At 36.1% G+C, this 144,179-nt stretch overlaps 2 protein-coding genes across 16 annotated transcripts in view; both read left to right on the forward strand.

The window, feature by feature from the left end:
* Nucleotides 1–14,740: 14,740 nt before the first annotated feature.
* On the forward strand, nucleotides 14,741–100,839 carry GLRB (glycine receptor beta). Of its 8 annotated transcripts, none has more exons than XM_070504957.1 (11): nucleotides 14,866–14,985; nucleotides 16,666–16,816; nucleotides 52,474–52,580; nucleotides 54,074–54,141; nucleotides 55,604–55,713; nucleotides 70,644–70,873; nucleotides 70,981–71,063; nucleotides 72,617–72,757; nucleotides 77,668–77,820; nucleotides 87,517–87,809; nucleotides 98,387–100,839. In XM_070504957.1, the coding sequence occupies exons 5-11, from the start codon at nucleotides 55,699–55,701 to the stop codon at nucleotides 98,681–98,683; spliced, it is 1,212 nt and encodes a 403-aa protein (XP_070361058.1). In that variant the 5' UTR covers nucleotides 14,866–14,985; nucleotides 16,666–16,816; nucleotides 52,474–52,580; nucleotides 54,074–54,141; nucleotides 55,604–55,698; the 3' UTR covers nucleotides 98,684–100,839. The 8 variants fall into 8 exon arrangements, with proteins under 8 accessions (XP_014699578.1, XP_070361058.1, XP_070361056.1 ...); XM_070504958.1 differs by lacking the exon at nucleotides 14,866–14,985 and adding an exon at nucleotides 15,272–15,386; XM_014844092.3 differs by lacking the exon at nucleotides 55,604–55,713 and having other exon boundaries at nucleotides 14,741–14,985.
* A 38,292-nt stretch (nucleotides 100,840–139,131) lies between these two features.
* The window catches only part of GRIA2 (glutamate ionotropic receptor AMPA type subunit 2), a 143,031-nt gene continuing 137,983 nt past the window's right edge, over nucleotides 139,132–144,179 (forward strand). For 6 of the 8 annotated variants that reach the window (XR_011501975.1, XM_014844113.3, XM_070504965.1 and 3 more), the window contains exons 1-2: nucleotides 139,261–139,803; nucleotides 140,339–140,479. Coding sequence is in view for 7 of the 8 variants with exons in the window: in XM_014844113.3 (XP_014699599.3) it covers nucleotides 139,716–139,803; nucleotides 140,339–140,479 (229 nt within the window). In the remaining variant the exon portion in view is untranslated. Of the gene's footprint in view, nucleotides 139,804–140,338; nucleotides 140,480–144,179 lie in introns of all 8 variants that reach the window. The other 2 variants (XM_070504963.1, XM_070504962.1) reach the window with 2 other exon arrangements.

Raw genomic sequence — 144,179 nt, forward strand, 5'->3', positions numbered from 1 at the left:
CTTTTTTTTGTGTGTGTGAGGAAGATTTGCCCTGAGCTAACATTTGATGCCAATCCTCCTCTCTTTTTGCTTGAGCAAGACTAGCCCTGAGCTAACATCTCTGCCAGTCTTCCTCTACTTTGTATGTGGGTCATCCCCACAGCATGGCAGATGAGTGGAGCAGGACTTCATCAGGGATCCGATCCCACAAATCCGGGCTGCTGAAGCAAAGTCTGTGGAACTTTAACCACTTGGCCGTGGGGCTGGCACTGAGACCTGTTTCTTAAAATGTATTTTTGTCTACTTGTCCATGTGGAGATAATAAAATACGTTGCTTCAAACACAATGGAAATAAATTAAATTTACTGAGCTTTATTCACGTGTTAATGTTCCAGTTTCTTTTGACCTTCTTAAAGTTTGGCATACTTCCTCCTTCTTGGCTTTTCTCATCTTCTTCCAGATCAGCTTCTTCCAGAGCTACAAATTTGTTAAAAGCAGCAGTTAAGTGTTCCTAATGAAACCAGTGAAACTGCACTAAACGCCAACTAATGTAAATTTTAAGTATGTTCTTTCACTAGCCTGATAAAACCTCTATTGCTTTTAGCTGTTCCATCAGTAACACTGCACCTGATTTGGCATCTGAATGAGACATCTTTTGTCTTGGTTTGCAAATGGAAACACTTAACTTAATCAATTGCAAATAGTTTCCTTAGAAATTATACTAACCAAAATGGAATGGAAATAAATGAAGAATTATTTCTGGAAATTTCTATATTTCTTTTGACAAACTAAAACACAAGCCCAAACAAAAAACTAATTTTCTAAGAGGCAAAGACTCAAATATCAAGTATCATATTTACTTTGTATATTTGTTTTCCTAAATATATACCATTATATTAGAAAAATTGTTAATAAATATTTTATTCTTATGAAATTCAAATACTGTATTTGATTCATCTGGAAGTTTTCCAAAATCTGTGCACAGAGATTTATATTAAATAGCTAGGAATTCTGATCTTATTTTGTTATTGATTCCTTCAAAAATTGGGTAGAAATCTTGAATTCATAAATCTTGTGGGAAAGATTCCCTAGGAATGCTCCAAACCCCAAGCCTGAGATATAAATGACTCTTCTTCCTCTTCAAATATTCCTAGTACAAGCCCGTCTACCACATGCAAATATGTGAACTCCCTCCTTTCATTCGCCTGCCTTCTCTTCTGCCATCAAGCTTGTAGTGGCTCAGTGATGCCAGATTACCGTCACAGCTGTAGAGGTGGAAGCTCCTTGAATAACACTGCTTTGCGTTAGAGCAGCCATTCTTGCCATAACCACTTTTATTTTTATTTTTTAGGTACAAAATTATTTAACAAAAACCATTGGGATACAGCCAGTTATTGACTGAGGATATAGATTGATCAACACTCAAGTTTTGTACAGATTTCATTAATGGAGAGATTTAAATTTTTAAAAAATTGTGTAAATAACCCTTTAAATCAGTTTTAAAGCTATTTCATAAAAAAAATACCAAAAAGGAATTTATGTAGCACCAAATTGAAATAATCATGTGTTATTTTGCAATCATAATATGTTACTTTGAAAGAGAGTTACTTTCAGTGCAAATTCATTACATTGTTTACTTAATCTATTTTAACGAAATTTTTTAATATTTGGAAACAATTCAAAATTAACATGTTCTTTTGCAAATCTTACTTCTTAAATGTAAATCTGGTCATGCTTTATTTCTTACTTAAAATTCTTCAATGACTCTCATAGTCTTCAGAATAAGGTAAAAATAAACTGTTTAGCATGGCATTCAATGTTCTTCATTACCTGATTTTACTTACCTCTCTGGCTTTATCTTCTTCCATTTTCCTGTGATGTTCCAGCCATACTGTAGTTCTGAACACCTATTTGGCTCACACTCAATTCAAATGCCCATAAACATCATGGTCTGTCTGTTTCGAGAAAATTTATACACCAGAAGTACTTTCATCAAGCTAACTCCTAATTATTTTAATTCCTAATTATTTTACAAGATTCAGCCCAGTCATCTTCTTTGGGAAACCTTCCTGATTCCCCCATTCTGGGTTATGTGCTCCCAGAGTGCTCTGTACTGTGACAACTCTTAACCACACTTTTCTGTAAACTTCTGTCTGTTTCTCCTACTTTGGATCACTTTAGTGTAGGTACCATTTCTTACTAGTTTTTATATTTCAGTTGCGTCCACAATGTTTGACCCATAGGAGATATCCAAAATACGCTTGTATTCAAAGAAAAATAAAATAAAAATGAGCTGTGTGGTGTTACTTCAGTCTTAATGAGTAATTTTCTTACTTAAAAAAGAAAATACTGTCTAATGTTATTGCTCTAGACCTCTAGACTTTCCACCTTCCTGCGCTTTCAATAACCAGATCCTAGGTTTCATTCATTTACACAGAAAGTATTGGAAACTGAGTTGAATTTTTGAAATTAATAAATAAAAGAAATTGGACAAAAGAATAAGAGATAAATCTTTATCAAAAGTGCGATTAACTATTTTGTCTTGAGATAAAAAGTTTTCACCTGGGACTACCAGTTTTGACTAATGCTAAATCCATAAATGCATATGAAAGTCTCCTCCTATTGGCACTGGACCTACATATGATGTTGAAAAATGTCAGACTTTGCTTTATATTAATGTTTTTAGAGGCTATCTATCTATCTATCTACCTGTCTATCATCTATCTATCTTCACCAATTCTATTTTTCTTTTAGTATTGCATTTTGAGTTTCCATATATTTCCTTTAAAGTTCTATATAGGTAATTTACTAAAAATCATTTACATAAAGCAGGATACGAAAATGAAAAGCCCTATGTTTCACTCCTGGCTCTAATACATAGAAAAAAAATAAGATATGATACCTACCTCCAATGTTAGAGATACTGTACATAAAGCTTCTGGTATCAGGTAACTCATTTATGCTTGCTTTTAGCCTTTATCTCATTCTCACTCCATTTCCTGTGACCCCCATCTTATTTAATGAAGATGACAGACTGAAGCTTTAATTATTCTTTTTCTCCTTTCTTCTCTTCCATGAACTTTATTTCCGTATCCGTTTTAACAATTCTTCCATCTTTCTTCCTCTAAGTGTAAGCATCCCCAAAGATACAGCTGGACTTCTTTTTATGTATTTTCCTTGGTGTAGCAGTTGGTATTGTGCCTTATATTACATTTCCATCCCTGACTTTCTCCTAAGTATAGGTTTTTCATTTCATTTTTGCTAGATATCACTATTTGGTACCTCAATGTCAATGCACCCAAAATAGAATACTTCATCTTTCTTCCCACAATTGCACTTCTTCTGTTCCATATTTCTATAAATATCCCACTAGCAACCTACTTATCCAGGTTCAAAAACTGTGAATTGTTTCTGAGTGTTTTTCACTACCCACCACGTTCAACCAGCTTATAAGTGGCATGAATCCTTCTGCTGAAATCTCTCTCACGTACATTCTCTTCTTTATTTCAGCTGCTTTTTCAAAGTCGTCTTTCACATCCCTCTCTCCTATCCATTTCAGATGCTATGTCCAAAGTCCAGGTACTACAATAGGTCTGAAATGTTCCCTCTACCTTCAAAAGAAGAGAAAAAATTAGTAAACTAATGTCTAGTGAATAAAGTTGTTAAGAGTCCTCACCATGATTCTCTTTTATATCTGCTTATAGTACTTGTCACGGGCTGAATTATGTCCTACTAAAAGGCATATGTTGAAATCTCAACCCCCAGTACCTCATGATGTAATCATATTTGGAGATAGGATTTTAAAGAAGATAAGGTTGTTAGGGAGGAGCCCTAATCCAATATGACTTCGGTGTTCTTATAAGAAGAAGAAGGGACGCCAGGGATGTGCACACACAGGGATGACCGAGTGAAGGGGCAGCAAGAGAGCAGTCATCTGCAAGCCAAGAAGAGAAGCCTCAGAGGAAACCAACCCTGCTGGCATCCTCCTCTTGGACTTCCAGTCTCAAGAACTGTGAGAAAATAAATTTCTATTGTTTAAGCACCCAGTCCACGGTATTTTGTTATGGCAGCCCTAGCAAACCAATATGGCGTTGAACTCGGGTCAAGTACTTTCCAGTCCATAGGCATCCTAATGTTCCTCTGATAAACAATAAAGTTGATCATGCGAGGACAGAGAAAGAAAGTACTGGCAAAAGGAGGAAGCAGAAATGCAGAAGAGCTGCAGAGTCAAAATGTTTTTTACCCACTACTTTTTCTTTGATATTAAAGTTTATTGCAGATTACTTAGCTTTTCAGAAGAAGGTTTTTATTTTTAAGTGTTGGAAAGCCTTGGGATATTTAATGATGGAGTTAGAAAACATGAAGATGAAAGTAAAGGAAAAGGAGAGGAGAATTGATGTATTATAGTTCCCAAATACATGAGAGATGATAAGGCTCAGGAGAAGAAACATAAAAGGAAAAAATGTTTTATTTTAACTGAATGGAGGGAGAAAAGAAAAGTTCTCATAAGTACATTTGTGGAATGAACCTTGAGGAAATTTCCATTCTGATGCTTTCCATTTTCTCATCTGTCGAGGGTAAGCAGGAAGAGGGATGTTCAGAGGTTTCAGGAGAGCAGAGAATGTATGAAATAATCATGGAAAACAAGAGCAGACGTAGTAAGATTGCTGAGCATAGAGAGGGCTTATCTACTATAAATGTCACTTAAGCTATTCTGTTAAGTAATTAATCTGTTGATGCAGTTTTGAAGAAAGTAGATAACTGCCTTCACCCAGGATTGGAATTTTGTTAAGGGAATGCAGCAGAAGGACAATGAGGCAGTGTAGTTCAGCCAATCAGTAAGAAAGCTATTCCTTGAAACTGCCACAATTTATATCTCCTTCAGTCACTGAACTGAAACAAAACAAAATGAAACAAGCCAAAAATAACTACCCCATTGTTCCTATGTTTTTGGCCATCCACATCCTTGGTTCTGTCATCCTCATCCTATCACATTCCATTATGCATTCCTCACCAATCCTGGGAGATTTTCTTCACTGACAGCTCTTATATCCTCTGGCCTATCTCTATTTCCCAACACTCAACCCATGTTCAGGCCCATAGTATTTTGCGTAGACATTTACAACTTCCTCAATGTTCTTCTCGTTCCTTATTTTGTCTCTCCCATCATTGTCTCCAAAAGGCAGTTCAAGTGACCATTCTGCAAAACAAATCTGATCATATAATTCCCTTTCCTTAAGACCCTTCACTGCTTTATTATAGTTTATAAAATAAACCTCATTGTAAATGAGACCCTTCATGATTTGGTCCAAGTCAACTCCTCCAGCTTCACTTTCTGTCACTTTCTTCCTCGTATCACTAACACTTTATGTTGCAGCAAGATAAAACTACAGAAATGTGAGCATGCCATGTATTCTATATTTACGTCTTCACACATGTTTTTCCACTTGTTAGAAATTCCTTTTCCCCTTTGGTCAATCTGGCATATTGATTTTACAAAACCCGACTCAGGCATCATCTCAATGAGAAAAGGCAATCCTTCCCTCACTGCCTCAAGCCAGATAACAACTCACTCCTAAGGAAGCCATGAATACCTTGTTCGTGAGTCTTTTGTTGTAATGATAATACTCTAGTTACTCTAGTGTTACCCTGCTAGGGAGTGATGTACTTAAAAGAGGGGATAGTACTCTGTTTGACTCATCTTGGGATTAATAGTTGGTTATGACATTCATAGTTGTGGCCCATACAGATCATCATCCCTTCTTGCTCATTGTTAGTGAAAACACTAATTTTGTTTTCTTTTTTTTGTCCCTCCCCAAAGCCCCAGAACATAGTTGTATATCCTAGTTGTAAGTCCTTCTAGTTCTTCTATGTGGGGAGCTGCCACAACATTGCCTGATGAGCGGTGCTCAGTCTGCACCCAGGATCCAAACCAGCGAACCCCAGGCTACCAAAGCAGAGCATGTATACACAACCACTACGCCACTGGGCCAGCTCCTAATTTTCCTTGTTTAAGACTCAAGTCTTACCATCGTTGTGGAATTTTTCTTCCCCTCTATCTCTCACCAAGTCCTCATTCTTCTCTTTGCTAGATATGCTGCCCTCTATCCTTCTTCTTCTTTTTTTTTTGAGGAAGATTAGCCATGAGCTAATTACTGCCAGTCCTCTTTTTGCTGAGGAAGCCTGGCCCTGAGCTAACATCCGTGCCCATCTTCCTCTACTTTCTATGTGGGACGCCTACTACAGCATGGCTTGACAAGTGGTGCCATGTCTGTACCCGGGATCCAAAGTGGCAGAACCAGCGAACCCCGGGCCACCGAGAAGCAGAATGTGCGAATTTAACCGCTGTGCCAGGGGCCGGTCCCTCTATCCTTTTTCTTGGTGAATTATTTAAGGCACAAGACATACCACCTGACCAAAGCTTTTCTTCTAATTCTTGTTGATTAACCACTCAGTTTACCACTAATACTCTCAAGATTTAATGCTAAACATTGCCCCCTCTCATGTTGCTTGCAGTTTTTCATACCTATTGTTTGCTATCTGTCCATTAGAACTTCAAGCTTACGAAAGAAAGTCATCATGTTTTATTCTTTCTAGTACTATCTGTGTGAACTATTTCTGATGGAAAGTTGTTAACCACCTCTCCAGAATATCTACACAATTTTATCATTTCTGTTTACTTCCATGACCTCCATTTAATCTAGTCCTTCACCTTATGCCGTGATTGCTGTAAGATCCTTCTAGTCAGACTCTGTGCCATTTGTCTCTTATTTTAGCTAATATTCTGTTCTTATATAAAACAAAAAGAGCATGGTTCTCTCTATCTTTTTAATCTATCAGGAGCCTTTTCTTATACTGTTTTTACATAGAGAAGATTTTGTGAATTAGATCTCTTGGAATCCTAGGTCTGTGGAATATTTATAGATGCAGCATAAAAAATATACTGGTCAAATATATTTTGGAAATACTGTGTTAAATAATGTTGAAATATTCAATTATGACATAAAAAATATGCTAAAATACTTTATAAATGTTAGAAGATACTATAGGCAAAAATTTCCAAATTTGTTTAATCATTGACTTTTTCTTTTTTTCTATAAAGCATACCAAAGGATAATATTGCATAAAATATGCTTTAGGAAATGCTAACCTAGAGAATTTTCTCCAAATATTTTATTCTGGTCCCATTTTTTCTACCCCAACCCAATGCTTTATTGACTTTCCTCTTGGCTTCTCTTCCTCAGTCAAGCCGGTTTCAGAATTGGATCTTTATCTGTCAGTCTCCTGCCCAAGTACTATATATGGCTTCTATTGGTAAAGTAAGTTTTTAATGTTAGGTTAGAGAGACATAATCTTTAAAATCCACAGTAAACTTAAGTAGCGACTTAATGATGACACAATGGGCTTAATTTGCTTGGTGAGCCTGATTTTAAAGTTTTATTTTAAAACCATAATAATTTGATAGGTACCATGATTTTCTTCATACAATTTACTTTTAATGTGTGTAGGACTGTTATCCATTCACTTGTGTATTCTAAAAAAACCTTGCTAAAACAGAATGCCTATTCTTATTCATCATCTCTCATGCCACATATATAAATTATAAATGGAGTTTATAGATGTGGTAAATATGAAACATTTCCCACAAAGACATAGATTTAGCTTCCCTAATCTGCATGTTTGGAGCTTACAGTTGATCTAGCTTGATATTAGAAAACCTAGAGGAATAATTTCTTAATATCATCCATAGATAATACTTTTCCAATATTAGTTGTTTACCTAGGTCTTAAAAGAAAGAGATAGGAAAAAGAAATCAACATTGACACTGTTTGTAAGTTTCTAAAAGACAGACTTTTGGAGTGCTTTTTAAATTGACATGACGTATCTGCTTTGGATACCAGAGGAAGAGAACATGTTGTCATGATCATTTATGACTTGAAATCCTGGCTTTTGGAGGATAGCATGACCTCCTTCCAGATCTGCAGCAATGCCAATGGGCAGATTCAAAGTTTGTCAAAAGAGGCAACTATAACTTTGTTCAGACTTGGTAAAAACTGCAAACGCTTTTGGAAGAGATTTCATTTGACTGGAAGATTTGTGGGCCTAAGTTACCAGTCATCCGCTTCTGCCACAATAACTGTTATTATGGCTTCAGAGGAATATTTGGCTTTGAGCAATCCTGAGTGAGCTGACCTATCACATGCTAACTACAAAATAAAAGAATAAACAACTCATACAACTTGATCTGTGGATGACAGTTGCATTGCAATATCTACCTGGACACGAGGACTTTGGGCTAAAATCAGTGATTTTGATATAATTGTTATTGGACTAGCCTTGATAAAACCAAATAATCAATAGGTTTACTTGTTTTTTTTCCTAAGGAACATTCTTGAAGTACAATAATAGTATCATGTTATTTGCACAGAGGTGAGAAATTTTTTCTGTTTTTGCTAAGGACTAGGACACATATCTAATATACCAAAAAGCTGTATCATATCATGTAGATGCTTTTGCAGTAAATACTTTGAGAAAACATTACGATCTTGATATCTATTTTAAGTTCATATGCCTCCAAACGCAAATAGTTCCTCTCCGTGGAGTTAGGAGTGATGGTGGGTTGGTAGATGTCACGGTGGGCCTTTGATTGTTCTGTTCCTCAATGAGATGAAACAGAGTACAATGCTCAGATTCATAAATAGGAAGATCTTACTCATATTTCTTCTTTTATCTTCTCAAAATTACACCATAATTGCTGCGGCGTTCTGGTTGTATGCCAATGTTATTTTGGGTGCCATGAGATATTGTTGAATATACAATTTACAGTCACACAAAAAATATTTTAAGGGCTCAGTTTCCAGAATCAGACATACTTAGGTACATAGCTTTCTGAATCATTTATTAGCAAACTTTGGAAAAGTTATATGATGTCTCTGGCTCTTCATTTATAAATTATATAATGGCAAATGGACTGAAGTTTTGATGAAAAATTTCATGAGTGACTATTACAATTCAGGCTATCATTAAAGGATAAATAGAATTCATATAAAGAGAAAATAGGAAAAAATAAATGTATATGTTCAAGACTAATGTTTTAAGACGATTTAGGCAGCGGCAAGAGTGGTAAGTTCTTATGCCATATGAACAAATGATTTGGTGAGAATAATCTCTCCTCTTTTAATGTTTGGTTTCTTAATCTAACACCAGATATTTAGAGCAGCATTTAAGTTTCACGATCAAGTAAAATAAAATTAATATAGGCCACTTGAAGCTAGGTGCATAAAACACAGCATTGCTATTAAGTATGTAGAGATAGACCTCACCAAATGTTTTCAGGTAGATGTAAACAAAGGAAGAAAAAAGCAGAAAGAAGCGTACAACAGGATCCCATTAATTAAAGAAAAAATATTTGATAAATCTCCTTGAGAGGGTGACATCTGAGAAATAACTTGAAGACATTAGGGAGGTGGACAAGTGGCTATCTGGGGGAAGAGCGTTTTAAGCAGAAGGAACAGCTGGAAACAATAACCTAGGGTGGGCCTCTGCCTGGCACTGGTATGTTTGAGAAGCAGCAAGGTCAGTGTGGTTGGAGCAGAGGGGTCAAGGTGTAGAGTGGGAGAAGAAGGCAGGGTTATTTGGAGGGGCTGCATAACAACTGGGGCCTTGTAGTCTATTATGAACACCTTGGTTTAGAGTCTGAATGAAGTGAAAGTCATTGCTGGGTTCTGGGCTGAGGAGTGACATAATCTGCCGTATGACATGTTTTGAAGCTATCTGGCTGCTGTGTCAAGAATATTAGGGGGTGGGGGAAGGTGATGGTAGAGGCAGGGAAAGCAGCCAGGAAGCTGTTGCAGTAATCCAACTTAGAGATGATGGTGGCTCAGCCTGGGTTGGTCACAGTAAAAATAGTGAGAAGTAGCTGGATTCTGGATATAACTTGAGAGTAAACAGGGTTTCCTGACAGGTTGGATGTGAAGAGTGAGGAAAAGATAGGAATCAAGAACAACCTCAAGAAGTTTTGCCTGAGCAATCAGAAGGAAGAGGTTGCCATCAGCTGAGAAGAAGGCTCAGTATGGAGCCGGTTTGGGGGAGAACGTTAGCTCCATTTTGGACATGCTGAGTTATGAAATGTTTACCAATATGCAAGTTGACATGTTGAGAAGATAGCTGGCTATATGACTCTAGAGGTTTGGAGAGAGGTCAAGTTTGGAGAAATAACTTTGGGAGTTATCAACATGGTATTTAAAGCCATGTGACTGGATGAAATTATGAAGGCAGTGAATGGAGACAGAGAAAACATAGAGAAAGTGGACCAACATTTGATAGGATTGGGGAAAATGGATTATTTCATGACGTTATTTGGCAGCTTCCCCTTTGACAATATAATATGAAACAGTGATATAAATACAGGTGAGCCAATCATCTTCAGAGAAAATATTCAAAATTCTGAATTTCACAACTTCATAGGCCTGGAAGAGGTCATTTTAGGTCATCAACTGTATTTCCTAACCTTCGGGAAAAAGTCAAAAACAAAAATCCAAAACCATCCAAACAGTTCGATATGCTTTTCTTCTGAATAACCTAATTCTCCAACACAACATCCATAGGTGGCATAGAGACAATACTAGGGAAGGTGACCAAGTCAATTTTAGGTATTTTTAGCATAGAAGTTCTAAATGCTTCCCTAAGATTTTGCAAAGAAAGGTAAGTCTATTTCATTACATGAAAGTGAACCTCCTATTATTCCAAACTCAGTAATTCTTCGATTATGGGAAAACGAAATTTAAGGTTTTCTTCAACTTCTAAACTCCCTTGGTTGCATGAAACTTATTCTCCTATCCCTCTGTAGGGCAGGAAAAATAATTTTCCCTCTAACCTTCTAGGTTCTTGGCTGAGACCCCCCCGGAACAAAAAGGTAGATTAACAGGAGAAAAAGAAACAGAAGTTTAATAACATGTATACCTCTCGTATACCTGAGAGATACCCAGGAAAACTGGGCAACTCCCTGAAAGGGCCCAAACCATCACCCTAAATACCATCTCCAGTTGAAAGCAAAAGAACAGGTTGAGGGGGATGGAAGGCGAGTTATGGGATGTTACCAGGAACAGCACAGTGAACAATGGTGTTATGCATATTTAAGTAGGTGCCTTCTCCATTGATAGGAGTTTCTAGATATTTAGTCATCCTCATCTTCCTGGTACAGAGAGGGAGACATCATTACAAATGCAGATTTCCCTTATAAATATCTTTCACAAAAGAATAACTTCTACTTGGTTTTCAGATCTTCTCCTGTGTCTGCTGTTTCTTTATTTTATTTTTAAGTTATTTTATTGAGGTCATATTGGCTTACAAGATTGTGTAAATTTCAGGTGTACATTATTATATTTCAGTTTCTGTGTAGACTGCATCATGTTCACCACCAACAGTCCAGTTTTTATCCATCACCATACATAAGTGCTCCTTTACCCCTTTCACTCTCCCCCCATCTCCTTCTCCTCTGGTAACCACTAATCTGTTCTCTTTATCCATGTGTTTCTTTGTTTATCTTCCACATATGAGCGACTTCATATAGTATTTGTCTTTCTCTGTCTGACTTATTTCGCTTAGTATAATACTCCCAAGGTCTATCCACGTTGTTGCAAATGGCACAATTTTGTCGTTTTTATCGCAGAGTAGTATTCCATTATATACATATACGCCACATCTTCTTTATCCATTCATCCATTGATGGGCACTTCGGTTGCTTCCTCATCTTGGCTATTGTGAATAATGCTGCAATGAACATAGAAGTGCATATATCTTTTTAAATTATTGATTTTATGTTCTTTGGATAAATACCCAATAGTGGAATAGCTGGGTCATATGGTAGTTCTATTTTTAATTTTTTCAGAAATCTCCATACTGTTTTCCATAGTGGCTGCAGCAGTTTGCATTCCCACCAGCAGTGTATGAGGGTTCCCTTTTCTTCACATCCTCTCCAACACTTGTGATTTCTTGTCTTGTTAATTATAGCCATTCTGATGGGTGTGAGGTGATATTTCATTATAGTTTTGATTTGCATTTCCCTAATAATTAGTAAGATTGAACATCTTTTCATGTGCCTATTGGCCATCTGTATATCTTCTTTGGAAAAATGTCTGTTCATATCCTCTGCCCATTTTTTGATCGGGTTGTTCACTTTTTTGTTGTTGAGTTGTATGAGTTCTTTACATATTTTGGAGATTAACCCTTTGTCAGATATATGATTTTGGAATGTTTTCTCCCAGTTGGTTGGTTGTCTTTTCATTTCGTTGATGATTTCCTTTGCTGTGCAGAACGTTTTTAATGTGATGTAGTCCCATTTGTTTATTTTTCCTTTTGTTTCCCTTGCCTGAGTAGACATGGTATTCAAAAAGATACTGCTAAGACCGATGTCAAAGAGTGTAGTGCCTATATTTTCTTCTAGGAGTTTTATGGTTTCAGGTCTTACATTTAAGTCTTTAATCCATTTTGAGTTAATTTTTGTGTATGGTGTAAGATAATGGTCTACTTTCGTTCTTTTGCATGTGGCTGTCCAGTTCTCCCAACATCATTTATTGAAGAGATTTCCTTTTTCCCTTCTATGTTCTTGGCTCCTTTTTAAAAGATTAGCTGTCCATAGATGTGTGATTTTACTTCTCGGCTTTCAATTCTGTTCCATTGATCTGTGTGTCTGTTTTTGTGCCAGTACCATACTGTTTTGATTACTATAGCTTTGTAGTATATTTTGAAATCAGGGAGTATGATGCCTCCACCTTTATTCTTTTTTCTCAGGATTGCTTTGGCTACTTGTGGTCTTTTGTTCTTCCAAATAAATTTTATATGGGAAAGCATTTGACATGATCCAACATCCATTTATGATAAAAAACTCTCAATAAATTGGGTATAAAAGGAAAGCACCTCAACATAATAAAGGCCATATATGACAAACCCACAGCCAACATCATACTCAATGGTGAAAAACTTAAAACTATTCCTCTGAGAACAGGAACAAGACAAGGATGCCTACTCTTGCTTCTCTTATTCAACACAATACTGGAAGTTTTAGCCAGAGCAATTAGGCAAGAAAAAGAAATAAAAGGGAAGATAGGAAAGGAAGAAGTAAAACTGTCACTATTTGTGGATTACATGATTCTATATATAGAAAACCCTAAAAGAATCCACAAAAAAACTATTACAAATAATCAACAGATACAGTAAAGTTGCAGGGTACAAAATCAACATACAAAAATTAGCTGCATTTCTATATATTAACAATGAACTAGCAGAAAGAGAAATCAAGAATACAATCCCATTTACAATTGTAACAAAAAGAATAAAATACCTAGAAGCAAATTTAACCAAGGAAGTGAAAGACTCATACATTAAAAACTATAAGACATTATTGAAAGAAATTGAAGAAGATATAAAGAAATGGAAAGATATCCCATGCTCATAGATTAGAAGAATAAACATAGTTAAAATGTCCATATTACCTGGAACAATCTACGGATTCAGTGCAATCCCAATCAGAATCCTAATGTCTGCTGTTTCTTAAAAAATAATCAGCTTAGAATAATCTGTACGCCAAAGAGACATATTTTGGGGTGGCAAATCCTGCTCCCCTTCACTTCCATATATGACTTATTCTCTAAAACTTATAAAACTCACACGATCAATACAGTTCTCCTTTACATACCTGTAATATCCAAAGTCATCCTGATCCAATTTGGGGGCTCCAAAGAGGACAGACCTTTAAATAAAGTAAAGATCAAATGCTAATCTCAGGCAGCAGAGTATCTGGTGAAGCTCAGAGAACATAGTTATATGTAGGGAATTCTCCCTTACCCCCATTTGACATGAGCAGAAAAATTTATTAGTGGATACATCTGTAGGTCTACAATACAACGCTAAGTGACGCTCACCTGAGACAATGTTTTCTTAATAAAAAATCAACTAGGCACACAGTCAGGCGGTAACAGGAAAGCTACGTCTATTATCCAAGAGCCACACAGCCGAACGAAGGGCTACTGGTTAAACAACAGAGAAGATGAACACTTTGCTACAAGAAAGCCAAGAGATCATATCTGACTTAGAAGTGTAAAAGTCAAGACTTTGAGTCTCTGGCAAATTCCATTCAAGATATGTAATACTAAGTAAATCCCTTAATGCAGCTGAGCTTCACTTTCTTCATCTGCAAAATGGGAACGAAGCCACAAAACTTGCCCAGGAATGAATGTTGTGAGGGCCAAATGAAATAATGCAGGCAAGGGTTTTGAAACTGTCAAGCTCTGTACACATGTAATTAGGTAACAAATGTTAAAATGGCATTACCTGCATGGTTATACGGTTTTAGTAATTTTGACCAATTTATTTGCTTAGAAACGTTAGGCTTTTAGAAATGGAAAATGAGACTCAGAGATTAAGTTACATGCCAGAGTCTAGGCAAATGATGAAATCTCAGAAACTGTATATTTTCTGCTTTGGTCCCAGAAGGTTATTCGTTGTTTTGTTTTTGTTGCTAGTGGTCAAAAGTTGACCCTAAAGGATTCCAGCTCCTTTAAAGGTTTTTACTTCTGAATCAACACTGTCCTAAACACCCTTGTCCCCGCCTCCACCGTCTTTACCGTCTTTAGTTCCCTACGAGGGACTACATTTCTGATGCTCAGCAACCCCGCCAATGCCTGGAGGGGAAGATGTTGTGACGTCTTTCCACCCTGGGTCGGAACACCGCTTGCCTCCCCGGTCTCGCCGTGCCCCGGCCCCGGCTCCCGGCAGCGGTCCCGGTCCCCGCAGCGGCCCCGACCCGGGCTGCGGACGCCGGGCAGCGGCGCCTCACGGCGCAGGCTCCGCGGCCGGAGCAGGCGCGTGAGCCGAGCTCGGGGTGGCGCGGGCGGCGGGGACGCAGCTGCCCCCGCTCTGCGCCCGCTGCACCCCCAGCTGCCACCGCCGTCTGGGCCCCGAGCCGCTGCCTTCTCGCCCGGCGGCTGCGGGCGGGGGCGCCACGGGGTAAGTGTTGGGGGCTCCGCTTAGGAGGGAGGAGCAGGAGAGGACAGAGGGGTAGGCGACGGTGGGGGGGGGGTCTGGGGACCGGAATAAAAGCCTTTGCGGAAAGACCGGGTCACACCTGGGGTGGTGGAGGCGCGAGGAGCACTGCGGCGTGCCGGGGGAGGAGGCGAGCGCTGCCCTGCGCGGGCCGCCGTGTCACCGATGCGGTGGCATCCGCGGATACGCTCGGGATGGAGGGACGCAGAGAGCCGGGGGGGATGAGGGAACGCAAGGTTGGCGAGGAGGTCTCCTTGCGTTGTTTTGTTTGTGAAGATCCTTGGGTCTTGCCGCTGTCCCTTTTGAAAGGTTGGAGATGAAGACAGAGAGCATAGGGTTGAATTTCTCTCTCGACCCTTCACACGGTTAGGCCGGCCCTCCTGTTTTCTTGGGGAAGAATGAGAAGGTGGGAGAAGTACCTGATGCTGTGGGCAAAGGTGTCTGGAAGCAGATGCCGCTGTAGGATGGGGGAAGGGAGCATCCAGTGCTGTAAGTTGACACAGGAGAGCCTTCTGTTTCTGTTGGCCTGATAAGCCCCCACTGTTGTCTTCACTATAGAGGACGGAGGAAGAAGCTCTTCTGGCTTATCTTAGGGGCTGTAAGGGAGAAATGTGAGAAAATAAGAATTCCTGGGAGAAAGAGAGATGAAAAATATGACATAGGAGAAGCAAAATTATAAGGGTGAGATGCGAATTAAGTTAATGATGAGGAATATGACAGGTCTGTTACTCTGCGGAAAACAATGAAGGAGAAACAATTTATGGTTTGGAAATGTAGGATGCAGAAGAGATTTAAATATTCCAGTGTTAGTAGAGCTTAAAGTTTTTGTGGTTTTTCTTTTAATTCATCAGACTGGTAAGAATATAATTCTCATTTGAGCATGGAGAATGTTATTAAAATACGGCTAAGAAGATTATTTGGAGGAGTCTGACCATACTTACTATTTTATTTCATATAATGTTGCCTAGACTTCCTGGAGTCAGATGTCTTTTTGATGATAAATGTTAGCATCATGTAAATAGAAAAGCCAAAAAGCTAACGTACATCAACATACACCTTTTTTGGATAAAAGATGACTTCCAATTTAGCGTGTATAAATAAAAACAATGAATTTAGAGTGTGAAACTCTTTGATACTAAATTTTTCTTTTATATCTGTCAGTTGTCTAATATTTAGAATAGTGTTTTCCTTCAGAATACGTTTATGGTTTTTGAAGAAATATGCACGCAAAATTCAAACAATATAGAAATTAAAAGAGAAAACAAAAACATTAATGCCAGTATATTAGCACAGGATAAGCGTTTTGACACTATGATAAACATTCTTCCAGGTATCTTTATAAATATATATTGATATACTGTGCAATTCTATGTCAATTTATAATTTTATGTAACTATGGAATCAGAAATTTTGCATGCTTACCTTTTATACATCGTTGGGGTCTTATTTTCTATGAACCACTATTTAAACTAACTTTTACTAAACCATCACAAAACAGTGAAATATTGCCATATAGGTTTGAGCAGTGAGAATTTGATGTACAAAAGCACTTGTCCTTTGGGTGGTGATGGTGATACTGTTTAAAGAGTCATAGAGTTATCTGTTGCTTCATAAATGTGAACATTTTCTTGTTCTTTCTTGCAGATCAATCTTCTGAAATTTAACTTTTCAAGATGAAGTTTTTATTGGCGATTGCTTTTTTTATTTTAATTTCCTTGTGGGTTGAAGAAGCCTGTTCTAAAGAGAAGTCTTCAAAGAAAGGGAAGGGGAAAAAGAAGCAGTATCTATGTCCATCGTATGTTCTTCCTGTCTTATATTTTTATATGGAGAAATGTCATTGCATTTTTTATGAAAGTAACGTGGTGTATTGAAACATATCAGCAAAAATTTTCCTATGGAATATGTGTCCATTTGTTTCATAGATAGACAATGACAGGGTGAAGAGACATTTAGAAAATGATAGCCAATTCCCAGTGCTAAAGGTAAAGTTTTATAAAGTTTTATTTGTGCCCTGGGCTTATATAAGTTTTTATACATTTTTTATAAAAGTAGGAAAAAAGTTACTATTTCTTTGTCACCTTAAGTGTGCAACTTTAATTGGATACTGAGATTCCATGTTTTGAGCAAATACCAGTTCAAAAAGTTGATTTTTAAAAAATACTCCTAAAAATGAATATTCATTTAAAAAAACAGCTAAACTATGACTTAAAGATGTATTTAGTTTACATTGATGCACAAAAGAAGAAAATTCACATGGTAGCTCAATTTTCTGTTTCAATATTTTTTATCATAAAGGACTTACATTAGGAAATTAGGATAGTTCTCAAAAATTTCATTAAATTTGAAGTTATGAAAACAAAATCTAAATCCAAATCACCCTGCCCTCCAAAAAAGAAAAAAATGAAACCAAAGTTTTGTGGTCTGGACTCTGCTTTTTTTAATTGGAAATGTTAATATTACTGGTGAAAAGCAGCAAATAATGTCCAATAGTTAGAACAACTGAACAGTATATAAATAACTTTCACAAAATATAATGTACTTTTAGGTAATAATGTAACATATGAAGTCATCTGGAATAAAATTTAATTTGCTTTTGTAGGTCATTTTTTAATTAAGATTTCTTAAATTCCATGTTGATCATAGGTAACATTATTCCAGCATCATCATTATTTAAAGGTAGATTATTATAGTTTTATAGATGTTCTGTAAGAGATATTAAGGTACGTTTGGGGAATATAGTTTTAAAGAAAGCATGTTAGAATTGGTATTTTGGAGTGGGTATTTGCATGAATATGTGAGACTGAAAGTCTGGAGACAATATCATGATCTACATAAAGTCTAGCATGAAATAAATCTCCCTATTAAGAAATATCTCCTGGTTTTCAGCTTTAATAACCCTGCTTAATCCAGTGCTACACAGTCTGATGTCAGGGCGAGATTTCTGGGTATGTGATAGGAGGGCCCTGAGTTATATTCATGTGTCCCCCCTTGGCCATTTGCCCAGCTGGGTATGAAGTATCTGATGGGGGAGGTTCAGGAATAACCACCATCTGCAACTATCACTACTCTTCATTGTTAGAGTTTTTGTGCCACAACCAGGAGATTAGCATTTTAGGGAACTGGACATTGTCAGGCCTTGCCATTCGCAGGGGAAAGGACACATTCACATGTTCAGATGTTCTTTACCTTAACCTTTTATTTGATGAATGTTGACATATTTGCACAATCCATTGTATATGTTTTGTAGTCATGGTGATTCTATGTGTGGAGTCAAGCCAGCTTCTATCAGTTAGGTTTCTCTATATGCGGGAGCTGCTGGGGCTCTTGTCCTCTTTCCTTGCCCCCCATCAAATGCCACGAATCAAAGAGTTCTGAAGAGGGCACCAGCAAGCCCTATAACTACATGTATCTTAGGAGAGCCTTTTAGAGGACATTCTATCTCTTTTCAGAATTACACCATTAAATTGCCTTATATATAAATTGACTGTATATACTTATGGTATCTATGGTTATTTAAGACAGTTTTTTAAAGTTAAATCTAATAGATTAAGAATGAAACAATAAGGTTCTCTTTTGGTGAATGTGGAAATCTTCAAGTGGAAGGCCCAACATATAACTGGTAAGCCCATATCACAGTATTTTAAATATGTTGAGTAATTAATTGAAATTTTACCTTTGAAATTTCCTACTACAGTTTTAAATTTTTTTATTTTACTTTTTATTTTATTATTCTGTTATTTTAATTCTATTATTTTATTATCTTTTTATAATTATGAGATTAAAGCTTTATTAACAGTTGCCATGGTGATGCTGCCATAAATCTTACTTATTAAAAAGTAGATGTACCCCGGAGAATTAGATTTGTCTATTATTTTGTTTGAGCATTTTGTTAAGAATTTTGATTTTATTATCACTGCATTATGAAGTTCAGAAGACTAGAGTTTTCTCTGGCTATGACTGTATCCATTGTATTAAATTTCTTTGAACATGCAGATTAAGAATCTCAGCTATAATAATGTACTGCAAGAGAATAAGCAAATTCTTTGTCTCTTAGAGGATGATCCAGTTAGTCCATCTTGTGTAAATTGATTAAATATTGAACATCTTGACTAAGAGGAATATTTGAGATTACAAAACTCAGAAGTTAGATACAGACTAGCATAGTACTCCTCAGTATGGTTAATATCTTGCCCACTGATATTTTGATTTATTTAAACTTTTTTCTTTTGAGTAGAGTTGATGAAGCAACGAGGTTGTGTAGACATATACCGTTAATGTGTTGTAGAAGTGTAGCAAACATGAGTGAAAACTTCTCGTTTTAATGTTTTAACATTCCCCCCCCCAAAGATGGTCAATAAGAGGAAAAATGTTTTAAAATGTAGAATAAATAAATGACTTGGGGTCCTTAACATTCCAGGGTATAATTTTGATGTTGAGCTTGAATCATATCATAAACTTTTCCTGGCTCTTTACTATTTTTCTTAACTCACATTATTTTAAGATTCTGTAACATCCTAACTTTAGGCTGTTGTTGTTTTTGAGTGTGTAAGTGAAAACACTAGTACCACTTTGACAGGCTACCTGATAAATTTCCTTTTAAAAATTTAATATATATTAAAATAAAAGAAATATACTTTAAATGAGAAAATACTATTTTAAATTAAGTCCTTGGACACAGTTAGTTTTTTATTTTGCAGCTTGAATTTGACATTAACCTTAATCTATTGGTCCTTCCTCTGATTTTCTATACATTCTGTCTGAGTGATTTTGTCCAAATCTATGGCTGTAACTACCATCTGTTCACATTAACTCCTAAGTGTCTGTGTCTATCCCAGAACTCTCTGAAGAACGCTCTACTCACACATCCAGCATTTCTACCTGGCTATCCCATTTTGACCTCAAACCCAACTTAGAATGATAAAACCTGAGTTCAGAAATCCTCTCCCACCACTCCTAATAAAGCGTTCTCTTTTTCAGCAAATGATACCACTACCTCCTTTGCCATCCGAACTAAAATCTGGGGATCACCTTAAACCTTCTCTTTCAACCTTAGCTCCCCAAATTTAGCAGTCTCCAAGACGTCTCATTTCAGAGTCTTTACCACCTCTGGAATATGAGCTTCATTATTCATTCCTCTGTAGACACTGCTTTAATTTCTCCTCCCCACCCTTTTTGGTGAACTGTTTATTAGTCTCCCTGCTTCTCATCTTCCTCCATCAATTCCTATTCCACACTGACCCTAGAGTGTGTTTTCTAAATCTTCAATCTAGTCAAGTCGTTCCAATGCTTAGAACCCATTAAAGGACTCCATAGCTTTCTGAATAAGGTTCTGATTTCTTGGCTCTGCACACAAAGCTCTTGCTGAACTGACCTCTGACACCTCCAGCAGTATCTTTCCATCCCAGCCCCCACCACTACACAACCCACACATGGATTGAGTTTCATTCACACTTGCTCTTTCACACCTCTGAAAGTGTTCTTCCCTTTACCTAAGATGTCAATGCTTTCCTTCTTTCTTTAGTTAACTCTTGCCTCAGTGATTTTGTCCAAATGCATGCCTATAAATACCATTTATTCATTATTGACTCCTAAGTCTGTATGTCTGGCCCAGACCTCTCTGAAGAGCACCATGCCCCTATATCTAACGTTTTAATCTGGCTGTTCCATAATGACCTCAAACTCAACTCAAACCCTGCTATTTCCTTTGGGAAACTTTTCCTAATCCTGACTGATTTAGATAGTCACACTTGGAGCCTCCATAGTTCCCTAAATGGTTATGAAGTTTATAATACTGTATAGCATCATCAATTGTAATTGTCTGATATCCCCACTAGATTGTAAGCTCCTTGAGAGCAGTGTCTTATTGACTCCATCACCAGGATTAATACAGTGCCTGACACCAAATACACATGCAATAAAAATTCGTTTAAAGAGTGAATAAAAACCTAAAGATCTTTGGCTCCTATAAGTCATTATATCTGGATTTTGTTAATGTACTTCAAAATAACTTATATGATCCCTATGGACAATATTTAGAAATATGGTCTTGATATAGGGAAAACTAGATAAGAACTGGGCACTCAGTGGAACACCTTCAACCAGGATGATGTTTCCTGGTGAAATTTTGGGCTTATCATGTTCAACATTCTTACCAATGACTAAAATAAGACTATACAGAGGAAACACTTGTCCAAACAGGATAATGTGATATTGGGACATGTAGTGAATATGTGAGACAGAATTAGGATCCAAAATGATGTTGAAGGGTTAAAGTGAAGGACTGAAACTAAAAAGATCAAAGTATGAGTTGCATTTGGGCCAAAAATCATTTTTGCAAGTATAGGTTGGGGAAAACATAGTTTGATAGAGCACATTTTGAAAAAATATTAGATAATACAATAATCATGATACAAATAAATATGTATAGTTACTTAAGAAAGAAAATTAATGTTTCCATTTTACTCATGTTTCCATGTTAAGTATATTACTTCACTTAATAGAATGATATTATTTAAAGCAAGATTTACAGAGACTTCTCCATTGTGCTAGTCAGTATTTTCAGGGGAGAGAAATAAGAATAGTTGAGGAATTAAAATCACATCATATTAGGAATTGCTGAAGGAACGGAGATTTTTGGAAGTTGTTTTCAAATGATTGAAAAACTGTAATGTAGTTGAGAGAGTAGACTGCTACTTGGTGCCAATATTAAAACCAGGACTAATGAGTAGAAGCGATGAGGAGGCATATTTTGGCTCCAAATTAGGAAGAACTTCCCAGTAGAGTTCTGCCTCCATATAATTGACTGGGAAGTGGGGTGGTAGAGTTCAGTGTAACTGGAGGCACTCAGGCATAAGGGATAATTATTTGGCAGGCATATTTTACAGAAAGTTTGAACACTAGTTAGGTAGTTAGACCAGACAGTGATATTTCAGGTCACTTCAATATATGAGATTTTTAAGATTCTTTGATTCTAATATATTGTATTTGATTACAGCCTTCTGATTATCCAATAGGAGAATGATATAGAGTGTATCATCTTTTAAAAATTCTATCTCAATACAGATTTAAATAGATGTATCTTTATTTTTGGTGCATTGTCTTGGAGAGCTCTATCACTTAAATAAATATGTCTTGGTCTTGTGTTAATAATAGGGATTTAAAAACCTTCAATGGTAGAATTTCTTCTCGAAATGTCATGAATAATCAAGTTTTTAAAATATCTCTTTCAAACCCAGAAAATCTTTCCTCTTTTCTGACCTGAACCAGTAGGAAGAAAGCTACAGTTCTTCTCAAGAAATAATGATTGAGCGATGACAAATATAAATGATGTAATCAATGCCTGTCGTAATTTATAAGAAGGCATAGGTTTATGGATTTGTCTTTATATGTGTATTACATATGAAACCAGGACATACTAAAATATACTTTCAGAATTTTTGATTAGATAAACAAAAACTAAACAAAACAGAACTGTCTTATCAAAAAAACAAAACATTACTTGTCATTTCTATTTGTGCTCATAACAGACATAATAACATTTTTAATACTGCATTTGGCCAGGCAGTATTAAATGCCATTTTTGCCATCACTGAGCTAGGGAGCCTTCTACCATTTCTTGAGGACTATTTGAATTTCAAGCATCTGGTAGTTTAAAATAAGGGCTACTAATATGTTTACAATCTATATTTAAAATCTCCTTTCTTCCATTTTTTGGTCCAGACTTGTATCCTAGGTATGGGGAAGCTTAATAACAAGCCTTTAATTGATACTTGATGAGGGCTGCCGTTATTTATATTAGTGTATTTATCCTATCTTCTTAATTGTCTTTCCTCCAAACTGTTGGCACTCTAGCTTCAAAATCATGACAAAGAGCTTTTTACTCTGGTTCTGTGTGCATAATGGGAAAGAATGTGACTTCTTTATATTTTATATATATTTCTTATATATTCTTTATATTTTGTTCACAAACTAAAAAAAAATTGTGTGTGTAAAGATATTTGATATCTATCATGAGAAATATTTTTGTTTCCTTCAAAGAGATACTGTACTATTTAATGATAATATTTGTACACATCAGTTCTATGTGGTAAGAAGGGTAGGGATACTGTGAATAATCAATGCCGTCATTTGTTGCCTAAGTTTAATATTAGCCATCTTCTTCCTATTCTGGTTTTCTTACCTACTATTCACTAGTAGAGTGCACTGAGTTGAGTTTAGTTCTAGTTTCTTATTTCTTACTGGAAATGTTCAAGATAAACTCATTGGCCAAAAGGTGAAAGGCTGATTGGAAAAGGATATGGATGATCTATACAACGGATACAGTTGAAAATTGCCTGTATTATTACTACTATAACATGTTTAGATTGAATATTTCACTGATGTTTAGTTATGTATTTTCTTACCACCTATTGAACAATTCCAGCTTACTGGCATGCTGTTATTTTGCAATCAACTGCATTAATGATTTCCTCTTTCCAAATACTTTCTCAAGTTTTGAAATTGTCATCCTTGTTACTCGAGTTATTCAGGCATGAAACTTAAATGTATCATGTCTTTCTTTCTCTTAAAATGATTTCCTATATGTGTTACTTTCATTGCATCTCCACTTACCATCATTTTGAACAGTTCATCAATATTTTTGTGATTATTTGCCCTATTTTTTCTCTGCTTGTTATTATCCATCTTACATATTGTTTCCATTTTCATTTTGTTGCTCTTACATTCAAGACCCACAATGTATTCTCATTGCTTGATGGATCCAGTGCAAACTCTTTACTTTTTCAGTGGCCTAATTTACATCCCAAACTTTCTATGGAACTCCTCTGTCATTTTAGAAAGGCTGATCTGTCCTTGTTCCCAACCTTCTCTTGCTATTCTTTATGCTGAGACATGTTTGTATGTAGAATGACAGCTTCCCGCTTCACCTATCCAGGTCTTACTGGTCCTTCAGGGCTCATCTCAGGGATTACCTCGCCTTATGAAGCTTTTTAGATAATCAGAAGTTTCAGTTGAGAATAAGATTGATATAAATTAACAGCATACTATGGCTGATTAATACTTTGAGGTCCTGGACATTGATAGAAATACAGTGTTTCGAAAGAAAAAAGTATTAATTTCATGGTGGGTATGTCATACCTGGAGCATCGTGTTAAATTCTGTTTGCCATTGTTTGTGAGGATTAGAATGACATGGGGTTCAATCAGAGAATTATGATCACGATTTTCAGGAACATGAAAGTCTGTTTGATTGATTGTACTGTGGGTTGTTTTCTTGGACAGACAGAAGAGTAATCACTAGCTATTTGAGGAGTTGCCGTATAAGATGAACTAGATTTCTTTTGGGTGACCCCGAGTTATAGAACCAAGACCAAAGAGAGAAACATAGAGGAAGACAAGTTCAATTTTAAAGGATACCATAGAACTTTCCAAAGAGAAAATAGATTTCTTTGGGAGGTTCTTTGTTGCCAAAGTGATTAAGCATAGCTTGGGTAGGGACACTACCCGAATCAAGATTCACCAGGAAGTTAGAGGTTAAAAGTTCCTTTTGTCCCCAAGATTTTATGAGCCTATGATTAGAACTCATGTTTAACTCCCTCTTCTTGATCTCTTAGAAACTTTTTTGTCCATACTGTATCTTTTGACACTTGATTAGATTTAATACTAAAACTCTGTATAGTGTCTTTTATTTCCTAGTTGAACCACATGTAATGTTAACTCTCTAACTAATAAATATACACATCTTATCTAATATATGTGTGTATATATCTATCTATCACATCTCAAGTATTTACAATTTAGAGAGTTAACTCTGTATGTGGTTAACTTTCTAACTATAGATATATATATAAAATCATGTGTATATATATATATATATACATACATGCATGCACACTTGCATTTGGTAAGCATAAATGAGGCTCTTATGTAAAGATTTTTGAAGTAGGCAGAATACGAAAGTATATATATGTACATGTACTTATATATATATATATATACACATTATATATATATATATATATACACACTTTCGTATTCTGCCTACTTCAAAATTCTTCACATAAGATCTTCATTGTGTTTGCTAAATCAAATGGAATCAAATGGGTGACTTATTATATTAAAAAAAAACCCACGAATCAATCTTTTGATGGGTCAGTGACTCACTGGGACCCTGGTTAGTGGTAACACCTCTAAACATGTGTTGTTTAAAGATTGTTTAAAGTTCCTTTGTTTGTCTGCTAAGTCATGATGGACAAGGCATTGTAATAGAGAAGAAAGAACTGTGTTGTATCTCAATTAGAACGTTGCTGATTGGCCTTATGACTTTCAAGAAGTCACTAATCTATGTGGGTCTCAGTTTTTTCATTTGTACAGTGAAAAGTTGCTCTCAGTAGTCTGCGAATTTCATTCCTGCATTCATTTATGACAACTGTATCTTTTATGATGCTGTGGAGTTTTATTTATGATTGTTTTGGTACCTTTCTCTTCAGGGTTAACTATTTTTGTTTTTTGTCTCTTCTTTTGTTTTCCGATTTAGAGCCAGTCAAGCCTAACCAACAGAAAACGAATACACAAAATTCTGTTTCTTGACCAAGTTAATGGCAGAGGGGTCTAATTTCAGAGTTGACTTATCAAAATGTGGGTATTTAACTACTCCAAAGTAGAAGAATGTGGAAGGTGAATTGTCTGTATTCTTAGCCCATCAATATTTCACAAATTAAGGAATTTGATTTACGAAAGTGTGTCTTGTTTTTGTTCTTTTGGAGGTGAGTAATTTCTGTAATACAGTAAAGAAGCGAGTATATTTGCAGAAGTCTCCTATGTTCTCCTTGGGCTGCTACCTAAAAGAGGCACAGCACTGCTGCACTCCAGAGAACGAGAACCTCTTACAAATGAGTTGCTTTACCGTAGACATTTTATGGAAATTTACTCTTAGAATCTATGAAGCAAATTATTCAAATTTATGTACATACAAATAGTTCCTCTGAGAAATGATGTAAATATGAAATAATATGTCTAGAGCTCTGATCAGAATAACAGCAAAACACTGATTAAATCTCTAATAGAATGTATTGGATAACTTGAAACATCTGACCTTTATTAGTCCTCATGTAACAGAACCATAGTAGGAATTCATGCATATGTAGGGAAGTTTATTACTCTGATTCTGAGAATAACCTGATAGAAAAGGCCACCCTATAAATGAGTGGATGCGTAGTGTTCTTTGCATCAGTGTTTAGCTCTCGAATGGAAATGGCTGACAAGATAATCCAGCGGTCTTATTTGCAACACTGTTTAATATCACCTCAAAGTTTTATATTCATTTGACTAGAACATCTATAATATTTTTGGTTTAATTCTACAAACATAGATGTTTTCCATTATTCAGAATCTTTATTGATTTATGTTCTGTGTTGATCTAGTCTTGGCTGGGTCTTCATGGTGGTTCCACAATCCTTTTACTTGCCCTTTAGCAGCTCTGTTTTCCTCTCTCCCCGATAACTATTTTGGTCCTTTATACTGCCCCTTTCAGTCTTGGCATACAATCTTAACTTTTACTTTAAGGAAAAGAAAAATACAGGGCTGGCCCCCTGGCCAAGTGCTTAAGTTCGTGCATTCTGCTTCAGTGGCCCAGGGTTTCGCTGGCTGATTTGGATCCTGGGTGTGGACATGGCACTGCTCATCAGGCTATGCTGAGGTGGTGTCCCACATAGCACAACCAGAGGCACTCACAACTAGAATATACAACTATATGCCAGGGGGCTTTGGGGAGAAGAAGAAAAAAAAAGGAAGATTGGCAACAGATGTTAGCTCAGGTGCCAATCTTAAAAAACAAAAAGAAAAGAAAAATAGAAGTCATTGGGCAGGAACTCCCCCATTGTCTTTCTGTCTTCGCTCTAAAGCTACCTACAACATCTTCCTTTCTTTTCTCCTTTGCTCCTGACTTACAGGAAAAGGGACTTCCTTTTGTTCAGTCCCTAGATCCCATCCCCTCCACCCTCTTCTGAGACGTATCTTTATCACCTCACCTCTGCTTGCCCATGGTTTCAATTCTCTTCTTTGTCTCTTTTTTCTAAGGGCTTACAAATATACTGGCAGATCTCCTACCTGAAAAAATATATATAATTTTTATATTCCTATTTCATTAACTTGGTTTTTTCCCTGTGTTCATTTTCATACTTCTTAAACTAATAGCCTACAATGGTCTATTCTTTGTTAGCTCTAATTCACTTTTTCTTCCTTTCCTTTCCTTGAATTTCTTTAAATTAGAAAAACCGTACATTATTATTATAACAAATGAAACAATATGTACCACTTAATTCTTCTCCTATCAGTACAATAGTCCCCCCTTATCTGCAGGGGCTATGTTCCAAGACCTCCTGTGGATGCCTAAAACTGCGCATAGTACTGAACCCTATATATTCCAGGTGTTTTCTTAAACATACATACCTATGGTAAAGTTTAATGTATAAATTAGATACAGTGAGAGATTAACAGCAACAACTTCTCTTTGGCATATCTGAATTGCCAGCATCACCACTCTTGTGTTTTGGGGCCATTACGAAGTAAACTAAGGGTTAGTTGAACACAGTCACTGCAATATCCAGGCAGTCTGATAACCAAAATGGCTACTAAGTGACTAAGGGGTGAGTAGCGTATCTAGTGTGGAAATGCTGGACAAAGGGATGAGTCATGTCCTGCTCGGGATGGAACAGGGCGGCTCCGGATTTCATCTTGCTACTCAGAACAGCCTAGTTTACAGAGCTTCTCTGATAGTATAATTTGAAGTTGTATGTGAAAGTATTTCCTAAACTATAAACGATCTACAAAGTGGATTACCTATGTTTGTGATATTAGAGTTTCTTTAAAGGGCTCAGAGGGTTTTCCATATTTTATATTATTCTAGTTCTCATTCTTCTATCATTACTTAAGCTAATTTTTAAAAATAGAAAACCTAATTATGGGAAAGACATCGGGGTCACCTTATTACACATAGCTTCTTCATAGACTCAGAATGGTAGGGCAGGGATGGACACGACATTAGTGGCTCACCCTCTCTGTGCAAGAGTAGGTGCTGTATGCTTGACAGATGACCTCATTTCATTCTCCCAGTGAATCTGTACAGCAGGCAGCATCATTCACCCTTTATATATGAAGAATTTGTCTTGTGGAGAGTGTTTATGTAGCTTTCTTAAGGTCATAGAGTCAGTGGTATTCTAGTTATCTAATCCAGGTGGGCATTTTAGGGTCACTTTTTGGTCATACAGCACAGTTCATCTTCCATACTGTTTATCTGGAAGATAAAAAAATGAGGTTACACGAAGCAAAATGGCTTTCCTATGGGCACCCTGCTGAGTAGGAGCTGGGAGTGAAATTTGGTCTTCTGATTCCTAGTCTAAATCTTTTTATCAGCTTTCTTGCTGCTATATTTATGTTTCTTTAGTTGTTATGCTCACCAATAAGAATACATTTTTCTTTATCTTGATTTTGCTTATCCTTTGTATATTTTTTAAATTTTAAAGCAACATATTAGGTTTACTTGTAGGCTTTTACTGAGATTTAAAACTCATTGAAGTTCTTTCTAAATAACAGAATGTCACTTTCTGAGCACACGGTCTTACAGTCTTCCTGTTCATAGACATACATTTACCACATAAAAACTCATCATTAGTTGGATTAATGATATTCAATTTGGATCTTAGTTACCAACAGAGCTTTGCAAATAAGAACTCATTCTGAACTAGTACTGTCTGGAGACAGTATATGATTTATTCTCTCTGCATACTGCATATACTTATACAATAAGATCTGCAAAGGCATACTTACAAAGGAAATGAAGCGTAAAACACTTGATTCTCTTTGGCAGTGCTTTCAAAAGATAAAAAGCAATAGACTAATTCTTTACAGATAGAAAAGTGCATTATCTTTTAAAGATCATAATACATTTGGAGTGAATTTACTCACATGCATTTACTCTGTCATATAGAATATTAAATAGAGACTTTTAGTTTTAACTAATGAATAATTCCAATATCATCTTTGAGTTGCTTTGTGCAACCTCTCTCCCCCTCTCTTCATGTATGTATGTATGTATGTATGCAAGTGTTTGTATCTGTCTATATGGATGTACAAATACCATACATATATAATTAAACACAAAAGTTGTTTTAAACATTTTTGAAATGAAATATGCATCCAGAAAAGTGCACTAATCCTAAGTCTACCATTGAATGAGTGTTCACCTGTAACCATGTAACCAGCACCCAGATCTAGAAATAGAACATTATCGAAACCTTAGAAGCCATTTCATGTCCTCTTCCAATGACTAACTAGCTTCTCAAAGATTATGATACAGTAGATTAAATTTGCCTATTTTTGAACTGAATATAAATGGAATAATCCAGTAAATTCCTTTTATTTGGCTTATTTTGCTCATATGTGTGTAAGACTCATCCACAGTGTTCAGTAAGCAATAGTTTATTCATTGTCATTGCTGCATAGTATTCCATTATATAAATTGCTACACTTTAGCTTTCTATTCTACACTGTCTCTGTTTGTAGACATTTTCGTTGTTTCCAAATATGCACACATACTAATAAAGACTTATCAAGAATATAAAAAGAACTTTTAGAAATAATTGTGAAAAAAAGTCATACAACCTGATTGAAAATGACCAAAAGACAATAGCCAAAAGGCCAATAAGCATACATGAAGGCAGTTCCAACTTCACTAGTTATCAAGAAAATGCAAATTAAAATCACAAGGGGATACTATTACACATCCACCAGAATGGCTAAAATGAAGAAAGAAGGAAAATACCAAGTGTTAATGAGAATAGGAACAGCTGCAACTCCCATAGACTGCTGGTGGAAGTCCAAATTGGCATAAGTGCTTGGTAAACCATTTGGCAGTACCCACTAAGACTGAAAATTCATCTACTCTGTGACCCAGCCACTCTATTCCGAGGGATGGACTCAATAGGAATGCGTACATATGTTTACCAAAAGACACGTACAGGAGTGTTCCTAGAAGCACTGTTTGTAATTACCAAAAAACAGTTCATTTTTGTAAGCTTGGATGTGCTTTTTTGATTCAGAAGATTCCAATTTTGGGGGGCTAAAATAATATTTAGCATCATGTGGGTTGGAGAACTAGAAGTTTATTAATAGAGATTGACTTGGCTAGAATAATCATCATGTGAAAAACATAAAATTGAGGTTTGAAGCTGTAATTAAAATAACCGTGATAACTATTAACTCATGTAAGTTATTTCTGGAAATATTGTGTAACTTCTTGCTTATCAAAGTTAGGTAGGTATAGTCAGTTCTGAATTATCAATGAAGTGGAAGAGAGTATCCTTTAGGGAACTCTAAATGAAAGGTACTATCATTAGTATTTTGAGTGCATCTATAATATTGTATTCTGGGATTTCACAACCCTTAGGCAAATTTCCAACTTAGACCAAAGAGAAAATGATCTCTTCGTGACCTTTAACTGACTTACTGACTACTTCTCATTTCATGTTTTAAAATGACTCATTTAGTTAATTTAATTGCTATTTCTTGAGCATCTACTACGTACCCCACCCTATCCTAGGTGCAGGGGATGTAGCAGTGAACAAAATAAAGTCCCTGCCCTCAAGAAGTTTAATACCAGTAGGAGATAGAACATAAACATGTAAACATGAATTTTTAATATGTTGGGTAGTGGTCTGTGCTATGGGGGAAAATAAAGCAGGTTAAGGGGAATTGAGGATGGAGGAAGTTGCTATTTTATGCATATTGATCAAGAAATATCTTTCTGATAAGGCAAGTTTTGAATAGGGAGCTGAAAGAAGTGAAGACGAAAGCCATGGAGATTTCTAGAGGGGCAGTGTTTCAGGGAAAGGGGCACCAAATACCAAAGTCCTGAGGCAGGTTTTATGTGATCAAACAGCAGTATGGAGATGAGGAGGAGAGTGGATGACGGGAAGAGTAAAAGGAGATAAGGTCCGAAAGCTTGTAATACTAAATCATGCCTGGCTTTCTAGGCCATTGTAAGAATGATTCCCATGTTTTGGGCCTGAGCAACAGAAAGAATGAAGTTTTGGTTTACTGAGTTGTCTGTCAAAGACTGCATTAAGAGTAAATAGGAGATGAAGGGAAACCAGGAGTTTGGTTGTGGTCATGCTCAGTTTGGGATATCCATTAGATGTTAAAGAAGAAATGTACAATAAGCTATTGAATACAGAATCATTCTGGGGAATGGTCTGGGCAGGAGGTACAAATTTGAGAGTTATAAATTAATGAACTAGATGAGGTCCCGTAGAAAGTGACTTACATAGAAAAGTAAAGATATCTGAGAAATGATTATTCAGGGATGAAACTGAAGAAATGAAGAAGAACAGGCAAAGGAGAATGAGAAGGAGCAGCTAGTGAAGCAAGATTGGAATTAAGGGTCATGTCTTTTACTTGGAATTCAAAGAAAGCTAAGAAAATCTTTTAAGAGGGTGGTCGGGATCACCAATGTCAAGTATTGCTGTTAGATCAACAGAGATGAGGGTTGAGAATTGGCTGCTGAATTTGACAACGTTGTTGACCTTGACAAGACTTGTTTCTATAGATGGTGGTTACAAAAGTCTTGCTAGATTGGATTTAAAAGACATTATAAAGAGAAGGAATGGAAACTGAAAGTATTAAAATTCTTCTGAGGAATTTTGATGTAACGGGAACTTGAGAAATGGCTATAGTTGGAGCTGATGTAGGGTTAACAGAAAGGTTATTGCAGATGGGAGATAATAAAGTGTATTGGTAAGCTGATGAAAAGATTCTAGCAGAGAGAGAAAGTTTATGATGCAAAACAGAGGGAACAATTGCTGGAGTGATTCGACAATGGCAGAAACTCACAGACAAGTGGAAAATGTAACCTTGAGTAGCATTTGCATCTCTTTTTCTAGCTTCTCTATGAGGTTCACAATGATAGAGGAAAATTAGATAAGCAGTTGTTTTGCTTAAAAGTCATATCAAGGTGGGAAATACAAAGAGGGATGTCATCTGGTCAGCGTATCGCACCTGCTAATCTTGCCATTTGTTATGCACTAGGACACAGATTCAAAGCAAAATACCTTACTTCAAGGCGTGTAAGAGTCAAAATCTCTTGAGAGATAATGGAACATCAAGTATATTCCTCTGAAGTCTTCATTATATTAGCATAGAGGATCTGTAAAACCTGTGCAGGTTTTAATTGACACTGATACCCCTATGACACGAGGTAACTGGTTATGGTTCATCCTTCTGTCTCTGCGGGTTCCAGAGGGTTAGTTTACAGAGCTTCAGATTGGTTTCTTTCCATGTGCTTGTCTGTTTGGCTTTGGAGGACTATTTTTAAGCAGTATTGCACAACTTACCTTTGAATAGTGTGTGAAATTTTAGGGAAAACCCCACCTGAACAGGAATATTAAGTAAGATTTCCTTATGGATAGCAGGTATGATTCTTACAGTGATCTTGCAGGGGGAGGAATAGAATTTAGAAGACATGAACTGCTGCTATCTTTTACATTTTATTCTAAACTCTTCATATCAGAAGTGAAAATAGTTTTTAAAATAGAGGTTCTTTTGAGCTCTTTGTGTAGAAATGACCAGTTGCTGATTCAACTATTAATTAGGACAAAGAACTTTGATTTAATTTAAAAATCAAGTTATTAAAACTCTAATTGATAGTGTTCATAATCAAGTCTTTGCTCATGTGAAAATTTTTAGATTTCTACTTTAAAATTTTCTACATTAAAAAGTCTGCCTAGCTATATTAATTCAAAATCACCTTCTGTATTTGAGTCTTTTGTCCTTACATTATGTCCTGTCAGAATCCAAAATAGAAATTATGATTGATTATGTGATATCAAGGAACATTTTAATTACTTATATTTAATTTTTAAGTAAATATTAACATTTACTTATATTACTTATATAAGTAACCTATAGTTACTTATATTTTCTGTTAGAAATGACCACTAAGGGCAGTTGAAAGTTAGCTTTGTACGTCAGGAGGTTGAAGTAGAATTCTTTCTGTCTCCGTTATGGCTGAGGACCCAGAGGCCAAGAACAAAATAGATGTGAAGAACCCCCATATGTCAAAGTTAGGAAACAGACCTCTTAATGCAAGTCACGCAAAAAAGATGGCTGAAACTGGCTTTGTGACCTTTCGCTCAACATTAACCTCAGTGGCCTAAAAGGGTTGACTGAAGAGAACAAGTGGGAGCACTTCCCTGGAGGAAGATGTGGGAGTGCTGTGGCATTTTCCATACTCCCCGCCACAGACACAGGAGGAAAATGCTTCTCCTTGTTCTCAAACCTAGCAAGAGGCAGAATCACATCTGTCCCCCATGTGTTGGGGGGCCCATGGTGGACTGGCCTCTGACGCACATTGGAGAGTCTGTAACTGAGACTGTTGGCGAGAAGTGGGACAGAGAGAAGAGGGCTGCCGTGAGATGGAAATACGTTTTCTATTTGTCAGGAAAAAGGATGCTCAAGTATTTACTGTGACTCAGATGTAGGTCCCATGAGAGACATCTAGAGAGCAACAGTGAGCAAGAAAGCGCAGGCTGGAAGTTCAGAACAACTTTGCCCAAAAGGGCCTGGGAGGGTGATGGAACCCTGATAGTGTGAGCCTGTGAGGTGGGGACTGCAGAATGCCCGGGCTGGAGGCTGGAGTCAGGAGTTGCCACTGGAGAAAAGCCACGGCCGTTTCACAGTGATTGAAATAAGAGGTTCTCAAAGAGGGGATTTTGAGAAACCCACAGAGATGTCTTTACAACAAGGAAGGAGATTGGATTAAATTAACAAGGCAGGAAAACAGAGCAAAAGCGAGTCATACCCCGAGCCCCACCGCTGGCCTGCCTGTGTAAGGAAGGTCTGCCTGGAGAGAGAAGGGCTTTCATTTCTGAATGAAGCTCAGAGTTTTGATTATTACCTAGGACTGGGGATCTTAACTACAGAAGTGACAATTTTAGTGGGACTCAAAGGGCTAGGGGGTGGGGGGCTTTTTATTATCTGAGAGTGACTGAAAATAAGAGATCCACTGGAGATTTCATCCAAGCACAGTGGAAGTACTGGCTCACAGAGCGGGTCTGGCTGGGTGTTGGGGGAAAACCAGAATTTCTTTATAATTCAGTCCTCTAGACTGTAACTCAGTCAATAAAAAGTGACTGGTTTCCAAACAATGGTTGACAGGAACAAAAAAGGCTTATCTTGCATTATCCCGATGCCACCACATTCATCTTGCAAGGAAGCAGCTCACCTCTGAGAGTCACCTTCAGACTTGTTGCCTCTCTATCTTGTCGTGGGATTTCTGTCCAGGACATGTATCATTGTTCAGACATGTGTGCCTGTGGATATTTTAATGAATATATCATTCAAAAGAGATACTTTTCTTGTCTCTATTTTACAAAAAATTTTACACATAAATGCTGTGAAGAGAAGCTGCAAAGAGTAGTTAAAGCAGACAGAGATTCAGTCATGCTGGTGGCCTCGTAGCTGTTTCCACTCAGTTCCTTGGGTTCCCCGGCAGTAGCAAAGGCGCCTCTATCCAAAGGCTCTGTAGGGTCCCTTGGAGAGATTTACTCTAAGTGACTATGAAGCTTAAGTTAGTCATTTCAGTTCTCAATTTCTCCTCTGGCCTCTCTTTACTTAGTATCTCATTTTAAAGTTTTGGTTTGTAGTAGCAAGGAAAACGCTCCCTTTTATTGGTTTGGTACCATATATTTCTAGAGCAACGCAGAATTAGAGTACTGATTTACAAACTAAGATACATGAGTTACAGTATGTATATAGTAAGAAATCAGGGTGTTCTGCATATTTGCTTAACCAAACCACAAATTGCTAACTTTCAACTGGTTTGACTCAGTTTCTTTCTAACTAGTTGTCTTACTTTTGTAACATAGATTTCCCTCCCTCTGCCTATGATACAAGATAGGTTACTGTGAAGTGATGTACCCCACACGTATTAGGGAGTATGCGAAGTTCTTAAGTTATCTGAGGTAATTCGGAAAACAGCCCTTTTATGAAGGACTGGTTTTCCAGGATTGTTAGCCCCGTTTACAAATGAGCTAACTGAGGCACAGAGATGAAGTGTGCAAAGCCACACTGCTAGTCAGGGGTAAGCCGGGATTCAAACTCAGGTGGCCCTGCTCCAGAATCAGTGTGCTTAATCACCAATGGTGCCTCTCAAGCCAGGACAGGCTATATACTTTTTTCTGCTCAATAAGAAGGAGATCTTGCCTTTGGTATATGTGTTTAGGAAGGCTCAAAATGATATGCTGACAATTTAAAAATTATTTAAAAACCATATAGAAAAAGTATATACAGCAATGATGTACAGTTGAAAGAATGATAATAAAATAAAGATCAATGTACCCATTACCAGCCTAAGAATTGGAACATTGCTTGTCTTGTCATTTTAACTGCACGAGGCACAAATGCGTGTATCTTTAACAAATGTTTGCTTGTAAATTACACAATTAGTACCTACCTCTTTTTTCTATACAAGATTTTGATGAGCTACTATGCACTATGGCACATAAATTTATGCACTTGATTTTTCTGCATTTTTTTAAACGTTGAAGTATAACTTAGATTCAGGGAGGTACACAGATCTTAAAGGTAAAGTTCAATGACTTTTTACATGTGTGTATACCCATGAATCCACCTCTCAGACCAAGATACAGAAGATTTCTAGTACTTTAGAGATTTTCCACATGTCATATCCCAGTCAACACCTCCTCTCAAATAGTAATCACTATTCAGATTTTTAGTACCTTAGATTGGTTTTACCTGCTCTTGGCCTTCGTATAAATGGAATCCTAGCAATATGTACTCTTTTGTATCTGGCTTCTTTTGTTCAACACAGTACCTGTGAGATTTCCTCCATGTTGTTGGTGTAGCAGTAGTTCCTTCCTTTTCGTTGCTGCGTGGCATTTAATTGTTTTGAATATGCAAAGTATTTGTCCACTTTACTGTTAAATGTGAAAACAAATCCAAACCTAGGTAAGGAGGCTTTATTTGAAAAGATTGTTGCAATAGGGAGAATGCTCCGACTTTAAGACCTATAAGCATCTCAAAGATCAGGCAGGAAGGAATTCTTTTATAGGAATAAATGAGGCTAGAAGCAACCAAATGTCGGGAAGTGCAATGAGCAGGTGGCATAATTGGACAGTTTTTCTTTGCTGTAAGCCAGTTCTTGGAGGAGTCTGTTAAGGAAGTTATGCTTTCCAATGATGGCTTAACCTCAGGAGCAAGAGAAAATTGAGGGGCCTGTGAGGAAGAGAGAAGCCTAACTCACGTTTGTTCAAGTTAATTTAGCAGACGTCTAGTTCAGATGGTCAGTGGGGACAAACAGTTCAGCTACTCATTTATAAGACTGAAAAGGGCTGTTGAGAGGGTCTATGTCTGATCTCGTCATGGGTGAACAAGAGGTTATCTGTGAGTCTTACCCGGGTCACTTGGGGAAAGGTTCTTTGAAGTAAGTTGCTTCCCGGAACACAAAAGGGTCAGGGTATTTCTTAACCATCCCAGTGTTCTAGGAACTCAGATAAAGTTCAACTAAGGTTGTGCGTCTTTTTTTTTTTTAAATTTTTATTGAGTTAATAATATTACAATATTACAATCTTGTGAAATTTCAGTTGTACATTATTGTTTGTTAGTTGTATTGTAGGTGCACCCCTTCACCCTTTGTGCCCACCCCCCACCCCACCTTTCCCCTGGTAGCCACAAATCTGTTCTCTTTGTCTACATTTTTAATGAGTGGAGTCATACAGAGATTTCCTTCTCTATCTGGCTTATTTCACTTAACATAATTCCCTCAAGGTGCATCCATGTTGTTGCAAATGGGACGATTTTGTCCTTTTTTATGGCTGAGTAGTATTCCATTGTGTGTATATACCACATCTTCTTCATCCAGTCATCTGTTGATGGGCACTTAGGTTGCTTCCACGTCTTGGCTATTGTAAATAATGCTGCAATGAACATTGGGGTGCATGGGACTTTTGGAATTGCTGACTTCAGGTTCTTTGGATAGATACCCAGTAGTGGGATAGCTGGGTCATATGGTAGTTCTATTTTTAATTTTTTGAGAAATCTCCATACTGTTTTCCATAGTGGCTGCACCAGTTTGCATTCCCACCAGCGGTGTATGAGGGTTCTTTTATTGCCACAAACTCTCCAACATTTGTTACTATTAGTTTTAGATATTTTTGTCATTCTAATGGGTGTAAGGTGATATCTTAGTGTAGTTTTGATTTGCATTTCCCTGATGATCAGCGATGATGAACATCTTTTCATGTGCCTATTGGCCATCCGTATATCTTCTTTGGAGAAATGTCTTTTCATGTCTCCTGCCCATTTTTTGATTGGATTGTTTGATTTTTTTGTTGTTGAGTTGTGTGAGTTCTTTATATATTATGGATATTAAGCCTTTGTCAGGTGTATGACTTGCAAATATTTTTTCCCAGTTAGTGGGTTGTTTTTTTGTTTCAATCCTGTTTTCATTTGCCTTGAAGAGGCTCTTTAGTCTGATGAAATCCCATTTGTTTATTCTTTCTATTGTTTCCCTTCTCTGGGAAGACATGGTGTCCGAAAAGATCCTTTTAATACTGATGTCAAAGAGTGTACTGCCTATGTTTTCTTCTAGAAGCCTTATGGTTTCAGGTCTCACCTTTAGGTCTTTGATCCATTTTGAGTTTATTTTGGTGAATGGTGAGAAAGAATGGTCAATTTTGATTCTTTTACATGTGGCTTTGCAGTTTTCTCAGCACCATTTGTTGAAAAGACTTTCTTTTCTCCATTGTATGCCATCAGCTCCTTTGTCAAAGATAGGCTGTCCGTAGATGTGTGTTTTTATTTCTGGGCTTTCAATTCTGTTCCATTGATCTGTGCACCTGTTTTTCTACCAGTACCATGCTGTTTTGATTACTGTAGCTTTGTAGTATGTTTTGAAGTCAGGGATTGTGATGCCTCCAGTTTTGTTCTTTTTTCTCAGGATTGCTTTAGCAATTCGGGGTCTTTTGTTGCCCCATATGAATTTTAGGATTCTTTGTTCTAATTCTGTAAAGAATGTCCTTGGGATTCTGATTGGGATAGCATTGAATCTGTAGATTGCTTTAGGTAGAATGGACATCTTAACTATGTTTATTCTTCCAATCCATGTACATGGGATGTCTTTCCATCTCTTTATGTCATCATCCATTTCTTTCAGAAAAGCCTTGTAATTTTCATTGTATAGGTCTTTCACTTCCTTAGTTAAATTCACCCCGAGGTATTTTATTCTTTTTGTAGCGATTGTGAATGTTATTGTGTTCTTGAGTTCTTTTTCTGTTAGTTTGTTATTAGAGTATAGAAATGCTACTGATTTATGCAAATTGATTTTATACCCTGCAACTTTGCTGTAGTTGTTGATTACTTCTAAAAGTTTTCCAATGGATTCTTTGGGGTTTTCTATATATAAGATCATGTCATCTGCAAACAGTGAGAGTTTCACTTCTTCCCTCCCTATTTGGATTCCTTTTATTATTTTTTCTTGCCTAATTGCTCTGGCCAGGACCTCCAGTACTATGTTAAATAAGAGTGGTGATAGAGGGCTACAGTTATGCATCTTTTAATGACAGGGATATGTTCTGAGAAATATGTCAAGTGATTTCATCATTGTGTGAACATCATAGAGTGTACTTACACAGACCTAGATGGTATAGCCTACTGCACGCCTAGTCTATATGGTACTAGTCTTATGGGACCACTGTGGTATATACAGCCCATTGCTGACGGAAACGTCGTTATATGCCATGTGACTGTAATACTATTATTACTGTTAATGAACATTCATAATGTTTCCAGTTTGATATCACTACTTGGGTTTATTAAAAGTGTTGTGAACATTTTTATACATGTATTTTGGTCGACGTAAGGATTTATATCTTTTGGGCATATATTCAAGAATGAAATTTCTGTATTTTAGGGTGTATGAATATTGACTTTAGAAGATACGGACAGTTTTCCAATTACGTTCCCATCATCAATGTATGAGAGTTCCAGTTGCTCCACATCCTCATCAAAACTTGATATTGAGGCTGGCCAGGTGGCATAGGGGTTAAGTTTTCACACTCCACTTCATCAGCCCAGTGTTTACCAGTTCGGATCCTGGGCGTGGACCTACACACCACTCATCAAGCCATGCTGTGGCGGTGTCCCACATAGAAGAACTAGAAGGACTTACAACTAGGATATACAACCATGTACTGGGGCTTTGGAGAGAAAAGAAATAAAGGAAGATTGGCAACAGATATTAGCTCAGGGCCAACCTTCCTAAAACAAACAAACAAACTTGATATTATCAGCAGTCATTTTAACTTTAGCGCTCTGTTGTGGGTATACTGATATTGCATTGTGATTTTCATTTGCATTTCCCTGATGATTAATGTTGTTGAGCACCTTTTTATACATACATAGAACTTTTAGCTATCCTTTTTTGCAAAGTACCTTTCCAAGTGTTTGCTCACTTTGGTAAAAAATTGTTTTCTTTTTCTTATTGATATGTAGAAGCTCTTTACACATTCTAGATAGGATTCTTTGTCAGATATATGTACTACAAATTTCTTCTCCAATCTTTGTTATGCATTTTCACTTTCTCAATGATGTCTTTTGATGAACTGAAGTAATTTTTAGTGAAATCTGATTTATTAATCTTTTATTGTTAATGCTGTGGTGTTTTAAGAAATCTTTCTGTACTCCAAGGTCATGAAGTCTATTTTGGTTTTTTTCTAGAAGCTTTATTGTTTTATGTTTCACATTTCATTCCATGATCTACTTCAGTTTATTCTTTGTGTATGATGTGGGGTATGGTCAAGACTCATTTTTAAAATAGGCATATCCAATTAATGCAGCACATTTATTGAAAAGAACTTCCATACTCTACTAAATTGCAGTTGTACCTTTATTGTAAATCAGTTGCTTGCTTCTCTTTTCTGTCCCACTGGTCTGTTACTTCTTACCTTGTGCCAGTAACACAATTTATTATTACTGTAGTGGAATGCCTGCAGGTCCTCTAGCTTTGTCCTTCAGTGTTACCTTGGCCATCCTAGGTCCTTTGCACTTCCATACAAATTTTAGAATCAGCTTATCCATTTTCACACTTATAGATACAAAATTCTGGGATTTCACTGACATAGTATGGACTCAACTTCGTTTCTAATTTGTATTCAAATGTTAAGTGAAAAAGTAAACAAGAAAAATAATCACACATAGGAAAAAAGGCAAAGCAAACAAACTAATTAGGAGTGAAGCTATTTACCACGATGTTGGAATAACAACCTTTTCATCAGTGTGGCTAGACCTGGGATAATGGTTATTTGAAACCATGTCTAATACAAACCATAGCACTGAATAGTACTCTTGAAAGAATGGGACCTGGGGACTTTTTAATTCCTATCCTGTGGCCAGTTGTTCCGTGAATTATGGGTTGAGCTTCATGAGAGCAGGTGTTTTTGTATGTTTTGTTTGCTGATATTTTTACCGGGTTTAGGAAAATGTCCGGTTGTAGTAGACACTTACTAAGTATTTTGGGAATGACTCACTAAATATTTGTTGAATACTACATGTGTAGTATATTCTGAATGTGTACTTCTATTAAGTATGAGTTTTGTAAGGGAGAAATAATTTCTACTTTTGAAAATTTACATTCAAGGAATATTCCCCTCCCCCCAAAAAACAGTGTTAACAAAATACAGAAAATTACATGTGATAGATGATATTAATCATGTCATAAATCATTTGCTAACAGTACTGGATACTGTATCATAATACCTTTAAAACATATATTTCAAAATCAGTCACACTGATGAATTTTGGGTTATCTTCAAAGTTCTGAATTATTTTAAATTCAGCGCAGTATATTTCATTTTTTATCTTCTAGGTGCTCATGTAAGAACTCTTACTTTTTGTCAAGTACACAAGAAGGTTGTTCCGAAATATTAGCTTGAAACTTTTAAGGAGGAAACTAAATCTATCTGACTTGACTTTTCCCTACCAGCCATACAATCCTGCCTATACTGCCATCTCACTCTACTCCTTTCCCTCATTACAAGGAAGGAGCTCTCCTTCTCCTGTCTACAGCTCATTCTTTAACCCCTGATTTAGATCTCATTGACTCCTATTTTGGGGGGAAATCTGAAGTTGGGATTAACTTTTTCAAGTTTTTGCACTCAACTGCATCTTTTATAATATATTCAGGTTTTCCAGTACAGCCTAATATAAAGAAAAATGCCAACATGTCTCTAAAACCCACATCTATCTCTAGTTGTCACTATCCTTTTCTAGAGTGCATATGGTCAACTTTTGTTTTTAGAGGAGCAAAAAAAATTGATTCATTTGATGAATTTTCGAGGTTGAAGTTTTTAGGAGTTATATCCAATGACGTTTGCTCTTGTTGATGTCTATCTTTTCATGTGCCAGATTCTCCTTAGAAGAAAATCAAGAAATCGAATTTTATTTCCAAGTGATAGCTATGCAAATAGTTTAAATCATCAGCCATTTGGTTCAGTAAAAAAAAAAAGAAGGAAACTAATTTGACTGATGTTTTTCTATATTAAATTGACCAATCACTTAGTTAAAACTTCATATACATACAGTATGGAATTTCTTGTTGAGGTGGTTGTTGTTGAAATTGTATTTAAATTTTTTGTTTTTATTTACCATGATAAGAACACTTAACATGAGATCTACCCTCTTAACAGATTTTTAAATGTACAATACAGTAATGTTATCTGTAGGCACAATGTTTTACAGCAGATCTCTAGAACATATTCATCTTGCATAACTAAAATTTTTTACCTGTTGATTAGTAACTTTCCATTGCCCCCTCACTCCAGCCAACCACTATTTTTTCCTTTGCTTCCATGAGTGTGACTATTTTAGATACCTCATATAAGTGGAATCAGGGCATATTTGTGCTTCTGTCACTGGATTATTTCACTTAGCATAATGTCCTCCAGGTTCATTCATGTCGTTGCATATTGCAGAATTCCTTTCTTTTTCATGGCTGAATAGTATTCCCTTGTATGTATATACTACGTTTTTTGTCTCCATGCATCTGTCAATGGATATTTAGGTTTTTTCCACACCGTGGCTATTGTGAATAGTCCTGCAGTGACGTGGGAGTGCAGATATAGGAAGGAGCTGGGGTTTATAGCCCAATCACCCTGTCCTGAGTTGATGGCCAGGGGAGGTGGTTGTGGTGAATGCTGGTTGTTCCAGCTGCTGCTTTGTTTTCTGTAGTCCCCAGGGGACTAATGTATGCCCCATTGTTTCTCCGAGACAGGCGAGGTAGAAGCCAGTCCTTAGGGTAGCAGTGAGCTGTTAGATGTGCAGTCTGACTCTTTCCCTCCTCAGAGAGAGGCTGGGAGCTGAGGGTTCCTTCTGGATGGTCTGTGCTGTGCTGCCCCTATGGCTGGCGATTATGGCGAGAGGGTTCTCTACTTTTCCTGCTGTTTCATCGTGGCTGGTCGAGTGTAGAAGCCTCTCGTTAGTTTCTGGATTTTTGACAAAGGGAATTGATCCATGCATTGCCATTGAGTCTGTGTGTCCATGAGGGGAAGGAGAGGCCAGAGCTCCCTATTCCATCTTGCTGAAGTCACTCCTAGTCACACTTTTCAGTAGAGGTGCTCCTCATTCCATTTCCTCGCCCACCACTCACTAGCCTCTCCACTCCAGTCTGGTTTCTGTCTTTTTCTCAGCTGAAAAATAGCCTTCCCTTTTGCTAAATCCCATGGAGAGTTTTCAGTCCTCACCTTAACCTCTCAGTGGCTTTCGATCCTGTTAACCAACCCTTCCATAAAATACTCTATCCCTGAGTTCTGTTGACACCACACACTTCTGGATTTCCTCCTTCCCCTTGAGCTGTGTATTCTTTGTCTTAATCGTTGGCTTGTCTTCCTCCATCTGCTCACTAAATATTGGAGTTCCTCATGTTTCTATTCCATGTCCTTTTCTCACTGTAAACTCTCTTTTCTAACAAGTGATTGGTCTGACCATTCAAGACATCTGAGGAGCTTTTAAAATCCTGATGCCCGGGCCTCATCCCAAACTAATTAAACCTGGAGGAGGGTAGTAGAGCTGGGCATCAGTAGTTTGCAGAGCTCCTCAGGTGATTCCAATGCACAGCCAAGGCTGAGAATCACTAGACAAATTCATCTGAACCCACGGCCTTAAATACTACTTTTATATCAGAATAACCAACGTTTGTGTTTGCTTCTTAAATGCGCAACCTGCACATTGCACTGTGCATGGCACGTAGTAAATGCTCAAGAACTTTCTTAAAGGAATTCAGGAATGAGTAAAGTAAAAGAGAAATTTAGCACATTGGTAGTTGCATGATTGGTTAAGCTTTTGCTCTTCTTTAAGGAATCTTGTTATTTAGTTGATGTTGCAAGTTGAGTTCTCTTAGAGACAGCCTCCAAGATGAAGATTTACTTGCAGAAAGGGATTGCTTTTGAAACAAGACCTCGTAGGGGTGAGAAAAGCAGATTCAAACACAGGAACAATGCACTTGCAACTGAGGCCTTAATTGATGCCACAGGGAGCTCTGAAGCTGGGATGGCCTTTCAGAGTTGTCTCAATTAGTAGAAAGGGATTTGGAGACCTCTGTATCCCCATATCAAAGTCTCTGGATGTGGGTTGCCTCCAGGGCAAGACATCCTCCTTCAGCTGAAGATTATTCCAGAAGAGATCCTGCTTAGAACCTTAGGCAGCCAACATCCCTGGTAGCAGCCTCAGTTCTGAAGGGGCCTCTGAGGGATGCAGCACCACAGCATCCACTACAGGTAGAACCGGATTATCCCTGCAATGGGATCTTAGAGACCATCTCATGTAAACCTTTGATTGACAGGTGAGTATACAGAGGCTCAGAGAGGGTGAGTGATTTGCCCAGTATCGTGTGGGAATCTTACAGTCTCTCTGGGGCTAGAACACCAGTCTCTTGACTCATAGACAAGTGTGTCTTAATTATACCCACACTTAACTCAACTTTATGATGTGTGTGTGAGTGTGGGGTTTATCGTATTACCATTTCTATTAGGCTAGAAAGGAAACATTTTATATTTATGCTATGTGTAGAAAATTGAGGAAAGATAAGCACTGTTCCAGTTATAGTCAGTAGCAGAGTTAGAGGTGTAACTATGGATTCTTATTTGTTGGGCCAGGATGTAATGCTGTTTCTGTATAGTGTGGAAAGTAATTGCACAGTAAATGTTTGGTTTGGATTGAGGTTTAATTCCTTATGTCATGAGGTTTGTAACAAATTAGTAAACCAATGAGAAGTAGTGAGAATGTAGAGTGTCTTACACTGTTTGAGAAACATACCATATAAATAGGAGATACTTGAGTATTCCTAGGATGGGTAATCTCACATGTGATATGAAGTTTAAAAGGACCATAGCCTTTGATGAGATTTGGAAATTGCTAATTTCCAAAATCCAGCATCTCTCCAAATAGATGTTTCTACTTTGTGAAAAATATTTTTCTTTGGGCTATGGATGATGTAATTGCATAGTAAAGATAGACAACATTTGAAGATGTTTCCATGGGATCCAGTTCCTTAAGCCCAATTGGGGGGATTAATAGAATGAATTTTGTGGAACACTATTCTTAATTACGATTCTTGGCCTATTATAATCTGACAGACTTTGCCACACACATACACATATACCCATAAACACACTCTTTTCGAATAAATATAAACTAATTAAACTCACCTAATCTTGTATGTATTTATAAGCCTTCTGTTCACACTTTGATCTGGAAAAACAGACTGGAAAAAAAAATACAGAAGCTGTCAAGAGAGGTTATAAATTATACTATAGTTAGGCAAATACAAAACAAATGAAAATATTCTGTAATAATTCCATAATCATCTGGATTCCTAAATTAACTACTGACTTAATTTATTACCTGAATATACGAAGTGTTTGTCTTTGTGTGTGTATCTGGCTGATTATCTAACTAAAGATTCTTCTATGTAGATGAAAATGGGATACTGCCCTTTTAGTAAGTTGACATGTACAAACTTGTAGCCGTGTTTTTTCATAATCCCCAGCCTTACTGTCTGATCAAAATGTCAGTTCTATATGATTGTATACACAGTTTGCCTCCAGTTAAGGCTGTGGATTTTGGAATAAGAGAGTGAGATTGCCTCTCATGAATCTTTTAGCTTCTCTCCTGCTCTTGTTTTTACTTTATTTTTTCGGAGAAGTTTTAGATTCACAGCAAAATTGAGAGGAAAGTGCAGAGATTTCCCATGTACCCCCTGCCCCTACAATGGCATAGCCTCTCCCATTATCAACATGCCCCCCAGAATGGTACATTTGTTACAATTGATGAACCTACATTGACACATTGTAATCACCCAAAATCTATAATTTACTTAGGATTCATTCTTTTTTTTTTTTCTGTTTTATCTCCCCAAATCCCCCCGGTACATAGTTGTATATCTTAGTTGCACATCCTTCTAGTTGTGTCATGTGGGACACCACCTCAACGTGGCCTGACGAGCAATGCCATGTCTTCGCCCAGGATCCGAACCAGCGAAACCCTGGGCCACCGCAGCGGAGCGCGTGGACTTAACCACTTGGCCACGGGGCCAGCCCCTAGGATTCACTCTTGATGTTGAACATTCTATGGATTTGGACAAATGTATAAAGACATGTATCCATCATTATTGTATCATACAGAGTATTTTCACTGCCCTGAAATCCTCTATACTCCACCTTCAAACCCTGGCAACCACTGGTTTTTTAACTGTCTCCATAGTTTTGCATTTTCCACAATGTCATATAGTTGGAACTATACAGTATGTAGCATTTTCAGATTGGCTTCTTTCACTTACAAATATGCATATCAGTTTTCTCCATAGCTTTTCATTGCTTGACAGATCATTTCTTTTTAATGCTGAAGAATATTCCACTGTCTGGATATACCACAGTTTATCCATTCACCTTCTGAAGGACATCTGGATTGCTTCCAAGTTTTGGCAATTATGGGTAAAACTGCTATAAACATCCTGTGCAGGTTTTGTGTGGACATAAGTTTTCATCTCCTTTGGGTAAAGACCATGGAGCACTATTAGTGGATCATATAGTAAGAGTATATTTCATTTTGTAAGAAACCACCACTATCTTCCAAAGTGGCTGTACCATTTCGAGTTCTCACCAGCAGTGAATGAGAGTTCCTATTGTTCCACATTCTCGCCAGCATTTGATGTTGCCGGTGTCCTGGATTTTGACCATTCTAATGGACGTGCGGTAGTATCTTATTTTTGTTTTAATTTGCTTTTCCCTGATGACTTATGATGTGGAGCTCTTTTCAGATGCTTATTTGCCATCCATATATTTTCTTTGATGATGTATCGGTCCAGTCTTTGGCCCTGTCCTCTTTTTTTCCTCAAACTTTTAATTTTAGAACAGTTTTAAATTCATAGAAAAATTGCCAAAACACTACAGAGTTCCCAATACCCTGTACCTACTTTCCTTATTATTAACATCTTATATTAGTATGGTACATATTTTATAATGAAACAGCCAAGATTGACACATTGTTACTAACTAAAGTCTAGACCTTGTTCAGATGTCCTTCATTTTTACCTAATGTCCTTTTTCTGCTTCAGGATCCCATTCAGGATAGTACATTACATCTAGTGTCGTGTCTCCTTAGGCTCCTCTTGGCTGTGACAGTTCTCAGACTTACTTTGTTTTTCATGATCATAAGAGTTTTGAGGAGTATTAGGTATTTTGTGGAATATCACTCCATAGGGATTTGTCTGATTTTTTTCATGATTAGTCTTGAGATTATGTGTTTTGGGGAGGAATAATACGGGTTTAAAAACGCCATTCTCATCACCTTATATTGAAGGTACATGGAATCAATATGACTTATCACTATAGAGATTAACCTTAATCACCTGGCTGAGGTAGTACTTGGCAGGTAGAAACTACTCCTTTTTCTCCTTTTCCATACTATACTTTTTGGAAGGAAGTCACTAAGCACAGCTCTACACTAAGGATTGGGGAGTTAAGCTCCATCATTTGAGGGCAGAAGATCTACACCAGTTATTTAGAATTCCACATGGGAGATTTGTCTGTTCTGTGCCACTTATTTATTCAATCAGTCATTTATTTATATTTGTACGGAATCATGGATTTTTATTTTGTACTCTGAATTATAACCCAATGCTACTTTATTTTATTCCTCAAATCATTCTAGATTTGGCTATGGGGAGCTCTTTCAGTTGGCTCCTGTGTCCCTTTGACATAGTCCCATTATTTATTTATTTTTGAGGAAGATTAGCCCTGAGCTAACATCTGCCACCGATCGTCCTCTTTTTGCTGAGGAAGACTGACTCTGAGCTAACATCCGTGCCCATCTTCCTCTACTTTATATTTGGGACACCTGCCACAGTATGGCTTGATAAGCGGTACATAGGTCCACACCTGGGATCTGAACCATGGAATCCTGGGCTGCCGAAGTGGAACGTGTGAACTTAACTGCTGCGCCACTGGGCTGGTCCCCCATTATTTATTTTTTTTTTGAGCTTACTTTCTGTCACTCACAAGATACGCATTTTTTTTTTAATCTTTTCTTATGTCACTCTAGATGAGAATGACAGCATTTGTTTCCGTGAAGGAAGGTTTCTTATCCTGTGGACCACAAGCCTAGGAACCCTCAGCACTGCAAACTTTATGTGCATTTTTTCAGGGAAGAACAGAGCCTTTATCAGATGCTCAGCAGTGTCTGTGACCTAAAAAAGAGGTAAAGAATCACTGCCCTAGAGTAAAGAGGAGAAATAATACATCCTACGCATTTTACATCCCTTGTTCTTTCCTTGCTGCTTTGTTCTTACTTCAGTTCATGTCCAGCTGAAGACTTTGCAGCTCCCACGCTGAGATTACTCAGGCGAGCATATGCCATTCAAGTCTGAGAAGACCTTTGACCATTGTCATTGTGTTTATAACTCTATAGAAATATGAAACAATCCTTTTGGAGTCAGATTCCTGGTTTGGAGGAGAGGATTAAGACAATATGCTCGTATACACCAGTTTTGAAATGGAACTGTGCAGTGTGGTCACTAAAGGGTCATGTAAGAATAAGAACGTTCTACAGTTAATGGAAAACTGAGCATCCCTCTTTGGAAAGAAATTACTGAATTTTTTCTCTAGTGTTGGAAAACATTACATCATATCGCTATACAGCCTGATACATTCCTTGCATAACTTTACATATTGGTTATGACATCAGTTCAAGTTTAGGCAAAGGAACAAAAGAGGACTAGTTGTAAAAAGGCTTTTGATATAAAACATTATTTTCTCTAGTCATTTGATCACTTTGCCTGAGTAGAATAAGTTATTTTCTTAAATTAATATCATATTTCCATGAAATAAATCTTGTTTTGCAATAATATCAGAATTGTTGATAGATTTCTTGAAATAAAACAAAATGGCATAGTCAAATGGATAAAGCATTGGACTGAGATTCAGACTATGAAAACTAATAATGAAATAGGCGTTAAGTGTGTAACTTAATTAAAATCATTTAACTCATCTTATTTCTGCTTATTTTCTGTAAATAATACTGGTCACTTTCCAAATTATAAGGTTATATGTAGTAAAGTGCAGACATAGGAAAATAAGCACATGCAAATTGTTTCAGCTCTTTCAAAGAAAGTGGCATAGCTATCAGGCTCTCAAAATATATTTTAATGTGTAGAGATGACTTCAATGTTATTTTTGTATTGACTAAGCTAAAAAAAGGATTTCTATATTTTTTTGAGGTTGAAAAAAATCCTGGAATTCGTGTATGTGGATATAAACCACAAGAGATTTCAGTTAAATTTTAAAATGTCTTTGGATTTCTAATATAAAGGAAGTGAACTGTTGATTAAATATTCTCTCAGGTTGCTTGCAGCAGAGACATGAAAATATATATTGACACAAATGAGAATAAAAGAAAAGGGGCTATAACATACTTGATATACTCTTCTTTTTATTTCAAGAGATTTTTGTCAACTAACATTGAACTTTTGTTGTTCACACATAAGAATTTTCTTTCTAAACTATGGAGAGAAATACTAACATTTGGAGATGGCTAGAGGAAAGAGTGACTCTGATAAGTTGAAGAAAGGGCAAATTCAGATTTTTCCAGGACTAATGATTTTCAAAGACTAATACAACCTAAGGTGTAATGTTTTATATATAAAAATAGGAGAGAAAGATATATATCCTAAAGCAATATATGAATGGATAAGAAGATAGATACTACTCCATTTTCATTATGGCAGGCTTATTGTGAAATGATAACCAGGACCAGGATTACTACGTTTCATTCTTTCCTGCCTTAGAAAGATCTTTTAACCCTGCTCTGTCTTGGTTTCTGCATATACCATGTACGCTATTGTTCCATTTACTCACCCACTGCTCACTCTTCTACCAGTTTGGTTTTTCTCCATCTCTCCACTGAAAAACAGTTCTCTGTGTGGTTAATATCTCTCCTGTTTAACCAACTGAGACTGATAATCAAATGAAAGAATGTAATGGACATGATGGTTGATTCCCCAATATCTATTCCGTACCAGATGTGGGCCAATCATGATTGTTTCTTCCTCCTTGCTAGTGATTGGTTCACCAAAGACCAACGCTGGGAAAATTCTGGTGGAAAACAGGTCCTTTCTTATAAGAGGACATGTCAGGAATAAATGCTCTTCTTCATCTGGAAATGACATGTGGAACTGCTACCTTGATAGCACACACAGTCACCCTGAGCTGAAGTCAACTTAGACAAGCCAGCACATGGCCAAGTGCTTGAAGCAATGTGTATTTAATACTATACAAGCAGGATAGGGAATTACAAAAATAGAGAAGCCAGGATTTCGTCAAGACTCATACTGTCTGCATTCAGTCTAGTTGGTAATATGCACATGGATATGAAAAAAAGCTACAGAATAATTGCCAAACAGCATATTTATCAGTTTCTGTTCATTAGGATAAACTGGGGTGATTGAGGCCATATTTTAGAAAGGTAATCTGAAAGGACAGGTTGGGTTTAGATTAGCACAATGAGGAGTGGAAGTTACAGCATTCCAGGCAGGGGGACTGATTCGGAACCAGTGAATGGAGGAAGGACAAAATTTGGTGGTGAGTTAGAAAGGCTAGAATATGAGTTTTGATTGACTGAATTTATAGCTGTAAGTAAATACCCAAAAGAGTGGTGAGATTTAAGAGTTTATGTACCATCTTAACAGGTGAAAAGTAGGAGGGATGTATGTCTTTAAAGGGAGAGTAAATGATTTTTAGGAAAGACAATTGGGCCCTTAGAGGAATAGATGGGAGGTATAATAGTTTGTGACTAAATGTCTGGGTGTGGTGTTCACTTCCAGTGTCCTGTCCTGTGATATAAGTCAATCTTCCCTAGTCAATGAAACTCCCAGGGAGCAGATTTATGACAATCGAGCTTGTTTTGGAGGATCTGTCTGTAGGCAGATAAGAATAGTTCAGAGAAAGCCACTCTCTGCATTTGCTGTTTTTCAAGTGCCTTTAGCTTGAAATAATCTTTATGCCAAAGAGGCGTATTATAGGATGACATAGTCCACCACCCTTCATAGCTGGAAGAAAAAAATTAGTCTGGAAAGTTCTCTACTACAGAAATTAATGTTAATTGTCTTTATGTTGTCTAGTCATTTCATTGCTTAGAGGGAATGTACTTGTGAGGGATTTTATGTCAAGAGACACAGTAATAACAGTCCTTAATTGATTCAGTACAAGTGTATTTTATAACCAATCAATTCTGTTTTCCTCCCTTGAATGCAAAAACTTGTAGATGTGCTTGAATACTAATTTGCATCCTAATATCCAATTTTCCCACATACCCTCATTCTCTTTAGAGATTTCTGTCTTTTGATAAGGGATGACAGTTGGCTCTAAGGAGGTTATGATTTTACCTGCAGTGAAATGGAAAATCTTGTTACCAGTCCCCAAGCCCCTGCAGCTGTAACATCAGAGCTGATAAAGCCATGAGAAGCAATTCAAAAAATCTTTATAATCTTCGGCACCTTTGGGAGGTTTTACTAATTGATTTTCATTTTTTTCTTTAATGTTTTGGACTCTGCATGATATCTACTTGAAAAGCTTGTCTGTATCAATTCGTATTTTTATTGTTTTCATAAACTTCTTAATATCTGTCAGATTTCACCTGTAATGGTTGTATCCTATGTGCAGATTGTATGATAATTAACTCAGAATAGAATTGCCTGGCAGGTAAAAGCTGGGATTTCAAAGCAAAGCCATGCCCATTACATCTACGTTTGCTTCATATAAATTAATATCATTTAATTTAATGCTTATCATTTAATTAATATCATTAATTTAATATGTTTTAATAAATCAATGTCATATAAATTAATATTATTTATGAAATTAATACTTTTACCACATCAATACAGAATAAACAGTGCTAGATGCTCCAAGGATAGTTTTAATCTTCCTTGTGATTATCATGGATTTTTTTTGTATTGGAAATTGATTATATAATAACACTTTATGAGTGGCAAAACAAATCCAAACAAACAGTAAACAACAAAACATTTTCCATTGGCTTCCAAGGAAGTGTTTTTTTTTTTTATGTGCACTCAAGCAACTACCAATTTAGTCAAGATTCATTGTTCAAACTTAATTAAAATAGAAAAATCTGGCAGTTTTTCCCTTTTGATAGTTGACATGAATTTATATATACACTGTTGAAGAAAGAGGTAGCTGTGTCTTATAGCTTTGTAGAGTATTTTCCTTGTTTGATTGATCTGATAGTAGAGAAACTTCTTTTACCAATTCCCCTCCTGGACTAACATTTCACTCAATAAGGAGAACATTTATTGTGTATTTCTTGGGCAATATCATTTTATAGACGTTGGCATGATTGTTTTATGAATTCTGGCCATATCATCTTATAATATTCACATACTCCTTTGCTTGGGCAGAAGTCTAATATTATACATTATTTGCAACTTATTTTTTGCTGCTTTTCCTTTTGCTGCTATCACATTGTCTGTGCTTCCTTTGTGCTTGTCTAGATTTTGACTGCAACTTGCTTCAGGACAAGTAAGATGTCTGCTTAATTTTATTTAAAAGAAAGTAACGTGGAGTATTTAGGACAATGTTTCATGCATTTGGTAAAATTAAGTGCTAAAAGACTTTTTTGTTTGTTTTTATTTTTTATGACAAATATCTTTTGGCTTCTGACAATGTCTACTATTTTTCATTTACTTCTATTTGGAAAAACCATGTATACTGGTGGATTTGTATCAAAAAGCAAAGTCTTTTCTCTGATGAAAATCACCCATTCCTGTGGCTTGCTATTTTTAAATGCTTATCAAGGTTTTGTATTGCTTTTTCTCTTACAGCCAGCAGTCTGCAGAGGACCTTGCACGAGTACCCGCCAACTCCACTAGCAATATCTTGAATAGGCTACTGGTCAGTTATGATCCCAGGATCAGACCAAATTTCAAAGGTTTGTTTCTCCCTCCTCCAAATATCTTCATTCTTTGCAATTTAAAAATTAACTTTATCTGTATAAAATTATTTATTTGTGATGTTTAAAATAGTAATATTTCAAATTGACATATACTGTCCTGTAATGTGCTTAGATCAGAGCAATGTAATGCCAAAAAATGTTCAAAGATAAGCAAAATATTAGTTCTAATAGTTTTATATGGTTTCCAGTTTTTTTTTTTTTAAAAGGCATGTTGTGAATTAATAGGCTAAACTCTGTAATGAGTGTTCTAAGTACTTAGTATTCTTAACCTTAGTAATTTAAAATTCAGGCTCTGGATACAGATCTGGCTTTCATTCACAGACACCACAGTCATAGTTTGTAGGAGAATGTCGATATACTCGTTTAAGGATAGATACCGTTTAACACATCTTTTGAGAACCAAGACCACACTTGACAATAAAAGTCATGAGAAGATTATATAGCTGTACAAACTTTTTGTTTTTCTTTCTTTTTTTTCATCCTCTTGATGAGTTAGGAAAAGCTTTGTGAAAAAAATCTCCTCTAAAAAACTGTAATCCTTGTTGCTGGTTAAGGACAAGTATTAAGGTAGATCAGCTTAACATTGTAAGGCTGGATTTTTTTTTTTATCCTTTAAAGAAGAAAAAAAGTCTGCAGCTGCTTCTAGTCAACTGAAGTTATACAACTATGTTGTAAAAACAGGGATTTTGTTCATTACCAGAACCGATTCAGTTACTTTCAACAACAGCCCTGGTCTGAGTTGTCCCATGTCTACCGTATATTGATTCACCACCTGGTTTTCATCAGTCAGTGGTTATGTGGCTAAAAGGCTAAATTCACATTTTTCCTTTGTTAGCCCAACCAGCAGCCCACAATGAGTAAAGAAAAAAAAAGAAAAGCAAGAAAGAAATTTGCAACATTATACCTTAGTTCTCACTCCATGAACTTTCAAATTATTTTCCAACAGGTCAGGCAAAAATCTTTATAATGACTCTGTTATATGTCTGATTAACTTCGCATTTTTGTGAATTAAAAATCTAAGTAAAGTAATTGGAAGTAAAATTTATTGAATACTGCTTTACCGATTAAAGTAAGAATTTGAAATGATTATAAAAATGCAAAAAATTAGACCATATTTTTAAATGATGTTTTTAAGAGTAGTGTATGTTTTCTTAAAGTAAATGCATCAACCCAATTTAAAATCTTTTAAAAGGTAAATGTATTTTCCCAGAATCTCTACAATTTAAGAGATAAATATTTCTGAATAAATAACATGAAATACAACTCATTTTTGATTTGTGTTGTGATCCCTACTTAGAAAATTAAGTTACTAGCAGTTGTGAACGTGGTATACTGAGAGCATAGATTTATAATTTTATATCTTGTGGATTGGAAAATAATATAAAAATCAAATGCATAAACCATAAAAATATGAAGATTCTGACCAAATTTTTAGAGCTACTAAATAAATCCTTAATTTTTATTCATAGGCATTCCTGTTGATGTGGTAGTCAACATTTTTATCAACAGCTTTGGATCCATTCAAGAGACAACAATGGTAAGATTACAATTAATTTAATATTTTTAATTATCAAAATTTTAACTAGAGGGTAGTGAAAGTAACATTAAAACTGAAAAATACGGAATAACTCTAAGGAAAAATGCATGCTCTCTCCTAGTATAAAATATCCACATTCCAAGGTTTTGTTAAATCAGTGATTTCAGTGCCTATGTAATTTTGCAATTCAAATTTAACTTTAATACTGCGTTAATACTTACGGACTTGGAAGAATTAATATACTCACCCTGAACAACAACTTGGATACCACCTGGAAAAAGGTTTTATATGATGACTACTCTAGAGCAACATTTTTTTCCCTAATATGCTTATATGTATGAGCATTCAAAAATATTTAAATGTTCACAGGTTTTTTTCTTCCAGTTTCCTGAGGAGAATTTTTGTTTTCTTGGTTGTGCTAATTTTGTGATGTGTGGAGAAGAGAAATGTAAAAAGCAAAATTGATTTTCATAAAATAGGGCAGCAGAGCTCCCTGAAAAGATATGTAACAAGGAGAAAGGGGAAGGAAGAGTGAGAAGGGGTACAGGCAGCCTCCTGTCTTGAAAAAAGTGGAAAAGAAAGATTTGGAGAGTGGCTGCTCTCCGGGATGAGCTGGAGTTTAAGATGGCTGTGAAGTGTGATCGGTAGATTTCCTGAGTGATGTGTGACATAATTGTGCCTCAGCTTCTCGAAAGACTTTCGATAAAGTCTAGTTGCTTTTTGATGTTTCACAATATTAGATTTGTGCCCTTTTTGAAAAACCACATACTGAAATGGTACTTCAGGTAGGAGAAGGAAGGTCCAAGTTTTTTTCTTTTTCTTTTTTTTGAGATACTTATGTTTTTCTTAAGTAATTGTACAACGTTTGAATTGAAAGCCTACTAATGAATGCTTGAAGCACAGTATAATTTTTCAGGGAATACCTCAGACTAGAGAAAAAATGATTTAAAATATTTATTCTTTTATTCCTAGTAACAGCAGTGTGTTATAAAAGCAATTTTATATTGCATTTAAATTGTGACACCTATTTTTGTATCTAATTGTGGTGAGAATGTTTATTTTTTTATAAAACCATGTATTTAGCCCCTGATTAATTGATTTTCTTAGACAATGCGTAGATATTTTTAGAGAATTATTTAAAAGATGATTTTGGAATAAAGTCCAAAATTCACTTCCAGTGACTTTCAGTTCACCTAAGGAACAGAGACATACAGGATAGATCATTAGAAGACAGCTCAGAAGTAGAATATAGACTACCATATATCACTCAAGAGACAAGTGTAGCACTCATTAATTAAAAATATAATTAGTCTTTCTCAGCACTTCACTTTGCAAGAGTAAGGGATGCCATTTTTCTCAAGGTGAAACTTTAAGGGACTCTGTTTGCTCTCTACGCTCTTCTCTGTACCCTGTTTTATCTTTCATGGCCCCGCTACACTAATCCTCAAACACCGCTATCAAGATGTGACAGCCCGTTGGAAACAGCCCCAACTCTATCTTGCATTTTAGGACAACGAATGCAAGGATGTTATTTTCTCATTTGCATAAAGGCTACACATGTGTCTTAGCTCAGTAAGTATCCTTAATGTATCTATTTAATAAACACTGAATGCCTTCCAAATATCAGACCCTAAACTTCTCTAGGTCCCATCAGTAGTTACGTGATTGTATCAAGTTGAAAACACCTGAGGGGAAGGATGTTAGAAAAGGAAGAACTTTCTTACAGATTATTTGAGGATTATAATCAAATATTTAATAAATTCTAACATAATCTGCTGCTGCTGTCCTGCACAGACTCATTGCAGAAGCTAGCACAGAGTACTTATTGCAGGGGCCAGATTCAACTAATTCTCATCATGGAGTCTTTGCCTCTACTATTGATCCCTGAGCTTGATCTCTTATCTTCTAATCAGCGCCTTTTATGGCTAGTCTGACTCACTTGGTGCCCTCTTTTCAATCTAGATCTTTCATCTCTATCATTTGTTTGTTACTTAAATCTGGTAGCTTCTTTCCTGTAATTAAACAATTATTGTTTGTATTCTTCTTATTCTTGAATGGACTCTAAACCTCTTAAAATCAGGAATAATGTGTCCTATGTCTTCATTTTTCGTAAAATACAGAAGACAAAAGACACTCGATAAATAGTGAATACATAAATAAATAATTTCTTTTTTGGGGGGGAGCGTGAGGAAGATTTGCCCTGATCTAACATCTGTTACCAATCTTCCTCTTGTTTTGCTTGAGGAAGATTAGCCCTGAGCTAACACCTATGCTAGTCTTCATCTATTTTGTATGTGGGATGCCTCCATAGCATGGCTGATGAGTGGAGTAGGTCAGCACCTGGGATCCGAACCTGCAAACCTGAGTGGCTGAAGCAGAGCATGCTGAACTTTAACCACTCAGCCATGGGGCTGGCCCCCAATAATTTCTTATATTAGCTAATATTGATTGAATAAATGAACAAATAAATTCTGCTATTTGCCTGGCACAAAGTGAGTCAAAGTAGCCTAAAACAATTGGCAGAACAAATTTAAACAAGAGATCCATGTGTTGAACATTTATTTGGTTAAATAACAGATTGAATAATGTTATTATTGTAGAGTGTTAATTTTGGAAATTTTGGAGACCTTTATCCAGAGGAGCCCATTATTTATATTTTCTGTTTCTTTTGCTGAAATAACATGGATGGAAACCAATCTGCCTTCCACTTTGTGTTGTGCAGACACAGCCAAAAAGTTCAGAATTAGAACTATACTCATCAAATAGACTTAAATATTCTACTTTATCATAATTATTAATTTTTGCTTCAGCAATATTTATTTTGTACATCCCTATAAAGAGTTTTATAGACATGTCTTCTGAGGCTGTCATATTTTATAGATTTGCTCAGTCTTTTCCTTAGCAAATGCACTAATACCTCATTGCTTAATAGTTAGGAAAGGCACAAACTGCTGTAGATATAAAGATAGCATTAAGATGTCTTCTAAGGAAAAAAATGGATCTAAGACAAAACTTGTTCTTCATTATCTGTTACAAATACTGGTCAGAAATAATAGTGATGACTCAGGAGGGTGATTAAAAGGGTGTGCATGTATGGATAGGAGTTATATTATGAGAGGATATTGGTTTTTTTCCTTCCAATCACCTGGAATGGGCCTACTTTATTTTTTCAGCTTTATTTAGGTATAATTGACAAATGAATTTGTAAGATATTTAGAATGTACGTAATGATCTGATATATATCTACATTGTGAAAGGATTTTCCCCATCAAGTTAATTAACACATCCAACACTTCACATGTTTATCTTTTTTTTGGTGAGAACATTTAAGTTGTTCTCTCTTTGCAAATTTCACTCATACAATACAGTGTTATTAACTATAGTCGCCATGTTATCCATTAGATCCTCAGACCTTATTCGTCTTATAACTGAACGTGTGTTCCTTTAACTAAGCTCTCCCCATGTCCCTAACAATCACTTTCCCACTCTCTGTTTCTGTGAATTCAACTTTTGTTTTTTTAAGATTCCACATATAAGTGATACCATGAAGTATTTGTCTTTCTCTGTTTGGCTCATTTTACTTAGCATAATGCCCTCCAGTTTCATCCATGTTGTTGCAAATAGAATTTCCTTCTTTTTTAAGGCTGAATACTCTTCCATTAGATATACCACATTTTCTTGACCCATTCATTCACTGATAGACACTTAGATTGTTTCCATACTTTGGCTATTGTGAATAATGCTGCAGGCAACATGGAATACCTCTTCTGGATAATGATTTTGTTTCCTTTGGGTATATACCCAGAGCAGGATTGCTGGATCATATGGTAGTGCTATTTTTAATTCCTTAAGGAACCTCCATACTGTTTTCCATAGTGGCTCTACCAGTTTGCATTTCCACTAATGGTGTACAATGCTTTCCTTTTCTCCATATTCTCACTGGCATTTGTTATCTCTTGTCTTTTTGATAATAGTCAGAGAGAATATTTCTTAAAAACAAACAAAAAAGCCCTCCAAACAAGAGGTTGGGAAAGCAGAAAGCATTATATTTGTCTAAATACAGGATATGTGTTCATGGAAACAATATGGTGGACAGTGTGTGAGTTGTGATATCAGACAGGCTGGTGCTTGAATCTCTTGTGTACTTGATGTGTTTATACCCTAAGAAGAGAGAAAAAATTACAGAAGCAAAGCAACAGTATTTTGTCTGGCATAGTAACTCACTGTGATGGTGACTCTTAGGTTGTCATGCAATTGCAAATTAATGTAGTATTTCCACAATAGAATCTCATCCTAAAGAAAAATGCTAAAGAAAACAAACCATTTATAAGTTTATTAGCAGCCCAACTGTACAGTTGTGGTTTTGTTTATTAATAACGCCCTAGAAATGTCACTTCCAAAGATCTGCTGAAATAAAGGAAGTTCTAAAATTTGGGAAGCTTGAATATTGCCCAACACTTTCCTCTCCAGTTCACACCTTTCTGCCTCAACTGACGGTTGCTTATTCCAGAAAGCAAAATGTAGAATGCAGGGCTTGGGGGTGGATGTAACATGAATAGCTGCAAGTCAGGTGGCAGACAGATGTAGGGCAACTTCTGAAGGGAGAGGGCAACCCATTCCTCCAGTGTGTAAAGTTGATTAACAAACAAAGAAGCAATCAAGGTTATGGGCAGTAACATTCCTGTCAGGAAATTTTAACTAATCGATTTGGAAAACATTCCTTCCTGCTTATTTGTTTTTTAATTCAGATGCTAACTATTGCTAGCTAAACTAAAATAAAAGTAATCTCACATTTATTCACAAACTGTAATTGTGTAGTGGAGGAAAAATGACAGTCATATTAATATTCCTTAAGCTCTTCTACACCCCCATGGTTATACGCTCCCTCAGCTTGTTTTATGATCTCATTTTATAGCTTTCTAGTTCCTATTTCTCATATCTGTGTGTTCATTTGCATTCCATGACCTTACATTTTTCTAAGGTATTGTTCCTAATACTGTAAGTGATATATACTGACATTAACGGTAGCATCACCAAAATTGTCAAATAAGTGTTATCCTCCTAATTCAAAGTTGCTAAAACAGTCATTTCTAATTTTATCAGTTTATATGCTACTGCTTATAGCAACTGAAATATGAACATTCAAAACAGTGAGAAGAATGGTTTGTTAGAGGCTAGGTGGCATCTGCTCTATGGGTATGCTTATAATATTGGTTGATTTTTCCATTCAGTTCTTACCTTTGGCTTAAATCAGTGGGATTTTCATAATTGAAAATGTGAACTACTGCACTCGTGGGGGAAAAATTGAGTATTATGGTTTATTGTAATAATCTATACACAAGCACTTTACCTCATCAGAACTACATAAGAGCTCTTTCATGGAAATGAAAGCTTGTTTATACAATCCATTTTCCTCCTTTGGTTTGGGCATGCTTTGTAATTATATTGACTTATTATTGCACTACAATTCATGATCCTGTCAGACTCTCTATGCCTTTCTGCTGCAGACTTTTTGTTTGTTTTAATAGTAGACTTCAGCTCTTTTTGAGCCACATGGCTGTGCCTGTCAAGGAGAAAAAGCCATATTTGGGATCAACTAAAAGAGCTTAATTCTAGTTCTTGACAATTACTCATCTTTGTTATTTTAAAAACAATTTTATTTTATATATTTCCTTCTATATAGAGGCTTAAATTTCTTTCCTTAAAATTTGTCTTAGTTTACTATTCTTTATATTTTGTTGCTTTTGTTATTAGCTTTCCAGCATTGTTTCACTTATTATGGAATATTGGACATATTTGTCCCAATTATTTTTTCTATTTTGCATCTTAGATACACAGACCTTAAAATGGTTTTGCGTTTATATTTTCTCACATTATCCATCGTCAGGGTTTGTACTTTATGGTAGGCTAAATAGTCGTTCCTAAAACATGTCTATGTCCTAATCTTCGGAGCCTGTGATTGTTATTTTACGTGATAAAAGAGACTTAGGATATGTGAGTAAATTAAAGATCTTGAGAGGGGGGAGATTATTCTGGTTATCCAGGTGGGCCCAGTATCATCACAAGGGTCCTGATAAGAGGAAGACAAGATAGAGTCAGTAGCAGTAGATGTGGTGAAAGGAGTACGAACTTGGACTGATGGCAGGAAGAGGCAGGGGTCCAGGACTGCAGGTGGCCTCTAGAAGCTGAAAAAAAGGGAGGGAATGGGATTCTCTCCTCAGAGCCTCTGGACAGAACCAGCCCTGGGGACACCTTGACTTCAGCCCAGTGAAACTGATTTCAATATTCTGAACTCTAGAACTATAAGATGACAATTTGTGGTGTTTTAAGCTCCTCAGTTTTTGATAATTTTGTTACAGCAGCAGTAGGAAACTGATACACTTGATGACAAACCCTTGTTAATAAGCTTTTTTCTCCCAAATGCTGCTGGAGGGCTATCTGATTGTGTATATAACTTTTTCCATGTATGGAAATGCCAAAATAACCAGTGGAATTTTATTCAGTGACTACTAAAAATTCTCACTCATTAAATTTAATCATAAGGACATTTGAAAGAGAAGTATAGTTTTAGTAGTTAAAAATATACTGTATTTCTGTCTCTTTTCTTTGTCAAAGGTACTTTTTTAGTGTGTCTGCCTTAAAATGAAGAATAATATAATTTATCATGGATACTTTCCTCTTTACCTTTTTTCTCCTAGCTGATTATTCAGAAGCATTGGTGATTAAACATTAAGAGTAAAGAAGCATTGGTGATTAAACATCATAAGTAAGAATATTGTGTTAGGCAATAAGGAAGGATGAGAAATATCCAGGTTTTATTTTCGCCTTCCAGTAATTTTTCATTGTTATCCATTGATATAGGAAAGTTAAATTATTGATGTGAATAATGGTAGACAAATATCCTAACGTGTCAAAATGCTATAGAAAATATTTCTTCATTCCTGCATTTAACAGAAATATGTCAGGCACTTTCTGTATATCCAGTCAGCCACTGCTGCTCTTATGGGGTTTATAGTTTAGCGTGGCACCAGGGCACCACCTAGCAGGCACTCCTAATAAAACTGGAATATTGGTGTAGGTCTAGAAAAATATAAATATTCATAAGGTGTCATTAAACAATATTTAACTAAAAACTTAAGAAAAACAACATATTAAGAAATATAGTTAAAATATAACGTAAGAATTTTTACTGGCATTTTGTTAACTTGCAATTCTTACATGAAACTTCTAACCTCAGTAAATGACTGAATTAAAATCCTTTTCAAACCAGACTTGTAACAGCTCTGTTGACAAAACTTTGGTTATCATGCTGCCAGATGCCAGGAGAGCTGATCTTTATTTGCTTGAATGCTAATTTTTTTTTTGTCATAATGTAAAGAAAAGAAATGATTAAAGATTGCATATGTGAGAGTTAGGTAAAAACTACAATTCGGAAGAGCCATCCTAACAACAATACAAAACATAGATAAACAATTTTTAATATTAAAATATCACTAATGAAACCTAACCAGTTTTTGTTTTGTTTTGTTTTTTTTGTGAGGAAGATTGGCCCTGAGCTAACATCTGTTGCCAATCTTCCTTTTTTTTTTTCCTCCCCAAAGGCCCAGTACATAGTTGTATATCCTTGTTGCAGGTTATTCTAGTTCTTCTATGTGGGATGCCGCCACAGCATGGCTTGATCCAAACTGACGAACCTTGGGCTGCCAAAGCGGAGCTCACAAACTTAACCACTCTGCCATGGGGCCAGCACAGAAACCTAACCAGTTTTAATGTCTTGTTGTGAAATGTTTTATTGCATTGAAGAAATTGTTTAATTTGGGTATTAATTGGTACTGAAAATTTTGGAGAACATCCATTTTCCAGAGAATGACTAATAGTGTGCTATTTGGAATGAACAATGAATAGTATTTGTCACCAAATTCTTTAAAAACAATTAAGTCATTTCCCACTGATAAAAGAAGTCTGTTTCTGATGGGAATTTGTTCATTGCAAAATAAATGATAGAGCTATAATTATTGTGATTGAGTAATTGAAAATGGAAATAAATAGGTTTCAAAGATACTTAGCTTAATATAGAGCATTTGAACGCCAATAACTAGCAATTATATAGAAATGCTGATAAAACATTAACCAAAGCATACTAATGAATGAGCTTTTATCTTTTAATGAATGTTGAACTCAAACTATTAATTTAACTTGTAAAATTTTAAAACATTCTTCAAAGATATATGAGCTTGCTGCAACTTGAACTATACTAGTACGTAGTTACCTAACTAATAGGCAAACCTCTTTGAAGCCCTTTCATAATGAAATGGTAAGACATAATGACTAAGAGGGATACAACTAAATAAGCAATTTCCAGTGTTTTGGTGATGTTCATTGTAATATAACTCTGGAGTTCTAAAAATAAAATTTAAAAAGGATTACAGTAGAGAGTTGAAGCTCGTGTGGGGTGTTGAGCTTACACTAGTGCAGCTGAAAGCAAGAAGAGCTCAGGAGCTGCTCAAAAACCATTTTGGCTCTGTTTCAAAATTTGTGACCTAGAAGTGCACTACTGTTGAGAAGAATTATTGGCCAATCAGCACAGTACAGAGCAAACAATGAGTTACACTATATGTAGAATTTTATTTTGAAGCAAAACATACTAATCACTATTACCAACATTATAAAATAGTAATAATAACGTAAAGGATATATCCTAATAAGATAAAATATTTGTTAGTCCTTAATATGGCCAAGTGCCATTCATAGACTTTATATATATATATATATATATATTATCACATTTAATCCTTACGAAAACCCTATGTTGTTTGGTGTATTATTATTATTTCCATCTTATAGATAGGCAACTTTGTCCTCTGTTCGAGTCTTAGTCCTCTGTAATCTTGCTTTGGATATCCCACTCTACCAAAAATGTTTTTGCTAAAATCTTCACTGGCTTTCTCATTTGCTGAAAGTATTCAGTTTGATTGTACCTGACCCTCTATGGCACTTGCTGCTCTTGACCATCTTAAAGCTTTTGCCTCTTTAGTTTGGTGAAATCACATTTCTTCCTCCCAGTCTTCTACCCTACCCTTGAAATGCTTGCTTGTTGCCCTGAATTCCTACTCTAATTAGTTCTTTTGGACAAACTCTCCATTAGTCTTGATTTTTGGGGTTGTGTTTTCAGGGTTCATTCATGTCATAACATGTAACAGAATTTCATTCCTTTTTATGGCTGAATAATATTCCATAGTGTGCATATGTATATATCACATTTTGGTTATCCAGTTATCTGTTGATGGACATTCGGGTTGTTTATACCTTTTGGCTATTGTGAATAATGCTGCAATGAATATGGGTGTAAAATTATCTGTTGGAGTCTCTGCTTTCAATTCTTTCAGGTATATACTTGGAAGTGGAATTTCTGGATCATATGGTATTTTTATGTTTAACTTTTTGAGAACAAAAAATAATTTTTAAAAAGTTAAAAACATACATATAATGAGGACATGTCACTGATTTATTTGACTCATTAATGTGGGATCCAGCAGGATACAAAAGCTGATTCAATGGAGAATTTAAGAGACTGAAGCGAAAGAAAGAATGCTGAAATTATGGGGCTGCCACATGGGCGAGTGGTTAAGTTCGTGTGCTTTGCTTTGGTGGCCCAGGGTTCACTGGTTCGGATCCTGAGTGTGGACCTAGCATGGCTCACTAAGCCACGCTGAGGCAGCATCCCACATAGCAGAACCAGAAGGACCTACAACTAGAATATACAACTATGTACTGGGGGGCTTTGGAGAGGAGAAGAAGAAGAAAAAAAAAAGAAGATTGGCAACAGATGTTAGCTCAGGTGCCAGCATATTTTTTTTAAAAAAAGAATGCTGAAATAATTAGATACAGACTTGTTAATGTTCCACAGGGCAATAAAGGCATAATCTTTGGGAATATTTTTTCTACCTGACAGAAATCATTTGCATCTCTACCAGACAAAAATCATTTGTAATTCATCAATTTTCTATAAGTTATCTAATTTTACAGAGTCTGGGCCCTAATCAATAGAAAATGACAAGTCAGTTGTACAAAGTTATATCTTCCTAGAAAATCCTGCAACCCTTAGGTAGGCTTGTTAGACACTGTTTTGGTATAATATTGAAAGGGCAGACACTAATCTTTTTGTCTTATCTCCAAATTTTAGAAAGATTTTTCCTAGCTTCGTACTTATTTCCTTTCGTTTTTACTATGTTTTGTATACACTTTTTAAAAGTATACTTTATTTTTTAGATTTCACAGTACAACTGAGCAGGAAGTACAGAGTTCTCATGTACTCCCTGCCCACACCCTCCAGCCTCCCCCACTATCAACATCTACACCAAAGAGGTGCAGTTTTTACAATCCATGGACCTACATTGACACATCATCGCCTAAAGTCTGTAGTTTACGTTAGGGTTTGCTCTTGGTGTTGTACATTTTATGGGTTTTGCAAAATGTATGATGACGTGTATCCACCATTATACTTTCATACAGAAGAATTTTACTGCCCTAAAAATCCTGTGTCCTGCCTGTTCATCCATCACTCCTCCTAACCCCTGGCACCCACTGGTCTTTTTACTGTCTCAGTAGTTTGCCTTTTCCAGAAGGTCATATTGGTGGAATCATGCAGTATGTAGCCTTTTCAGATTGACTTCTTTCTCTTCGAAATATGCATTTCCATTTCCTCCGTGTCTTTTCATGGCTTGATAGCTCATTTCTTTTTAGTGCTGAATAATGCTCTGTGGTCAGAATATACCACAGTTTATCCATTCGCCTACTGAAGGACATCTTGGTTACTTCTACATTTTGGTAATTATGAATAAAGCTGCTATAAACATCCATGTGCAGGATTTTCTGTGGGCATAAATTTTCAAATCCTTTGGGGGAAATGCCACGGAGTACAATATGGCAAAAGTATGTTTAGTTTGGTAGGAAACTGCCAAACTGTCTTTCAAAGTGGCTGTGCCATTTTGCATTCCCACCAGCAATGATGAGAGTTCCTGTTGCTCCATATCCTCATTTGCATCGTTTGCATTTGGTGGTGTCAGTGTTCTGGATTGTGACCATTCTAACAGGTGTGAAGTGGTATCTCATTATTGTTTTAATTTGCAATTCCCTGATGACACATGAGGTGGAGCATTTTTCCATATGCTTATTTGCCATCTGTGTATCTTCTTTGGTGAGGTGTCTGTTAAGATATTTGGTCCATTTTTTAGTGGGGTTGTTTGTTTTCTTGTTGTGTTTTAAGAGTTCTTTTGTATATTTCTTGGTCTTGCTTTTAACTTTGACCTTTTCACCCATTGCTCCAAAATCTCCATCTCTTGCTCTGGCTTCTTTTCAGTGATGAACCTGATTATTTCTGCCATTTTCTGTATTTTGATATTTAGTGATTCTTTTATGTTGTTGATGAAACACGTAAGAAGTAGTGATTTTTTGCCTCTGTAGTTAATCCTGCCCTTCCCTGACATCACCACCTGGCAAAATTCTGCCCACTCTCTGAGAACCTCCTCAGACTTGCGTTCTACAGCCTTTCTGGATTCCCGGTGTCTGAAGTGATCATTTCTTCTCTCAACAAGAATCAGCACCTTTAGAGTCCTTACCAATTATTTCCTTACTTGTTTAATCAGCACTTCCTGAAGGTGTGGACCTCAAGTTTTTATCCCTCTCAGGCAGTAGCTTAGGCCTTTGAGCATAGGAAGCCCTTAATGCTTAACTATTGAATGAATGAACAAATGAATGAAGAAATGTTTAACAGAGCACAGCAAAACTGATTGTTAACTGAGTCTCTTTTGTAAATGTTAAATTTAGTCTGGAACATAATTACTGGTAGATGTTTTATTTTGGTTAGTCCATAAAACAAGTTTGTCATTATTAATCAGTGTGTCTTAAGTTGGTGAAATCTGAATAAATAGTCCAAAAATCTCACCTTTATTTTCTAGGACTGTATTTTATTGATCTCTAGATGGCTAGCAACTGATACAGTGCTTGACCTCTAGCACACACAAAATGCTTTGTAAAAGCTTTTGAAAAATTAGTAAAATTAATGTCAGTTTTAATGTTTAGTAACCAGTTAAAACTTCGAGGTAGTACCTTTACAACAATAGAAAAGGAATACTGTCAATGGTAACTGTTGGCCTTTTCCAAGTGGTAAGAATAGAGATAATGATAATAATGTTAGTAATACAGATAATGAAATTAGTTGACTTTTTTGTGTCCTCCCTTTGTGCCAGATTTCATGCTTTAGGTACAGCATCTCATTTAATTCTTGGGCATAACTGGGGGCTCTTTTTATTGACAAGGAATTTGAGGCTCAGAGAGGTTAAATAACTTGCCTTAGGCCACACAGCAGGACATAATTGGACTTGGACTTGTTTAACTTCTATGAGACACTTCAGGTCTCAGTATAGATGTCAATTCACTCCGTTACTTTTAACTAATCCTCAGAGTCTAGATTAGATGCCCTGTTGCAAACTGTTCCACTTTCCACAGCCTTTGTCAAATGTTTTTATAGTTTATTGATTGTCAATATCCCCTACAGTTATTTCCATGAAGTCTGGGAGTATTCACAGCTGCATCCTTAGTACCCAGACAATGCAAAGGAATATATGGGCAATAAATAATGTCGGAAGTGAATGAATGAGCCAATCTGTCAATTACCTATGGATTTAGGAGGAATTTAAATAAATGTTTTCTGAAAGTATATGATGTATCTGTGGCTGGATTTCCAAGGATAGAAAATGGAATTATATTTATATAGGAGGTACTAAGTTAATTTTTTATACTGAGTATTTTATTTAATTATCACATTAGGATATTAATAGTCCTATTTTTTTATATGTATCTTAAGAAACTGAGCTCAGTGAGGTTAAGAAACTTGCTCAGGATCAAAGCTTCTGAGATTCAGAGCTGAGATTTGAATCAGAACTTTATATTTCCAAGTCCATTTTACCAGGCTTTTTAATTTGATTAACATAATTTTTGGAAAAATTATTTATGATGGTTATATGGAATAAAAAGGATGTTGACTATAAATTAAAACATTCTTATATCATTTGTAATTTTTCCCACAGATAGATTTTATTTTGTCAAAGCCTCTGATACTATGTTGGGCTTTAATCAGCTTTCTGCTGATTAAAACTCGTTGAACTTAATAACTGATAAATCATGTAAGTGTCTTCTTGGATTGTGTGGAAACATTGGTTAGACGTCAATGAAAAATGACCTTCACATGAAGAAATACTATTAAGATTACTATAAAAATTTAAAAAGCAAAATAATTTCGCTATATAATTTTAGATGACTTAACTATACCATTTGGAAACAGGTAGAACATAGAATAGTGGTCCCAAAAGAGTGTGTGCATGTATGGAGATTTTAAGGGGAATTCAGTATCATGCAGGCTTAATTTCTGAAGTTCCACCCCAAACGTTATAAGATGGCTTCTTTTTTAATTATGCAAAAATATGCTAATGTTAAAAGTTTGCATTGTTTTAATTCTTGTCAGATATCTTGAATAATATCATAAAATATTGATAGAATGTTTTTAGAAATTAATTACCGAGAAGCAAACCAGCATACATTCCAAAAAGTAATTGTTTTGGTCTAGATAAAGAATACCAATGAGGTCTTAATATTTATATCTCTATACATGTATGTAACATTCTATTACTGATATTAGGCTAAAATAAAGCATCTTGATTCTGAAAGCCACATTGGAAAAGTTGCTCGGGAGCTTATTCAAATAATGCTGAAAAACTCTTATCAGGTATATGACAATCTCTCAACCGTTATTTTATTTATTTTTCATCCATCCCTATTTCTGGAAGGGTCTTGAGGTGTATAATAATAATAATAATAACAAAAAATACAATGAAGTTACTGAAATAGGACTAAATGTGCAAGAGTCATACAATGGTAGTCATACCAGGATATGAGAGAGAAATTGTTAATTCAGTTGGTTATAGGATTTAGCTTCCAGTTCCCTGGCTGCCAGACAAAAAGAAAAACATGATGAGATACTTAAGTCCTACTTTCCTAATAGGAAGCATATAAGGGTATCAGGAGAGCATTTATAGTATAAACTCTGAGGAATAGATGTATTTTCATGAAGCACCTAGACTAAATATGCCTAGCAAATAATAAATACCTGTATAATGATATTATAGTAATATATATATGTAAACAAATGAAAAATTAAAGAATGAAGAAACTCATCTTGTTTATTTTTGTAGAATGGTCATTGACCAAAATATTAAAGCTGTGGGCCATGGCTTTAATAACAAGTTTATAAAAGATACTTAGGCAACTTCATCTGCTGACTTTTTTATACTGACCTTTGATAACAAATTAAGGACATAGTATTTTGTCATAGTATTGCGAATGTGTACTTTAAATACAACAATTTAAAGATGTAGTTTTTTGATGATTTACCTTGGTAAGACAGTATTTAGAGAAGGTAATATAGTAGTTTTTAGTGTAGATAATTTTAGAAGACCCGTAATTTTGGCAGATCATTACAGGAAATCTTTTTTGCAAATAATTTGAAATTGAATACTGTTGAGTGCTCAAAGTAATGTCAAGTGGATATTAATCATCTGCTTTACCTAAGGTAGCATCATTGTTATTTTATTAGAAATTGGTTGTATTCCTTCTTAAGTGAAGCGCCAAGCATGTTTGCGTGGATGGGATAAAACCTTAGCCTGGAAGCAGCGTTGTGTCTGCTGGAAGCCTCACTGTGTGAGGTAGATAGGCTTTTGTCTTGGACAGTTGAGTTCATTTGTGTAGTTGTCACCATCACAGTTGGATGTGAAGTAATCACTAAATGAAGTCCCATTACAAATTTTAAGATATGTGTATATTTTGACAAAAAGTTCATGTAACTGTGTAATGCAGGTCTACATTTTCTAGGGTTTTAGGCCTCCTTTGTTCTCTCCTTGATTCCATGTTCCCTTGATTAGAAAAATGTTATCTTTTTTTTTCCCCAGTGATGCAGCTATGTTTAGTGTCAGCTCATATAATCTTTAATTTATTTGACTTTGGCTCTCCAAAACCATCTGCATATGATTTTTAAGAATCAATTTATATTGTATGTTGAGGTTTTTATAAACATCAAGTTTAGAGTAGCTGCAAGATGTAGGTAGATTAAATCTGACTTCCCTGTCTGTACTTCAGTAAATGTATATTGTTACTACCTGCTTACCCTTCTCCAGTTACGCCACTGAGTCGGAAGATCAGAGGAGAAAGTAAATTTCCCAAGCTTTTCTAGAGTCACTGCTCCTTGCTTATGCTTTATTTTATAATTTAAATATATATAAATCATGTGCATTTAGGTTTCCTAGAAATGTATTAGGTCTTATTATTTACTAAAAGATGATCTATCCCTTTTTCCTGTTTAATTATTTGGATTTTGATTTGAAGTGTATGATCTAATTCATCTTGATCGTGTCAAAAGACTATGGATAGATAGTATTTTGTGAATTTTGAGTGATTGAACATAAGGAAACTGAAGCCAAATACAATTTATGTTGAATACTTTTGTGCATATTTTGAGTTTGATACATAAAATTAAAATCGAAAGACCTGAGCATGATCTCTTAATGCTGAGTTTGACTGTATATACTAACAAACCCATTTGTGTCAGAACCCCATTTCAGTGGCAAATATAAAGTGTGTTAAGGTATTAAACATGCCCCTAGGTTCACATAATCTTAAAATCTATATGTCTTGATATAATTCAATTTTTACAAAGGTTTAAAATTAAAACTGTTGTAGCTAGGGATAAAACTAAAGTGAAACAATCAGCTATTTAGTGGATTTCAAAAGATTTTTCTACCATAGTTGAATATAACATAACATTTACAAATTTTGCATGTACTCTCATCTGTTTTGCATAATTCAAATCTCATTTGACTAGCTCATTCTCTCTGTAATCATTTACATGTATGAGTGGTCAAGGATAGGTTTTCTTTTTCCTTCTCAAGAATATACACATTATATATGTTATATGTAATGTTATATGATATATATAGTTTTATATCTAAATTATTTTTGTAGTTTGCTACTTAGTAAAAGACAAGTGAAAATATTTTCGCTTGGCTTCTTATCTATTTTTAACTAAATTTTACACTACTTTTTTGGGGAAAATAATGGTAATATTTAGCAGTTCTCATGCTTTTATGATAACACCAACTAACCAATTGGTATAATTGGTGTTTGTGTAAATGTAAAGCAATTATTGATAAAGTTATATTCTGATATTTGAACCAGCAAGTGCTAAGGAAATGTGTGTGGAAAGGGATTCGAGAGACACACTTCTTTTTATATTGCTGATGGAGCTCTTAGTGACAGAGCTCTTGTGATCCTAGTGATGTTGGAAGAGCAAAAAGTATTTGTGCTGCTGATAAGTGAAAGCGTTTTTATTCTGGTGCTGAAAACATTCTTAAAAATAGCAATAAACACACCCATGCACACATATTTTTTTCCAGGACTATAGAGTTAACATCTTCCTGAGACAAAAATGGAACGATCCCAGGCTGAAGCTCCCCAGTGATTTTCGGGGCTCAGATGCACTGACAGTGGATCCCACAATGTACAAGTGTCTATGGAAACCTGATTTATTTTTTGCAAATGAAAAAAGTGCTAATTTTCATGATGTAACCCAGGAAAATATCCTCCTCTTTATTTTTCGAGATGGAGATGTCCTTGTCAGCATGAGGTACTCTTTTATCTTTAATATTTGTAGATTTATATTTTCCTTTTAAAATCAGTATATCACAGAGAAATATATTAAACAACTTCTAAGACCTTTGTTTCTACTTTCAGGTTATCTATTACTCTTTCATGCCCTTTGGACTTGACCTTGTTTCCCATGGATACACAACGTTGCAAGATGCAACTTGAGAGCTGTATGTAAATGAGACCCTAAGTGACTACAGAAATAAAAATGCTTAAAATTTTTAGGCAATACATTCTACTAATATCTTAGATAACAATAGTAAAACTAATGCTTTTGATTATAAATAGTTATTAGAATAATTTATGTAGGGAAATTATAGTTATTCTTTTTCTGTATGAATTTGTACTAAGATAGATCCTTTTGGTACTAGTCTTTGATTTCAGTTAAGTGGATGTAGTTGTACACTTCTAATTTATTCCAACTGAATTAGTGATTCGACAAAGTAAAGAAGAAGATGATATTCTAATAATTTTTCTGGGGTTAAAACCACATTTTCAGAGCAGAAAATTTGGAAAATATTGAAAAATATTCTCTAAATCTTACCAAGTATTTGTTTTTAAATAAATGTAAAAAACCCATTTTTTTACAAAATTGGATTTTCTATATTAACATTGTTTTCAGTTTATAAAAGATGCACTAGGTGTATTAATTGAAATGATTATTTATAAAATAATTAATTTTCTATGATGCTTACCTTTTGAAATTAAAAGTAGGAAATAAAATTTGAAAAATTAACGCTAAGGGAAGAAATCTTTAGCCTGAATACCTATATACCATGACCTATTTCTGCAGAGGGTAAAGAATAATAACCTTGTAAAATGTGTTACATATACTTGCTAGATGATATGCTTTAAAGTTACCTAGTGGTTATTTGTTGGTTTTTTTCTTTTTGCTTTACTGACCTGGATCCTAAATTTGAATAATTTGATTGCTTTCTAACTGTAAAATCAGATTTTACGGATGTCAGTGTATGTATGTATGTTTGTGTATGTGTTGTGTGTGTGCGTGCCTATGTCAATATGTATTTGTATAATACATTCCATCTTGTATTTACATTCAGTTCTATTACTAGATGCACTCAAATATTGCTTTAGAAAATGCATGTACTTTAGAGTCGGATGGTAAACTACTATCTGCTGTAAAACCCCGTAGGATCCTTGAATTGTAGCCACATTACCTAAGGCCAAAATGTGTGGCTCAGGATGCTGTAATGATGTCCACTTGATGGACTGTTTTAAGGCTCTCCTGTGGCAATGCAACTCCTTAAGGGAAGTTGGTAGTTCTTTCTTCAAAAAAAAAAAAAAAAAAATAAGTATTTTGGTGCTCAAGTTTCCTTAAGAATTTTCAGGTAGCATATTCATGGTTGTAAATACATACATTCAGAGAACTAGTATCACTTATTTAGTTCTTTTTTATTGATGACAGTTTAGAATTCTGACATACAGAAATGTACTATTCCATGATACTCTAGGGTTTTAACTATTTGCAGTATGCTAATTATTTCAGCTTGTTCTTTCTTTAAGCCAATTATGTGTTAACTTTTGTGCTAATGTTTTCATTAGTGGCCATAGATTTTACCTCTTTACATTTTACAAAAAATTTTTATAGAAAGGGCCTCATCTTACCATTTCTATGTTTAATATTTGGATCATTAAAATATTAAGAAAGGATTAACAATTATATTTCAAACTAATATTTTTATTTATTTACTTTTGTTTATAGTTGGTTACACAACTGATGATTTACGATTTATCTGGCAGTCAGGGGATCCTGTTCAGTTAGAAAAAATTGCCTTGCCTCAATTTGATATTAAAAAGGAGGATATTGAATATGGTAACTGTACAAAATACTACAAAGGCACTGGTAAGTAAATTCTTTAAATTAAACAAAGCTAAGTGCTATTTGAAGGATTCACTTTAATATTAATATACACTAAGGACAGAATAGAGGAAAACTAGTTAAAAAATAAGTTCAGTGTTTATAAGTAGTTTATCTTTAAATTCATATATTTAAATCTTTCATAAAAGTACATCCAGTAAAGTTTTTCTTTTAATTTTTTATTAGTAGATAGTTTTGCTTCTCTTTATGTACTTCTGGATAAAAAGAGGTTGTCAATTTTTTGTTTTTAGTAATATGAACTCTCCCAAGCAGTGGTTTTCTTAGATATCGCCAAGAAATTCTACTTCTGGCAAGATTCAGTTTAAGGCCAAACATTATGGATATAAACAATGTAGTCTATATATATGTACTCATCTGTTGTCTTTGGGGCAGTTATTGGATGTTGGTTGACCCATATTCTTAATTTTAAAAAGTATTGATCTTTATGCTGTGCAGAAAGCAATAAGCATGTGAAATAATTGAACATTAGTAAATATTCCTTGTATTATATTCATGGCCTAGGTTATGGAACAGCCAATTATGAAAAGCTCAAGAAATTAACCTCATTCATTAAGTTACATCAAGCTTTGCAGAAATGAAAATACAGTATTACTGATCAATACTTTCATAGTATGATTAGTATTCAACCTTTGAGTCTCTACTGGTAGTTATAGATTATTGAGCGTTTTAGATATTAAATATAGTGTTAGTTCCTTTAGCAGTGTAAAGAAAAAGATGATTGAATTTTGATCATTACAGTCATACTAATGACTAGTTCAACTTGTAAATTACCACAACATTGTAATTCTTTATCAGTAAGTAAATTACAGCAAAGATATTCAGGAATAAATATAATTAAAGTTTAAGTTTTTTGCAACATTTATGTTGACTTTACAAAAATAAAAATGTATAGTGTAATTGTGTAGAATTTAGAGAGATCAGATGTTTGAACTAAAATGCTGCCATCATGACATCATCAGGGACAAAATAGAATTTAAAATATTCCTGTTGATATTAAAATGAGAGGTAGCATGAATGTTTGCATATTTACAGTGTTATAATGTATGCAACACTAGGCAACTTGGAGATGAAGTTAGCTCAAGCATCTGTTGTTCCTGACCTTCAAATGAATTAACAGATTATATAACATTTATTTGTAAATAGTTCCTTCTCTTATAAAGCTTATAGTATATTAGGACAAGAGAGATAATAAACAAATACACTGCTAAAAGAATTATCAAGTTTTTTAAATGGAAAAACTGAGAGCTCTTAAAATTTGACCATCAAAGTTCTCAATGAAGAAGTCATAGATATGTAGATTATTAGATATGGAAATGATCTTAATGATAAATCTGAGCCAGCTCCTCTATTTACCACAAAAATAACTGAGATGCAGGGTGACTGAATGATTTATTGAATGTGACCAGGCAAATCAGTGTCAGCCATGGTGCTAGGCATAATATTCCTCTTTGTACTCCTCATTCAAATTAAGGAGACTGAGTATAATTTTTAGGGATTTTTCCAACTCACATAGTGTAGGAAAAAAAAAAACACCATGAAAGCCAAGAAAAGTCCTTTTAGGATTGTTGTATACAAACATACTTAGTAGATGGTTTTTGAGTTCTTGCTATATGTTAGGCATTGTTTTAAGTGCTTTGCAAGAATTCTATGATTTAATCCTCACAACAATCCTATGAGTTCAGTACTTTGTTATCTCTATTTTACCCATTAGAATGAGGAAGCAAAGACAGTTGCTCAAGACATACTGTTAGTAAGTGATGTGTTGGGATAGTGAGTCTGGCATCGTTACACCACCTGTGGAGTCGGTCCTATTATACTTTGAAAATAGGTACCCACATCCAGGTTATATGCTGAACGTTTGAAAATGAATAGTCTCTAAATTGTTTTGAGAAATTTGAAATACCCTCTATTAATGTTTTTAACTTCATCTAGAGGTGAAAATAAAACAGTAATTTTATTTCTAATTTATGTGTGATAGCACTGATAATCTGGAGGTATTCATTTTTTCACCTTTAGGCCCTACATGTAAAAGTCTCTACTTGGGGGACTCTGCAGTGAATAAAAGAGATCTTTGCCCTTTCATAGATTCATATTCTATTATGGTAGAGAAGTAAATATAAGTCATTTCAGTTCTAAGAAGGAAATAAGAAGATGTGCTGTGGTAGACAGTATTTGGGGAATTACTCAAGATTTATGATAAACAAATGTTTCGTAGATTTTTTTGTGATTTTTTTGAGTTATTGTAAATAAGTCACGGATATCTCATTAGCTACAGAAAATAACAAGAAGACTTATGGCTAATATAGTAATAATTGGCACTTACTATGTTTCAGTAAGCATGCTTTATCAGCATTGACGTGAATCATATGAATATAAGTAAAACATTTTAATATTTGGATAATATTTAGAAAGGTATTTAGGAAAACAGAACATTCAAAATATGTGGAATGCTTAACAATGTAGAATAGTGGAAAAGATATAGAGAGCAACATATATAAAATGATGACCAATGATTTCTTTAATTTGTACAGAAATAATTAGAAATAATGATTCGGCTTTAACTTCATTAAAAATTACATTTTTTAAATAATTGTAGAAATTGCAAGGGTGGAGAAATGTATACAAAAATTCTTAAATTGGAAACCTGAGGAATAATAATGAAATAAAACCTCACAGGAAATAGAAAGTAAATTGAATTTGCCAATGAACATTTATATCAATTAGCTGCCCACCTGCCTCTCATAAATGTAACAATACCAGGAAAAGACCAAGAAATGTTTCTCATAAAAGTTTATCGAGCAAATCTCTGTAATATCCAACCATGTATTTAACGCTGAATGCATCCACGTCTTGGGAAGCTCCACTCGCTTGTGGGTGCCTTCGTTAAGGGATTGGTGGAAACGTGCTTCAGATTACAGGACTCAGGTTAGTGAGGCTGTCATTTAAACATTGCGGGATGGAATACAAAAATTCATTTTAAAGTGAGCAACTTTATAGTAAATCGTTATACTATTTGTGACAACTTAGGCTACCTAAAAATACAAAATAAGCACATGTATGTCCTCCATTTTGTGTGCACTTGGTGAATATAAAATTAAATTGAGTAAATGATGCTATTACAAAATGAGGTACTTCAGAACCACTTTTAGGAAATATTGTGAGCTGTCTTAATTGTGGCGATTGAGTTTATTGTGGTAATGAAAGATTATATTTTGGAAATTTTGCACATGATTGTTAGTTAGAAACATATGTTCTCGTTTGTCCGGGCAGGAAGTTAAGATGCGTGGTGGGGAACTGGAAAGGGAGGGAAATTTGTCATTGTTTTGCCTTTCTTATATTTTTAAAACCTGTGCACAATTGAAATTGCCTAGTTTTAATGAAATTAAATTTAAAATTTAATGAAATTAAAATTAAAAGAAAGACACTCTACATTTCTTGTTTTATGATTTAGTATGGAAATATTTGACATAATTAGAATTTACTTCAGTTCAAATCAACTATTTATTTTTGTTACATGTTAGCCCTAATATCTTTCTAATCTCTCAGAGGTATCAATGATTATAATCCACATTGGAAAAATGATGGGTTTCTAATCTAAGTTATTTGATAAAAGGATGTGAATGGCCATTCTTTTATTAAGACCCTATGGTTTGCAACCATTAATGAATAAATATGAAGATTATTGTAGCATCAGAAGTATATATATTCTTCCCAACTAGGAAAAATAGATAAAAATAACTTTTAAACTCTAAAATAGTAAAGAGTAATATTGTCCTTTTCCCTGTAATTATTGCGTTTATTCACTCTTCATTCATTTATTTGTTTCAACATTTTAAGATAATTATGTACAGTGTAAGCTGAACACACTTGGAAATATTTTAACTTTTTGGTATGTATGCATAACCTTACTTTTGCTGAATGGTAAATGACATTTTTATCTAAATTAAGCACTTCAGGCATTATTTTATTTGCTTTGCTAACTGAAAGGATCAAAACGTTTTAAAAAAATTCTCAAACATCTGGAAATGTCTCTTTTATTCCAGTGCTAGAAGAATATTTGTGTCACCTATCTTCTTTCTCAAGTCAGCGAAGGCTATTATGAGGCTGCTCATAATTTGTGATTAATTTGGGAAACCAGCTGATGTCATGGCAGCTCTAGAATTATGCTGTGAAACAATTTCTGCTTTTGTCTCAGCTTGTGAAAATGAAGTCTTTTCTCTCAATGAGAGGATGTTTGAGGGCCCGGAGTGGAGGAGGGGAGAGGATTGAGAGAATGTCAGAAGTTTGTACTTTATAATCTTTTATCTATATAGATTGAAAACACTTATTTCTTATCCTTGCTAATGTTTACCTCCAATAGTTTCTTAATTGTTTAAGATTGAAATATGCATGTGAGTTTTTGTAGAATGCCGTCCATTCTAGATAATAAATGGTACACGTGGCTGAAAAATTTTACTGACGATGTGGAGTCCAGGAGTGTTTCTCTTTAGACTTGTTCTACTTTGATTTACTACTCCCTGTATGACTCCTTTAGATCATTTGCTCTGAGGGTACCCCTGGGTAATGAAAAGTTTAAGTTCATTGCAAATTCTCTGAAAAATAGACTGGAAAGCCACGATACTGACATAGTGGAGCAGTACGTAGTGTCTATTTCTCAATGTCATAAGGAAGCTGCGAAAGGTCAATGAAACAGGTCCCGTAATGTCATCCTTTTAGATCATATAAATTATATATATTTACAGGAAAACTGTTTTTATGGAGTTTCCTTTGTGAAATTGCCTTGAATAGAAGTGACATAATTTATAGGTGGCTTATTGCTTTTTGCAGTTGTATGTGGGTGAGAAGCTCAGACTTTTCATGTTTGTTTCTGAAAGGGTACTACACGTGTGTGGAAGTCATCTTCACCCTAAGGAGACAGGTCGGGTTTTACATGATGGGTGTTTATGCCCCGACCCTGCTGATTGTGGTTCTCTCCTGGCTTTCCTTCTGGATCAACCCGGACGCAAGTGCTGCCAGAGTGCCCCTGGGTAAAGTGTTTCATGCTTCTCTCTCATGTCAGGAATGTCTTATGTCTTTATATAACTAACAATATAATCAACTCTTTTGAAACAATGAGTTTTGGGATTGATGGCAAACTTTTTTTGTTTGTTTTTAGACTTTCTTCAAAACTTGACTTTGAACTAGATTTTCTCAATGTTTATGCACTCTATAATTAAACTGGTTTTTCTTTTTTCCTGTCCTCTGGATATTTTAAAGTTAACCTGTCCTACTTTGACTCTCATGAAATAATTATTAAAGTGATTTTCACAGATAACTAAAGTCTAAAATCCCCAATAGTGCAAACTTAAAAACAAATAACTATTTTGATGGAAATCTTTCTAAATAGTATTATATATTATCTCATACTCTTAACCAGGGAATATGTAATATAACTTATCTTCTTAAAAATGACTTAGCTAGGCCCCATGGCCTGGTGGTTAAGTTCACGCATTCCACTTCAGCTGCCTGAGTTTACAGATTTGGATCCTGGGCTCGGACCTACCCACTCATCAGCCATGCTGTGGCAGAAACCCACATATGAAATAGAGGAAGATTGGCACAGATGTTAGCTAGGCCAAATCTTCCTCAAGCAAAAGGAGGAAGATTGGCCACAGATGTTAGCTCAGGGTGACTCTTCCTCAGGAAAAAAAAAAAGACAACATCATTTTCCTAAACATCAATTACTGTGTACTGTATCATCAGGAGTGGCTAGAGAGAGCAAGGGCTGGTTATTCATTTAATAAAATTTGTTATTTTTAATGCTATGTGACATAGAAACATCATTAGCCAAACTCGAACGCTGTGTCTGCATAGGGGTTAAAAAGTCTTTGCTTGGGGAAATATTCAAGAGTACTTCTTATGAGTAAAGTGAATAAACTTCAAAATAAGGACATTGTAACAACAAGTTTTGCTTGGCAGGTTTTCAAATTTTTCATTACTTTGTGCGTGTGTGTGTTTTCTGAATCTCACCTGGAATTTATGTAGGTAACGCTGGGATACGTCTGACCTCTTGGTGACCTATTGGTTGCAGCATTTCATTTTTAACTCCATCACAAAGGCCTTGTGCAAATCTCCCTCCTGACTAATTGGAGAAGTTAAATGAAATACAGATTTTCAAGAGTAGGACACTAGGAAAGAAGCAATAAAAATGACAATTTTATCTGAATAAGAAATTTGGTGGTTTACATCTAATAAAAACTACAAAGACCAAATCTATATCTTAATAACCAAAAATGTGGGAAATTTCATCCTAAGGGTTATGTATCTGTAATGAAGACAATGACAACTTATAGATTAATTCCTTTAAGAGATGAGAATTAGCAATGTGGTGTATTGTACTAGGAATAAAACACCCAGAAAACATACACTTGAGTTCTAAGACTTGTCAAAAATATTATATACTTCCCGCAAATAGCCAATTTTTTTGTTTGTTAGAAATATCTTACTCTCATGGAGTGATATAAATTGAAATGGCAGGCTTCCAAGGGTCCTTCAGAGACAGCCCAATCCCTGACATATCCTTAAAGGATTTTTCTCTATAAATCCTCATTCATTGTAGGACTTCTGCTATGAAGTTCCTAAGCTGTCACTTAGCATCTGGCAGACCTGTTGTATGGAGCAGAAAGGTTTAATGGTTGAAAGTCAGTCTCTAGAGTCAAACTTGAGTTTGAATTCCAGCTCTGTGCTTACGGGCTGTTGACAACCTGGACAACAAACCGATCTAACCTCTTGAAACATATTCTGTTTACTCTGTTGAAATGTCAACAGGGATGAAAAGATATTCAAGGGGTTACTTGGAGTATTGAAAAAAAGAGAGTAAAGCCCATATTACACATTTGGGAGTTAGTTGTATGCCTCACTTTTTTGTTGCTTTTTTACACTTTACCAAGTACTTTTACACATTTTGATTCAACAGATATTTATTGTGTGCCAACTATGTACTACGTAATAGTCAAGAATTTGGGGATATAGTTAATAAAGTAAATAGCTAGTAAAAGTTAATAAAATAAATAAAAAAAGAAAAACTCTTAGCCTTAATAAGCTTATATTCTCCTGGGAAGAAACAGACACCAAATAAGTATACTGTATAATATATAAGATGATGGTATAGGGATAAAGAATTCAGGCCTGCTTGTCAGGAATTGCCTCAGTGAGAAAGGGATATTGGATAAAGACAGGATAGGGTGAAAAAGTGAATCATCGTGGTTGTATAGGAAAGAGTGGGCCGGGATAGTGATCATCAAGGGCAGCAGTCCTGAGGCAGGAGCATGCTTGGGGTATTGTGGGAACAAAGAAGACCAGTGTGACTGGAGCAGAATGAGTGAAAGGAAGATTATCGATGAGGTCAGAAAGATAACAATAGTGAGGCGTGGGCCATGTAAGGTCTCCTAAGGAGTTCTGATTATTTTGGCTTTTATTCAGAGTGAAATGTGAAGTCCCTGAGGGCTTTTAAGCATGATCTGATTTAAATTTTAACAGGTTCCCTTTGCCTGCTTTGTTCAGAACAGACTGAAAGGGGGCAAGGATGGAAGCAAGGAGAGCAATTAGGGAGCTGTTTTAATAATCCATGTGAGACAATCAGGGTGGGGCCAGAGGGTGGTAGCAGAGGTGCTCATAAGCAGATGAAGGATATGGTAGAGATAAAGAGATCTGTAGATGTGTTGTATATGGGATTTAAGAAAGAATCAAGGCTGACTTCAAAATTTTTTTGGTGGGGAAACTAGAAAGATGAAATTTCCATTAACTGAGATGGCAAAAACTGCCTGTAAAGTAGCTTTGAGAAAGTGAGCAAACCAGGAGCTTGGTTTTGGACATGTTAAATTTGAGCTGTCTCATAGGTAGAGATATCCAATAGGCAGTGGGATATATAAGTCTTGGGTTTCTTGGAGAGATCAAGCCTGGAGGTAAGAATTTAAGATTTGTGATAATATAGTTGATCTGTGCAGCAATGAGACTGGAGTGTAGGTAGAGAAGTCTAAGGGTTAGACTTGGGACTGAGAAGATGAGGAGCAACCAGTATGATATGGTTTCCTAGAAGCCAAGTAGAGAAAGTATTTCTAGGTGAAGGGAGTGATCAACCAAACTGCTTGCAAATCAAGTAAGGTTAGGGCTAAAGATTGCCATTGGATTTATCAGCCTTGAGGAATCACTGGTGTCCATGACAAGGACAGTTTCCATAGAGTGAGGAGAGGCGGAAAGCCTGATTTAAGTGACTTCAAGAGAGAACAGGAGGGGAGGAACTAGAGACATCCAGTATAAAGAACTCTTAGAGATTGTTATGTTAGCTGTAAAAAGAAAAAGAGAATGGGGAAATAGCTGGTTGAGAATAGCAGTTGAAAGCATTTCTTGTTTCTGTTTTGTAAGGTGGGAAAAATCATACCATGTTATTTTTGGTAGAAAACAACCAATAGTGATGGAAAAATTGAGAGATGTAAGAAGTGCAGGAGCAGCATCTTTGAGACGTGAAAAGGGATGAGATCTAAGAAATAGAGAGATTGGCCTTTGCTAGGACAAAGTGGATTTGTCCCAGAGATCAGCAAACTCCTTCTGTAAAAGGCCAGATAGTAAAAATTTCAGGTTTGTGGGCTGTATGGTTTCTGTTGCAACTCCTAAATCAGCTGTTATAGTGCTAAAGCAGTCTTAGACAATACATAACTGAATGAATGTGGATGTGTTCCAATAAAACTTTATTTATAAAAATAGGTGGTGGGCCAGATTTGCCCTGTGTCAGTTTACTGACCCCTGGTCTGTAGTATCAGGAGAGAAGGCAGAGTGTATGGGTGTAGACAGAGATAGGTGAGTAGATATGGTAGTAAGGGCTTGCAAATGATTTTGTTTTCTCATTGAAATAGGACACAAGATTATGAGTTGCAAGTGGGATAGAGTAGTATTGTGGGTTTGAAGAGAGAGAGAAAGCAGTGGATAGACAAGGGAAACACGTTATACATGGTAGGATTATGGACTTCTTGAGCTTAGTGATTATAAATTTCAAGTGAGATCAGTCAGCATGTTGGCATGTTTATCTCTAGCCACACTAATTAAACAAAATCTAGAGGATAGGGACATATTTATGTTTTTGAGATTTATCTATATTGTGACTTGTATTCATATTTTGTTCTATTTTATTGTTGAATAGTGTTTGATAGTATGAATATGCCACAGATTTTTTTTCCATTTAGCAATTGATGGACATTAGGGTTGTTTCCTGGTTTTATTATAAAGAATGTTGCTATGAACAATTGTGTACAAGTCTCTGGTTGGACATATGTTTTCTATACTCTTGGGTAAACACCTAGGAATGAGATTTCTGGATTTTAAGGTAAAAGTGTATTTTACTTTTATAAAATACTACCATAGTGTTTATCAAAATGATGGTATCATTTTGCATTCCTACAAGTTGTTTCACATACTCCCCAACACTTAATTTTCTTGCTTTATTGTAGTGGCTAGCACCTCTAATACCATGTTGAATAGAATTCTTGGTAGTTGCCTTACTCCTGATTCTAGGTAGAAATAATTGAACCATTCACTGTTGAGTGTGGCAGTAGCTGTAGATTTTTTGTAGCCATCTTAGGTTGAAGAGGTTCCTTTCTCTTTCTGGTTGGCCCAAGTTTTTTATCATGAAGGACAAAATTTGATTTAATTTGCAAAATGCTTTTTCTCCATATATTCAAATATTTAAATGAATTCCCTTCTTTATTTTGGTGAATTATGCTGATTGATTTCTAGTGTTATATGAGTTGCAAAAATTATTAGCACAAAAAATGTTCATGATGTTCACTTTTCCTTTTAATGTCTGGCTGTAGTGATAGCCCAGCTTTTATTCCTGATATTGTTCAATTGTAAATTCTCTTTTTCTTGATCATGCTAGCTAAAGGCTTATCAATTTTCTTGATTTTTCAAAATATCAGCTTTGATTTCATTTATTTTTTTCTAATTGTTTTTGTTAATTGATTTTAGCTTTTTATTGTTTCCTTTTTATTTACTTTCAATTTAATTTGATCTCTTTTTGGTGCTTAAAGTGGGAACTTGGATAATTGATTTTAGATCTTCTTTTCTGAGCATTTAAAGTTACAAATTTCCCTGTAAATACCACGTTAGCTGTAATGTACAAATTTTGATATGTTGTATTTTCATCTTTTTTCAGTTAAAAATATTTTCTAATTTCTCTTGTAATTTCTTCTTTTGCCCATGGATTTGCTTGATTTCCAAATACTTAGGATTTTATAAATACCTGAATATGATTGCTTTCTAATTTTGTCTGAGAATAAACTGTATGATTTCAATCCTTTTGTTTGTTGAGACTTTTCTTAATGGCCTAGACCAGCATGTGCCTCCAAGTAACCAAACCATGTGCACTTGCAAGGTATATTTGTCATTATTGAGAGTAGTGTTTTGTAAATACTAGTGGAGTCAAATTGGTTGATAGTGCTGTTGAAATCTTTTATGTCTTTTGTCTAGTGATTACAGCTGTTGGTGAGAGAGTTGTTAAAATCTCCAACTATATTTATGGAATTATGCTTCAGGTATTTTGAAACTCTATTATTAGGTTTATACATATTTATAATTTTATCAAAAAAGAAAAATCATATTACTGACTTAGATTAAATTTCAGGATGTTCAGTTGATATAGCTATTTTGACTCAGCATATCTTTCTTTTTTCTACTCCCCCCCCAACATTTTCCCAAAGGATTACAAAAAATCAGTTTACCAATCTCTTCTTTTTATGGCCCATAATTTTTATTTTCTAAAAGTTAGGAGGAAAATATATAACATAAAGTAATTAATTTGCCTAGACTCTTTTTGGCTTTTTAAAAAATCAGTTGTGTATTCTAGTTTTATTTTTCTCTCAGTCTCTTTTTGATTTACTTTTTCCATTATTAACAAACACCAAAGCTTCCTCCATGAAATTTAGGTAAAGACTTTTTGTCTTTAGTTATTTCTTTGAGTAGGAAATTAACTATGCCAGTAACTATGGCAGTACCTTTCTGTAATACTCTAAGTAAATTATTCTATAACACTCCCTTTTCCTGGTACATAAAAAATACTTGAGTTTCTGCTAAAGGGATTTTTTTTTAACAAGGAACTCTCAGTCATAAATGTAAAAAGATTCATAACTCAGGTCACAATTCAGACCGCTAGTAGACCGCATATACATACTTTTCTTTCTTATTGTGCTCTTTTCTTATCATCTAAAGCAGTCGTTCAAGGATTAAAAAGACCTCTTTCAAAAATGTCAATATTTTTTCCCAAAATGTCAATAGATATTTTTCGATTGCCATATGATAGTAATAGTTTTATTTTCGTTCGTTCTTTTTTTTTTTTCTTGTGAGGAATATTGGCCCTGAGCTAACATCTGTTGCGAATCCTCTTCTTTTTGCTTGAGGAAGATTGTCACCGAGCTAACATCTGTGCCAATTTTCCTCCACTTTATGTGGAATACTGCCACAACATGGCTTGACAAGCAGTGCTAGGTCCATGCATGGGATCCGAATCTGCAAACTCTGGGCTGCCAAGTGGAGTGTGTGAACTTAGCTACAATGCCACCAGACGGGCCCCAATAGTTTTCTTTTTAGTATTCTTTGATTAAAGCATTATGAAATGATAGGCTGATATAACTTAGGGGTACTTCCAAATGAATTTTCATTTTATTCATCACGATTCCATATATACAATTTGGTGAATAGTTTATCTCAGTATGAGATAAGAATTAGTTGGAGTTTAGACGGTAGTTGGTATGTGCACACTTGCAATTACTCCTTGACCTTCTCTATGGGTTCATGGCATTTGTTAACAGAAAATGCCATACTATCTCTACCTTCCATTTCTTTTCCTTTTTTCACCCTCTTTTTCTTTCTTTCGGTTTTTATTTTCTAGTTTTTGGTCTTCCTTTTGTCATCAATACATTGCTAGTGTATATGCTATGCATTGTTTGGCAGATTTCTCCTCTGAGATTGGTTAACAAGACATCTCATAGTCAATCAGAGTTCACTATAAAGAGTGGTCTTTTGAATAATTGAGATGATTTTATCACTATAAAATTCTTCATATTGATTAGCTAAATAACTTTTTCTTTCACCCTGAATTGTTTATACAGGTTTTTGTTCAGTTCAACCTTTTTACATATTAATACTCTAATTTATATTATTGTTAGCTTTACCTTTTAATAGATGTAGACCTCACATCTAGTTCTAAGAGATATATGAATTTTAAGACATTTTCTCTGATTTGAAATCTAAACTTGATGTTATTTGCTCAGATTTCTTATTTTAGGATGAAAAAAACAAATGGATGTTTTCTGTTTTAACATGATTTCCTGAAGATTAGGCTCATGATTTCCAGAAGATGTTCACGCCTCCTCCTCCTTAACTTATCTCCATTTCTATTCTTACATCTTTGAAATGATAAAAATCTTAATAGAATAGACTACCATGCTTTTTTAACTTAATGTCTGGGATTATAAATACCTCTCCTTTCCCCCCACATCCATTAATGTTGTATCCTTCTGTTAAAAAGGCAATCCCGTCTCTGTTCCTTTAATCCCCTTTTTCTGACACTCGAGCATCTTTGCCTCACAAAGTCTCCTTTTTCCACTTGACCTCCATCTGAATGTTATTGACTAATCCTTCTTTTTAAAAAAGTTCTCAAGTGCACTGTGCTGTATCATGGTCATCTGTTGTGTGTTTCTTGGTCTTTATCTAAACTGACTCAGTGTTTTCATACCCAAGTCATCATCTTGTCCATGGTCTCCTCCTTCCATTTTTTCAGTTATTCTATTCAGAACTTTGTCTCAATCTTTCCCTCCATCCTTTTGTCAGTAACCAAGTCTTTTAAAATGTTTTCTCCAAAATCCTTCCACTTTGATCCTCTCCTTTTCAATTCCTTATGCTTTGTTTCTGCAACTACAGTTTTTCCTTTTCAGTCTATTTTGTATATCGCTACCAGAACAATGTTATTTAAACATTCTTTTGATAATGTCATTTTTTTCTCCCCAATTTAAAGTTTCTTAATATTCTCTAGTAAATATGGTGAATTCATTATAGGACTTTCAAGGCTTTCTATAATCTGACACTGTTCTCCATTTTGTCATAAAGTTTGTAGTATATCAGGATAAATTTTCAGGTGTATACTAAGTTTACTACAATTTGGTGGATTCTATGTTATTGATGAGCATAAATGCTATGAAAACACAGTTGTGTCAATATATTCTATCTCAAAGAATTAAGTAAGGCTCGTTTTTGATTGATAGGTTGACACATAACATTTGATTAAGAATAGAAAAATTGACTTGGAAAGATGGCTTGACAAATTAATGCCCATAAGTATAATTAATTGTAGTTTAGGGCAATGATTGATAAGATCTTGGATTTTATGTTACTTCCCACTTCCAAGTTAGAAAGCCTGAAGACCTATATTAACTTTAAAAATATAGTCCTATTAATTCGTCCTTAATTTTCTTTACGACCGAGAATAATTACTGTGATAGCAAATTAGATGCCTATCAAGTCTTTATATATCTAAGTAATATTGTTTTCATCTGCAGAAGTCATTATATTTTGCTAAAAGCCTTTCTAGTAGAATGTTTTAGCTCTTGAATACTTAAAAAAATACAAAAAAAGAGGTTGACACCTTTCAGAAGCCTCTGAAATGGTGCAATTGATGGAATATATTTTTTCAATCTTTCAGGTGATTATTAATACTCATATGGTGCTTACCATTTCAGGGCAAGGGGAAAGAGCACCAAGTACATCTTTAATTATTAGGGTAATGTATTCATTATTCTTAGAGGTCATCAAATCTAAGAAGAATAAGGTGCACTTGGCCCCGTAAGTGGACTCATAGAGCCAAGGCAAACCTGTTTTCCTGCTTTACTTGAAATGAAGCTCTCTTGACATCATGTGAGATTCTTTCTGACCCAGTGTATCACTGGTTGTTTGTGCCACTGGGTCATGTTTCCTCATCCTCTCTTCTGAAAAAAATGGAGGAAGAGAGTGTGGCAAGTGGGAACAGAAAGAGGGAGATAAATTATTTCAGTTGTCTTTTGGGATTTTACAATTGTTTGAGTTAAACTGATACATTTCTAGTTAGCTTTCCATATACGGTTAATATTACATATAGCAGAATTTTAGCCTTTCCTTGAAAAGCTGGAATCATTTGTTTTCCCTGAAATAATCAGAAATGTTCTCTACGTTGTCTTTTCTATTAGATTTTTTTAAAATTGGCAACCTTATCAGAAAATTGCTTTATGTGTTCTGTTCTTGTTCTGATTTAGTTGTTCATGGGGTAAAGTTCAGCTCTATAACTGTATAAAATAAAGCTGAAAAATGAAATACCCCTCTCTAATCAGAGAACTTTGTGGCTTCCTCGGAGATACTACAGAATAGTTTTAGACATCTTTAATATCTAAACCAGATGCAAATTTTGTTTTCATACTTTGGTTTAAATTTCTATTCATTTTTTTTAATACTGAGTATTTACAAACATCCAAAACCACGTTCAATAATCATTACATTAAATACATGCATATTATTTCCTCTACTCTTTGAGCTTCAAAGGGACCTGATGAATTGTTCATGGCCCATTGGAAGTTACTGGAGATGGATTTAGTCAAAGAGGAATGATTACAGAACATTTCACAGGGTTTTGTAAAAAACAACTTTCACGCCTATTTCTGTTTCTGTAGGTATCTTCTCAGTTCTCAGCTTGGCCTCTGAGTGCACAACCCTTGCTGCTGAACTTCCCAAAGTGTCGTACGTGAAGGCTCTTGACGTATGGCTCATTGCTTGTCTTCTCTTTGGGTTTGCTTCCCTGGTGGAGTATGCTGTCGTCCAGGTGATGTTGAATAACCCCAAACGAGTTGAAGCCGAAAAAGCCAGAATTGCTAAGGCTGAGCAAGCAGATGGGAAAGGTGGAAATGTGGCTAAAAAGAATACTGTGAATGGTACAGGGACCCCTGTTCACATCAGCACTTTGCAGGTAAGAATGATATTATCCAGTGAAATGATTTCCCCCATGCTCTCTGCTGCGGGAGGAGAGAGGTCCTTTTCTGTGGGTGTCAAGGTTTGATAGAACTGGTTTTCACCCATTTTTCTCTCACAGATAAAAAAGAATGAAGCATAATATACTTTTTGGAAAAGAAATAGGAAACACTAAGGTCAAATACTAATTAAGAAAAAAGATCAACGCCTTATTAAATTTTTAGAGGAATTTTTATGTTTAAGGATTTTAGAGGAATTTTGGGTTTAAGGATTGCTTTGATTGTCACAATCCAATGTGGAGATCTTGCCAAAACTGTATACCTCCTTACTGTTTTTCATCGGATAACCTTTAGCAAAAGGCCAAAGGACTATGGGGGAAGTATTGACCTTCTGCCAATGCTGAAGGCTTAGGGGAGCCATGCTCTTGATTAAATCCCCTATCTGTTCCCCATCAAGTTTGAGAGCTTCACGTAGAACACGTCAGGCAGGCTACTTATTTATTGGATGCCTGGCCCACAGGGAAACTATATCCATAGTTTGAGATCCATCCAGCCCAGCGGTGAGTAGCTGGAGAAGAATTGGGCAGGGATTAACCCCTTTACCTTGCCTTGTCCCTTGATCTTGCATCTAAGAACCATGGGCAATGCCTCTAGATTCAGGTACTGATAAATCCTGGGGCAACAGGCTGCTTCATGGATTAAGGATAGCTGTCCGCTTACCCAGATTGATGCCCTCTGGTTGGGAAGACCAGTAAGCTGGGAGACCATTTTCATTGAGCTTAGCTTGCTTGGTAAACTCCACAAGAGACTAAAAGGTCCATACCATTCTACAACCTTACAAATCTTGCCTGTTCTGCCTTTATTTGGCCCCATACAATATCAATTTGTTGACCATCACCACTGCCGTTACCTAGAACGTTAGACAAGTATGCCACATATGTACTTTTAGATACAAAAGCAATATGTGGTGCTGCCTGCAGCTCCTTCTTTTTCTTTCTTCTAAGTTATTAAACTCATTTTCTAAGCCTCTCTGCAAATTCTTAGTTGTTACCTTGTGGGAGGATTCTTCAGGCCTTATAAATCTTTTGTATCCTTAATCCTCTTCATGAAGAATAAGTATAAAATTTTGATTAATGCAGAACTATCATGGCCTTAAAGAAGCCATGTCTTCCACATCTTTTTCCATCCTTTTCCATCCAACATGTCTATGTCATTATATTTGAAGTGAGTTTCTTGTAGACAACATGCAGTTGGTTTATGATTTTTAGTCTGCTCTCTCACTCTCCTGTGTTACTTGGTATGTTTAGATCATTTAAATTTAATGTAATTATTGATATATTAGGGCTTCAGTCTATTATTTTATGTTTTATTTTCTGTTTGTTCTGTTTTTTTTTTTTTTTTTTTAAAGATTTTATTTTTTCCTTTTTCTCCCCAAAGCCCCCCGGTACATAGTTGTGTATTCTTCGTTGTGGGTTCTTCTAGTTGTGGCATGTGGGATGCTGCCTCAGCGTGGTCTGATGAGCAGTGCCATGTCCACCCCCAGGATTCGAACTAACGAAACACTGGGCCGCCTGCAGCGGAGCGCGCGAACTTAACCACTCGGCCACGGGGCCAGCCCCAGTTTGTTCTGTTTTTTTATCTATTTGCTTTCCTGTGGGTTACTTGGATATTTTCTAGATGATGTTTTCAGTTTTCTATATTGCTTTTAAGTGTATTTTTCTGTATGTCTTGTTTAATGGTTGTTCTAGGTATGACATTATACATACGTAATTTGGCACAATCTACTGGTCTCATTACCAGTTAGTGTAATGTGTAGATGCATTATCTTCCCTACCATCCCTTTACTTTCCTCTGTTTAAATTGTAGCAAATATTTCGCAGAACCCAATTAGACAGTGTCATAATTTTTGCTACACTATCAAACACAATTTTGAAAACTCAAAGGCAGAAGGAAAGCTTATTGTATTTATGCATATTTTTGCTTGCCGTGGTCTTTATTTTATTCTGGTATTCCAAAGTTCTGTCTTTCATTGTTTTCTTTCCTTTTAGAGAATTTCCTTTATCCATTATTTTGAGTAGCTCTACTGGTGACAAATTCTTCTAGTTTTCCTTCATCTGACAATGTCTTGATTTTCCCTTCATCCCTGAAGAATATTTTCACTGGGTATAGGATTCTGGGTTGACAGTTCTTTTCTTTCTGCACCTAAAAAATATTGTTCTACTTCCTTCTTGCCTCCATGGCTTCTGATGAGAACTCCACTTCATTCGCACTGCTTTTCCCCTTTAGGTAAAGTGTCATTTTTATCTGGTTGCTTTCAAGGTTTTCTGCTTTTTGTCTTCACTGTTTAGAAGTTTAATTATGCTATTTTTGGTGTGAATTTCTTTGTTGATCCTGTTTCAGACTTGTTTAGCTTGTTAAAAAATGTGGGCTTAGGGGCCAACCTGGTGGTGTAGTGGTTAGGTTTGTGCACTCTGCTTCAGTGGCCCAGGGTTTGCGGGTTCAGATCCTGGGCACAGACCTATGCAACACTCATCAAGCCATGCTTTGGTGGTGTCCCACATACTAATTGGAGGAAGATTGGCACAGATGTTAGCTCAGTGACAGTCTTCCTCAAGCAAAAAGAGGAAGATTGGCAACAGATGTTAGCTTAGGGCCACCTTCCTCACAAAAAAAAAAAAAAAAAAAAATGTAGGCTTATGTTTCTTGCCAAACTTAGAAAGTTTTCAATTGTTATTTCTTTGAGTACCTTTTTAGCCCTGACTTCTTTCTCCTGACTTTCTGGGACTCTGATGGCACAAAGGTTAGATCCTTTGTTATAGTCCCACAGATCCCTGAGGCTCTGTCCATTTTTTCCTATCTATTTTCTCTCTGTTGTTCAGATTGAATAATTTCTTCTGTTATATCTTCTTGTTCACTGATTCTTTCCTCTGCCCCCTCTATTTTCCTGTTGAGCTCATCCACTAAAATTTCTATTTTGGTTAATGTATTTTTCAGTTATAAAATTTCCATTTGTTTTTATCTTTTTTTTGACTCAGATTTTGTATTTTTTTGCTCAGGCTATCTATTTTTCATTTGTTTCAAATATGTTCATAATTGCTGATTGAAGCATTTTTATCATCCATGCTTTAAAACCTTTCTCAAATAATTCCCACACATTTTTCCTCTGGGTGTTGATATCTATTAATTATATTTTTTGAAAAATTCAGTTTGAGATGTTCCCCAGTTCTTTGTGTGATGAGTGATTCTCTATTGAAACCTGGATATTTTCGTCTTCTGTTAAGAGACTCTAAATCTCGTTTAAACTTTCTGTTTTAGCTGGCTTTCTCTGACTCTGTTCTGCCAGGAGAAGGAGGGATCCTGCCTCATTATTGCCAGGTGGAAGTAGACGTCTAGGTTCCACACACAGTGAGGTCGGGGGCTCCTCATTACTGCTGGGTGGAATTGGGAGTTGTGAGTTTCCCATGTGGTCTCTACTGACACTGCAATGGGGTACCTTCATTACTGCCTGGCAATAGTGAAAGCTCTGCCTCTCCCCTAGGCCTCCTATGACATCACCCCAGTGTAGAAGAGGAGAAGCAGCTTGTTGCTGTTGGGTCAGAGTGGAAATCCATGCTGTTTATACAGTCTCCACTGACACAGTGTTGGTAAACGGAGCCTTGTTACTGGTCTATGGAGATGGAAGTCCTGCCTCCCTACTTGGCCTTCTTTGATTCTACTTCACTGGTAGTGTTAGGAACCTCGTTACAGCCTCTTTAAGGCGGAATGCTGACTCCCCGCTCGGCCTTTGCTGGTATGGGTGGGAATAGGGCCACAATTTTTTCTGTGGTGTTTGGCTGGAATAGATGGATTATTGCCTGAAAGTTTTCTGTCTTGCTAAGTTGCCCCTTTCTTTGTCCTTTGGCTGGAGAGAGCAGGCTTTGTTGGGGCCGTTTTTATCTGCACCCATTGGCATTTTCAGTTCCAGCTTCTTCAGCTCCAAATCTTGGATATATGAAGCAAAAAGGAAATGCAAGAACTCACCAATGTCTCATTCCTTGTTGGGTCTAAAGATCCCCAGCTGATCTGCTTCCTTTTCTCCACCTCTCAGTCTTCTTAGGTTTGTTTTGTATAATGTCCAGAGTATGTCTACTCTGTTTTCCTGGATTCAGAAGTCCCTTCTATTCTTTTCAAGTTGCTCAGCATCCTCATTATACCTGTACCCTGCCTACCACATCCTGGTGATTAAATAGACAGATCAATGAGCTACTCTTAAGATTTCCATTAATGTTGCAACTGCTCTGCCTACTGGGCTGTTTCAGATTTACTGCATTCCCTGCACCAGGAACACACCCTTTCATGGAAATTATGGTTCTGTTTCCTAGTATCTTACTTTCTTCTCTATTACCATCAAAACTGCCAAATAGTACCTAGAAGAGCTAGCGACTGCTTAAGGGCATGCTTTAGCACATCAAAGAACTGGTATTCGAAGCATGCTAGGTCTTTGTGAGAAACTTTGGTTTTCCTTCTGAAACTTATACTTATTTCTCTATGCCAGAAGTGGAAGGAGGAATACCTGAGACCCTTGTATTATGTGGGAGTGTTCACTCCTTGAATCTTTGGCTCTAGCTATCAACCCCTCCATTTACATCTCCCTATTTTTTAGCACCTCCCCCTGTTTCTAGGACACTAATCCCCCTACCCTTTAACTTGGACTCTGGTTGAGACATCTGGAGACAGAAAGCAAAGATATTCTATAGAACAGATGCCTGATTTCCAATAGTGCCACAATCAGCTTCATTTTCTGGTATGTTATAGAGCATTGATAATTGCAGAAATTCTCTAGTAACAGAGAACAGCAATGTGCAAATGATCTTGGAATCTTAATACAGTCCATGAAGTGGGGAATTAACGGAAGGAGACTCATTAGAACCAGATTTTCAGAGAGCTGTAGAACATATCAAGATTATTTATGTACATAGATATAAAGGATAAATAAGATCCAGAATATTAGACTGAATTATGTCATTTTAAATTTAGCTTTCAATTGTTAAAATAATAACTCTATGAATAAAAGTTCAACATATTTAAGAACATCTGTGTTTTAATTCTCTGTGTTTTAGTTGCTAATAGAAGCACATGTCTGGATTCTGAAACTGCTGTGACATTTTGCTACAAGGGTCATAGAGTCATGCTCAGAGAGTTTAAAAGTTGACCAGAAACTTTAATCTCCAGATATAAATGTAAATTACTCTTGTTATAGACCAAAATGCAATTTCCAAAATAAACATTGTATCTATGTAATATTTATATTCTGAGATAGCCTTCAAAAATGAGAATATAAGTCCAGAAATAACTTAGCTTAAATTACACATCAAATTTACAGCAAATGTGTAAGCTTGATACATTAATAAGATTCTTACACATTGACACATGAAAGAAGATATAAAGGAAATTTTTAAATTATTGCCTTTTTAATTTAACAGTTTTTCTGTGAAAAAATTATAGGTTTGCTTTCAAAGTGCATTTGTTTTAGTGTATTTTGCTTTATAAAACACAAACTTTTGGGGGCTGGCCCCGTGGCCGAGTGGTTAAGTTCGCGCGCTCCGCTGCAGGCAGCCCAGTGTTTCGTTGGTTCGAATCCTGGGCGCGGACATGGCACTGCTCATCAGACCACGCTGAGGCGGCGTCCCACATGCCACAACTAGAAGAACCCACAACGAAGAATACACAACTATGTACCGGGGGGCTTTGGGGAGAAAAAGGAAATAATAAAATCTTTAAAACACAAACTTTTGCCAAGTAATTTCAATCAGATGATATGTCATTTATTTTTAGACAGAATAACGACAGTAATTAATGGAAGCACAATGAAATTCGGATTGTAGAAAGTTTTTGATGCTGATTTTTAAAATATTATTGTGCTTGCTAAGGAAAGGAATGATTTTAAAAAGTGTAGGAAAGATCAATGATGATATAATCTAACTTTTAGTATGAGATTTTCATAATTTTGCCTGCATACATAAATCTGGCATCATACATATATAATTGTCTATGGTTTTTTTCCCCTTAAATTTGGTACTTCCTCAATCATTCTAATATCTTGGTTACTAATTTGATGGTTCATTCATATATTTCTTTTTTTTATTCAATAGAAACAGTTGAAGGCCCACTGTTGTTAATATCATCCTATTCCCAACACCTAGTATGTGCCGTGTGCTATTTACAACAAAGGTGTTGTGAATAAAAGACAAAATAGTATCCATGCCTACGGATTTGAATAAATTACAAAATAAAAGCTGCTGTTCGTGCATGAATGAGAGAGTTGTTTCTTATGGTAATGATGTGTTAAAATAAGGATTGATTTAAATTTGGTAAAATATAGAGAGATTATTCCTCTCTGAACAGATGTTTATCATCTATAGAAGATACTGCTATCACCGTGAAATCATGCCTAAGTCTTCTAGTCAAGAAATATTGCATAAGGTGATTTTCTTTTAAATGTGTACAGACTCAAACTGAACAAGACCACAAAGAAAATCTTAGAGGCTACGATTTGAAGCAGTCAGAAGTTTTACCTGCATCATTTTTTATTCTTGACAGTTTCATTATCATACTACCTCATTTTTGCTACCAGTAATTTTCAGAAGTGGCAAGTTTATATGATGAGAGTAAATGAGACACATATTCATATGAGGAAAAATTGAGAAATTATAAATTGAAGATTAATATAACCAAGATTACTTTTAAGAACATGTTAAGTAGGGTTACTCTTTTATTTATAAGCAGTTTATTTAATCCTTCTTCCTGTGATATTATCATTGTTTAAGATAGTGTTTATATTTTACAATATAATTTTGTATTTTTATGTACATACTTGATATGATAATTATGTGTGGAGAGTATTAATTAAAAAAGAAAGTTATGTTTGTGTAAAATCTCTGATGAATGGGGGAAGAGGAGACCAGGCAGCTAGGTAATGAATCATGAGCTATTTAAGGAACCTGAGGACTTCTCAGTAGGGAACATAATCTTATTCCTTATTTAATCATGTCACATTATTGAAAATTACTTCTGTAGTAGGGGTCTTCACCAATAAACACACACACATACACACACACACACGCAACCAACTCTACTTATTTTAAATATCAGAATCTTCAAATACGTTCCTGGAAAGGTTTTAATAAATTAAATGATTAAAAATTTAGTAGGACCAAATTGAAGCTTTTTGGAGTGCTTTTCTATGTTATTACTTTAACAGTGAAGAAATTATTTTTCTCTTACTGTCATGGTTACTATATTTAAATAATGTCTCTTAATAAATGTAACATTCTATGTCTACATTTTGAATAAACTATGCAGATAAAATTCTAAAATTATTAAAATAGCTGGCAGAATCTAAGAATATGTTATGTAAATAAAACAGATTAGAACATTTGAAGTATGTGTGTGTGGCTTAGGTTATAACATCATATAAATTTGGCAACTTGTTTAGTTAGCCGTAGTAAACATGTGGCTTAGTATGGCTAAGCCATACTAAAGCCATACCTAAAGTCAGATATAAAATGTGATTTATAGTAAATGCATTTCTATAGTAAATATATATGGCCTTCTTTGTGAAAAAGTAAAAACAACTGATAAGAATCATGCTTCCTAAGTGTATTGGCAGAAGCTAGAGTACTCCTTTGTTTTGATAAGTGGATCCTAAAACCCAGTTAGTGCATCTAAAACTTTTGGAGAAGAAAATTCTCAAGGGAGAGGGAGAGACTGGGATTCCCAGAGTCCCAGGTCTTGAAGATTGCTCTGAGAGTCTGAGGATAATGAAAGATTTGATATGGAGAGTCTGTTCTCAACTTCTGTTCCAATCAAGGTAGGGATTTACTCTTTACAAAAGTTCACTGATACATAGTGAGACTTATATATTCCTTAAACAACACTGCAAAACTAGAGCTTTAAAATGTGGTTTTCTGTCTGGTACACTTACAGGAAGAGTGTGTGAGTGCACATGTGTGTGCATGGTAATGGAGCTTAGATGACAGACTGCTTGCTGCAAATAGCCTTTTAGAATTTCAACTTGGGGAATTTAAATGGAAGGTCTGGAAGTAAATTATAAATGTGTATATATATATTCATGAATGATTCGTATATATGTGTATGTATGAATGATTTCCCAAAGTTGCATTTAAATAATTTAGATTTTAGTTGCTACCTTTGTTCTCTCTGTCATTCCATTGATTAGTCTCATTTTTTGCCAGACATTTTCCTAGACACAGTGTATAAATTGATATGGACTAAACCCTGGACCTATGGTGACTCCATCAAGAATAGTTCCCTCATCAAGACATAATTACTCTTTTAAGCTCAGTCAAGCTCTGACAATTGGTAAATTGTAACTGCGCATTTAAAAAAATGGAGAGAGGGATTTTTCTTTCTTTAGGTTGGCCTCTGTAAGCTAAAACAATGTTCCATGAAACCAGGGTGGAACTGCGTTTCCATTTGGGCTCTTGTGTAACATTCTCTAAATAGGTTAATCTATTGGTGATTCACATCTTTTTTTTTTAAGTATGAAACATTCAGAAGACTCAACTTCTAGCTCCTCAATCCACATTCCTACTTATCAGCATTTTCTCGTGTATTTTTGTACAATTATATTTACATAAACATCTTTTTAAAAGTTCTTACCCAATAGGATTGTACAAATATCTCTGGGTTATAAAGTATATAATGATAAGGCCAACATTTGTATACCAGCTTAAAAAAATAGCATTACCAGTACTTGTTTATATTTTTTAAAAAATGGAAATAACCTAAATGTGTAATGACAGGAGGATATATAGATACATTTTAACTTGTTTTTTTCACTCTGCATATCTTGGTTATCTTTGCTATCTACCTCTGAACACTGCCATCTGGCTTTGGCCCAGAAAATATGTCTCAGTGATTGTTCAGATAAAGGATAGTGTCCTGGTACCTGAAGTCCTGCTGGGGAATAATTTGTTTTACTTCTTACATTATGCATAATGTGTACCCAGCCATAATCTGGTAAATATAATAGATCCACATAACTACTCATGTATTACACTAATAAGGCAAAAACTAGACTAACTATAGTATACTAACAGTATACAATGATATGGTTTCATTTCTCAGTAAAAACGGTAAATAGCAATAGTGAAGATTTCAAAAGTAAATCACAGAAATCAGCCGTAAGAACAGTGGAGGATTAAGCAGGATAATCAAACACTCACTGTTCTGTGGGCTTTTGTATTATCAGCGCTATCTTGAGCCACTGAGGTTAGCCTATATTCTTTCTAAGAACATTTCTGAGTGCTAGAGAGAATTCAGTGTGAAATAATTATTTTGTATATTACTGGAAATTGATTCAAATTTAATAACTTAATTTAATAATTGGTTCTAATTTAATAATTCAGAGATTATCAACTCTGAATAATCTCTATAGTATATGATCTGGCTGACATACACACAAGTTCTTCGGATTCTCTGAGCGTGGTTGGCTAATTCAACTTTAGCCAACAAGCTAGCAAAGCCTTTCATTAGTAACTCTTTGGTTCATGATAATTGTGACCATCTTTTAGTTCTTATTTGTGAGTGTGGTTTAGAGACACAGTCAGTCTTGTTGGAGTGATAAATGTCTCAGCCACTTATAAAACACCCTATTTGGAAATAGGATCTATGGGAGGTCAAAAGTTAGAAGTACTGGAAGATTTCTGTAATCCATATATATAGTAATATGGTCTGTGTCATGATTAAATGTTCGATTTTTATTTCTTGGTCTTTCAACTGAGAACTCTCACAAGCCTGGGAGCACTTAAGATAAATGTTGATTTGTGCTTTGATCACTTAACATAAAATAACCTATCAAAAGTTTATCCCACGGCATAAGCCTTGTTATATAGGCAAAATTTTAGAGCTCTAAATGTTCAAGTATCTGATGGTCTAATCAATTGACTCTTAAAGATAATAGTCTACTGATTAAATAATCAGATTTTTTTTTTTGGTGAGGAGGGTTCACTCTACCATAACAGCTGTTGCCAGTCTTCATCTTTTTTTGCTCAAGGAGTATTAGCCCTGAGCTAACATCTCTACCAGTCATCCTCTATTTTGTATGTGGGTCACTGCCACAGCATGGCTTCATGGGTGGTGTACATCCATGCCTGGGATCTGAACGCACGAGTCCAGTCTGCCAAGGTGGAGTGTGCCAGGCTTAACCATTATGCCACAGGGCTGGCCCCAAACCATCAGATTTTTTAAATCTTCTTTTGAAGAAATGTATTTTTTTTAGGAAGATTAGCCCTGAGCTAACTACTGCCAATCCGTCTCTTTTCGCTGAGGAAGACTGGCCCTGAGCTAACATCCATGCCCATCTTCCTCTACTTTATATGTGGGATGCCTACCACAGCATGGCTTTTGCCAAGCGGTGCCATGTCTGCACCCAGAATCTGAACTGGTGAACCCTGGGCCACCAAGAAGTGGAATGTGCAAACTTAACCGCTGCGCCACCAGGCCAGCCCTGAAAAAATGTGTTTTCTGAGTAGAAAAATTCTGAAGATATTCTGTCTTTAATTTCTGTTCTCAGGTTGGAGAAACCAGATGCAAAAAGGTTTGTACTTCTAAGTCTGATCTGAGATCTAATGACTTCAGCATTGTTGGAAGCTTACCAAGAGATTTTGAATTATCCAATTATGACTGCTATGGAAAACCTATTGAAGTCAACAATGGACTTGGGAAATCTCAGGCAAAGAACAACAAGAAGCCACCCCCTGCCAAACCTGTCATTCCAACAGCAGCAAAACGAATTGATCTTTATGCAAGAGCTTTGTTTCCATTCTGCTTCTTGTTCTTCAACGTTATATATTGGTCTATATATTTATGATACATCTTTTCCAGTTGTATGAAATAAAACCCCATTTCATCATGACCAACGTCATTCATAAATGCCAATCTGTGAAAATCTTTGCATTTTCCTAGCAATATACTGCATTTGGATGCCATTTGATTGTAATAAAAATGTGGCACCTTAATTTTGAATGGCAGCATGATCCTGTAACGTCTGTGCTCTAATAATGATGTATATATGTATAGCGAACTTATTGCTTTAGGAATAAATGAAGGATAAGCATACTACAAAATATAAATACAAACAATTCTCTTCAGTTAGTGTAAATTACAAATACTTCAGATAATTCTGATAATAAAATGATGTGCACGCTGAATCCTGTTATGACCATTCTAATGGATGTAGTATTTGAATTGTCCTTCATTGTAACTTTCAGAGAAAGCCATCTTATTCTTGTATAACTTTAGATGATATATCACAGATTAAGCAAAATTATATTGCATATTGTCTAAGCTTTGTAAGTAGAAATATATCAGTTATAATTATGTGGGCTCTGTGGAGAAATAAAGTTGAAAAATTACTAATTTGTAAAATCAGCTCATTTTAAAATGTGCCCGTGTTGTCAAAATGGCAGATGATTAAACACAGTAAGCATTTGTGAAACATGGGGAAATCTGGATTTACATAAATTCATACTGAATTCTGACTTCTGATAAAATAAAGGATAGATACATTGATTAAATGTTTCTGATAAAAGAAATTCTACTTAAACCAGCTTAAAACTTAAATATATTTTCGTGGACTTCATTTTGTTGATACAGAGTATACAAAATCATTGTGCCTTAAAAAGACTCATAAAAATTTTAAATTGGAATATAGTAATGGTTATGTGATTTCACATCATTTTTAAGAAACCAAGAGGAAAATACCCTGTCACTAGAAGTAACTTGAGTTGGAAAAAAAAAATCGTAATTATTAAAGGATTCTAACGTCTTTATTAAAATGCTTACATATTTTTAAGTAAAATTAAAATGTTTTTCAGAATTCATTTATTTTTTTCTTATTTATCTGAATATTTTTTGGATTTGTTAAAGAACATTTAAAGACTAAGGAAATATCTTTGTATATGCTAGGCCTCACTTCTACTTGTGTTTTCTTTCTTGCTAGACGTCTAGACTACTTAGATTTACTTACTTTGATCTTGTTCCATCCTGACAATATGCACTTTCTGGTCTATAAGGCTCTCATTACCTAGCAATATCACAGCCAATGTACCTTTTTATTTTTGCCAGAGCTGAAATGAGAACTATCAGTAATTAATGGAACATGAACGTAAGACCAAATAAGTATATTTATATTATTTGGCGAGTTTTGTTGCAGCTAAGAGTTTGTATTGTCAATACAATAATAAAATATGTTTAAATATTTATGCAAATTGCCATATGTAAGTCAATGCTATTTTATTGAAGACTTTAATTTTGAAAGATTCTCAGTGATTATCAAATTTTGTAAAAATGAGTTGTAATCTAGTCCTCTGTAGTCCTTCAGCACCCTCTAGTTGCCAAATCTTAGCCATCTGAATAGTTTAAATGCCACAAATAACCCTATTGATGGACTTCAATATCCTGCCAGGACCAGGCCAATCACATTTTAATGGAAATGTGGTGGGAAAAAGATGTCCTGAATAGGACTTAAACCATTAAAAATTTTTATTTATAATAATTACATTTGCCAATAATCTGTTTCCTTTATTCTTGCAAATTTCTTTCATATTAGGGAGTTTGATTTAGATACAGAGTTGTAAGTGGGAAATGTACCAAATGGAAGACAGGTCTCACTACATAAGAATTTGTTGAAAATAATGTGAATAAATTTATTTCTGTAATATAATATTGTAGCCTCTTATGATCAATTTTCATACCTAAATATATATAAATAGCTATTCCAGGATTAAATGTGTATATATAACTGCCAATGGAGCATTAGACAGTGATCGTAACAAAGAAATACCATCAGTGTTCATAACACTTGCTTTATAATTGTTATCTCAAGGATTTAGTTACTTAACCCCAGAGTAGTTCTGATCTGTGTACTTTAAATTATGTCTTTCTAGGAGACTTGCAGTGTATCTACCTGGATATCAGTATCTCAAATTCAGTGACTCCAAAATAAAAATTATCTTTTCCTCACAATCAGTAGGTTCTCTTATTTTCTATTTCTCTTAAAGCCATCTCTATTCCAGTCACCAGTGAAACCTTCCTTTCTCACACTCCATCCCCTTTCCAGTACCGAGTCCTATTGACTCTCTCGCTCTTCAGCCTACTGCCTCCTCTCCAGTTCTGTCGACACCACCCTAAATCCACTTCCCTTTCCCATTCTTAAGCAGACTATTACAGCAGTCTACAATCTCAGTCCACTGTAATTCAGCTTATTTTTGAACTAACTTTGTGATATTTATTTTTTAATGACACAAGTAATACATGACTATCTTGTATTGTACTAGAACTATTAGATTATTAGAAGTATTAGATGTAGTAGAAGACAAACCAATGTATTTAAAGTAAGCACTTAACATTGCTGTGATAGCCTGCTCTCTTCACACCCTTCTCTCTTTCCCCGGAAGTCATCTCTGTCTCATACCCATCCAGACCTTACTCTAGGCATCTACAACCTCTAACCAATTTTTAAGTATAAAAGATAATTTAACATAATGGTATTTAATGTAAATGGAATTTTGCCGTATGTATAGTTTTACAATTTCTTTATTTTTCATTTAATATGTCTTGGAGGTCTTTCTATGTGAGCACATAGTGGAAGTTCATAAATCTATCTTCTGCCTCCTGTTGTCCTATAGTGTGGATGTGCCTGAATTTAGCTTCTTTTTAAGCAGAAATTTGGATTCTTTTTATTTTCTAGTACAAAATAGTCCTGCAGTAAATATCTTTGTGCATATATGTGCTTATTTCCATGAGGTGGATGCCAGAAGAAGAGCTGGCGAGTTCAAAGATGTATACATTTTAAATTCTGGTAGGTTCTCCTCAATTTCCCTCCAAAAAGCTACTAATGTAGATTTTCAACATGATGTGTCCAAGCTGTCACAGCCCAGTCAACTCTTAATTTATTTTGTCATTGATACATTACTTTCCTTTCTTAAAAACATTTTTGACGTTGTTTCAGACTTTTAAAAACTTGCAAAAATATTACAAAGAATTCCTGTGTACCATTCATCAGATTCCCCACATGTTAATATTTTATCACATTGCTTTATTTTTCTCCCCCTGCTTTGTGTGTGTGTGCGTGCATGCATGCACATGAGACATTTTTTATGAAATATTTAAAATAGAGTTGAAGATTTGATGTCCCTTTACCTCTACACACTGTAGTTATGTTTTCTAAACAGAGACATCCTTTCATAACCACAGTAGTGCTAGGTGTCCATATCAAGAAATTAACATTGATAAAATAGTGTAATTTAGAGACTTTATTCAAATTTGCCAAGTGTCTCTCTTTTTTTGATGTTCAGGATCCAATCCAGTATCACATATTTCATTTAATTGTCACAATGTTAATTTCTTTAAAATAAAGCTGTGATCATGGCATTCTGCTCAAATATCTTTAGTGCCCAACGAACTACGTAAAAAGTATTCTCTCTCACCTATGAAATTCTTATTAAATGTTTAACCGTTTCTCACATTACTCCTCTGCTGACATCTTAAACTCCGACCAAAGTGATTTTTCCCTTGCTCTATCATATTTAGCAGTGATTGGGGTATTGTATTCAGCCAGGTACCTTTCATTTTCGGTAAGTGGTTAATTCGTTTCACTGTTTCTTTAAGTGGGCCAGTCTTGGATGTCAAATACTCATTTTAACTAATGTGTTTTATTCAACATGAAAACTTTTTTAGTCATATGGTTTCATCTCTACTGAATAATGAAGTTAAAATGCTTCCCATTACATATGCAGTGTTACGATTAAGCTGCTCTAAAAACAATATTACATCATCTGTATTAGTGAAAATTTCAGTTTACATAAATAGCTGGATATAAAAATTTAAAGTACCGAGCCTAAGGTGAAAAATAGCTTGAAATCTTTTTTGAAGCTTTAATCAGAGTTTCTTGTTAGAATATTATTACCTTGCTTTAGAATAGCAGATTTATTCCAATTATATTTTCCAATTAAATGCATATGTTTACACAATATATCAATAATTTAGCGTTCACTAAGTCCCCCTGCCCCCCTTTTTTTTTAATGAAGTTAGTCTTAACCTTTTAAGAGGTTAGGGTCAAGTTCTCTCAAAGCATCAGCCACATCAGTGGAGTAAAAATATTTTACAGGTTAATAAATTTTCTTGTGGTTAGTATTCGTGGATAATAAGGATGTCTTATTTAAGGTTGGTTATAACCTTGGTGTGTGTAAGTACATATATGCATAAATTTGACATTTTATATTTTAACACACTTTGCATTCTCTCTACATATATACATACACACATATATATTATTTTGTCTTTGACCAGCAAGAACAATGAGAAAATTAATGAATTCTGTTCCAGTTGGAATTTCTCTATTTCAAACAATAAGTGCATTTTCACTCCCATAAGTACTTTTAAATTTCTCAGATCTCACATATGACACCCAAAACAGTTCTTTCTAAACCCTCTGAGAGTAGAATACTAATGAAAAAATTGGAAATCAGTAAATGCTTCTTGGGTGCTTAATACATTAAAGGTCTTGTGTTAGCCAAAAACTGTAAAGATTAACAAAACATGGGTTCCACTCTTACATGATAGTCAATAGTGTGAGAAGGAAAGATTTGCTAAATATACAAATCACTATAACACAAATCAGAATATAATGCATATTATAAAAAAGCATAAGAACAGAAAAATCAATCATTTATCTAAAAGAGAAAAAGCTGTCAAAGAAAAATAAATAATAAATACTTTAATATAGCTAAATAAAGGCCATTTTACATAGATCATAGAATTTTGAAGCTAGACATTAACTGAAAGGATAATTATGAATTGTAAAGTGCAGAAACATTGCAATGAAAATGTTAAAGTGCTATTTGAATTTTATTTCCTAGTTAACATTGCTGAGGAAATAATGAGCAATAAACTAAATTTCCCTTAGCTGATGATGTAATGCACTTTACCTAATGTTTGTTTCTTAACTAAAACTCGCATCTGATCTTAATCCTATAACTTGAAACAATTTTCAGTAAATCCCAATTTGCAGCCTGAGGCAATTGCGGTTCAATTAATGTCATTCACAGTGAGGCAGCCAAAAGGAGGCAGAGCCCTCCATGGTTCTAGCAAGAATGCAGTCAAACTACAGGTCTTTTCCCAATTACCTCATCAAATAGGGATTTATTAGTCAATTAGCATGGCCTTGCCCTATGCCATTGACGACACACAGCAGAAACCCCATTTTGTGAAATGGTAAACAGGATGAAGAGGCAAATGATTTTAGCTTTTGAAAAGCTCAGCTCAGTTTATTGTATGTTCCCGTGGGATGTTCTTTTAAGTGTTTATTAGAGTTGGAAATGTAGCAGGAGGCAATTGGCATGTAACAATAGTAAACACCCTGTCCACTTCTCTTTGAGGACTATGACCTCACGCCACATAGCTTTCAGGAATCTCCTCCTTAGGACACAAATTTGGCACACAATGGCAGCATCATATCTGCTTGCTTTCCTACAAACTTAAGCATTTTTTAAGTAAATCTCAGTCTGAATCTGCAGGCTTGTCAGCTGCAAAGATGATCTTTAATTAACTGAGAGAATATTATATGGAACTCATTAAGAGGGAATACCCAATAAATTCTGCCTTGGACTATTATAAAGCCTCTTTCTAAACACAGCTGCACTTTTCTGGTTCATTCATTTGTATACTCAAAAGCCCTTTCATTCAAAAATCACTAGAGTTTCCAGTCAGTCTGCTGGCATCTTAGAAGCTTTCAAATTCCTGGATGAATTAATTTAGATGTCCGAATAAAAATGTGAAATTTCCTAAGGAATATATGTGCGACATGCATCATATCAAAAAATTCTGAGACTCACCTAAGCCAAAAGCCCGTATTGTATGTAAACATATAGGGATGCAGGAGAGGGTAATACAAAGACCCTTGGACTGGAAGTAATAGAACCTGGGTTTGCCATTACAACCTTGTAAACTTTGTCAAAGAATCTTTTTCTCAGTTACCCTATTTTTAAAGAGAGAATACAAATAATATAAGAATTACCAATCACAATGCGTAAGTCTGGATTCTATGGTGGTTACAGGCAAGGACTTGGAATCAGATAGTCCAGGCTAGAGCCCGTCCCACTTACTAGTGTAAATCTTGGCAAAGAATTTAACATCTGTGAAGGTCTACTTTCCCATTTATAAAACATGGGTAATAATGAGAACCTCATAACATTATTGTGACGATTTAATATATTGTATGCTCAGCAGAGTTCCTAGCACATAGTAAGTGTGCAATAAATTATGCTTATTATTATTTCATTTTACTTCTTACGGCTACAATTACTACAATATTTCTAGCACCAGAACTACTTATAAGGATATTTCCATTTTTTAAAATTTCTTTGTTAAAGTAATGGGTGTTTGGCTAAGAAATACACTGACATTTTGACAACCGATGCATTTTCTTCTGCCCTTTAGGTATCTTAGCAGCCATAATCAATGAGATCAATTTAGAATACAAAATAATTTAAGGATAGGAGCATTAGCAGAAACTATAAATTGCATATTGAAATATTCTTCAAGTGAGTAAAGGAGTCTTTGGAATATTTACTTAGAGGCCCATAATGTAAAAATTACACTGTGGGTAATGCAATATAATAATGCCAAAAATTCAGAATTTACACATTTAAGGGTCATATTTTACATTTATCCTATAAAAAGAAAAATGAATAATTGGGAATATTTCATAATTTTTTGAAAAAGAATAAGGAGAAGAATAATTTCCTAGATATGTTAAACATGCTGTACAAATTGAGCTCAATCTTTTACAACTCATGCATTCGTGGTACTAATAAAAGATATTTAACGCTCATAATGATTATCCTGGAAAACTGCATGATTCTGAAGTTTTCTATGAAACCTAGAGGAAATACTAAATTATGTTTAATATAATTGTTGTGTTAATATATTTTATTATATTCTAATTCTTTGAAGATTGGTAATCCAACGATGGAACATAATGGTTATTCTCAGTTAATCAAACTATCCAATTAACCCAATTCTGTATAAACGATAATGTGATACATTCTAAACTCATATTAAAAATGTATGAGGCCAGCCTCTAAGTAATAAAATCGTATTTAACTCTCCTTCAGGCAATATATTTTATATTATAGATGTAATATTTATTCATGTGTCATAGAAACAGTTGTTAAACATCATGCATGACAAGTATAATGCTGGGAAGATACTAAAGTAAGTGTATCCATATATATGTAAATAAAGTATATATATGTGTGTGTCTGAGTAGGTATAGGTGAATATATATATATTTCTATATGTATATGCATATATATACACGTAGTATAATAACATTGATTGGTGTTCTATTTGCATCTAAGATATACTATATTTTTGCACTTTTGGAAGTCCTGCAGGTACCTATTTTATGTCTTTATGAAACAATTTCACATTAAGGTTACATTAGGAGCTCTTTGAGAGAATGCCCATTTAAGGATCAAATAAAATAAGTGTGTGCTAATTAATATGAACCAGATGGCCCACAGAGAAAAACTTAGTCTCAACGATTGTTCCATTTATTTGTTTGTATGCTTATTCATTGAAAAACACTTTCATTCTTGCATATACCCCAGGTTCCTTCTGCCCCACCTCATAAAATGCACCACGGCCTCCACCGCCTCATCATTCTATACATCAGAAAGAACTTCTGTTTTCTGCAGGCCAAATTGTTCTGGAAGGAAACATACTCAGTTGTCTCTCTACTCACTTAGTGTAGTTCTTTAGGATTTATACATAATTCAGGCTGAATCTAATTCCTTCCACAGAGGCCAAATCACTCCTGTCCTCCGGGGGGTTTTGGCACATTTAGAATATCCCATCTTATGGTCCTCCCTGGGTATCTACTCATGAGCCATCAGCCCAAATCCCAACTCTTTCTGTCTTTTCCTTCTTCCACTCCCATGATGCACCACCCCCTCGACAAGTTCCCTCCTTTCCATGTTTCCTCTATGACTTCTGGAATGCCCATGCTATTATAAATGAAGCCTTTGCTTCGTTAAGCTTTCCGTATTCCATTTCTTCCCCTGCCTTGCCCGTACTTAATCAGAACTCTCCAGAGAACTGTTTAAGATAGATCTCAAACTGTGAAATAGGTATCAAACTGTATCTCTTTCAAGTGGCCCCTGTTTATTTTCCCCCACCATGTATTGGGTATGGGAATTGAATTAGCATTTTCTTGCTTCCTAGTAATGCTCTCAGATTATCTCTCCACCTATATGTCTTAGTCAGTTTGAGCTACTGTTAACCATAGACCAGGTGATTTCAACAAACATTTGTTTCTCGCATTTCTGGAGGTTGGTAGTCTGAGATCAGGGTGTCAGGTTCTTGGTGAGAGCCCTCTTCCTGGTTTACAGGGGGCTGGCTTCTTGCAGTGTCCTCACTTGGCGGAGAAAGAGCTAGCTAGCTCTCAGGCACTAATCCCATTCATCAGGGCTCCACCCTCATGACCTAATTATCTCCCAAAGGTCTCACCTTCAAGTACCATCACATTGGCATTAGAGTCTCAACATATGAATTTTGTGGGGCACAAACTCACACCATTGCACTGTGCAAAACCTCTTTGTTTGTTTGTTTGTTTCTTTCTTTCTTTCTTTTTTTCCTCAGGAAGATTAGCCCTGAGCTAACATCTGTGCCAATCTTCCTCCATTTTATACATGGGTTGCTGCCACTGTATGGCTGACAAGTGCTGTAGGTCCACACTCGGGATCCAAACCCACGAACTCAGGCCACCAAAGTGCAACACACTGAACCCAACCACTAGTCCACAGGACCAGCCCTAAAACCTCCTTCTTTAGAAGTTTGAACTGTCCTCTTATATTATGCTTTTAAACATGTGTGTGTGTGTGTGTGTGTGTGTGTGTGTGTATCTATGAGAGAGAAAGAGAGAGATGGGTGGGAGTGGAAAAAAATGGTAAAGGAAATATAATAATCACCTATATTCTGACACTGATAATTAAATCACTTTAACTTTCTGGTATATCTGACTTGAATTTTGTTTGTTTTTGTTCTTTTAATCAATAAGTAATATATGAATATTTTGTCTTTTTTCTTTCAATTAGAACCTTAAAGATAAACTTAACCATCATCTCCAATTCTTTATCTCTATCCTCTGCAGTTATACCTAGAGGCAACCACGATTACCAGTTTGTATTTTTCCAAAAAAGGTTTACAGTATTCTTAAGAGAAAATATACAAGTATTAGTGTTTTTGCACAAATGATATCTAACTATACGCATAACTCACATTAGCTTTTTTCAGAGCCATCCACACAGATATCCAGATTATTCCATCATATGCATGTATCACATCTTAATTAATTAAAAATATTTGTTATTTCAAAATTTTCATTATTTCAGACAATGCTGAAATAAAGGTTTTTGTGTATATATCCTAGTATTTATGTGAGGAAGGATTCTGTGTAGATAACTACAAGTAGAACCCCTCTGCAGTTAGAAAAATTAATCGATAACACAAAATTTTTCCATAGAGTCACTATGTCAATTTACATTCCTACCCAAGATTGTATGAGAGAACTTATTTCTCATCCTTCATTCAACAAATGATATATATAGTCAGAATTCAACATTCAGAAATTTTGCCAAGGTAAAATGTTGAATGTATTCATTTTCTCAATTTTCAACTATTGAAACGATTATATTGTTTTTGTCCTAAATTATTATGTAGTTGCTGTATTAAAAGATTTTCTAGCTTGATATAACACCTGTATTCCTTGGATAAATTGTTTTTGTCTGTGATGTATTATTATTATTGTTAATTTTTTTTTCTTTTTTGGTGAGGAAGATTAGCCCTGATATAACGTCTGTGCCAATATTCCTCTACTTTGTTTGTGAGATGCCCGCACAGCATGGATGACGAGTGGAGCAGGTCTGCCCCCATGGTCTGAACCTGCTAACCCAGGCAGCCAGAGCAGAGTACACAGAACTTTAACCACTCAGCTACAGGGCTGGTCCCTGTGATGTATTATTTTTAACATATTCCTTTTATGTTTAATTTAGTCTTCTAAGAGTTATGTAAAATTGCTATTTAAAAATGAAATTGGCCAATATCATTTTCTTTTGTCATCCATATACTGTTTATGCATCAAGGTTACATACACTAGCCCCATAGAATGACTTGAGTATCTTTCTATTTATTTCCAAACTTTGGAAGAAATTAAACAAGCCTAGAATTAATGGTTCTGTGAGTTTTCTAGAACTTCCATAAAACAGGTCCAGCCTTGTGCTATTGAGAGTCGATTTGGGGACATTTATGATTCTGAGCTCATTTAAAAAAAAAATATTGATCTACTCAGGCTTCTCCTTCTTAGATGAATTTTAATAATATATATTTTTCTATAGGAAATTATCTATTGCATTTAGATTTTTAAGATTCTGACAGCATTATTCATTAAATGTCTTGTGGCATCTAAAATCTCTATTAGAATCTGTGTCACTTCTTATCTCGATATTTGCTCATGCTTTCTCTTTTTGTAATTGTACTTTTAGATGTTTTCAATCTTATTACTCTAGTTAAAGAATTAGTTTATTTTTTAATTGATTAACTCTGATTTGTTGTGTGTATTACTTCATTATCTTCTACTTTTATCTTTAGTATTTTCTTTCTTCCATTTTCTTAGTTTTACTTTTTTTTTTAAGCTTCTTGACTCCAATGCTTAGTCCACGTTTTTCCAACCATTCTTATTTTCAATAAATATATTTAGTTATAAATTCCCTTTAAGTATTGCTACATGCCACAAATTTTTATGTGTATTTTTGTTGAAGTTTAGTTATAAATGCTGTTAAGGTTATTTCTTATATACTCTGCAACCTGAAATTATTTAGGACTGTGACTTCTAGTAACCAAATTCATGAAATGTTTGACAATCATTTTGTTAGGGATATCTATTATTTTGGCTTTCATTTCGTTATTGATTTCTTATTTTATTATATGTGATTGGTGAACATAATCTGTGAAAAAAATTCTTAAAAATTGTCATTTTCTCCCCATAATCCTATTAGATTTAGCTGTCTATATTTTGAGGTTTGGTGTGTATTACTCTCTCTCTCTCTCTATATATATGTAATTGCTTGTGTATGAGTCAACTGACATTTTCATATATATAAATATTTATGAATATTTTCAAATATATGAATATATAAATATATATTGTATATGTGTAATTGCATGTGTATGAGTTCAAGACTAACATGTTTTCTGGTGGATTATTGCATTTCTTTGTATGAATTTTGCTCTTTAGTCACATTCCATGCCTTTCTTCTTTAATTCTATGTTTTACTTTACCTAACATTAATCATGTCACATAACTTTCGCTTTGTCGACCTTTTCATCTTCTTGGTTTTGCTTTGCATTAGGCATGTCCCTTTTGAAATGCATATATTATATGGGCTATTTTAAAATCTAACTTGAACTCTGGCTTGATCATGATAAAACATTAAACAAAGTCAAATAGAGGGACATTCTACGAAAGACTTGCTCGGTAACCTTCAAAAGGGACAAAGTCATGAAAAACAAGGAAACTCACTGTTTGAAGGAAATTAGGAAGACATGGTAACCAAATGCAACGTGGTATCCTGGATGAGATCCTGAAAAAAGGACATAATGAAAATGGAGGAACAGAATGAAGTCTGTAATTCAGTTAATAACATTGTACTAATGTTAATATTGCAGTTTTGTTACATCTGCCATGGTTACATAAGATGTTGACAATAGAGAAAACTGAGTGAAGTGCATACGGAACCCTGTAGTTTCTTTGTAACTCTTCTGTAAATGAAAAAATTATTTCAAAATAAAAAGTTTACAAATACAACTTGAGCGTTTCTATTAATAGGGCTGTTTAACTCATTTATACTTATTGTTTTTAGTGATATATGTGGACATACTTCTGTCATTTCATATAGTGTGTTCTTTCTCTCTCTGTTGCACTCTGTTGCTTTGATCAGGCTTTGTTGATTCCATATTTCTTATATCAAATAGGAATATACATATATTATATTCTTTAGGTATAAAATTTTTAACATGCATATCTAAGTTTTTTCCTCCTACATCTGAATGAATTGAAAATCTCCTTTCATCCTCTGAACTAGGTAAGAATATTAAGTATTTCTTTCGACATTACTCTTTCAACTCCTATATTGTAATTACCTGAAATTTTAATTCCAGAATAGTATTAAAAACATAAACATTTATTATTGAATTCAATACTTACTAAGATTTGTCAATGTGTTTTACTGACTTACTTGTTTATCCTTTCCTAGTGTCCAATTCTGAACTTCTTTCTTCTTATTTGTCATATGTTATTTAGAAATTTTTTTTCAGCAAACTACCATGTATTGTGGTAAACTTTATCAGTTCAGGTACATCTGAAAATGTCTACATTGCTCTCTTATTCCTAAATGCCCATTTAGCTGTGCACAGTATTTTAAGGTTAAAGTTATTTTTCCTCTCACGTTTCTGGTGAAATGTCTGATATCAGTCTAGGTCTTGGCTTTTGCTTTGGTAGGTAATCTGCCTTTTCTCACTAGCACATTTTAGGATATTGTTTTCCCTTAATAATCTAAATTTTGACTAGCTGGCTTTTTGCCCTTAGTTAGTCCTTCTCGACAGTTAGTAAATTTCTAAATCGAGGGATTTGTCTTTTATGTTGTGTCGTAGTTTGGGGGAAAATTTTACTGCCTTTTGATTTACAGTTTCACCATTGTTTTCTTTACTCTTTCTTTCTGAAATTCCTAAAGCCCTCTTAATTTTTTCACTTTTTAAATTACCAAGCATCAATCCTTACTAATATTTTCAATAATACAAGTAATCACACAACATGGAGAAGCAGAGGTTCAGGATTGCCACAGTATTCCTTTCTTTCTCTTTGTGTATGTCTGTGCCTGGGATCTGAACCCGCGACCCCAGGGTGCCTAAGCGGAGCATGTGAACTTAACCGCTATGCAACCGGGACGGCCCCAAGTATTCCTTTCTTAATGCATTAGGATGTGTGGTGGACCAGCTTTTACATATGAGGTCTCTAAGTGAAGTACATCATCCCACAACATACACAGAAGAAAGCTTATTCAGTCATGAAACATTTCCCTTTTATAATAGTTGCATTGCTCATATTACATTTTCCAGGGAGCAATGGAGTCCATATATTTCAGGTTTTTTAACCAAGATCAATCCCAGATAAACCAGGTCCATCCTCCTAAAAACATTCCAAAGCTAAGGACTCTTGCTGCAAATGTGTCTGCCAGGTGGTTTGCCACTACCATGTTTACAAGAACATTTGATCAGCCTTCTTTCTCTCCTGGACGTTCACCACAAAGGGAGAAGTTCTATTGCTGCCCACCTTTTCCTTCTTGGTCTACCTTCTGTCATTGGTCAAGATCTCCTTGATACATACTTCTCAGGAGCTTTTCTAGTTTATTTTATGGACTATTTTATATTTAATAATAATACTCCTAAGCTCCCTTGGCCACCAGGTTTGAACCATTTAGTGTGTAGAAGGAATTCTCTCTATAAAGCATTTTCACTGTGACTATATCATTTCATAGTTCCTTGATTTATTTTTTACCACCAATTTTAACTCCAGCATCTGTAGTTATTTTAGATTTTAAAAAATTTATTGATGAAGATATTTTTAATTTTTAAGGAAAAATGTATTTATTTTTTCTAGAAATCTTTTATGAAGGTAATTATAGTCACTTGGTTTTCAAATCTGCTTCTCAAAATATTTTCTCATTCTGGAGGTCATCATCTACAAGTTTGGTTTTCATTTAATTCTACCTATTAACCTACAAAATTTTTATTACCTATAAAACTGTGGCAGATAAAGAAAAGGAATATTTGACACACCATTTGCAGATATTTGATGTATTTACATCAGTAAAATTACAATACCATTCCCATTCCTTCCTAACAGAAACCATGTTTTATAATGTGCACACAGTCCCAGAAACTAGGGTGGTAACTGGAGATCTTTGTTCAGTAAAGTATAGATTCTATTGGTCTATGGGCATGACTATGTCACATTTATGGGACAGGTTTTCACAGAGCCTGACATCAAGGGGTCATAGTGTAACACTGCCATCCTTCCCCCCTATAGATAATATTATGTTGCTCCTTTATCTTTTCAATTCTAATTAGTTGCATCACAGCAATCACAATATCCTTTTTTACCCATGGTGCTGCGCTGTCAGAGAACAACAATAAGGGCCATGGGTCCTGTAACATCTGACCATAACCTGGGCTTACCACAGTGTTCCCATAAATGTACACCACTCCCCCAGCCTTCTGGCACTCCTGGAACTAGACTTTAAGTACATCCGGTGCCATAGTGATTAGAATATCCAAAAGTCCTTCCTGGGTGAGATGCCAGCCCTCTGACATCATTTGTGACAGGTATGGAATTCCATTAGAGTTTTTAGCCAATTACTCATGTTCTTATAGTCTAAAAACAATAAACTGAATGATAGCTGGAGTTAACTACATGTAATTTGAGTTACTGGTGTGTTCCATGTGAATTCTTTTCCCCAAATTTTCCACATGGAGTTCATTGGTAGAGCTCTTGCATCCACAGGTATTTCCAGAGAAAAAAAGTTCGGGATTTTTTTCCAACATCAGCCACTATTCAGTGCTAGACATGAAAGCATTTGGTAAAATAGACACTCTTGTGGAAACATCCTGAGTGCATTCCTTCCTGGGATTGTGAATAGCTTATAAATTCTTGTTCCATTTGTTACTATTTCCCTTGTTTCCATTTACTACCTCTCATGATCAGCCTTTTTTAGCTCAAATGCCCTATTCACCAACAGGGCTGAGGATCAAGTCATTTAAAATATAAGCTAATCTTTCAAAGTGTTCCCATTACCTGTGTGGAATAATAAGTATTCCAACTAGAAATTTAAAACGCGGTAAGTCCATATACTATTATTTTTCCTTTTCCATTTTCACTCATTGGTAGTAGTCAAGTGCTTCCTTTTTCCAGAAGAAATATACCCAGGTGGGCCAAAATGGTAGAAAATCTGTTGTTCCAAACTTTTAATTATTTTCTCCAAGGTTATTTCTGATACAGGAAAAGAAAAGCCTAGGATAGACAATTCACAGGATAGGAGAAGAGATGTGCAAATCATATATTTGATAAAGGACTAATATCCAGAATATATAAAGAACTCCTAAAACTCAACAACAAAAAAACCCAAATGACTCTTTCAAAATGGGCAAAAGACTTGAAGAGACTTTTCTCTATAAAAGATATACAAAGGGCAATAAGCACATAAAAAAATGTTCAACATCACTAATTTTTAGGGAAATGTAAATTGAAACCCACTATGAGATATCACCTCGCAGCAATTAGTATGGCTGCTATATATAAAAAACATGAGCAAACAGAAAATGACAAGTGCCAGCTAGGATGTGGAGAAATTGGAACCCTTGTGCACTATTGGTGGCAATGTAAAATGGCATAGCTACTGTGGAAAACAGAATGACGGTTCTCCCCAAAATTAAAAATAGAATTACCATAGATCCAGTAATTCTACTTCTGGGTATATACTCAAAAGAACTGAAAGCAGAGTCTCAAAGATATATGTGTGATCTCATGTTTATAGCAGCATTATTCTCAATAGCTACAATGTAGAAACAACCCAAGTGTCCATTGACAGATAAACGGATAAGAGAAATGTATTATATTCATACCATAGAATTTTATTCAGCCTTAAAAAGGAAGGAAATTCTGATGTTTGCTACAACATAGATGAATCGTGAAAACATTACGCTAAATGAAATAAGCCAGTCACTAAAAGGCAAATACTTTATGATTCCACTTACATGAGTTACTTAGGGTAGTCAAAATCATGAAGACAGGAAGTAGAATGGTGGTTGCCAGGCTGGGGGGAAAAGGTGAATGTGGAGTTATTATTCAATGGATATAGTTTCAGTTTTACAAGATGAAGAGTGGAGATACATGGTAGTGACGGTTGTATAACATTATGAATATATTTAATACTACCAAATTGAACACTTAAAAATGATTAAGATGGTAAATTTTGTGTTGTGTGTATTTTACCACAATTAAAAAAAGTTGGAAAAAAGAAATATATTTGCTCAAAAGAAAAGAAAGCCTAGAGTAGAATCTGTGTCAATCCCAGGTAAAATCCATTTGTAGACTCCTGGGGCTACTGGTTGAAGGCCAGTGTAATCGGATTTACAAGTATTGATTCTTTTCCAATTGACATTAGTCAGTTTCTTATTACATTAGCCATTTTATCAGGTGCCAGAGGACATGACATCCCTCCATCCATGAGTATATGACCTGAATACCCACATGCCCACTTATTCATAAAGTCATGAGTTTGGTAGGCTTTTACTCTAATTTTCCAATCTCCTTCTTAGCTGGCAACAGTATTTATTGGTGGGTATCTACATGCCCCAGTTTAATTCTTTCTCTAAATTCCCACAGAGAGTTTTATAACTGAATGCTCCCTGTGCAGTGCTTTTTTAATTGTTCAGTCGTCTAGAGTCCATTTGCCTGACCATACAGCAAAGGTCTTTGGCTACAGCCCAAGTCTATAAATATTCAATCACGCTTTAGAGGACCTGAGCCTAATTCCTCTTCCACTTTTAATTAAATATCTCTCAGTTCTGTCCATTGTGTGAACTCGCCCTTGCTTTCTTCCATCAGAGTTTTACCAACTGCCGGGCATGTTGTGGCTGATTTCCAAACAGCAGAATAGCTCTAAGACTGGGGACTCCCTGAGACTGGGAAATCCAACCAGTGACCAGGAAGCCTACTTGACCTCAACAAGGAGAGAACAAGATTCTGACCACACAGCAAAGGAGGCAAGGAGTTCCTCAGAGGCCATAAGGAGCTGAGCACTGAGGCAATCCACTCGTGTATGCGGTATACCCCACCGAACTCCCCCTACCCTTATGCTGCTCTTAAATATACCACTTCCATTTTATGAGAGAACTTTGCTGTGTTTCTCTCTCCCTATTAGAATGCTTCTATGACATCACCTAAGTCATCATTGACATTTCTGGCCTTAGATTTATTCAACTCTTTCTGTGGTGAGTGAAGTTTTGATTAATATCCAATAACAAGCCAACACTTTCCTTTCAAGTAGCCTAGAATTAGCAGCAGTCTCAGGCAGCTCTCAAGTCCAAAATCCATGAGGCTTCAGCTGGGTGGCCTCATTCCAATTTTGCCAAGAGATCTAGTCTGTGTATGTTCTGGTTGCAGAGACCTCTAACGTGATGTGAGCTGTTATCTCCTAAGGGCTCAGTGGGATTCCCTATGACACCACTCTGTAAGTTTTTAAATGCCTGTTTCTGCTCAGAGCCCAATTCAAATTCAGATTTCTTTCTGTTGACTTTGTGATTAAGAGCCAATAGGATTCCTAGATGAGGATGATGATTTTGCCTTTACATATCAAGTAAATTGAATGAATCAGAGGATTTACCATATTTAATCCTTAATAATCTACTATCCACTTTTAGGTCCTTCCTAGCACACTGGCGAGACAGAATTGTTATAATGGGAGTTAGTGGGAATCAACACTCTCACTTCAACCAGCCTGCTAATCAGAGCAGTAATAACTGATTGCCCTTCTAGATTTTTATCTTGCTTAATGTTTATTACTGAGGAGAGCTCAGGCAATTCCAAAGTTCCTCTTTATGGTGGCCAATTTAAGTTGTGCCAAAGGCAGACTTAATTTATACCCTTGTGAAAATCATCCCTGTGACATCTATCGCAGTTATGCATGGAGTTAAAAGACAATGAGGCTACAGAATAACCTACCCAGCTACAATTTCCAGTTTGTAGCTCCATCTCTACCTTGGTTTTTCTTCACTCAGCGTTTTCATACCCTCTCAGTTGCAACCTCAGGTCTTTGAGAGCACCATCTCTGTCCCGCATGGCACTGTCCCTATCTCCCATGGGGATGCCTGTGCGTTGAGCCCTAGGCAAGAAGGCTTAGGCATGTGCTCTGACGTCTTAGTCTAGAAGCTTTAGTTCATTGTTAATCTCTTTTCCTCATTGCCCTATACTGATCTCCTGGTCACTCATATTTATTGAAGAACTTGATAAGTGGTATTGCAGATCCTACTTGTACATTTCTCAGATCCCCTCAGATCTTTTTACCAGTTCCTTGGGCCCATCCTTCAGCTTTGATGTGATTTTGTGTTGCTTGAGACTACTTCAGAGAATGGTTCTGGAACACGGAAGTGTCCTGGTGAGCTGACAGTGCCGGACTTCACCTCTCCTCCTATGTCAGGGCATTCTGGGGCCAGTGACTGACTGTCTGGGTGAACTGAAGTCCCAGTCTTTCACTCTGAGGTGGAATTATTTAGTTCCCCATGGGATCAAATGGAATCTAGGGCTTCACTGGAAGCTGCACCCTCCCAGGCTTGTTCCCTTTCTCTCTCTGGCTTCTTTCACTCCCTTCCTCATTTCTCCTGGTGGTACTTTATAAATCACTTGCATGTGAATCCTGGGCCCAGGTTTTGCTTCTAGGAAATCTGACTTAAGATGTCTAACTAACAATATGCAATTCGTGTCATCCTTCTGGGTAACATTTGTGTCTTAGAGGAGGGATGGCAAATGGGTTTCCTTTTGGCACCCCTTGAGGAGAGAAGCCAGACTCTCCTCTGACTTCCCTTGATGTCATTTATGACTTCCAGTGCACATATCAAAGCACCTTTCCTACTGAACTCAGATGCAGCCTGAAAATTCTCTACATGCTTCAGAAAACTGGAGCTAATCCTTTTAACTTTCTAACTTCAATATAAAACAATAAATAATAGTGATCTTGTCTTTTAACCACTCAATCTCCCACCTTCACTATCTGAAGAATCTTATGTGTAAATCAGGTTAAATCTATGCTGCATGGTCTACTTATAAGTGACTGTACACTGATATTTTCTTCTTTATTTTCATTAAGGAGTGTTTTTAAAGGGATTCTGCAGCTGCGTGATCAGAGAGGATCACCATGCTGTTTTGTTGTATGGCTGATCATTGGGAAGCTTGGAACAATCATCATTTTACTTGCAGTGTGCCTCTTGCTCTTTCAAATTACACAAGCACTTAAATTGAATTTGGAAGTAAGTGTATCAACAGAGGTGGTTCTTCCTTCCACTTATGCAGACAACAGCTTCGAACTGGCTTCTGTGATGATCAGTCTTTACAAGACAGTTCTCTTCTCCTCTTTGTCATGGGGCCTCTGCTCAGTTTTTCTTGTTACTCCTCGCCATCTGTAACTATTTTGTTAGTTTGTATATTAACTTGTTATTGTCAGTCTCTCTAATTATAAGAAAATATTAAATAAAAAATTTCATAAGAACAGGGACCACATGGAACTTTACCATTATATTTTCAATTTGCCTGGCATGGAGGAGGACGTCAACAAATACGTGGTGAACAAGTTAATGGTGAATGAAATAGTGAGAAGAACCCTGTGTGAGGGCTGGGCTGTATGGCAGATTGCATACCTAATTCAGAAATTGACAATCACATCTTATTCCTCACTATTATGATTTTATTCTGCATTTACATTATAGAACAATGGATCGCATATAGTTTTGAGAGTTAGACACACTCTATGTTTACATCTGTGGTCTAACTATCCATGTACATCTATTAAGAGACTAGTTCAGAGTTACTTAAATTTCAGGGCCCACTTGATTCTTCTTTAAAACAACATTATGCCTAACAGTGTTACAATGAAGATAAAATGAGGTAACATATTTAAACATGTAGTGTCTGACACATAGGAAGTACTCAAGAAAGATAGCTATTTCAGAACTTGCAGCCTACAGAATTGTTCCTTTTTATATACGATGAGGATAAAGAAAATTAGTATTACTTCTATATGTAATACAATTATGCACACTAATGTGAACATTGAATTGTTTATCTGAATAATAAAATCTGAGTTCTAAAATGAGATATAACATCCGAAGATCATCCCGCCCAACAATCCACTAGACAATTTCAAGCTTAATAATCAAGATTTGTTGTTCATATTCCTTTGGCAACTTATGAAATAATTTTGAAACATTGCTGGATTTTAAAAGTTGCTTTGAAATTTATACATCAAATATACCAAATAGTAAAAACAAAATCCTCATTTAAAGAATGCCACGGATGTGTGGCTCCTTTAGACCCAAATTCTCTTGCTAATCTATGGATAAATTTTATACTAGTTAACCTTAGCTTTCTCTCAGTACCTTATTTTTATTATAATTGGAAAATAAGTGGTTTAACTGGTTTCTGTGTACGTCTGCACTTGAAGAATATGTTACCTGAGAAGGTCAGACGTTTCTGTGCTATGGCTCCTTGTCCCTAGCTATTTGCTCTCTCATTAACTCTAAAAGCTGCTTGGAAGCCAAGTGTTCTAAAGGTAGCCCTTACCTGAGTCTCTGATTGTTCTCATCCTAATATTATAAATTCTGTTTTCCTCTTATTTTGTTTCTGCATTAAAAAGGGTTTTAATGTTTAAAGAAGCATTTTAGCTAAGTAATTCTTTCTTTTTCTGCCCCTTATTTAGAATTTGAAAAAGGAAATTATTTCAGTATTTAGAAATGTGGCAAATGAAAGAGAATTTTGACAATTGGTGTCAATCGGATTGTAGCAGTGACCAAAGGTCTAATAACAAATAGAGGATATGATTTCCACTCATGATGGTAAGGAAGATATAAGACAGGGCCACAGTACCCTTACTTTGCTAAAGTAAATTGAACCTGACTCTATGCCCTCACTTTGCCGGTATAGCGAGAAGTTGATTTTTTTTTTTAAAGATTGGCCCTGGGCTAACATCTGTTGCCAATCTTCTTTTTTTTCTTCTTCTCCCCAAACCCCCCCAGCAAATAATTGTACATTTCTAGTTGTAGGTCCTTCTAGTTCTGCTATGTGGGATGCTGCCTCAGCATGGCTTGATGAGCAGTGCTAGATCTGCGCCCAGGATCCGAACCAGTGAAACCCTGGGCCACTGAAGTGGAGCCTGTGAACTGAACCACTCGGCCATGAGGCCGGCCCTGAAAAATTAAATTTTGTCATAGCTTGAAGGCCCCTTCTATTTCCTGGGGTTACATGACAAATTGGATAACTTAGTAATGCCTGGAAAATGGGAGAAAAAACTATAGTCTCCAATTCATCAGGTCATTTTCTGAGCCAGGTGATCTTTCAGTGTGAGCAGGCCTAGCCTTCCGTACAAGCATGGGCACAGAAGCCTTTGCCCAAACACCAAGGCCATGGTTCTTTGGGTTCTCCCTCTCTCCAAGTCTCCACATGTCACTCTATGTTGGCTTCTATCAGCTTTCAAGTCTTCCCGTATGTTTCCATGCCTCGTGAAGATCCCCATTCCCCACAACTCTCATGAAAAATAATCAAAACTGAAGTAAACAAAACACCCATCTCCATCCTTCACCTCAGAGAAATTGTCTAGAGGTTTAGGCCTTTCAGTCTTAATTTTCTACTAACTTCAGAACCACACCCTTCAATTTATGACAACTTAATCCAAAGCCCATTATATCTGACCTTAGAGCAACGGCATCCTTCTGCTTCTTAGACTCAAAGCCCAGCAAAACATTTCAAAGGGAGTTTGCTCGAAAGAAAATAGTTCTCATTCTTTAAGAGTCTTCTGTAAGAGGGAGAACAAAACATAAATTATTTATCTCTATAAATTATCTCACCACTAATGGTACTAGGACTTTTTGTCATTAAGATATGCTCTGTAATGCATTCCAGTGGAATGGAATGTTAATGGAACATCTGAATTAGGCTTTTGTGTATAATCTTACAGCATTTTTCTAAAATTAAAAATGAGTTGTAAGATTGTACAAATTTATAATTAACTTTCAAAACTTCAGGTGGTTGGGTAATTTCCTTGAGGTTTCTTTTCCTCATTTCAGTAAGTAGCTTTGATCTGTAGGTGAAATACAATGGACTCTAATTAGAATTTTTGCTTTAATGTCACCATCTGAAAAACATTTTTTGGTTTCAACTTTAATGCATTCATCCATCCATGATATAGAATGGCAAAACTCTGTTATTGGTAGTACACCAGTCAGACATTGCTATTTTAATGCTGGCATTTGGGGAAGCAAGCATACAAACAAAAAAATAACTGACCAACTTAAACAGAACTCTTATCTTTTTTTGTTGTGCATAATAAAAATTTTTGTTTATTTTAATATTTAAAAATAGCTATCCAACCACTATGTATTTTTAGCACAGTCACATAAAAAACCTAATTACTGTTGCCAAGAGGAGAGTGCTGAACAAGGAATTTGGTGGGCTAAAAATTCTTTTATGGATCTCATTAGCAGTATCAGACACAAAACTATTTATGATGTTATAAAACTGCTGAAAACAGAGGGGGCATTCAGTGCAGTTCAGGGTTTATTTGGGCCTCAAACTCCTTTCATGGCCTTGAAATGCTCTCAAGTTGTATACCTAGTAGCACATGATGTTATTCCAAGTGAGTTTACAATGTTACCAGAATTTACACAATGCTCAGGGAATATTCTTTGAAATGAGTAGAAAGCTATCTTCATAGCAAACACTAACTAAGTAATCAAATCAATTTAAAGGTTTCTAAGATTAGAGACAGCATGTTTCTGGATAAAGTCATCGAATTTCGCCTTTATTAGAATTAGCCTTATTTTTTTCCCATATCTATCTACTCTAGTGGACATATTTGTCTCTGCTTAGCATTCCTTTCTTCTTCTTCTTCCCCATTATTAAAAGTAACCACACATTCCATTAACTCCTGGCTTTAGTGGTAGTCCCAAATCCAACCACTGCATTTCTTCTCCCCTGGACATACGCACTGGGTTAAAGCTGGCCATATGACCTAGGCAAGTCAGTTAGGATAAACTTTAGGACATCTTCTTGGAAGCTGCAAGCAAGTGCCTTCTTTCCAGCTAGAGAAAACATCAGTGGCTACAACCATAAGAAGAATTAATCTTAATCTTAGACTAAAGCTGATTAAAAGAAAATCAGAGTGAGTGGGTCAAATAATCCTACTATAACTCTGGAATTATAGTTCTATGAATCAATACATTGGTCTTATTTTTAAGGCAGTTGGAGCTGGAATTTTTGTGGTTGTTCTTTGTATAAAACTTCACTGACTTAGCAATGAAATCATTCTTTTTAGAAAAGGAAACTTTTATTCCTTTCCGCCTCAATCAGATATAATAAGAACTTGAACATTGCCATATTAAAGCAGATTAACTGCTTTTAAGTCTTCAGTCTCCAATGGCTGTATAATATGTTTTCTTCCTCTTCGAAAAACAGGTTTTGTAAAATGTGTGACAGGATTGTAGATATTCCTCTTAATATCCAAAATCCTCATAGTAACTTCTCTTTACTCTGTGCTGATGCAGAAGTGGAACGCAACCTCCACAGCAGGGTGTTGCTGAAGATTAGGGAGAGGAGGAGGGGTACATCCTAGCAATGCAACTTAACCTGGAGTATCAGACATCCATTTTCTGATAAGTACTTTATGTCCTTTCTCCTGGGAATTTCTGATCACCCTATCTGTGGGATCTTGGCTCCTGCTATGCTGTTTCTTTGCTTGTCTATTTTCTGGGCCACTTTTATCCTGTGTGTCTTCTGGAAATTCAACTCTCCACTTTTTTTCTTTTTTTTCCTTCATTAAAATTTTTTTTTTTTAGAAGATTAGCCCCGAACCAACATCTGTGCCCATATTCCCCTATTTTCTATGTGGGACACCTGCCACAGCATGGCTTGATAAGTGGGGCACATGTCCGTGCCTGGGATCTGAACCGGTGAACCCTGGGTTGCCGAAGCAGAGAATGCAAACCTAACTGCTGCGCCACCTGGTTGGCCCCTCAACTGTCCTCTTTTTAAAAAAATAAGTATAATTTAGCTCTCTCTGCCTCTTCTTAGCTGTAGATCCACTTTATTTTCTTGCTGAGGAAGATTGGCCCTGAGCTAACATCTGTTGCCAATCTTCCTTTTTGCTTGAGGAAGATTGTCCCTGACCTAACATTTGTGCCAATCTTCCTCTGTTTTGTATGTGGGATGCCACTATAGCATGGCTTGATGAGTGCTGTGTAGGTCTGCGCCTGTGATCCTGGCCTGTGAACCCTGGCTTGCTGAAGTGGAGTGCGTGAGCTTACCCAGTACGCCACTGGGCTGGCCCCAGTAGATCCTCTTTTGCATATCCAAGGACTCGTTAAAGTGCTCTATGAAATAAAACATTAACCAAGCTGAGTCTCATCCTTTCATAATTCAAAACTGGCAGAGGCTTTGAGATTGAAGTCTTTCTTATTTTGCATTTCCACAAGTCTCTGTGGAAAAATAAATTTACTTTTTGTTGTTTGAATCAGACCTCTTCTCTTTAGAGGAGAAGTAACTTTATATAACACTTTATCCCTTCAATGCAATTGTCTGTCTCTCTAACTAAAATGTGAACCCTCTGAAGGCAAAAACTGTCATATTAACTTTGATTTCTCTAGTTATCAGCACACAGGTGATCAATAAATATTTGTTGAATGGATGAAAATGTAACTGAACAATAAAAATTAAAATCTAAGTATATAATAAATTCAAGTTGACCAAATATCATAGGCATTTGCACAATACTATCCAAGTATTACATTCACTTATTATTCTTAATGTAATATATTTTCCTAAATTTCATCTCTTCATTCTTTAATATTATTTGATTTGGGTTGGCTTTTTAGAACTCCTTAAGAATAATTGTCCTTATTTCAAAAGCTTTGAATGGATTATGTTTGCTATGAGCCAGAAAAAACTACCGGAGGACAATTTTATTACACTTATTAGTCTGTGTTGAAAACAATGGAAAATACGTGGTCTTTCCAGGTACTAAACTAGGATTGTATTCCAATTAATCAAGTTACATCATAGAAAGTAATTTCAGAAAGTCAAACTAATTTCTGTTTTGCTCATATAAGAAAGGTAACCAATCCCCTAAAAGCTGATGTCAACAGTGTAAACTGTGTTTCCCAGTTCTCCTCAGGCTGTGGATTCAAAATGGGTAATTTTTAATGATAATGTTCAAAATGTCACTGGCTCTTGACTCCTCCTGCAGAATACAGTAGCTCAGCCCCCAGTAAATTCATCATCCCCCTTCTGCGAGCCTCTAGAGTTGTCTCATGTGTGCTCAGAAACAGTCCTCCCAGGTTCTTCCATTCTGGTTCCTTCATCAATATCTGATACTTATGAAGGCATTTTGTGATGTACCTTACTCACCCTCCAATGCTAGTACCATATGTGAGAACACCTATGTATTTTATAAGGTGTTCCCATAGTGACAAAACCTCAAACTGCCCAAGTTGCATAGAATTCCTTTGATCTGCATTCTGACACAGTCACATCATGATCCAAGCAGATTTGGGGGTTGGGGAGTAATCCAAAATGGCACTAATTGTGCCATACTGCCTCCTGGAGACTATTGTGAAATCATTGCTTCATTATCTTCTCTCCCTAAATGTATAATTGGTGTATCTGAACCAAGGTCAAAGAGACATTGTGCCATCCTTCTTTCTCCTGTCTTCCTCTATGTACTCATGCAAAACCAAATAATCAACCAAGTAATCTACTTACTAACCATTGATAATGAAAAACCGTGTCCTCTCCATCAATAGCTGTTATGCAACTTGACTCTCGGTGTCTCTGCCTAGCAGTTCCTCTTATATTCTAACATTTATCCGAATTGTGATTAGGTTTAAGGAAGAATGGCTCAGGTGAACTGGGCATATTTCCATTTCCTTGTCAAATTAACTCTCTCTCCTTCTCTTTCCTACTTTCTGCCCCAGGTGTCTGACCTGTATGAGCCACATTAATGTCTTCCTTTGCTCTGACTTTCAGTTGACTTTAGCCAACAGGGAGCTTGGTCATGTGATTAGAGAAGAAAGCAGAGTGAGATTGTGATATTTCTTCCTCTGGCTTCCTTCTGATAGGTCACCTCTGGTGATTTCTGTCCTCAACCAAGGACCACTGCATCTTTCAGGAAGGTCTTCTCGTTATGACTCTATTTCTGGGCTCATGTACTTGATTCCTCCTTCATCTCTTTAAGCCTAAGGATGTCAATATCTCTGCTGCCACTATCCTGGATTATTGGATTAAATTTTGTGTTTTTCTTTACTCACATACACTTCATATGTAAAATGTCCTTGGATCATTCCTTTGGCGTATGTCATATGTTTTCTGCCAGCATCTAGATATAGAGCAGTTGGTGTTGCAAGTGGTCCTGGGAATTAGAACCTCATAATGGGATTCAAAGATTAAATTGCTCACATATTTGAGGAGCAGGGGATATGCTCTTTGTAAATGGGGAGACAGGACTTGGGTAATTTATGGCAGATGGTAGCTTCATGATTACTAGCATTTTCACTGATGGTAGCATAGAATGAAGAGGAACTGGAGGAAAATCTAGTAGCTGTGTCATTTTGTTGCTATGACAACAATAGTGATTTGAAATATTGGAGCTATCCAGATTCTTTTTCTGGCCCCAGAGAACAAACATAAGGGATATGAAAAATTAAAACCTATCAGCCTACAATTAAGAATATGTATAGAGAAGCGGAAAGACTCCTTGACGTTTTGAATCAGTTCCTCCTCTCCTATAGTATCAGGGCATTTACGGCTTGGAGAAACCTACGTAAACAGTTTGCAGCACCAATTAAATGCTCTACCATAGGTTTCTAATATAATCGTCCCAGTAAACAAGAAGTGGAACTCTGATGCATTGAATAAAGACATTTGTACAGATTTGGGTGAGGCTGGGAGCTTAAACATCGCAAATTCTCCAGAACTCCTGTGCAATCAGAAGCAAACTTTCAACGCTGCAAGGGAGCCATCCCCAGTGCAAAAAATAAAATAAAATAAAATAAAATAAAAATGTCTACACATGGAACAGTTGCTTCCCAAAAGAAAGCTAATTCTGCCTCACTCTAACATTTCTCATCACCTCTAGGCCAATAATAAGAGTTATATCCCACCATATCCTCAACAGAGGTACAGGGACTTCTCTGGATGGGATGACCTCTATAGCAGAACAGTAAACTGGTACATTAGATTGATGACACAATGTTAACTGGACCTGATGAGCAAGAAGTGGCAAGCCACTTAGATGCCTTAGTAAAAATATGTGTAACAAAGTGTAGGAGATAAACTCCTCAGAGAATAGAGGGTCCACCTCATAAGTAAAGTTTTTTAAGCATCCAGTGATCTGAGAGTGGCTGTACCTTTTACCACTCACCACAAAGAGAGAAGCAATCCTTGGTTTACCTTTTTGAATTTTGCAGGTAATGTGTGCCACATTTGGGCATGCTGCTCTGACATGTTTATTAGTATTAACATATAATGTTGCCAGTTGGAGCCAAAGAAATAAACTACAGTAGTGGATTCAGGCTGCAGTGCAAGCTGACACTTAAGTCTTGAGACTCAGTAGACCCAATGGTATTTGAAGTGTCTGCGGCAGTCAGAGAGCCTAATACAGAGACTATGGCAAGCTCTAGTAAGGGAATCACAGCACTGGTGCCTAGAGTTTGAAGTAAGACCTTGCTCCCCTCTGCTGGCAACTTTTATCCATTTCAAAAATAGCTTCTGACTTGCTACTGAGCCCTGGTATATACTAAGCTTCTGTCCAGAGGACACCATGTGATTCTACAACCCGATCTTCCCATCCTGAAGAAATAGCATTATCTGATCCATTGAACCATAAAATTGTACATGCACAGCAGCATAGCATTATAAAATTGAAATGGGATATAGTGAACTGGGGGGTGCTATGCAGTGGAGGAGATGAGGAGTTTCACTATTCATGACAGTCCTCTTGGTATTCTCTTGCCCAGCAATCAGTCAAAAGAAAACTATAGAAACCTCCCATAAAAGACAAGAATGTCAAGGACTCAGATCCTGCAAGAATGAAGGTTTGGGTCACATACACCAAGTAAAAGAAATCTATCCAGCTGAAGTGCTGACAGAAGTAATGTGGATATGGAAGTAGTGTTTGAAGAAAGTGGCTGTGATTTCCTATTTAATTCTTGCAACCATCTGCAGATTTGTAAACCACTGCAGCTATGTTTTATGCTACATATTTGTTTCTTTTCTTCTCCTTTTTGTCCTTTCTTAAGTTATTTTAAAAAACAAAAACAAAAAGATTGGAGGCCTCCTGAATACTTTTGGCCAGCAGCTTGCCCTTCTAATTTCTGCTGTCATACATGGAGTGAGAGTCAAGTATATTTTTAAAAAAGAAAACATTTTATGACAGTTGAATTTGATATTGTGATTATGTACTTTATTTAAAATACTTTGTAAATTGATAACATGAAAAGAGAATTGTTGAAAACTATGTTGAATGTTCTGGAAAGGATCAGTAATGTAAGTAGGTAAAAAATGTTATTCTGGTTAAGAGTGAGCAAGACTATCAGAAAATGCTAGAAAAATCATAAAAATCGAAAAGGATTTAGTCTTCAGATTTCTTCACAACTACTCTTAAGTTCTTGTTCCACTACAAAGAGACTGAAATGGGAAACTATTCAGTAGACCCATGCTCAAGGTAATGGTGTGGTCCCACTTCAAATGAGTGGAAAATTATTGCATCTTTATCAGTATGAAGTGAAAGCAGAATTTTTAAGGCACACATGTTTCTTCTCTTTTTTCAATTTTTTGCTTTAACTGACTTTTTTCAAGAAATAGTAACTATCATATGAAACACCACAAGCTGGTGATTCTCAAAATTAACCTCCAGATGAGGCCTCTTCCCTGAGTATCAGAATCAGTGTCAAGTGCTAACACAACAGCTTGAGTGGTTGCATCCCACAGACCTTGTAAACCCAACATAGCCAAAAGTGAGCACATGATCTTGCCCCCATATCTGCTTTCTGGTGTTCTCTACATCTCGTCTTGAGATGACACAACATTTCCCTGGTCCCTCAGCCTAGTCCCCTGGGAGCTGGCGTTGTTTCTCCATATTCTTTACCTCTATCATGTATGCATTCACTAACAAGTTCTACTAGGTTTCCATCCTAAATATTTCCTAAAATCAATCTTTTCTTTCCATCAGTATGATTACTCCCTTAATCTAGATTCTTATCACTCCCACCAGGAATACAGCCTCCTACCTGGTCTCTCTACATTCACTGTGTTTCCCCGTAAATACATTCTTCACACAGCCTCCAGAATGTTCTGTTAAAATGCAAATCTTAATAACTCACTTCTCTACTTAAAACTCTCAAAATATTTCCCTTTTCCTTTTGGATAAACTACATATTTCTTACCGTGGTCTGGCTTATTCCTGTTACTCCTTAACTCACACTTTTTATTCTAGAAACACTGCACTGCTTGTAATTCTTGGATCACACACACACCTTTACTGATGTCATTGCATTTAAATGAAGTGTCCTTGGGATCAACCAAGATGGTGACATAAGAGGCTCCTGACCTTCCCTCCTCCCATGGACACATCAAATATACAGCTACACATGGAAAAATTTCATCTAAAAGAAATCCAGAAACTAGCTAAGTGACTCCTACACATCAGGCGAATGAGAAAATAGCCATACCAAAAAGGGTAGGAAGGCCTGAGACATGCTCTTGCCATAAGGCCCACCCCCAGCATATCTCCATGTAATCTGGAGGGAATATCCAACTCCTGGCTTCTCCCTAGAAGTAAGGGTTTGGAACTCATATTTAGTGCCCTTTTAAGATTCCTACTTGAGTGATAGGGTGCCAAAACACCTAGCTCTGAAAGCAAATGAAGCTTGCATCTACAAGACTCTCAAACAATATCAAAAAAAGAAGCAGTTGATCACGGGCTGGGTTTGCGAGCGCTCATGGCCACTATCCCTCTCCAGGTTCTGTACAGAGGGGACAGGCAAAAATGAGAGGGGTCCATCTGGGTATTTTAAAAGCTGCTGTCTGAGGATTAAGCTTCTAATTTAGCGCACATCCAGGGGCTAGCTAAGATCCTCCCTGGAGACCAGGGAAGCTACTAGACATCTCCCCCTCCTTCTTCTTCTAGCCCACTCCAAATTGTCTGTATCTCCCTAGAGGGAGCTTGTACACATGTCTAGCGACCCAGCTTTTGTGGTTGCTGCCCAAGGGACAGGCCCCCAGATCACCTGGGTCTGCTAGCCAATAGGGTTTACATTCACGAGTCCCACAGAACTGTAGTAAACCAAAAAGCTGCCCTTAATGGGTGCAGGAGCACCCCTCTAACTCCCCCAACTGCTAAACCCCAGGGTCCAGCACAGAGGGAGAAGACAAAAATGCCCATCTCCTAGTTCCCCCCTGAAAAGGGCTTAACTACATCCTTTCCCAGCTGCTTCCTGAGGACTCAACTTCCAATCAGCCTGCATCAAGGTGCAGAATATGATCCTTCTCTTTGGGACACTGACAAATCTTGGCATTCTCTAAACTACTAGAACCACTAGGAATGAAGAAGGTGGCTTGGACAATCATAAAGGTTTGAGATAGAACCAGGAGCTTGGACCAGGCTGATTAACAATGTTTAGCTCTTACATGAGACTACACTGTCAAGACTAGGAAAGGTGGCTATTTTATCTAATGTGCAGAAACCAATAGAGTCAAGGAAAATGAAGAAAGAGAGAAATATATTCCAAGCAAAAAATACAAGATAAATCTCCAGAAACAGATCTTGGTAAAAGAGATGGAGATTGATTTACCTGATAGAGAATTCAAAATAATGACCATAAAGATTGAATCATGATGAAATAGAAAATCTGAACAGACCGATTACTAGTAAACAGATTGAATCAATAATTAAACCTCCCACCCCCCAACAAAAAAGAAAGCCCAAGACCAGATGGCTTCTCTGGTGAATTCTACCAACCATTTAAAGAAGAATTATAAGCAAACCTTCTCAAACTCTTCCAAAAAACATAAGAAAGAACACTTCTAAACTCATCTTACAAGGCTAGCATTACTCTGATACCAAATATAAACAAGACACTTCAAGAAAAGAAAGTTTCAGGCCAATACACTCAGTAAACACAGATGCAAAAATACTGAACAAAATATTAGTGAAACAAACTCAACAGTACATCAAAAGGATCATACACTATGATCAAGTGGAATTTATTCCAGGTATGCAAGGATGGTTCAATATCTGCAAATCAATCAATGTGATATATCACATTAACAAAATTAAAGATAAAAATCATATGATCATCTCAATAGATGTAGAAAAAGCATTTGACAAAATATCCTTTCATGGTAAAAACTCTCAACAAACCAGGTATAGAGGGAAAGAACCACAGCAAATAAGGGCCATATATGACAAGCTGACAGCTAACATCATGCTTAATCATGAAAAGCTGAAAGCTTTTCCTCTAAGATCAGGAACAAGACAAGGATGTCCACTCTTTCCACGTTTATTCAACGTAGTTCTGGGAAGTTCTAGTTAGAGCAATTGGGGAGGAAAAATAAATAAAAGTCGTCCAAATGAAAAGGAAGAAGTAAAATTGTCTCTCTTTGCAGATGACTTAATATTGTACACAGAAAATCCTAAGGACTACACCAAAAAACTGTTAGAACTAATAAACAAACTTAGTAAATTCGCAGGATACAAAATCAATACAGTTGTGCATTGCTTAATGATGGGGATACATTCTGAGAAAGGTGTCATTAGACAATTTTGTCATGCGAACATCATAGAGTGTACTTACACAAACCTAGATGGTGTATCCTACTACACACCTAGGCGATATGGTGTAGCCTATTGCTCTGAAGCTATAAGCCTGTACAGCATGTTACTATATGAATACTCTAGGCAATTGTAATACAATGTTAAGTATTTGTATATCTAAACATATCTAAACATAGAGAGGGTCCAGTAAAAATAGAGTATAAAAAATGAAAAATGGCACACCTTTATAGGGATCTTACCGTGAATGTGGCTTACAGGAATGGAAGTTGTTCTGGGTGAGTCAGTGAGAGAGTGGGGAGTGAATGTGAAGGCCCAGGACATCACTGTGCACTACTGTAGACTTTATAAACATTCTACACTTAGGCTACACTGTATTTATAAAAAATATTTTTGTTTCTTCAATAATAAATTTAACTTACTATAACTTTTTACTTTATAAACTTTAAATTTTTTAAAAACTTTTTGAGTCTTTTGTAATAACATTTAGCTTAAAATACAAACACATTGTACAGCTGCAGAAAAATATTTTCTTTCCTTGTATTTTTCTATAAGCTTTTTCCTAGTATTAAAATTTTTCACTTTATTTTTCCTTTTTAAACTTCTTTGTTAAAGACTAAGACACAAAAACACAGATTAGCCTAGACCCACACAGGGTCAGGATCACAAATATCACTGTCTTCCACCTACACATCTTGTCCTCCTAGAAGTTCATCAGGGGCAATAATGTGCATGAAGCTGTCATCTCATATGATAAGAATGCCTTCTTCTAAAATACTTTATGAGGGATCTGCCTGGAGGTGTCACTCTTTTCAGAAAAAAACATGTCTATGGTGGTTTTCTTGGTTTCTTTTTTTTTTTTTAATCATAGACTTGATAATAAGCAGATAATGCACCATGAACATTCCTCTTCATTAATAAAAACCTTTTGGTGTTGTGGATCCATGTTTTCAAATGTTTTAAGGAGCTTGTTGAGGTCTGCAAAAGCTTCTGCTAAACCCTTTGCTATGAATTTTCTTGGGGGTTCTTCTTCTTTTTCTTCTCCTGCAGTTTCCTTTTCTCTTGCCTCTTCTTCAGCTATGTGTGCCCGTTCCAGTTTCAGCATTTCCTCATTAGTCAATTCCTCAGGAAGTACATTAGGAGCTCCTCAATGTCATCCTCACCCACACCCAGGTTAAAGTTGTTTGCCATCTCAACCACAGCCTTGTTGCTTTTTGCAACCTGCTCGTCCTTGGCAAGTCTTTTGAAGTCATGGGTGAACCACTTGAGAGTCTTCTTCCAGATACTACTCACCACCCCAAGCCCAAGCAATGCTCTTGATGCAGTCATAGATGTTGTAGTCCTTCCAGAATTGAATCAGTGTCTTCTCGCTGTCTTCCCCAATTGCCGCAATAGCTTGGGCAAAGGTCCTCCTCAGGGAGAAGGCCTTAAAAGCTGCTATGACTCCCTGATCTGCTGGTTGGATCAAAGAGGTGGCGTTTGGAGGGAGAAAAACCATCTTGATATTGAGATGGGGATCACCAACAGAAGGAGGATGTCTGGGAACATTATCAACAATAAGCAAAATCTTAAAAGGTATGTAATTCTCCAAATAGTTCTCCATTTGGCTGGCACAGCAATTCAGGAGGGCATCATGGAAGAGAAGCTGGGTCATCCATGAATTTCCATTGCTCCTGTGTGCTCATTGATATGCTTGAAAGCCCTTGGGTTCTCAGTGTGCCAGATCACAAAAGGTTTCAGTGTGTAGCCTGAAACATTGCCCCAAGCAAGACTCTTATCCTGTCCTTAAAGATCTTGAAACCTGGCATTGACTTGGTCTCTTGATGTATGAAAGGCCTTTCAGGCATCCTTTTCCAGAGTAGGTAGCTTTCATCCATATTGAATATTTGCTCTGACAAGTAATTTTCCTCCACAATCAGCTTATCTACAGTTTCCAAAAATTCTTCAGTATCCTTCATATCAGCACTCACAGATTCCCCATTCACTTTCACTTTGTATAATGAATAATGATTCTTGAATCCTTTAAACTACCCAGAGCTAGCAGTAAATTCAACATCATAGTTGGGCCCAGCCTTTTCTTTCAACAGCACAAACAAACGTTATGCTTTGGCCATGATTGTCACGGTGCTGAGAGGGATATGCTTCTGTGTCTGGTCTTCATTCCAGGTCATGGAATTTCCTCCATGTCCGATACAGGTCTTTTTCAAATTTTAGTTTGTCTCGTTGTCTTCAATGAAGTATATTCTTTAACAGCTTCCATCACTTTGTTCTTGTGCTTCAAATCATAGCTCTGGTGGAATGGGACACGCCTGACTGGTGAGCAATAACCATCACTGATTTTCCACCTTTGTAGTCTTTAATCACTTTTAATTCGTTTTCAGGTTAATCACTTGACATAACCTCTTACTGGCAATGTTAGCAGTGTTTTTCGTTGCTTAGGGGACACAATGAAGAAAACAACATGAAATTAAATCAAGCACTAGAGAAAATGATGCAATCAAGAAATGTGGTACACACAAGATTTACAAGGCTGCTGCCGGCTTAACATGGCATACTGTTTTACAGAAAAATTTTTTTATGAGTAGAAAGAGTACACTTTAAAATAATGATAAAAAGTATAGTATAGTAAATACATAAATCAGTAACATAGTAGTTTGTTATCATTATCAAGTGTTATGTACTATACATAATTGTTTGTGCTATACTTTATACAACTGGCAGTGCGGTAGGTTTGTTTACACCAGTATCACCACAAACATATCAGTAATGCATTGTATTGCAGTGTTATGATGGCTATGATGTCACTAGGCAATAGGAATTTTTCAGCTCCATTATAATCTTATGAGACCACTGTGTATGGGCTGTCTGTCTTAGACTGAAATGTTGTTATGCAGCACATGACTGTGTATAAAAATCAGTTGCACTTCTATATACTGACAATGAACTATCAGAAAGAGAAATTAAGAAAAAAATCCCAATTACAATAGCATCAAAAAGAATAAAATACTATACACTGAATATTATAAAACATTGATAAAAGAAATTGAAGAAGACACAAATAAATGGAAAATTATTCTGTGCTCATGCATTGGAAGAATTAATATTGTTAAAATAACCATACTACCAGAAGCAATCTACAGATTCAATGCAATCTCTATCAAAATTCCAATGGCATTTTCCACAGAAATAGAAAAACAGTCCTAAAATTTCTATGAAACCACAAAAGGCCATGAGTAGCCAAAAATATTTAAGAAAGAAGAAGTAAGATGGAGACAGCATACTTTCCGATTTCAAATTATATTATGAAGCTATAGCGATCAAAATAGTATGATATTGGCATTAAAAACAGGTACATAGATCCATGGAACAGAATAGAGAGCCCAGAAATAAACCCCCATATATATGGTTAATTAATTTTTGGCAAAGGAACCAAGAATATAGAATAGAGAAGCATAGTCTCCTCAATAAACGGTGTTGGGAAAATCAGATTGCTACACGCCAAATGAATGAAAATGGACCCCATTCTTACACTATACACAAAAGTCAACTCAAAATGGATTAAAGACTTGAACACGATACCTGAAATGATAAAACTCCTAGGACTAAACAAAGGGGATAATCTCCTTGACATCAGTCTCTGCAATGAATTTTTTGGATTTGACACCAAAAGCAAAAATAAACAAGTGGGCCTACATCAAACCAAAAAGCCTCTGCACAGCAAAGGAAGCCATCAACAAAATGAAACGACAGCCTATAGAAAGGGAGAAAATATTTGCAAATGATATATTTGATAAGGGGTTATTATCCAAAATATATAAGGAACTTGTTCATTCCAATAGCAAGAAAGCACACATAACCTGATTAAAAAATGACCAAGGACCTTAATAGACATTGTTCCAAAGGAGACGTACAAAGACCCAACTGGTACATGAAAAGGTGCTCATTATCAGTAATCACCAGGGAAATGCAAATCAAAACCATAATGAGCTATCACCTACTACCTTTTAGGACTGCTATTATTAAAAAGACAAGAGATAACAAATGCTGGCTAGATGTGGAGTAAAGGGAACCTCTATATACTGCTGGTGGGAATGTAAATTGATACAGCACTATGGAAAACAGTGTAGAGCTTCCTTAAGATAAAAATAGAGCTACCATACGATCTGGCAGTCCCACATCTGGGTATATATCCAAAGGAAATGAATCTATTATCTCGATAAGCTATCTGTACTCCCATGTTCATTGGAGCCTTAATCACAATAGCTAAAGTATGGAAACCACTAAGTGTCTGTCAGTGCATGAACGGATCAAGAAAATGTGGTATATATTTATATATATACAATGGAATATTATTCCGCCTCATTATGGATGGACCTAGAGGGCATTATGCTAAGTGAAATAAGCCAGAGAGAGAAAGACAAATATTGCATGGTAGCACTTATATGTTGAATCTAAAACAAATATAAAAAGTCAAACTTATAGAAAAGTGGTTGCCTGGGGCTGAGGGGTGGGGAAAATAGGGAGAGGTTGGTAAAAGGAGACAAACTTTCGGTTATAAGGTGAATAAGTTCTGAGGATCTAATGTATAACCTGGTGACCATAGCTGATAATAATGTATTGTATAATTAGAATTTGCTAAAAGGGTAAAACATTAATGTCCTCACAAACAAAAAAAAGGGTGAATATGTGACGGGATGGATCTGTTAATTAACTCAACAGTGGTAATCCTTTCACAAATATATATATCAAATAATCACATTGTACACTTTAAATATCTTACTATTTTATTTGTCAATTATACTTTAATAAAGCTTAAAAATAAAATAAAAATAATGAAGTGTTCTCCTTAGTTACATCCCAACCCTTGCCTAGCTAACCTCTACTTGACTCAGTTCAGGTGCCAGTCTTTGGTGACTCTCCTCTTCCCTGAGCTCCGAGATACAATGTATAGAACAGATTTTTCTTTGCTTCATTATATTATCTTAATCGTATGTCTATTTGTTTCATTTCTTATTGCCCTTCTCACATGGTCTTAATCATTTGCTTACTTGAATGAAGTCTGGGAACTTGTTGAAGAAGGCTTCTGCTGTTTCCATCTTTTTATCCACTGTATCAAGCACATTACTTGGAATATAGTAGTCTCCTATCTTTTGTTGAATTAATTAATCCTTTGAAACAATGTTTTCCAATAAGTGTTTCTGGTACAGGATTGCTATCTAATGGAGTAAAATTAATTAAAATCTATACAAAGCCCTTAAACAACCTAAAACGAAAACCCTACTTTGTTTTTTCCATTTTTGGACTTCATTCTAAATTCATAAAAAAAAGTACAAAAGCCTAACTTTAGATATATGTTTTGGTCCATGTAATTGATCTTATTGAATCAACAATTTAAAATTTTGCTGCACAAAAAGAAGGAATAATCAATATTGTCTCAATCTGAATAATTCTTTATATTAACATTATTCTTTACCTTAATAAAAGAATTAAAACTCCCCAGAATGAATATCCCTTTCTATTAATAGCCCTGAGTGATTAAAATCATCATGTTTTCTATTCCTTTGTTTTTTTGTTTGCTCTATATCTCAGCCAATAGTGTCTCATGTTTGGAACCTGGGTGTTTCTTCTGCAGGAACTTCTAACTTTGCTATCTTCTGCTGAAACTAGCATGGACTCTCGTTTCTTTCTAATGCTGAATTGAATCCACGCCTTTCAGTCGGCCCACATTTTCACAGTTTCAGAGGATCAACAGGAAGAGAGGCAATGATTTTCACTTTCACTAGACTGCATCACTAGGAACTGTAGCACTAACATATATAATCTAACTTTGATAATGAAGTCAGCTAAAATTTGCTCTGCCAGTCATTTCAAAATTATCCCCCCCCCCCCGATCACACACACACTGACTTTCCATTATGGGTCACAAATTAAAACTGCATGGGCTGGGTAAGCATATTTAAAATCCTTAAGCATTTTAAAGCAGATTTAAAAGGAAAATTATTGTTTTCTATATTGAAACAAAGATTGAGTAAAACAGAAATTGAAATTTTTTACATATAATACTTATTTCTAGCCTTAATGCTAAAAGTTATATTTAAACACACACACAAAACAGCAACAGTAACAACCAATCAGGCAAACAGACAAATGATAGGGTGGATAATACTTTTATTTCTTCCATTTTTTACTGTAACATTCTTGCTTCAGAAACAATACCTCTGTTTTAGATCATTACCAAAATTGAACAGCAGAGGGCAGAAAATAGCAAATTCTGTTTCTTAGAGAACATTATTCTATTCAACTGTAGTCCTAGTAGTTTTGAAATTTTCAAAATTGATTTTATTATTCATTATTTTGAGATATATTCTTGAAACAAGAAGTTTCTAAACATTAAAAAATAAATTCCAGTATCTTTCATTTATTTGCATAATGATTTATTTCAGTCAATTTAAACTTATGACCTTTATATTGACAGTATTCTATGCTTGAAAAATATAAGCTATATAAATAAAAAGCTCCATGAATATAATGTTAATATAATCATGCTAATATTGCAGGAATTATATTCAGATGTGTTGTGAAAGGTACATACATAACTACCTTGTGAAAGACACATTAATAAAATAGCTGTTGAATTACAAGTAATGTTTACTAAAATTTTTATTCCATTTTATATATGAATTATAATTGGTCACTTAACAGTAATATTTCCCGTGAATTCTTACATATTATTTACTAGGGAAAATGCTCTATGATTCGGCAAGTTCTTATTTCATTTCATTTGGTTTTTATAGAATGTAATTTAGTCAATTTTGAGCTCATCTTTGCCCTTGACTTTGGAATAGATTAAGATGAAAATAGTTTTTGAAACATCCTTTTTTAGGAAAAAAATTCAATTTACATTGACACACTTTAAACATCACTGTTTCTCCACATTTAAGCTCCTCTCTCTTTCTCTCGCTTTCTCATTCTCTCTCTTTTGCTCTCTCTTACTCTCTCACTCTCTTCTTTCATTTCAAGTTCCTTTGTATGAAATCGAAGCTTTTCTTGTGGAATAAAGTATTTATTAGAAGACTGAAATAAATTCTTGGTACTAAAATTGAAAGGTATTTTTACCTGTAGTATATAAGCTTAGTAATAGATTATAGATATTTTCACTTGCTGGCTTACAAATACACATCGAAAATCAAAAACGAGAAGATCACTTGAGATCACAGGATTATAGGATTTGATAGCTATTGAGCCCACTTTGTTCATCTTTCTCATTTTTAAAATGTGGAAATTGAGGCCAAGAGTGATGAAGGGGCAAGCATTAGATAATACAGTCAATCAAGGAGCCTTCAGAAATGAATTAATTGACAATTGCACAGGAAGACAGCATGACAGGCTGAGTCTCTTGGCAGTCTGCAATATTAGCAAGTTAATTCTTTAGTATTCTGGGCTTCAGTCTCCTGCTTCCTAGAAACAGTCCCTTGTACTCATCTTCCTTTATTCTTTGTTTAAGCCACAAAAGCCATAAAACCTAGGGAGGAATTTCTGAGGCAGCAGAGGGAATTGCTAGAGCAGGTTCTCGGGCATCCGCTTGGCAAGTAGTGTGAAGTATATAACGTCCACAAGGGTAAATCCAGTCTTCGATCCTCCCCACCAACTCCCTTCCTACAAACTTTTAATCCCTAATCTCATCTCTTTTCTCCCAGTGGTCTCAACCTTGTGGGTTCAGAGTAATGAGAGCTTAGCCTACTTTCTTTGGGCAGTGCTTTTTCAAAACTCACGGCAAAAACGCGATGGAGTATCCGATTTCTGACTAAGTCTCTGGGAAAGATTCTGCAGCTCAGTGGCCTTTCTAGACTTGCTTCATCTTCTAATTTCTTTCTCCTACAAAGCTTTCCCTGAAACGAAGGCTTCTGCTTTCAATCCGTATGAAAGGCTTCTAAGGAGCCAAGTCCACATGTCTCTACTACGGGAGGGAGTCTGCAGTGAAGCCTGCGAGAGAGACCCGCACAGAGCTGGCTCGGCAAGTTGACATCACAGGCCAATGGAACACATTTAAAGATGGGATTTCCATGCAAAGTATTTCAAAGATTCAATCTCGATCTTTTCCTTTGCAGCTTTAGCCTTAAAAGATAGCATTTTGGGTTTTTCCTGGATCCTGGCTACATCACATTTAGCTAAAGTTCACACTTTTGGAACATTCTTCCATGGGTATTTTGTTTGCTTGTTTGTTTTTTGGCTGGGTTGGGTGCGATGGATAGCAGCGTTTCTGTATAGCTAGGTGGGTTTTCACAGGCTATAGAAGATAAAAATCAAAATTACTTTTAACGTAAAACAGCAGGGTCTGGTGAGAGAATGCTTCACTGCCAACAACAATTAGCCATTCCGCTTCTCCTGCATAGCAGCCGGAAATCAGCTTTGCTGCATTTGGTCCAGGCTGGAGCATCTCGGTGGCAGCTGTAGCGGCGGCACAGAGGTAGCGCCAGGCTGGGAGCGGGGCGCTGTCCCCGGTGCTGAAAGGCAGAAGGGCTCAGTGGGCGCGACAGCTCGCGAGACCCGAGGTCTCGCCGAGGGATAGCCGCTGCCCGACTCTGAGCTGCTCTTTCCCAACGCCGCGCACGCGACGCAACCCCGGCAGAACCCGGTGCGGGGTGCGGGGCTGGGGAGGGGTGGACGCGCGCGCCTGCCGCCTGCTGCGAGTCGCGCACGCGCGCCCGGGGCTGCCTGCCCCTCTCTGTGACTTGCGTGTGTATGTGTGTGTGTGTGTGCGCGCGCGCGCGCGTGTGTGAGAAAGAGGGGAGAGAGGGAGAGGAGAGCGCGAGAGAGGGTGAGTGTGTGTGAGTGCATGGGAAGGTGCTGAATATTCCAAGACACTGAGACCACAGCGGCAGCTCCGCTGAAAACTGCATCCAGCCAGTCCTCCGGACTTCGGGAGCAGGGACAGGGCGCAGGGCATCAGCAGCCACCAGCAGGACCTGGGAAATAGGAATTCTTCTGCCTCCACTTCAGGTTTTTAGCAGCTTGGTGCTAAATTGCTGTCTCAAAATGCAGAGGATCTAATTTGCTGAGAAAAACGGCCAAAGAAGGAAGGGGAAGAAAAGGAAAAAAAAATAAGGGTGTTTTGTGGATGCTCTACTTTTCTTGGAAATGCAAAAGATTATGCATATATCTGTCCTCCTTTCTCCTGTTTTATGGGGACTGATTTTTGGTGTCTCTTCTAACAGCATACAGATAGGTAGGTACCCTTTGTGCTCTGCTTTTGAATTGTGCATAATTTGGTGGTAATCTTTGTTCATAGTGGTCAAATTAATTCATGTCATGTAGACTTATGTCATACCTTGACTGCATTCCAGATTTAAACTGCCTAGAATATACATGTTTTTCTTAGGATGAGGCAAAAGGAAAATACTATGTCTTTGATACAATAGAGGAAAAGATCTCCTCATTTCTGACCCCCCCCCCCATTTATTAATTCTGCTTTAACAACATTTTCCCGTTGGTTCAGATTCTGTAGGGGTCTGAATGCAACGCTTGTGATTACGAGAAAGGAGAACGTGTCTGGCCACCTGCCTTGCCCTCAGACTCATCTGTGTCTTGACCCCTTGGCTACCATTGGGATGTTCGACCCCCCGCGGTCCGAGTCTGTTGATGTGTTTATTCGGCAAATTAGCGTGAATGCAAGACTCCAGGGCTGTTGGGCGCTAGCGGGCTGTCCTCTTTTCTCTCCCGGCAGTGACACTGTTCTCCTGCTTGGTGTTTGTTCTTTGCAGGGGGGCTGTTTCCCAGGGGCGCCGATCAGGAATACAGTGCATTTCGGGTAGGGATGGTTCAGTTTTCCACTTCGGAGTTCAGACTGACACCCCACATCGACAATTTGGAGGTAGCAAACAGCTTCGCAGTCACCAATGCTTGTAAGTAATGAATATTCATGCCTTTCGGGTGCCGCACGCGGAAAGCCAGCGAGTGTGAGTGCCGGGTGGTGTGTGTTTCTGTGTGTCGGTGTGTGGGTGTGAGTGACTGCACACGCGCGTGCGTGTGACGGCGTAGGGAGAAAGTGGCTGCAATCTCTGGGACCCCCGCTGGCTGAGGGGTGGCGAGCGAAGGCATTGAGGAGTGTGCGCACTAGGGAGGTGGGGGGCAGGTTGGAGCTGGGGGCGCTTCGTTAGGTTCAGGGAGTTCTCGCTTATCTTGAGTGCTTCAAGAGAAGCCCTCCCACCCCCATTCTTTCCACCTTGCGTGCCTGGTGACACCCTGCGCACAGAGAACACGCTGTTCCCCAGGGCGCATGGTCGGGCTGTTGGTTAGATCCCACGGGGAACTGCCGGAGCCCGGCTGTCTGCCCCGGCAGCTGCAGACCTCGCCTGCGGCCCCGGGTTTAGATCTGCGGGCTCAGCACAGACTCACTCTACGACCCCGAGAGCCATGTATTCTCCGTCTCGATGGGACAAGTTGTTAAAATGGTTCTGGAGTTGGGCTCCGCGGGGCTGTTACATAACGCCCACACGAGGGGCGCGGCGCGGCGAGGAGCGAGGCTGACGCAGGCCGGGGCTGGCTGGGCGGAGGGGCGGCGGGCGGGCGCTGTCCGTTTCTCGTTGCTCCGTGGAACCTCAGCCGAAGTTGAAGGGGGCGATTGAGCCCCGAGCGCCGCTGTCAGCTCGCCGGCCGGCGCGCTTTGTTCTCAGGTAGCGGGGCTCCAGCCAAGGCAGCGAGAGGAAAAGGACCCGAAAGCAATTGGATCGGGCCGAGTTTGAAAATCTGAAGAAGTCACTGATCAGCCATTTTAGTCTTTGCAGTTATCCATATTAGCCCTCTCACCCTGCGCAGTGTTCCGGGACACGCGATGAAGCTCTGTGAAGGCTTCAGACAAAGTCATAGAATCCAAGCAATTGAAGACTCTGAAAGGGTCCCCGGAAAGGCTCGCCCGCTCTTGTCCCGGCGCTCCCACCACGCGCCGGCGTGGGCAGTGCAGCCCGCCCCCCCCACCCCCAGTGCCTTCCTGCCCTCTTCCCGGCAGCTGCCATCATTTCCTGCCGGCTGGGTTGGGGTGGTTCTTTCCTGCCTTGATGTTCTCAGTTTTTAATTTCGTAGTTAACAATTTTGGGGGCAGGGGGGGATTTGCAGATGGCTCATCTCCCACTTTGACTACAGTGTAAAGGAGCTAGCGGAAAATTACCACAGAAAATGCCCAACTGCAGGGTTCCCAGATTAGACAGACAACTGGTTGCCATCCCACTTCCCCATATTAAGCCTTAATCATATATTGGATGGGTTAGCTTGATCATAATATCAGGAACATCATCAACTCGTGTTGAAACTACTGTCACCCGGATGAGTGAAGTAAAGAAACAGTTTTCTTTGGTAGAACAGGGGCTGTATCCTGGTCGTATTAGATGCCTAGAATTCCATTGTTTATATAGGTTTTTAAGAAGGTTTCAGTGTTACATGTTTTCTTCAAATGTTGGATACTAAGTCAGAAAAGAAACGGGTAGGGGGCGTGGAGAGAGAGAGAGAGAGATCCTTAAAGTGGATTTGCAGCTTTAAAGAAATCTCCATAAAAGAGTATAAGATACGCTGGAAAATTTTAGTACATATATATACGTACAAAGAAACCGCTGTCGTTTCATTTTTGAAGGCTTTTCTGCTTGACCTATTTGCCTACTGGATTTATTCATTTAATTTGATATCAAGTTTCCAATTTTTCCCTGAATTATGAGTTGGACATACAACTGTGCTAAGTATCTAATTGTATACTAGTGTGCAAATGCTCTGAAAAGTAATGAACCTAAGCCAAGACTATGGTTATTGGAACTATGTAGACTTTAAAAATGGGGTGAAAGTAACTCACAGCTATACGTTTTGAAAATGGTTGATCATTGAGGAGTTCACTCACTGGTGAAAATGAGAGGGTCTGACTGAGAAAATAACAGATATGTTCACTGAACAAAATGAATATTCCTTGATTCCAACAAATGTTGAATGACTGTGTTGGTGGCTTTGTAAAGATCAAAGATTATGGTTAGTTTAGGTTTGCTAACTAGTTTAGATCCTTGGTCTCAATGCTTTTGAATAGATTTATTTTTTCATAAAATAAAATGTACGTATATTAAACACATATATAACTCCATGAATTTTTACAGGATGAATATATCTATGTGATGAGCACATTAAAAAAAACCCACAATTTAATTCGTCCACAGTTCTGAGAAACTGGGAAAATCAAATCTTCATTTTGCACAGATTTTTTGTTTTTCTCAGAAAATGAAGGTGAAATAAAAATGTACGTATTTCCAGATCCCAAAATTACTCCTTCGTGGATTATTATTCTGGGACACTAAAACAAATTATGCTGAGGAACTGAATGCATTTTCAGTTTTCCATCACGGGCATTCAAAATCATGGCATTTGTTATAAGTAATCTTACTGATTGCTAAAGAGAACTAGTGAGGCACTGCTAAGAAGAGAGACTCCTTGGGTAGAATTTTCTGGAGTTGACATTGACTCATTGACTGGGCAAATCACTTAACATCTTTGTGTCTCAGTTTCTTCATTCCTTTAGGAATTTCACGATCTAGAGATGGTAAAATGAGGTGGAGTGTTTTTATCCCTCTTCATTTTTCCTTTTTTTTTTTGCCACGGGCAATAGAAAATATAAAATTAGTTTTAACTCTTTCCAGACAGAGAGAGAGGAGCTGCTTACGTAAACTACAATCAGAAAGTCAACAGTCAAAAAATGGATGGAAATCTCTAATATCAAATGCCAAGATGAATCTTGATGATTTGAGTCCTGCTCAAGGTTTTTCTCCAATGCTTAGCCTTTGTTTTCTTGCCTTTTCATTCAAAGGAGTCTATGATTCTTTCCTATATGAAGTGGAAGCAGCAGCATCAAATATATTGAGGGCTAAAACGAAAACGCTCCCATTTCTTCCAGAAATTTAAGGAATTCTACACTTTAAATCTATTATTAAAATATGTCTCTTCAATCAATGTTCATAGAGTAGCTTATTCTTCCTCCTAAACCACAAAAATCCCATAGGGTTAAATTTATATATGAAGAAAGTGGAGTTTTATACCTTAATGATATAATTTCAAAATAGAAAAGATATTAGTTTACTAATTTAATTTTATTTCTGAGATAAAGAAACTTATCTGGAAATGCCGAGATTGACATTGATTTAAGGATCCAGCAAGATCCATGAATGGGTTAAGGTTATGCAAACGAAGTAAAATCGTTATCTTCTGAACTGGGTAAAATGAGTGTGCATTGCACTGAACTCCCACATCCTTCTCTTTCACAGTCACAGTGGGTAATGAAAGTACCTATTTGTTCCCATTTGTTTCCATGGGTACCTGAGGAAATAAAGACAGATTTCCAATTTCTTTCTCTCTCTCTCTCTCCCTCCCGCTTTTTTTCCCTTACCCTCCCACTTTCCTTTCCTCTTCTCTTTCTTCTTAGCTAGAGATAATGTTAAGGTTTTTTCTTTTCTTTTTTTTTCTGAAGGCCATTCAAACACAAGCTTTCAATATCAGAAAATAGAAACCCTAAAACCAGAAAAAAAAAAAAATGGTTAGCATCTGATGTGTTCAACAGTTGAAACCAGTGATGGGCCTCAA

This window comes from Equus asinus, chromosome 3 (genome assembly GCF_041296235.1).
Source record: "Equus asinus isolate D_3611 breed Donkey chromosome 3, EquAss-T2T_v2, whole genome shotgun sequence".
NCBI classification, from domain to species: domain Eukaryota; kingdom Metazoa; phylum Chordata; class Mammalia; order Perissodactyla; family Equidae; genus Equus; species Equus asinus.

Bases quoted from the DNA above. Each gene is read 5' to 3' on its own strand.
- GLRB (XM_014844092.3), top strand. From the start codon at position 16,695: ATGAAGTTTTTATTGGCGATTGCTTTTTTTATTTTAATTTCCTTGTGG. The intron at 16,817-52,473 runs GTATGTTCTTCC...TTTCTCTTACAG, and splicing joins AAGCAGTATCTATGTCCATC to CCAGCAGTCTGCAGAGGACC. The intron at 77,821-87,516 runs GTAAAGTGTTTC...CTGTTTCTGTAG, and splicing joins TGCTGCCAGAGTGCCCCTGG to GTATCTTCTCAGTTCTCAGC.